The 116,421-nt window shown below is 39.7% G+C and overlaps 1 protein-coding gene across 1 annotated transcript; it reads left to right on the forward strand.

Moving 5' to 3' along the window:
- The first annotated feature begins 20,832 nt into the window (after positions 1-20,832).
- PHF6 (PHD finger protein 6) lies at positions 20,833-79,019 on the forward strand. The gene is made up of 11 exons (XM_081115148.1): positions 20,833-21,001; positions 24,861-25,046; positions 25,244-25,345; positions 43,895-44,028; positions 44,296-44,339; positions 64,283-64,449; positions 64,617-64,760; positions 66,111-66,215; positions 68,709-68,842; positions 77,277-77,406; positions 77,729-79,019. Exons 2-10 carry the CDS (start codon positions 24,909-24,911, stop codon positions 77,404-77,406), a joined length of 1,098 nt encoding a protein of 365 aa, XP_080971274.1. The 5' UTR covers positions 20,833-21,001; positions 24,861-24,908; the 3' UTR covers positions 77,729-79,019.
- Positions 79,020-116,421: the final 37,402 nt, after the last annotated feature.

Genomic DNA, 116,421 nt, shown 5'->3' on the forward strand with positions numbered 1-116,421 from the left:
TATAATCAATAAATATAGTCACCATATAAATAGAAATTAAAGAAAAATCTTATGATCATTTTGATGTATACAGAAAAATCTTTAAAAACTTAACATTTAAAAAATAAAAATATAACATTTATCAATAGATGAGAAAATAAGGAATCTGTGGTACTTATTATATACAATGGAATATCACTTGGCCATAAGAAAGACAAATACTATATGATTTCACTTATATGTGGACATTAATGAACAAAATAAACTGACAAACAAAATAGAAATAGAGGCATGGATACATAGAACAGACTAAAAGCTATCAGAGTGAAGGGGGACTGGGAGAGGATGAAAAAGAGTGAAGGGAATAGCCAGAGATTAAATCTACATAACCCGTAGACACAGACAACAAACAGTATGGTGATAGCCAGAGAAAGGAGGCACACAAAAATAAATAGAGTTTAGCGGTAGCAGGTTTGCTGCAGTGGTTAGAGCTTCCCCTCATGGACAGAAGGGTCATGGGTTCGATCCCTGGTCAATGGCACATACCTCAGTGGGAGGCTCGATCTCCCACCCCAGTCTGAGTGCTTGTGGGAGGCAACCAATCAAAATGTCTCTCTCACATCAATGTTTCTCTCTTTCTCTTCCCCCTCCTTCCTCCCCTCCATTATCTCGAAAAGAAAATCAATGAAAAAAATATCCTTGGGTGAGGATTAAGAAAAATAAAATTAATTAATTAATAGAGTTTAAAGAAAAGAATGAAATCTTACCACTTGCCACAGCATGAATGAAACTAGAGCATATTATGCTAAGTGAAATAAGTCATTTAGAGAAAAACAAATACCATGTGATTCAAAGAATATAAACCAGTGATTCCCAAAGTGGGCGCTACCGCCCCCTGGTGGGCGCTGCAGCGATCCAGGGGGGCAGTGATGGCCACAGGTGCATTTGTTTTAACTTTTTTTGTATTACCTTTCTATTCTGAGTTCAATAAATAGTTTCATAATTTCAAACTTCAATGTTTCTAATTTACGAAAAAGGTAGAAACATTAATACATATATCTTTCTGTTTAATTGCTATTAAAATTTAAAAAAAATTAATTTCCAGGGGGCGCTGAGTAATATTTTTTCTGGAAAGGGGGCAGTAGGCCAAATAAGTTTGGGAACCACTGATATAAACCAACAAATAAAACAGAAACAGACTCATTGATACAGAGAACAGACTGATGGTTGCCAGAGGAGAGGGGAGAGCTGGGGGAATGGGTTTCTTTTCAGATTGCATAAATCTTTTGCCTTTTATACCTGAAATTAGTACAAAATAATATCGAATGTAAACTGTAATTAAAAAAATAAAAGTAATTTTAAAACATTCATTCATGATTAAAAATATATTTTTAGCAAATTACTAATAAAAACAATCTCTCTTAACCTTTTAAACTGTATTTACAAAAAAAAGCCCTCATCAGCCCTGGCCAGTGTGGCTCAGTTGGTTGAGCATTGTCCCATGCACCAAGAGGTCGCTGGTTCAATTTTAGGTCAGGGCACATGCCCACGTTTTGGGCTCCATCCTCAGAAGCGGGGTGTGCAGGAAGCAGCCAATCAATGTTTCTCTCACATCGATTTCTCCCTCTCTTTCTAAAAAATCAATTTAAAAAAGCACATCAAACATCATGCTTAATGATGAATTGTTGAAAAGTTTTCCCCCCTGCCCTGGCCAGGTAGCTCAGTTGGGTGGAGTGTCGTCCCCATATGCCAAGGTTGTGGGTTTGATCCTCAGTCAAGGCACATACAAGAGACAACCAATGAATGCACAGATGGGTGGAAAAACAAATCAATGTTTCTCTTTGTTTCTCCCTCTCAAATCAATAATTTTTTTAAAAATTTCACCCTCTGACATCTAGAAGTCTGTTATCACCACTTCTCGTCAACATCACACATGGAGCTTAATATAATAGAACAGAAAAAAGCAATAAAGAGTATATGGTAGGCCCTACCTGGTTTATCCTGTGGACTAAAGGGTCCCGGGTTCAATTCCAGTCAAGGGCACATGCCTGGGTTGTGGGCTTAATCCCCAGTAGGGGGCATGCAGTAGGCAGCCAATCAATTCTCTCTCATCATTGATGTTTATCTCTCTCTCCCTCTCCCTTCCTCTCTGAAATCGATAAAGTGTATTTTTTTAAAAAGAATATATGGTAGAAGAGGAAGAAATAAAACTGTCATTATTTACTATAACAGCATGATTTTACACCAAAAAATCTACAGAAAATGTATTAGAATTAATAAACAAATTTAGTAAAACTGCCAGAAAGTTTTTATTTTAAAAAAACCAAGTGTATATCTATCTATAAACCAGTATCAAATAAATATGAAATGAAAAATTTAAAGATACCATTTGCAATAGTTTTAAATAACATCAAATAATTTGAAATAAATCTATCAAAAGATGCCCAAGAGTGTGGGGAGCCGATATAGGATTAAGCCTCGGACTGACCTGTGGGCAAAGTCACAAACAATTCCCAGCTTAGAGGGCACAGTCCTCTTAGCATAATTAGGCTTGACCTTGCAACACTCCCCTAGATCTTATCTGGGAAACTAATGGGCTGAGGAAGTGCAGGAAGTATAACCATGGTCAAAACAAGTGAAACTCACAAGAACAAAAACAAGTGAAACTCACAAGAACAGTGTAAACAACTGAAACTCACAAGAACTGTGTAACTAATGGAAACCACTACCTTGTTTACCTCTCACTTGCCTTGGGATCTTTCTCTCTGGCCTCAGCCAGGCACAGGGAAGATCCACGGAGACTAAGGAAAGCTAGAGAGTTCTGAATGCTGTCTCCGTGTAAAACATTCTTCGCCGACTCAGTCCACACCTTTGGGAACCCCTGGACCCGCTGGGGCTGGCCCCCAGCACAAGAGTTGTATACCGAAAACTAGAAAATATTTTTTTTTAAAAAAGACATAGAAATAGGATATACCATGTTTGAGGATTACTATACTTAATATGGTAACAATGTCTGTTCGCCCCAAATTGATCCATAAAGTCAATGCAATAGCAATCAAAATCCCAGTAAATTGTTTTATTACATTAAGAATTTGACACATTGCCCTAGCTCAGTGATGGCGAACCTATGACACCTCTGACACGCGAACTCATTTTTTTGGTTGATTTTTCTTTGTTAAATGGCATTTAAATATATAAAATAAATATCAAAAATATAAGTCTTTGTTTTACTATGGTTGCAAATATCAAAAAAATTCTATATGTGACATGGCACCAGAGTTAAGTTAGGGTTTTTCAAAATGCTGACATGCCGAGCTCAAAAGGTTCACCATCACTGCCCTAGCTGGTTTGGCTCAGTGGATAGAGCGTTGGCTCGCAGACCAAAGGGTCCCAGGTTCAATTCCAGTCAAGGGCACATACCTCAGTTGTAGGCTCAATCCTCAACCCCAAGTCTGGGCGCATGCAGGAGGCAACCAATTGATGTGTCTCTCTCACATTGATATTTCTCTCTCTGTGTCTCTCTTCCTTCCTTCCACTCTCTCTAAAAATCAATGGAAAAATATCCTCTGGTGAGAATTAACAAAACAAACAAAAAAAGAATTTGACACACTGATTACAACATTTATATGAAAATGTAGAGTCAAAAATAACCGAGATGTATTATAGATCTAAATGAGATTAGTAGATCAACTAAACTTCCACAAGGAGGCAAATGATTAAATATATTTCTGACCTTGGCAAAGGCAGTGACTTCTTTTAAAAGATCAAAGGGCCCTAACCATGAAAACAAAAGTTGACAAACTGGACTGCACTACATTTAAGAAATTCTCTCTGTTAGGAGACACTATTAAGAAAGCAAAAAGCAAGGCACAGTGGGAAATGATATTTCTGTATAATATAACTAACAAAGGGCCTGCTTTTATTAAAAATATATACAGAATTCCTACAAATAATTAAGAAAAAGACATACAACTCTATAGAAAAATTGGGGAAAGACAAGCAGGCATTTTCCCCTTTTTCCACCGCTTTAGCTACATCTCACAGATTTTGATATATTTTCATTTTAACTTATTCAAAATATTTTCTAATTTACTTTCTGGTTTCTGTTTTGACCCATGGATTATATGGAAATCTGTTGCTGAATTTGTAAGAGCTGTGACAGTTTTGTTGTTGTTATCTTTCTGGAAATGATTTCTATTTTAATTATGTTATAGTCTGGTCTGAGAAAATTTCATTTCTATCCAATTTCTTAAGTTTTTTGTTGTTTTTTTAATTCTCACCCAAGGATATTTTTCTATTGATTTTTAGAAAGCGTGGAAGAGAGAGAAAAAGAGAGAAATATCAATGTGAGAGAAACACATCGATTGGTTGCCTCCTGGACTTGCCCAACCAGGGCCCAGGCTGGGGAGGAGCCTGCAACCTAGGTATATGCCCTTGACCGGAATTGAACCCAGGACTCTTTGGTCCACAGGCCCACACTCTATCCACTGAGCAAAACTGGCTAGAGCAGCCGTGGGCAAACTACGGCCTGCGGGCCGGATCTGGCCCGTTTGAAATGAATAAAACTATTGAAAAAAAAGACCGTACCCTTTTATGTAATGATGTTTACTTTGAATTTATATTAGTTCACACAAACACTCCATCCATGCTTTTGTTCCGGCCCTCTGGTCCAGTTTAAGAACCCATTGTGGCCCTCGAGTCAAAAAGTTTGCCCACCCCTGGGCTAGAGCAATAGTTTCAATACCACAACAGCCTATCTGATAACCAAGATAGCTATTAAGTGACTAAAGGACAGGTAGTGTATACAGTGTGAATACACTGGTCAAAGAGATAATTCATGTCCAGGGTGGAACCCTGAATGGCATGCTATTTAAAACTTAAGAATTTTTCATCTCTAGATTTTTCCATTTAATATGTTTGGACCACAATTGACCAAGGGTAACTGAAACTGTGGAAAGTGAAACCATGGATACGGGAGACTATTGTATATGCTATCTACTGGAGAAGTCACACTTTAGATTCAAAGACACAAATAGGTAAAATCCAAAAGATGGAAAAAGCTACATCATGGAAATAGTAGTGATAATAAAAACATGAAGAGAAAAATCATTATAGACACAAGGAAGGACATTATATATTGACAAGAGTCAATCCACCAAGACAAATCCTATCTAATAAAGAGGTAATATGCAAATTGGCCATCACTCCAGCACACAAGATGGCTGCCCCCATGTGGTCAAAGATGGCCACCACAAGATGGCCGACAGGGGAGGGCAGTTGGGTGCGATCAGGCCGGCAGGGGGGGCAGTTGGGGGGGAACAGGCTGGCAAGGGAGGGAAGTTGGGGTGACTGGGCCAACAGGGGAGGGCAGTTGGGGGGGACCAGGCCTGCAGGGGAGGACAGTTGGGGGGACCAGGCCTGCAGGGGAGGGTAGTTAAGGGGGACCAGGCTGGCAGTGGAGGGCAGTTGGGGGGGACCAGGCCTACAGGGGAGGGCAGTTGGGGGCAATCGGGCTGGCAGGGGAGGGCAGTTAGGGGCGACTGGGCCAGCAGAGGAGGGCAGTTAGGGGTGACCAGGCCTGCAGTGGAGGGCAGTTAGGGGGGACCAGGCCGGCAGTGGAGGGCACTTGGGGGGACCAGGCCTGCAGGGGAAGGAAGTTAGGGGCAAACAGGCCTGCAGGGGAGGGCAGTTGGGGGCAAACAGGCCTTTAGGGGAGGGCAGTTGGGGGCAAACAAGCCTGCAGGGGAGAGCAGTTGGGAGCAACCAGGCCAGCAGGGGAGGGCAGTTGGGGGCAATCGGGTTGGCAGGGGAGGGCAGTTAAGGGTGACCAGGTCTACAGGGACGGGCAGTTGAGGGGGGACCAGGCCTGAGAGGGCAGTTGGGAGGAGGACCAGGCTTTCAGGGGAGGGCTGTTGGGGGCGACCAGGCCAGCAGGGGAGGGCAGTTGGGAGCATTCGGGCTGGGAGGGGAACAGTTAGGTGTTTATCAGGCTGTCAGGGGAGTGGTTAGGGGGTGATCAGGCTTGCAGTCAGAAGTGGTTAGGGGCAATCAGGCAGGCAGGCAGGTGAGCAGTTGGGAGCCAGTAGTCCTGGATTGTGAGAGGCAGTTGGACATCCCTCGACGGGTCCCAGATTGGAGAGGGTGCAGGCTGGGCTGAGGACACCTCCCCCCCCCCCCATGCACGAATTATAAAGATATACACATCTACAACAGAGCCCCAAAATACATGAAGCAAAAACTGACATAAGTGAAGGGAGATATGAAACAATTCAACAATGATAGTTGAAGACTTCAATGTCTCACTTTTGATAATGAATAAAAACTATGCAGAAGATCAAAAGGAGATAGATAGATGATAGGAAGGAGGAAGGAAGGGAGGGAAAGGAAGGGAAGGAGGGAGGGAGGGAGGACATTCCACAAAGCAAAAGCTGAATATATATTCTTCTCAAATGCCCATGAAATGCTCTCTAGGATAGACCATATGATAGGCAATAAAACAAACTCAATCCATTTAAGAGAATTGAAACTACACAAATTATGTTATGTGATCACAATGAAGTGAAATTAGAAATTAATAACATAAATAAATTGGTAAATTCACAAATATGTGGACATTAAACCTCATCTTCCTAAATAATCAATGGGCCAAAGAAGAAATCACAAAGGAAACTATAGAATATTTTGAGATAAATGAAAATGTAGACATAGCATACCAAAATGGATGGGATGCAGATAAAGTAGTGTTTAAAGGAAAATTTATAACTGTAAATACCTACATTAAAAAAGATTCAAATCAATGACCTAAACTTTCAGCTTTAGAAGCTAGAAACGATGAAAAAAACTGAAAGCAATTAGAAATAATGAAGATTAGAATGGAAATAAATGTAGTAGAGACTACAAAGAGAATAGGGAAAAATCAATTAAACCAAAGGTGTTCTTTGTTTTCTTTCTTTCTTTTTTAATTTGTCTTTATATTTTTTTAAAGGTGGTTTTTTGTAAACATCAAGAAAATTGAAAAACATTTAACTAGACTGACCAAGGAAAAGAGAGAAGGCTCAATTTACTAAAAACAAGAATGAAAGAGGACATTATTACAAACTTTTCAGAGATAAAAAAGATTACAAGTGTATACAGTGAACAACTATATACCAACAAATTAGGTAACTTAGATAAAATGGACAAATTACTAGAAAGACAAAAACTACCATACCTGACAGAAGAGAAAAATAGAAAAATCTTAATAGACCTATGATAAGGAAAGAGACTGAGTTAATAATGTTAAAACTACACACAAAGAAAACTCAGGACCAGACGGCTTCACTGGTGGATTCTACCAAATATTTTAAAAAGAGTTAATAGCAATTTTTCACAAACTCTTCCAAAATATAGAAGTGGAAGGAACACTTTCTAAGTCATTATATGAGGCCAGTATTACTCTGACACCAAAATCAGACAAAAACATAGCAAGTAAAGAAAACTAAAGATCAATGTCTCTTATGTAAACAGAAACAAAAATCTCCAACCAAATACTGACAAACCGCATCCAGCAACATATAAAATGGATTATACTCCACAACCAAGGGGGGTTTATCCCAGAATCACAAGATTGTTTTAGCATCCCTTAATCAGTTAATGTAATACACTATATCAATAAAGGACAAAACTCACATGATGATCTCATTAGATACAGAAAAAGTTTTTGACAAAATTCACTCATCCCTTAAAGATAAAAACATTCAACAAACTAACAATTGATGGAAACTTTCTCAACCTGATGAAGGACAAGCTTTGAAAAACCCACAATTAACATTATATTTAATGGTGAAAGATTAAAAGCTTTACCCCTAAGATCAGGAATGTAACATGGATGTCTGCTCTTATCACTTCAACTCAACATTTTTAAAAATTGAAATATATTAACATATAACATTGTGTAAATTTAAGGTGTGCAACATGCTGATTTGATACATTTATATATTGTAATATGATTGCTATTGTAAGTAATAGCACTTCTATCACATCACATAATTATAATTTTTTGTGGTGGGAATAATTAAGTTTTAGTCTCTTAGTAAGTTAGACAATTACAATACAAAATTATTGTTTGTATTCACTGTACTCTGCATTAGAGCTCCAGGACTTATTTATCTGCCAGTTGCAAGTTTGTGTCTTCAAACAATATCTCTTCTATTCAACATTGTACTGGCAGTTCTAACCAGGACTTTGGCAAGAAAAAAAGGGGTGGAGGGATTCAAATTGGAAATGAAGAAGTATATGAAACTATCTCTATTTGCAGTTAACATGATCTTGTATATGGAAAATCCTAAGGGATACACTAATAATCTACTAGAATTAATAAATGAGTTCAGTAAGGTTATAGACACAGGACCAATATATAAAAATTACTTGTATTTCTACATACTAGCAATGAACAAGTCAAAAATAAAATTAAGAAAATTATTCTGCCAAAACCGGTTTGGCTCAGTGGATAGAGCGTCGGCCTGCGGACTGAAAGGTCCCAGGTTCGATTCCGGTCAAGGGCATGTACCTGGGTTGCGGGCACATCCCCAGTAGGAGATGTGCTGGAGGCAGCTGATCGATGTTTCTCTCTCATCAATGTTTCTAACTCTCTATCTCTCTCCCTTCCTCTCTGTAAAAAATCAATAAAATATATTTAAAAAAAAAAAGAGAAAGAAAATTATTCTATTAGTTGCTGGGGTCCAGCCCCAGCGGGTCCAGGGGTTCCCAAACGTGTGGACGGAGTCGGCGAAGAATGTTTTACACGGAGACAGCGTTCAAAACTCTCTAGCTTTTTTTACTCTCTAGCTTTTTTTACTCTCTAGCTTTTCTTAGTCTCCGTGGATCTTCCCTGTGCCTGGCTGAGGCCACAGAAAGAGAGATCCCAAGGCAAGCTGAGCCTTTATTTTATAGTGAGAGGTAAACAAGGTAGTGGTTTCCATTAGTTACACAGTTCTTGTGAGTTTCACTTGTTTACACCATGGTTATACTTCCTGCACTTCCTCAGCCCATTAGCTTCCCAGATAAGATCTAGGGAGTGTCATAAAGTCAAGCCTAATTATGCTAAGAGGACTGTGCCCTCTAAGCTGGGAATTGTTTGTGACTTTGCCCACAGGTCAGTCCGAGGCTTAACCCTATATCGGCTCCCCACAATTAGTAATAGCATCAAGAAGAATAAAACACTTAGAAATAAATTTAACAAAAGAAATGCTGGCATGTACACTGAAAACTACAGAATATTGTTGAAAAATTAAAGACCTGAAATATTAAAAATCATCTCATATTTATAGATCAGAAAAATTAACATTGTTAAGATGACAATACTCCCCAAATTGAACTACAGATTTAACACAATCCTTTATCAAAGTTCTAGCTAGCTTTGTTGCCAAATTTGACAAGCCGATCCTAATTTTTATCTGTAAATTCAAAGGACCCGGAATAGCCAAAACAACCTTGCAAAAGAAGAACAAACTTTATTTTTTTAAAAAATATATTCTATTAATTTTTTTGTTTTTTTTTACAGAGAGGAAGGGAGAGGGACAGAGAGTTAGAAACATCGATGAGAGAGAAACATCAATCAGCTGCCTCCTGCACACCCCCTACTGGGGATGTGCCCGCAACCAAGGTACATGCCCTTGACCGGAATCGAACCTGGGACCTTTCAGTCCGCAGGCCGACGCTCTATCCACTGAACCAAACCGGTTACAACGAAGAACAAACTTTAAAGATTTACATTTGCTAATTTCAAAACTTACTACAAAGCTATAATAATCAAAACAGTGTGGTATTGACATAGTGAGAAACATACTGATCAATGGAAAAGTATTGAGAGTCCAGAAATAACATCTCACATTTACAGCCAATTGATTTTCAACAAGGGCACTACGAATGGGGAAATAATGTGTTTTCAACAAATGGTGTTGTGACAAATAGATATCCACATGCAAAAGAAAAAGTTGAAATCCTACCTTCCACCATATACAAAAATTAGCCAAAAATTGACCAAAACTTAAATCTAAGATCTAAAATATCCTCTCAACAAAAGTGTTGGACATAGAATACCTAGATTTTACTAAATAAAAACATAAGTTTTTCAGAGTTGTAGGAATTAGTTTCTAGCTCTCCAAAAATGTACATTCACTTTGAATCATCAAGCTACTTTTGGGAAATGAGCTGTTTACTAATCACGTTGTTTGAACCTATAAATTCATCATGTAGGCTTATCCATGCCTAAAATGTTCATAATTTTTCCCTGGCTATTGTGGCTCAGTTGGTAGGAGCATCATCCCATACACCAAAAAGTCACAGGTTAGATTCCTGGTCAGGGCACATACCTAGGTTTCGGGTTCAATCCCTCGGTTGGGGTGAGTACGGGAGGCAACTAATCAATGTTTTTCTCTCAAATATCTCTCTCTCTCTCTCTCTCTCTCTCTCTCTCTCTCTCTCTCTCTCCCTCTCTCTCTCTTTCTGTCTCTCTCCCCCTTCCTCCCTCCCTCCCTTCCTCCTATCCTTCCCCCTCTCTCTAAAAAAATCAATGAACATGTCCTTAGGTAAATCCTTGGGTGAGCATTTAAATACATACATACATACATACATACATACATAAAATGTCCATCATTTTTAAACATCCTAAAGTATATTGGATGCCATCATGTTAACCCACTTTTTCTCAGGGAAAATGGATCAAGCACAGAGGTAACTTGAAGTTGTGAAATCAAAATTGAATTCCAAATAAGTTAGACAGAGTCTTTATAAGAATTTGAGGAAGTCATATTTAATTGACTGCCTTTTCTGGTGACATTTTATTTTGAGTTCTAAAGCTGTCTGATTTCCAAAATTTGCATTGGTATTGTCTGCTGAATATGCAGATAGCAAAGTTAGACTAAATTTCAACAAACTTTTATATTTTTTACGGTTTCATTATAATCTTCATCAAAATGGAGAAGATGATTTAAAATTCTACTTTTCTTTTTTTTTAAAATATATTTTATTGATTTTTTACAGAGAGGAAGGGAGAGAGATAGAGAGTTAGAAACATCGATGAGAGAGAAACATCGATCAGCTGCCTCCTGCACATCTCCTACTGGGGAGGTGCCCGCAACCCAGGTACATGCCCTTGACCGGAATCGAACCTGGGACCTTTCAGTCCGCAGGCTGATGCTCTATCCACTGAGCCAAACCGGTTTCAGCTAAAATTCTACTTTTCAAATCAAAGTACTTGAAAGCTAGGAGGAACAGTTTTCATTTGCTGTGATTTGACATATCACTTGATATTACTGTAGAAAGCATGACCCTTGGTAAGATCTGATAGAATCAGCTCTACACTGTAAAGACCAACACATCTTCAAACAAAATTTCCCCTTTTATTCACCAACAGAACATTTCAGTTGCAAAGTCTGAATCAGGAAATGCAACTTTTTCAAAGGGCATTCAAGAGAATCATACAATAATGCATGCTTGTTCATGAGATATGTCTAGGCTAAATGAGTGGCTACCAAATCTACCTGAACATTATTGTCTTTTGGAAGACCAAAAGCTTTTTATTCATTTACAAGCACTTATCGGTCTCATCCTGGCCTTGTGAGAGTCAGTCTCCATATGTGCTTTCACATCCCCTTCTCTGCCAGGCCCAATTCCAAATTCTTTTCAGTTTACTGTTCAGTATGTTCTGTTTTGGTTGCTTACTTCCCTAATCCAGTTATATGTGTCCTTCCATCTGTCATCAAAATAACAAGGTCATTTAGCTTTCTTTTTTTGTATGTGGTTTCTGGGTCAGGCTATGGTTGGTATTGTAATCATTTTCATTTTTTTTATCTGAACACTTAGAACACATACTCACAATATTCATAATGCTAAAAATTAATGTAGCACTGTCTCCATACAAATCACAACAATTAATCCATAGGCAAAGTTAGAGATAGAATGTTACAAATCATGATTGCAATGCACTTAAGCTGCAAACTTAAAGTAGCCCCCCACCACGTGATGCAACAATAGGTGATCTATTATTGTGAATTGCAAATCATTGTTTTCAACATCAGTGGTCAGGATTAACAGCAATGGATAATGTCATATCTATTGGACACTAAAAACAGCATTGCATTCAGCCCCTATTTTTTGAGCCATATTATGGGTTTTATACTTTTTTTTCCCCAAACATGAAAGGAGTTTCCTGAGATGCAGGATTTCCAGTAATAACACTGGGACAGTACTAAGGAAATAAGGATAATTGGTCACCCTCAGAGCGCTGGAAGGTTTGTTTTTGACAATTTTGTCCAGTTTTACAGCTGCTTTTGGGGGAGAAGATTTGTTAACCTCCTTAATTCATCATGCTGGAAGTAAATCTCCCATACTATTATTTTACATATTATTTTTAGTGTGTTTCTCTTACTAAACTGTAAACTTCAAGAAATAGGGATTTTTGTTTGTTTTGTTCACTGCTGTATCCTCTATGCTTGGCACATCATAGGCACTCAATAAATATTTTTGATGGATAAATGAATTGATGACATTTGCAGGAGTGTAGAGTCTAGATTGGAGGAGGGAAAAATTTAATCATATAGGCAAGTCAGTAAGCTAGTAGAGGGTCCAGATTAGAGATGATAGAGATGGTGGAGATAATGAAAAGTGGACTGATTTTAGAAATAATTAGGCGGCAAAATTGCCACGATTAATGGTAGAGTGATGATTGGGGAAAGTGAAATGGAGGGTGGTGTCAAGGATGACTCCTTGATCTCTGGCCTGCAGAACTGGGTGGTTAAAGGTGCCATTCAGTGAATTAGCAAACAATGGGCCAGTGCCAGGTTTATAGGGAGAGGACCCTGAGTTCTGTTTAAGACAGTAAATTTGCCATAACCTGTTTGGCTCAGTGGATAGAGCGTCCTGGGGACTGAAGCATCCTGAGTTTGATTCTGGTCAAGGGCACATGCCTGGGTTGCGGACTCAATCCCCAGTAAGGGGTATGCAGGAGGCAGCCAATCAATGATTCTCTCTCTCCCTCTCTGAAATTAATAAAAAATATATATTAAACATAAAGACATAGTAAGTTTGAGATTCCTTTGAGACGACTAAGCAATTTCAAATAGGCAGTTGGATACATGGTCCAGGAATTCAGAGGAGATATGCTGTCTAGAGACAAAAATTAGTGTTATCAATCCCAATAGGTGGATGATTATCAAGGAAGAGAGAGAACAGGGCCTAAGGTAGAGCTGCAATTATACTCTGCATGCCCTCAAGTTTTTATTTGTATTAATTAAATTACTTGATTGTCAACTGGAGACTAGGATTTCAAATCATATTGTTTTAAAGATTTTGAAATGAAACAATTCCAAAAGGTTTTCAGGTTTTCTACTTTTCTTTCACTTCACATTTTTAGAGATGAGGCATGTCTCATGGAAGAGTTTGGTGTCCATTGGTTGTGCTTTAAAAAAAATTGGTTTAGAGTGACTATGGAGGATCATGGGTCTGACTTCATAAGTATTTATCAAGTCCTCCTGCATACTGAGCAGTGTGCTAGGTGCTGTGGAGAAGGTAAGAGATATTTACTGTGCTTACTCTTGTGAAAGTTTCAAAATATTGGGAGGAATAATTGCATATTAAAATTGGAAGATCATCTAGTCTGATTCCATCATGTTTTTCAGAACATAAAAGTATGTCCCAGGATGATAAAGTGACTTTTTAAGTTTAAAATGAAGAAATAGAGATCTCATTTTAGAAAACAGAGGTCCTGATTTCTAGCCACATTACTTTTTCACTAAGTTATTCGTTCATTCAGCAAATTTTAGCTGAGGGCCTACTATGCGAAGTTACTGTTCTAGTCATTCATGGTAAATCTTGCAACTTTTTCATCTGCATTTGCCTCTGGAGAGTAATAGTAATAGATTCACAATCCTTGCAGCATTCAATGAGCAGAGTTGACTGACAACTGGGTGTGGCTTACATCTGGACCATCCACTTTCAATTGATAATAATTTCTTCTCTTTGTGCCTGAGGGGAGAGGAAACAAGAGGTAGATTAACATGTGAAGCAATTAGAGAATAATATACAGTATATAATTAAGTACTAAATTGCATTGTGTGACTAAGTGCAATAGAGAGGTACAGGAGCCAAGGCCTAGAGTACAAGACAGCAATCTTAGAGAAGAAAAAGTCTTCCCATAGTAGTAACCATTGGCTCCCTGACATGTTCTTTGAGTAAGTTCAGCAAACATTTATTGGGTAGGCACTGTGCTAGGTGCCTGTGGTATAAAAAATAATAAAACATGGTCTCTTCTCCACCAAAGATCACTGTCCATTGAGAGAGACAGAAGTGCATATAATTTCAATATAATGGTGGTAAATGATGAGAGAGGTCTGGCTAGAGAGTGTATGAAAGCATTGGGGAGCTTCACCCAATGAAAGGGCAATTAAGCCCTGGATGTGTGGCTCAGTTGGTTGGAACATTGTCCCATTCACCAAAAGGTTGTGGGTTCAATTCCCAGTTGGGGCACATACCTGGGTTGCAGGTTTGATCTGCAGTTGGGCACATACAGGAGGCAACTGATCTCTCTCTCTCTCTCCCTCTCTCTCTCTCTTTCTCTCTCTCTCTCTCTCTCTCTCTCTCTCTCTCTCAAAATCAATAAACATATCTTCAGGTGAGGATTTTAAAAAAGGAAAGAAAGGGTAAGTAAAGCTTTTGAGAATAAGGGCTGACACCTGAACTGAATCTTGAAGGCCACTATATCCTAGCTAGTTGAAAAAGAGTTGTAAAAGGAGTTTTAGGAAATAAGAACAGCATGAATAAAGAGACAAAGACCTTCTGTCCCTATCTCATATTTCAGAAAAACTGGAAACAATTAATAGCTACTCTTTTTTTGTATTATTGGTTTCAAAGAGGAAGGGAGAGGGAAAGAGAGAAACATCAATGATGAGAATCATTGATCGGCTGCCTCCTACATGCCCCCTACTGGGGATCGAGCCCACAACCTGGGCATGTGCCCTTGACAGGAATTGAACCTGGGACCCTCCAGTCTGCAGGCCAACGCTTTAGCCACTGAGCCAAACCAGCTAGGGCAATAGCTACTCTTAAGTGGAATAAATGTCAAGTCACATGTATACCTAAAATTAGTACAATATTGTTTGTTAACTATATTAAAATAAATGAAAAAATACAATTTCTTCCCTTGAGGAACTCAGAATCTGGGGCAAGAATTAAAAAAAAAAGAACAATGACAACAAAAAATCCTTGAAAAGGTATTTCCATCATCCTCAGTTTACAGATGAGGAAAATAAAGCACTGAGAAGTTAACCTGAAACCAGGAGTTTTAGGATTTGCGTCTAGGCCATTTGGTTTTTGCCTTCCAGTATAGATTATATCTCATTGTGAATATTTGCACCCAACAAATCTATATTTAATTCCTCTAGTTTTTAGACTTATTATCATAACATGATTAGTGTAGATCTGTATGATCATGTTATTTAACTAACAGCCAAAAGGAACAGAGATGATCAAGATTACCCAATGGCAAAGCCAGTTATAAGCAAATGCCCTCACTAAAATATACGTCTAAGAATGGCATTGATCAGAATGAAGTCTCTCAAGCACTCAGATGTAACTTATAAAATGCACAATTGATAAATGTTTTTTCTTGTTTTCAACTTGATGACTGCAGGTTAGTGGTTCTCAAACATGTTTTGTATGTCACAGTCTTACCTGGGGAGCTTATTAAAAATATAGTTGCTGGGCCCCATATCACATGTATGCCAGAATTACTGTGGTAGGGCTTGGGTTGCTGTATTATTAACAAATTCATGAAATGATTTCATTCCATTCCAATTCCACTTCTCCTATTCTTCATTACCTTCTCTTCCCCATTCTCCAAGGCCTTTTAATATTTATTGAGTACCTACTATAGGCCAGGTACAGAGTTCTGTGGGCTGGATATACAGCAGTGAAAAAGACAAAACAAAGCCCTGATGAAGAGAGATAATAAACACATAGAGAAATGAATAAGGGGCACAGTGATAAAGAGCTTGACTAATGGGGTCAAAACAAATGTAGATTTGACACAAGGTTCTTCCTCTTCCTAGCTGTGTGACCTTGGGCAAGTTACTTAATTGTTCAAGAGTCTTGTCTGTAAAAACTGGACTAATAATAGTCCCTGCTCAGGGCTGTTGTACAGATTGAATAAGATAATGCACATAATGTATTTAGCAGGGTGCCTGGTACATTGTCCAAAGTCAGTTAACTCTTATTGTTTTGCAAGCATCAGCATTATAAAGTTTATTTTGCCAATATTGCCATTGATGTTGAGTTCAGTTTCTTTGTTTATTCAACATTCAACAAACAGCAATTTAGAGATATTCTTGTGTCTCTAAGGCATTTCCCCTACCACAGTTGTGTTTCCTGGGCAGTTCCTGTATCATACCCAGCTTCAAATTGCTGAAACAGGAAGAGACATCAACAACAAAGTCCATCAAGGCTCCCAGCTCCTCAATTAGGTATCTGAGTAGCTCCATAAGCTGGACAGAGTTAAGAATTTTATGAAACCTCACCAATACAATAAGTGGAAGTTAAAAAATAAACAATAACCATGAAAACTAAGTAGAAGAGCATAGGGACCAACTGCTGAGAACCAACATTATGAGGTAGATCTATCAAATGATATGGCAGTTAAGAGATATGAGAAAATAATCTGTTCTTCATAGTTAGTGGGGCAAGAACATTCGCATATGTCATTCTCTGTTCTTGTGCCCCAAATAAATTTGCTAGGAATATTAATCTCATTTAACTGATATGTAAACGAAGTCTCAAAGAATTCGAATGAATAGCCCAAGGTCACTCTGCTAGTTGGTGGAAGGCCAGTGAGTCACAAGCCTAGGTCTTCAGACTCTTATGCAGCAACTCACAAATAGATAGACTTTTATTTTTTTATTTATTTTAATATATTTTTATTGATTTGGGAGAGGGAGAGAGAGATAGAAACAGCAATGATGAGAGAGAATCATTGATCGGCTGCCTCCTGCATGACCCCTATTGGGGATTGAACCTGCAACCTGGGCATGTGCCCTTGACTGCAGTCGAACCCAGGACCCTTCAGTCCGCAGGCTGATGCTCTATCCACTGAGCCAAACCAGCTAGGGCAATTTTATTTTATTTTTCACAGAAACATTTAAAATGCTTAATCCATCCACGTTTAATATTTCTTATTCTTTATTTTTAATGTGCCCAGTATATAAAATGCAAATAAACTTTGGTTCCATTTAAATGCCATTTACAATATTTGTTTTTGCGCTAGTCACTGTTGTAATTTTATATTTGTTTATGTGATTACTTGATTAAGGTCTGTCTCTGCTGCTACATCAAGTTGGACCATGTCCATTTTTATCTATCACATAATAAGTAATCAAAATGTACTTGATGAATGAATGAATGATCCACTGTTGTTGATTACAGCCAGAAGGGAGGTCATAAGCATGTGGGTAGGTTTAGCCTTTGCTTTAAGCAGAAGCAGGAATGCCAGCGGCATTTTACATGGAAACACTGAAGATGGGAAAAGGAATTAATTTTTAGTTGCTGGAGAGAATGAATTTGCTTGTACTGGTCTTAGTGATTGAAGTTCAAGGACAGGCTGATCTAAGCAGAGCAGATGCAGTTGCTAAGCAGTTGTCTACAGGTTACAGTGAAGTCAAGAGATTGTATAATTGATAAATCTCTACACACACATGCACAAAGAATGGAGGGCAGTTTCTTAATGTGTGGTTCTCAACAGTCTGAATCAGAATAGCTGGGCAGTTTGAGAAGGCAGAATCGTGCACCTAGACCTTCAAACTGGGGGAGGGGAATGCAAAAATCTGTATGTTTAACAAGCTCCTCAAGTAATTCTCACTTCCACAGTTTAAGAACCCCTGGGGTGGAATAACAATAGACCACCAGAAGGTCTAAGGCTAAGCTCTAGGGCTAAGCCAGTATTATAAAGTGAGAAGGGAAACCTCCAAGAGACTAAAATAGCAACCAGAGAGCCAGGGTTAGAGTCCTTGTTAGGAACTGAGGTAAGTGAAAGTTTAAGAGCAAGGACATAGCTAAAAAATGTTCAGTGTAACAGAGATGTCAAGAATGAAGGTAGAAAAGAAAGAAAAAAAAGGAATGACGGTAGAGAAATGTTGTGCAAAGGTAGAGATGAAATCCAGATTTTGTGGAGCCTGACCCTGTCCTGCAAGACCCAACTCAAAGCATTTCCTCTCTAGGGATATATTTCCTCTTCCTCTGGACCAAGTTCATCAATTCTATTATAGCATTTTACCTATTGTACTGAAATTCTGTTTTCTTCCTCATTATAAATACCTGATTTTCTTCCTCAGACTGAGATTTCCTTGAAGGCAGGAACTGTCTTATTCCTTTTCAAATCCCCAATGTCTGGCATAATACCTGGCATACAAAAAATATCTGCAAATGCCTGCTGAATGAGTGATCAGAGAGCAATTGGAAGCAAAGAACACAGTCTGGCAGTGAAGGTAGAGGAATCCTATGTGTTTTAAAGGAAACAAGAGCCAGGCAATTGATGCTGCTGGAGCAGGGAACAAGTAGGAAATCAGTCCTTCCAGAGCACAGAAGAGATGTGATTAAAACCACAGCTTTAGCTTTAAAAATCAGAAGGACAGTTCTTTCTGTGAGTCTTGAAGGAAGCAAAAAAGGATGGGTGTAGAAGATACTGCTTAGCTCAGATGGCCCTACTCAGTCAGGAAGCTAGGCCTTTGCTGGGAATGAGGTACAGTAAGTGATAACTAGAGCTTGAAGAAAAAGGCAGGAAGAGTGTTGGTGGGAGTGTAGTGATAGATCAATAAGAGATTAAAAGATCCTATGCTATATCCTCAGGCATTGTTAAGAGCCTGTTATCACAATCTGACTCCTTCCTGTAGCCCTTGAAATAACAGGCTGCATCTATCAGTTGTGCTAATTGGAACTGGCTACCAGGCTTGGGGTCTGAAACTAAAAAAAGTTGGGTTTCCAACTTTTAAGGCACTTACCACAGTCCATCTCCTATGGTAGCTATTTGTCTTTTTCTTGTTAGACTGTAAAGAGGTGAGGACAAAGGCTGTGTCTTATTCACTGTTGTGTTGTACCTTAGCATAGTGCTTTGTACGTAATAGGCAGAGGATGTCTACACCAGGCACACACCTTTAATGTAACATTTATCATATCATACTGTGTATTTGTTTGTTTTTCTGTCTGCCTTTATAGACCATGAGCTCAAGGTCAGGAGTTAATCTATGTCTCTCTTGTGTTTGGAAATTAGTTTTGCAGATGTTTATTGAATCAAATTTTGTTGAAATGAATGCATGGATAATAGAATGAATAAAAGATAGCAAAATGTGGGAGTGTTGGGAAAAATCTTAAAAAAAAAACCAGTGGATAGGCACTACATTTTGTTACTGACACAATCATCAGTCTCATTTTGACATCAATAAGTGTGTAAAGCTGGTGGAAAATTATACTCAGGGAACTGTTTTCAAATACACTGTAAATGTTTGAATATACATTCTGGGTCTTGGTAAATCTCAAGCCACTCCCTTTCATGGTACAGGGCCTGGGTGAAAAGGGTAAGAGTACCATGCGGTTAAATGACTGCTACTATGAGTACCTGTTTATATGGGATACAATGTTACCCCAATGTGTTTACAGTATCCTTGAGGATTACAATTTAAGGCTGACATTGCAGGGGAAAATATGAAGTATGAAACAACATTGTATCAAAGCAATGGAAAGCCACTGCCTCCCCTTCTGTCAGGAAAAGTAGCTACTTAAAGGGCATCTTTAAATTTTCATTTGTTTCTTAGGGCTTTTTCCCCGTCTCTTAAACCACGGGCTTGCACTAGTGAGCCAAGTAGAAAATAATAAAAGCTGACCCTTATATAGAGCATACTATATTATTCTATGTAATAATATTATTACATAGTATTATTCTATGTAATTTACATATATTAACTCATTTCTCTAATTTCTCATTACAACCCTAGGAGATTTGGACTTGTTGAAATTGAGGGAGAGAGAAGAAATGCACGGTGATCAAGGTCATAGAGTTAGAGTTGGGGAGCTGGGATTCAAACCCAAGCATCCTTGCTTCATACATCAAAGAGGTAAGTGTTTTGTTTAAATGTCTGGTTTACCTGTGTGAGTTGTAAAAAAAAAAAATCACGTATCTTTTCTGATTATGATAATGTCAGCATTTATAGAGGGCCTATTATATGCCAGGGACGCTAATACACACTTGCATTATTTCATTTCTTCCTCACAATAAACCCATTAGATACTACTTTTTTAATCCCCATTTTAAAGACAGAAAATTAAGGTACAGAGATTAAAATGATTCACCCAAGGATTGAATTTGAGACAGACTCCGCTACGAGCTTCTCAGTCTTTCCTGGCAGTAAAATGAGAGGACGGAGGACCTCAAAGTGATGCCATGAGAGTACAATGAAATAATGGATGTGAAAAGGCCTCGGTGAACAAGTGCAAGGGATAAGGCCTACCCATATGAATCACTGTTGAAAACTGGTCACTCAGGGTCCCTACCCAGTGGTTTCTGGTCCTAACCCTGCTGCTTCTTCACCCAACCCACAGCTTTGAATCTCTTTCTGTATCTCGTCGGATCCTGCCCCAAACACTTGGCTGAGCGATGGACCGGAGAATAGAAGGTACGCGCGCGCGAGCAGGAGGCGGGGCCTGTTGCCCAGCTCCTAACTGGGGGCGGTGGGTGCACATGCGCTGTGGTTCTGCGGCTTCAGTTGTCCCTTCACTACAGCCAATCAGAACCCGCGGCGCGTTCAGGCGTATAACGCCCTTTGAGTCGTTGCGTGCTGGGGGGAGCGACGTAAGGGCACTCCGCGAGCTCGTCTCCTCGAATGAAAGGAAACAACCCCCGGCGACAGAGCCCCGCTCTGAGGCGCTGCTGGAGAACCGAGACCGACTTCTTTCTCTTTCCCCTCATTGGCGCTTCTCCCCTGCCGTTCGCCTCTGGGCCCCGCTGGTGAGTCCCCACAGCACCCTGGGGCCCCCCATTCTATGCCTGGCGGGAGAAGACAAGGAGGATGGCGGTAGCCAGGCCGCCGCCCCTGCCCGTTGTTAAGGGGGAATCTTGGTGGTCTCGCTTTATTGTCGGGGACCCCAGAAGCGCCGCTCATTGAAGGCAGTTGGCTTGGAGGCTGCTGAGAAAAGTAATTTAGAGGAGATAAGGGAGAGGTTAGGCTTAAGTCTAGACTTCGGGGGAGGGGGCGCAACATTTAGGGAGGAAAAATACTGGGTATTTCTAGTCTTTGGCGTTGCTTAGTACATATTTGGGAAGGAGGGAGACTCCCAGTTTGGGAAGAGTAAGAGGAAGAATTGTTAGGATGGCAAGAAGGTTAGCCTTACAGAAAGAGGAAAAACTCCGGGGTGGGGGGGATTAGGGGTGAAACAGATACGAAACCAAGACTTAGAGGGCGAACTCCTAGGGGAGGAGGGTTAAGGAAAGTGGTAGGATGATATTTTCCTGGATTCTGGTGGATTGGAAAAGGACAGTTAGGGGACCCTGACTTTACGACAGAAAGGAACCTGCTAAAGTGCTTTAGAGGAAGATAGTTTTGCGAGTTTATCTAGCGCTAGATTAGAGGGAGATCTTGGAGTCTAGTGTGTATTGAATAAATAACGGGGAGGATCCGGTACGTTATGGGTACTATCCTTTATTATATGCACGAACAGCACGGCGTTCTTTTGAAATTTGTTCCTTTCGATATTCTGTGTGGAAGTTGAAAAATCCTTTAGTAATTGAAAAACCGTTTCTTTTCATCGGCTTATGGACTTAATATCAGGTCTTATTCATACAGATCAAATTCTTTCTCTACCCTTTGGTTTGAAACAACTGGAAAATTCCTTCAGTTTCCTTTTGAATAACCGCAAGAAGCAGTGCGAAGCATGTAATATCGTGCAACCAAATTCAGGTGCCCTTCCGGTTCATTTCTTATTCGTTTATTTCTCTCCACTGTAACTTTCCTGACATAAATACTGCTTTTGTGGGGATCACATATATATATTTTGATCTGTATATTTCAACTGGCTTGCGTGTAGAATTGTTTGATCTTCTGGTACTGCAGTTTTTGTTTGTGTGTTTTTCTGTGAAAATGGTCTTTCAGATACCAGACATTGAATGTGCTCTCGAGTTAGCTCTTGAATGCTCTCCTTGATGTTTCAGTTTATTTCTACCTTGGTGTTTCACAGCATCTTGGAAAATCAGAAATGCATTGGTTGTTTCAGCTTAACTAATCGTGCTTTTATATTTTTCAGACATTTAAATTGCTTTTCACCTCTATTATCTTTGCCTCTTTATTTCTGCTTTATAACATTGCCTATAATGTGATGTTTCTTTTATGGAAAAGGTTTCATTGTTGGGTGAAGGCATCAAACTTTGATCTTTGCATGCCATGAAAAACATTTTAAACTAAAATTAAAATGCCATGTAGCTGTGTGGATTATTATGAACCCCTTAATATTGGTCCTTGGAATGCCCTTATTCTCCTTAACTAGAAGACCACAAATGTGACAGCATTAGATAAAAATCTATATTTTTATGATAAAGACATTTTTGCTAGGACTCATTGTTTCCATGATGATCTCCACTTCATGTTTTATAAGGAGGCTGAAAAAAAATTAGCAAGATGTGCACAGATGCATTGTTTGAATTTTAGTGGAAAAATCCATTCAGTCATTGCACATTGGGGAAAGTTTTTTATTGGTTTTGTGCACTTTTGTGTGTTTCTGTTCATTTTACAAATTATATTTATACTGATTACAGCAAAAATACACTAAAATATCTTTGAATGCAAAATAAAATATACCTTTCTTCTCTTGGAATTTGGGATATTTGATAGCCAGAAAAGCAGGTTCTCAAAATTAGGATGAGAAATTTACCTGTTTATAAACTGAAAGAGGCAAAATTCAATATGGATAAAATTTTGAGGGTACCATTTTCAGAATTAATCTCAAGAATAAAAAGTGATTTTCTACTTTAGGAATTTTCTTTATCTTAAGCTGATTTTATATCCTATGATAGCTACCATTGTATAGAAATTACACATTAATGATGCCTGTACAAATTAGATTCACAATGTGCCATCCTTTCAACTGGCCAAGGATGAGCGGGAGAAATGCTGAATGTATTACAATGGTTTCATAGTGCCTGCTATTGCATAGTAGAAAAAAACACTAATTTAGAACACAAATAGCAAATTTTGATGCTATTTATTAATTTGGTGTTTTGCATAGTTAATTCTAAAGATTTTGGCAGCTATATTCTTGATAAAGCAACTGAACACATATTTGCCTGATCAAATGCAAACACACTTCCTCTTTTGTTTCTTTTGTTTCTTTGTTATGTTCTTTTTTCTCCTTTAATCTTAAAAGTATTTGCTGCCTATTTTCAATCAGTTTCACAGTTTATAACCTGTGCTGTGAATACAGTACCATTTTATGCCATTTGGAAGACTGAGGTATTTAAAATTGGCATTAAAAGTTTGTTAAACCCATCTACACAGAGACCTTCAGGGCCTTTGAAGTTTTGTTAAAAAGAAAAATCTAGATATAAATTGATAAGAACTCTTTGTGGCTTCACTTTAAATTTTGATTAAGTATCTGCATTTTTATATTATCAAGTGCTAAATGGTTTGTACCTACTACCTTGCTGACATCCAGTGTTACTGTTCTTGGTAAGTGCATCTCAGAAAGCTACAATATTGTGTTAGTGAGTCTATTTTTTCAACATGGTATTATGAAAATATTAAAATATATCAAAAATTGAAAAATATAGTAAATTTTAAGACAAAAATTTGAGATTTTATTCATTGCGATTTATTTTGTGGCAACCTGGTTCCTGAACTGCTTAGTTCTGCTGATTTGGAAAAACTACACAAATCAAGTAACTGATTTTACATTTGTTTAATACTTCTGAAGAATCTGTGTTGAGCTTGATGATCTAAATATGAAACCTTATTATGTTAGAGCTTTTCTTCCCTTTTTTGTTTGACTATCCTACCTATAATTATAGTTTGACTGAATTTAAGACTCATTCAGAAATATGTTCCTACCTTTATACAATATTACTAAGTAAATGTGAAAGTTATTGTATTTAGAATGCTACTTTTAGTTTACAACTTTAATAAGCAGACTTTTGGAGTAAATCTGAGTCAGATAATACAGTTATTTTTATAAATAATTAATTTCTAAAGTTTACATTTTTGAATAGACTTTTATAAGCCTATTTTTTTTCTTAAAAATGGAATACAATAGCAAAAATTAACTTATTAAAGACATATACGTGATTTTTACCTTGAAAATAATTCAAGTTTAAAAATAAGTGTTCCAAAGTCATCATTAAGTACATTTATTTCTTTCTTGTTTACCAATATGTAAACTTTAAGGAATTACAGAATTCTGTTCATTCTGGGCATTGTGTAGTTGTAGTTTTTGTTCTTCTCTTATATAATATTTTGTTTCCTTGAAGGAGCATCTGCCTATACATGAAAAATATGTTGCATTAATTTTGTCAGCAGATGATGGATTTAATATCACACATTGTACATTTTTTACTTATCCAGGCAGAAATAGTTCTAATTCACATATCCCCTAATTTGGGAGCGGTTTGATTTTTCTGAATTTCATTAGATTATACATAAATACATATTTTTTTCATTATGGAGGCATCTTAAGTTTTAATAGTGATTTGTCTAAAATCACTAAAAAGCCATTTAAAATGCATATATTAGAACTTAATTACGATATTAAGCAACTTACCTGACTATGTGTACACTGATTTTAAATGAAATTAACCATTTTGTTGCTCTTCTTATTCTCTGTAGCATTTCTTGGGGCTTATAAAGTGGCATTTTAAAGGCAACTTAAAAATCATGTCAAGTTCAGTTGAACAGAAAAAAGGGCCTACAAGACAGCGCAAATGTGGCTTTTGTAAGTCAAATAGAGACAAGGAATGTGGACAGTTACTAATATCTGAAAACCAGAAGGTGGCAGCACACCATAAGTGCATGGTAAGTATACCAGCAGCAACTGAGAGACTTGAAGCCATAAGAATATTAACAATGAATAGTCCTGAATTCTAAAAAAAAATGAAGAAAAACTCAGTTAAATTTTAAGAATATTTCCTTTTAAGTTTAACATCTTATTCACTGCTTCATTGTAATTTCTTTATATATGAACCTTAATTTTTTTAAAATGTAATTTATAGCTCTTTTCATCTGCTTTGGTATCATCACACTCTGATAATGAGAGTCTTGGTGGATTTTCTATTGAAGATGTCCAAAAGGAAATTAAAAGAGGCACGAAGCTGGTAAGTTGTTATTTCTGCTTCTTGCGAATAAAATTTATTTTAAGCTCATTAGTAAAGAAATTGTGTATTTTAAAGTGTATTACCTTATTAACTGAATTTAATTTTAAATTGCAGTCTTTTTTTTCCCATACCAGCAAATTTCAAGGCTGGATTTAACTTACTTACCAATTAACAAAAGGAGTGGATCACTTGAAATTATATAATGTTATTAAGCAGCGTCACCCCAATAAATTTATTTAAAAATAGCAAATGTAAAAAAAGAAGTGAATCAATATTCATTTTTGTTCTTTTAAAAAATAATTAAAATCTTCTTGGAGGCTGTATTGACTTAGAAAACAAGCAGTTTGCTTAATTTGAATGTATTATGTGTTAAAGTTTTCATTTAAGTATATTTTCACAATTAAATTTTGATGTGTTTTCACCCATCATAAAGTAATTGTCATTACAAATGAAGATGGCAGTAATCTTTCAACAGAAAAATGTCAGCAGTTGCTGAACAAAGTATTGAACTGTGATTCAGGTATATAACCCAGCATTTATGACTTTTGATAACTTTTGGTGAGTTTTACAGTTTTTCTGAAGCTATGCTAGAGTAATGTTCCTATAGCTGTCTTCACTACCAGTAACCAGATTGGCAAGATACTATATTGTTCTATTGGAAAAGTAGTGTCATTTCAGTTGATATATTTATGATACATTATGGTTTGCATTAAAACAGTTTCTTTTCATTTGATTATTTTTCTCCTTTGAACTCCTTAGTGAAATTGCATCTGTAAATGTACCTCCAGTAGCTTCACTATGAAGTGTTTCATTATTTTAAAGATGGGTTTGACAGAACGTATATCTCTGCTCTTGGGAACTAAGTAATCTCATTTCACAAAGAATCTGATGGGAAGTGGAAGCTATCATTTTGATGATCAGGAATTATTTTGAAAAGTAGTCAACCTTTTAGTATTAGAAAAAATAATATGAAGAAGTTCAAGGACAACATTTGAGATTTGCTTTAAGATAAATAGTCTTAAATCCTAGAGTCAGTATTGGCACAAATGGAAATTTAGAAGTCAGACTGTTTTTGTTGTAATGAGATCTTAACTGAAAATGTTTATCTTCCCCACCCCCAAAACTGTAGATACCAATAGAATGCTCCATTTTAATTTGATTTTTATTTGTTTAAATGTGGCTTTAGATTTCATGTTACTGTGGCTTACTGACCTGAGAACCAGAACAGCATGTTTTTATTTCCTCATCCTTAAAAACAAAATCAGATACAAAGAAAGAATACTATTTACTTGATGGTGGGTGTACTGTAAGCCTTATCAGCCCATTATTTATTCCTTGGCACTATGAAATGTCTGGAAAATGCTTCCACATCCTGACTTGTTACAATTTTTTTGTCTAGTTAGAGCAGGAACAGTTTTGGTCGCTACTGTTACAATATTAGTAACAAACTAGAGGCCCGGTGCATGAATTCATGCACGGGTGGGGTCCCTCAGCCTGGCCGGCGATCAGGGCCAATCGGAGCCGGCCTGCCAGGGGGAGGAACCGCGGGAGGTTGGCTATGGGAGCGCACTGACCACCAGGGGGCAGCTCCTGCGTTGAGCGTCTGCCCCCTGGTGGTCAGTGTGCGTCATAGCTACCGGCTGGTCGTTTGGTCATAATGGTCACTTACATTATATATATATATATATATATATATATATATATATATATATATATATATATATATTTATATATATATATATATGTATATAGCCTAGTTTTACATGAAGCAGCAGCATACATCTGGCAGTATTGGTAAATTCAATGGAGATTTAATCTATTTGGACTGTGTGTGAAGAAAGCATCAGAACTTTGTGCAGGTTTCACTATTATAAGTTGTTTTGATTAATTTTTAGTGGTATAGTGTATGGAGTTGATTCCCCCCTCCTCAAGTGTAGTGAGTTATACATAACTTATTCATTGATCTAGGGAGTGGAACAATATTGGAGATAAAAACCACAAACTATAGTAAAAGTTTTGTATTTGAATCCCAGCTTTGTCACTTATTAGCTGGTTGACCCTGGGCAAATTATTTACTTCTCTACGCCATGTTTTCATCACCTGCCAAAAGAAGATAACATCAGTCCTTGTACTTTTCTCACAGGGATAATGTGAGAATTAAGAGAGAGACTATACAGGACTAAACATGGTGCCTGGCATGTGGTTAGGACTTGATAAATAATAGCCACCATTCTAGGTATTAATTTTAAATAATAAGGTCCAGCTAATATTATCATAGGCTAATGAAGAGCATGCTGGGCTGGGAAGTCACGGAGTCTATTTTTTAAATAACTCTGCCACTGATACATTATATAACTTTAGATAAGTCATTAACTTAATTTTTTCACCCATGGTAAACAGATAATGCTGTACCACTGCTTACTAAACAGTGATGTTGCATAACAAAAACTGCTATAAAATATACAGAGTTTCCTTAGGTGTTTTGAAGCCATGTTGAGGCTGTGGGCATCTGGCATTGAAGAATAATGGCAGAAATAGAGAACTTTGGAGCCTGAGTATGTAATTTTGCTCCTTTTCCTCCTCCCAAAATGTCAAAATTTAAATAACTTATATAGGGGACAGGACTAGAGTAGCATTTATATGTTTAACATTGAAATTATTTTGAAGTCTCCTTTTAGCCTTTAGTTTTGCTCCTTCCATTATATCATTTTATATGAAGTATTATCAAGTAACCAAAATATCAAATTTTAGTTTTTTTCTTTACTTTTTCCTTTGTAAATTTGTCTAAGTAATAAAAGGACCATAAATCAAATAGGAAGGGAGAGAAAAGTGAAGAACTTCATGTAGGTAGATAAGCTACATATAAACTAGATAATCAGCATCCCTAATTGAGTTTTTAAAGCATTTTATCCTGTGAGCCTGTTTGTCCTGGCTCCTGTTTATCTAGATTTCTAGGTGAAAAGTAGGTCATGAATACTCATTGAAAATAATCGAAAACAGGAGTGCTGGTCCCTGGGTGCTCTCAAGGCAGGTTCTAGTCTATATTTGGTGTTGGCTCCAGAGTTGCTCACTTGCCCCAAAGAAAAGTAGAGAGAGAAGCGGTTAGGGCTTGATAGAAAAGTGATATAGGTAGCCAGATGGGTCAGTCTTGAGAGGATGGGAGGTTGCAGTAGAGCGGGAGGTATGGTTGTGTGGTTTCTATGTTCATGCTGCCAAAGGCAGATTTCCAAGGTTTTCATGTTTGCCACAAGGATCAGGGGAGGAAAAACCATTCCACAAGAATGTATTCATCTCTTTTTACATCACCTTTAACTATATAGCCCCAAGGTGGACCAGGAGAAATTTGGCAGGGTACTGAGGTTTTTATAATTTGAGACTCTGTTTTTACAGTTAAGACAGATATATATTTTTCCAGAATGGTTTCCAGTTCCTGTTGAAGCCTTATGGAGACACCACATCTGTACCACCTACTCCTATTCTCCAACCATCTAGCCAAGAAATGCAAATTTCCAAATAAAATTATGAGTTACCACTATTTTCCTTTTGTTAAGGAGACACTTGAAAGCAGTATATTTGAAGAATGTACTCTTTCTGGATGAAGTTGGTGGTGAGATCATTAAGAGTATCTACATCAGCCCTGACTGGTTTGGCTCCATGGATAGAGCGTCGGCCTGCGGACTGAAGGGTCCCAGGTTCGATTCCAGTCAAGGGCATGTACCTTGGTTGTGGGCACATCCCCAGTGGAGGGTGTGCAAGAGGCAGCTGATTGATGTTTCTCTCTCGTCGATGTTTCTAACTCTCTATCCCTCTCCTTTCCTCTCTGTAAAAAATCAATAAAATATATGTTTAAAAAAAAGAGTATCTACATCAGATAGTTACTGTTCTAATTAGTACCTGGGTCAGATATGTCACAGACTCTAGGAAAAAAAGGAGTTCAAAAGGCTATTTCATTCTCCTTCCTTACCCCTAGGTAAGACTGCTAGAAGCCATCCAATGTAAGATTTTTGTCCTATTCTTAAATATATCAAGAAATTGTAATTCTACCCAAGCAATCTGAAACAGGAGCAGTATTATATAACACATTTCAGAGTCGAGAAATTAATCCTTCTGTATAACTCAAGTATCTTGCTTAATTTTTTAAAAAATATATTTTTATTGATTTCAGAGATTAAAGGAGAGGGAGAGAGAGATAGATACATCAGTAATGAGAGAGAATCATTGATCAGCTGCCTTCTGCAGGCCCCGTACTGGGCATCAAGCCCACAACCAGGCATGTGCCCTGACTGGAATCAAACTGTGACCTCCTGGTCATAGGTCGATGCGCAACCACTGAGCCACTTCAGCTGGGCCATCTTGCTTAATTTAAAGCCATTTATGCTAGATCCTTTTCCAATCAAGGAACTATTTGTTTTTTTATTATTAAAAACTACAGGCCCAGTGCATGAAATTTGTGCCCCGGGGAGGGTGTCCCTCAGCCCAGCCTGCACCCTCTCCAATCTGGGACCCCTCAAGGGCAGTTGGGCATCCCTCTCACAATCCAGGACTGCTGGCTCCCAACCGTTCGCCTGCCTGCCTGCCTGATTGCCCCTAACCACTTCTGCCTTCTAGCCTGATCACCCCTAACCACTCCCCTGCCAGCCTGATCGATGCCTAACTACTCCCTTGCCAGCCTGGTCACCCCTAACTGCCCTCCCCTGCCAGCCTGGTCGCCCCTAACTGCCCTTCCCTGCAGGCATGACACCCCCCCCAAACTGCCCTCCCCTGCCGGCCCAGTCACTCCTAACTGCCCTCCCCTGCCGGCCTGGTCGCTCCCAACTGCCCTCCCCTGATGGCCTGGTCACTCCTAACTGCCCTCCCCTGCAGGCCATCTTGTGGTGGCCATCTTGTGCCCACATGGGGGCAGCCATCTTGTGTGAGGGTGTGATGGCCAATTTGCATATTATCTCTTTATTATAGAGGATTATTATATAGGATAAAAAATTCTCGCCCAGTCAATGTGGCTCATTTGGTTGAATGTTGTCCCACACACCAAGAGGTTACTGGTTTGATTCCCGGTCAGGGCCCGTGCCCAGGTTGCAGGTTCCATCCACAGTAGTGGGAGTGCAGGAGGCAACTGATCTATGTTTCTCTCTCATCAATGTTTCTATCTCTCCCTCTCCTTCCCTCTCTGTCTCTCTAAAGAATCAATAAAAACATTTTTTTTTAATGAAAAGTTCCTCATGTATCTCATGACTTTCCTCAGGTCACTCCTAAGCTTTCCCCTTTTCAAACTAAATTTTACTCACATGTATTAAGAAATCCTCTGAATATTCTCCTGCTTTTTTCAATAGTAGAAACAGCTAACATTTATTGAACACTAAATGTGTTAGGGACTGGGATAAGTACTTTAAGTACATGATCCTATTTAATCTCATAATCATACAGTGAGATAGGAAGGTATTCATTCTCACTTTACAGACAAGGAAACTGAGGCTTCGAGAAATTAAGTAACCTGGCCGTGGTTATATAGCTAGTAAGTGGCAGAGCTGGAATTTGAATCCAGGGCCAGTTAACTACAAAGTCAGAATTCTTAATCATTTGATTATACTAGCCTGCATTTTAAGCTACCTAACAAAAAATCACATTTAAAAATGTCATGATTAGAGCTTAGTAGTTTTCTAACAGAGATGGACATAGTACCTCATTTAGGACATAATCAGATTCATATTAATATATTCTGTTATTAGCATTAACTTACTGTTTTTAGGGCAAAAATCCTGTATACACATAATGTATAAGAATATTCTGATTCTGTGTTACACTTAAGATATTTTTTGTAGCCCCTGAAAATAAAAAGGCAAATAGAGAGAAAAACATTGATGAGAGAGAAACAGATTAGTTGCTTCCTGCACCCCCACTACTTTGTTATTTATTCAGTACCAGTGGAGTGCTTTGCACCTCAGAGAAAAAGTATGTATGATTTTCAAGAGTTTATGATCTAGATATTGGGCATGTCATGAATCTGCATATATGACAATTTATAGTATACCCTTTTTAAATTTTCCCGTGGGTGAGGATTCTTGCCTATTTAGGTAGTTAAGACTGCTTCCTAGAGATTGTAAGGTTAAGAAAAAGGGATAAGTCAAGGAAACAGATTAGGTATATTAGAATGGGTCATTGAGACTGGCAGTAGTGGATTGGAATTGAGTAATGTGAGATGATTGCAGGGTCTTTAAATTTTTTTTTAATCCTCACCTGAGGATTTTTGCATTGATTTTAAGAGAGAGTAGAAGAGAGAGGCAAAGACAGAGAGAAACATCAATGTGAGAGAAACACATCGATTGATTGCCTCCTGCACGAGCCCCGAGCAGGGCCGGGGCCAGGGAGGATCCTGCAACCAAGATATGTGACCTTGACCTGAATCAAACCTGGGACCCTTCAATCCGCAGGCCGATGCTCTATCCACTAAGCCAAACTGGCTAGGGCAGGGTCTTTAAATATTAAAAAGGAATTTCAGCTGGATTAGAGGGGATGGGGAAAGACAGTGCATTATTTTTCAGGATATAAGTGATATACAGTAGTCACTGTGGAGAATGGAAGATAATGGCTGCATATTTGTCTGGTATCCATAGTTGTCATGCAGGCATCTTAAACTCAACCTGTTTAAACCAATATTCGTTAACTCCCCACCCTGAAACCTGATTCTCTTTCTGAATTCTTTACCTTCAATTCTTTATACTTCCACATCGGTCACTTGGTTCTATTTCTGGGTTGTCTCTGCCTTCTTTTCTTTTTTAATGGCCTCCTAAATGCAGTCTTCCTCTTCCCACCCTTCCAGCATACTACTGGTAATGATTTGATCTCTACTTTTAAAACCTAATGTCACTCTCTGAGTAAAAATCTTCCTGATTCCTTACTGCATAGAAAACAATATCCAGAGGCCTCACTGTACCCTTCAGAAGTCATATCTTAAGTCACCTTTTCCATTCCTTAACTCATTCCCTTTCCTCTGTTTCCCAATTATCCTCTGCTTGTCTCTACTGCTGCATATGTGCTCATGTTACTCATCTCCTCGGATCAGTTTTCTCTGTTTTTGAGTCCTATTGAGCTTTTACCTCTGTCATAAAGTTTAACACTATGCACTGTATCTGTTACACGTTCTCAAGCCTTTCTTCCCCACTCATCTGTGAACTCTGGGGGAATAGAAACTATTCTGCTTGCTTAGCATAGGATTAAGTGAGGATAATGCATGGAAAACACTTAGCACAGTGCTTGATGTCTCAGTTGTGCTCAATAGTGTTCTAATAAATAATGGCCACTTATTAATTGTTGGTTGAATTTGAAAGAGAGAGCTTCAATTAGATAATAGTGTGAAGCCTTAATAATGAGCTAGGTGTAAACTGACCATGGAAGTAATGGTATAGCCTAAAATTCCTGTTTTGGTTAATCTGTGTTTTAGTGTTGTTTGCAGCTCCAGCAGTTTGAAAAGGAAGGAGAGAAATCTAGAGGGAAAAATCAGGTTGGTTATTTGTTCAGGATGGTAGAGAGCAGTGTATGCTTCAAACAGGAGTTTTGTTTGTTTCTTCAGCTTTCACTCATCCAGTATGGTGTTATTTTTGTTTACATAGGCATTATATTATTTGTCAAGACCTGCATCTAGAATTCATGTATCTGTTCATTTGTTAGATACTTAATTGAGTGTCTACTTTGTACCATGCACAAATGGAAACACTTTGGGTGCAACCATGAATGAATATAGTTTAGCTTTAGGAGTATCTGAAGAATGCCACAGGAGAGTTGGGAAAGAACGCCATTATTCTACCTGAGAAGGCAGAGGCTTCATAGAAAGTGACATTTGAAATGTGTTCCACTGAGAAAGTGATGCTGTAGAAGTCAAAGGGAGAAGAGTTTCAAGGAGGAGAAAGTGGTTAAAGTATTAAGTAAGTATTGAATGGCAGTGCTGTTTACAGTGTGTGGCTCATTTAGCATTAATGAAGGACAAAATGGAGCACCCACAGTGTAAAAATGCTAGCACTGCTAACTGCATACAAAGGAGCAGAAGGTGACTAATAGTGTTACTAACCAACAGTGGTACCTAGCCAACTATGAAATCAGAAAGGGGAGATAGGGGATTACAGACAGGTATCTTTTGCAAAAGGTCCCAAGTGACTTTTAATGAACACTCTTGGGCATGGACCATTGCCTTGGGACAGGAGTTGGCAAACTTTGTGTAAAGGACCAGATAAATATTTAAGGCTTTGCCAGCCATATGGTCTCAGTCATAGGCACAGACAATACACAAAAAAATGAGCATGTCTATGTTCTGATAAAACTTTATAAAAATAGGTGGTGGTCTGGATTGGGATTGCAGGACTCCACCTTAAGGTATTTTGCAGGGAAACAGGTAAATTTTCTATGTAACTAAGTGTACATGAATCATTAATGTATTTATATAGATATGAATTTTTTAAAGAAGCTCTCATTATGACATGCAGATTAACTTGTGTGCAGGTATTTTACATTGTTTATATTAAAATCAATTTTGCTTTACTTTGGAAGTAATTAAGGAGAATGAATGAAGTCCAAAGAGAAACTTCAAGTCTAATGATGGAGAAAATCAGGTCTTCGACTATTACTGAATTAGCTAAATTTTTTTTTTTAATTCAAACATTTTTTTCTTTGCCTTCATTTAATACTTCTTTGTAATTTGGAATACTGTCAATTTATTTCATTATATAATTACTTCTTATTTATTTGTGCTAATGGAAGAGAATGCAAACCAATAATAAAAAATAGTCCATGTCTGGTGGGTGACTCAGTACTTAAACATGAATGAATATTTGGGGTTCTTCACAAATGAAGTATAGCAACAGCATCACAGTTTAGCATACATTTTAGCAAGAAAGACTTACACCTTAGAAAGAACCTAAACCTAATGATCTGAGCTCAAAAAAAGTCTGTCTGATCTTTCAGATGAAAAAAGAATCTTGAAAAGCTCCAATAAGGGAATTTACTTCTTGTCAATGATGATTCATAAATATGGATAGGAGTATGTGATATTCAGAGCAAGGTCAGGAGACTAGTTTAAGTAAGAACTTAATAGACTTAGTTCATTGCCCTCCAATTTCCAAAAGACTTTTGAAAAGATGTATTCAGTAACTGCTTGGATTTAGTCTGTTACTCTAGTAAAATAAGTAATTTTTAGAAGTTCTCTATTTTAGAAGCACTTGGAATTTAAGGTCCTAATCTATCAGGTTTTGACTTTTCAATGACTTTGACAGCTTTCAGATTTTATTTTTGCTTTCTAGCTTTATATTTAGACTTCATTATTATATACCAGAGGCCTGTTGCACGAAAAGATTCGTGCAATAGGCATTCCCTTCCCCTGGCTGCCGGCACTGGTTTTCCTCCGGCACCCGGGACCCAGGCCTTCGCTCCGGCCGGAGCCACCTTCAAGCCTTCGCTGCCCCGCCTGGCCGCCCCGGGTCTGGTCGCACACAGGACGCCTGCCACCCTGGGTCGCAGATAGCAGGCCCAGATGGCAGCAGGGCAGGCGGGATGGCACTGTCCCGCCCTGCCTGCAGTATGCAAATTAGCCGCCATCTTTGTTGGTGGTTAATTTGCATATCACGCTGATTAGCCAATGGGAGGCATAGCGAAGGTATGGTCAATTACCATGTATGTCTATTATTAGATAGGATTGTAGCTATAATGGTAAACCAGAAATGGTTATAAGATCATGTTCTACCCTCCCATGAAATGGTATTACTTTTAGAAAATTTTAACAAATAAATGGGATAACTGTCAGTTAACTAGATAATTCAGAACTTACTCTGTTTTCTGTGTTGGATATGTGAGGTATTACTATAAATAAAGCAATAAACCCGGAGTTAAGAGCATTTTTAGGCAGCCCTGAAAACTTGCCCCAGCTACACTGTGCTGCTTTTATTAAAAACAAACACCAGTGTAAGGTTAACTGCTCTCACTTTTTGTCTTGTTTCCTATAAAAATATCCTATGTACCCTGTTTCCAACTCCAAGCACTTTTGGTATTTTTTCTTTGCCTTCAGATTCAAGAACATTCTCTGAACATTTGTAGCCATTTTCTTGGAGCAGGTGTCTTGAGAGCAGTAACTACTTAGCTGTGAGAATTTATATCTATATACTGTGGTCAGTTACTGATGTATATCATAGATATACAGCAATTAAACAGGGCAAATCTAAATCTTAGAGAGCCCTCTCTCCCTTGACTCTATCTAGCCATCAGATTTCGGCTTTTCCCCAAGAGCCTTCTCTTTTCCCCTATTCTAGAAGATATTGATCTTATTTTAGTTTTACTTTATATCTATCTGTGGTCTTAGATGAGTTTTCCTTAGCTACTGAGAAAGCAGTATTTTTCCTTTTATTCCTTAAGACTTCTTCCTTTTGCAAACTGAATTTCAATCCTTGCCTGGTTCAATTGACTGAGGAGCAGGTATGTCCCAGCCTTCGGCCCCTGTGGGACTTTTAGCTAAGTCATGGTCCTTTCAGTTTCTGCTATCTCCTCTCATGCATGACTTGGTTCCTCTTTCATGAGTGGCTCAGCTCCTTAAGACTCTGGTTATGTGGCATAACCTAATCTTAACATAGTACAGCTTCTCAGACATCAGAACAGTGTTTACCAGGGGTGGGGAGATGAGGAACCTAGGGAGATGTTGGTCAAGGGCTATAAAGTTGCTATTATGTAGGATGAATAAGTCTAGAGGTTTCACGTAGAGCATGATGACAGTAGTTAATAATACTATATTATATACTGGAAATTTGCTGAGAGTAGATTTTCTGGTGCTTTCACCACATGCACCAAGAAATGGTAGCTATATAAAGAAATGGACATTAATTAGCTTGGCTGTAATAATCATTTCAACTATGTATATATATAGTAAAACATCATGTGCCCTAGCCTGTTTGGATCAGTGGATAGAGTGTCAGCCCTTGGACTAAAGGGTCCCGGGTTTGATTCTGGTCAAGAGCTTGCACGTACCTTGGTTGTAGGATCAGACCCTGCCCTGGTTCCAGGCACATGTGGGAGGCAACCAATTGATGTGTCTCTCACATCTATGCTTCTCTCTCTGTGTCTCTCCCCCTCCCTTCCACTCTCTCTAAAAATCAATAGAAAAATATCCTCAGGTGAGGATTGACCAAACTAAAGCACCCAAAAAGAACATTATGTTGTATACCTTAAATATATATAATTTTATTTAAAAATAAAGATAGTATAGCTTCTAACCATAATATAAAGATGACATTCAAACATCTTAAATAAAATTGGACCTTTTCTTACACTTTCCCCATGTTGGAAGAGGTAATTGATTACTGAGATTTACTAGCTCTACGAGATAGCAAACTGAATAGAGGAGTAAAACAAATTATCAACAAAGAAATTTTTACCTCTATTTAAATCAAGAACTTAAAATTGAGGATACAAGCAGGATAAGCTAAGAATTGACATACCTATATTGGGGACAGGAAATTAGCCCTCAGTAAATATTAGGTATGTGGGACAGACCTTTTCTCAGGAAGGAAGGGGTCCATCATTGTTTTTGAAAAACATGTTTCTATCAGGTTAACTTTCCTTTTTCCACATTTGAGAGAGCCATGGGTAAAGTGCAAGCATGACATTAAATGGCAACCAACAGTCATTCTGCTGAGGGCTCAGCAGGGACTGTGACAAATTGGAGGGAAAATGTTTTATGTAAAGTGGAATACAGGCCCTAGCCGGTTTGGCTCAGTGGATAGAGCATCGGCCTGCGGACTGAAGGGTCCCGGGTTCGATTCCGGTCAAGGGCATGTACCTTGGTTGCGGGCACATCCCCAGTGGGGAGTGTGCAGGTGGCAGCTGATCGATGTTTCTCTCTCATCGATGTTTCTAACTTTCTATCCCTCTCCCTTCCTCTCTGTAAAAATCAATAAAATATATATATATATTTTTAAAAAAAGTGGAATACAGGATAACATTACTCAGGTCCCACCAACTGCTGCCTTGCTGTGGTGGAGGGCCCCATTTTCCTATTATTCAAATAAAGTCCTTTTTTTGTATTTTCCATAATGTTCCACATATCTGGTTTCCCAACATCTTTATCTCTTCCTTATTTTTTTTTAAATATATTTTTTATTGATTTTTTACAGAGAGGAAGGGAGAGGGATAGAGAGTCAGAAACATCAGTGAGAGAGAAACATCGATCAGCTGCCTCCTGCACACTCCCCACTGGGGATGTGCCCGCAACCAAGGTACATGCCCTTGACCAGAATCGAACCTGGGACCCTTCAGTCCCCAGGTCGATGCTCTATCCAGTGAGCCAAACTGGCTAGGGCTCTCTTCCTTATTTTTGACCTTGTTTATTAACAGAGCTAATCTTTCCCCCCAAATATTCTTGCCTCTACTCATTCTGTGCCGCTTCAACTGATTGTTCTTCTCCAAATCCTAGATCAGACTGTTTAAATATTTGCAGGCATACCTGAAGATAATTATGCCAAATCTTCAGGTATTAGAAATGTGAATGAGAAAAGATTTGCCTTAAGATATTAAAATCTTCAATAACAGAGTAAGCTTAAAATTAACTATTTTGTAACATACAGTGTTAGTCTTCCAAAAAATCCAGTCTAGACACAATTAATGGAAGAAATCTATATATTTATAAAGATAATAAGCTATATGTGGAAGTAAAATGATAAGAGCCAACATGAATACTGTATCTTAAGTCCCATAGGCGTTTGGGGGGAAAATTATTTCAGGGGTTGGAATATAACATAGTAGACTTATAGGTAATAATTATGTTCCCATTTTGTATTCATAGGTACACAAACAGATTTAAAATTTATAGTTTTAGTGTGGATAATTTTTGCTATTTTTTTAGTACCTTGCCAGAATTTCATATGCAAGAAGGTATTTGTTTATTTATGAATGTTGTATAAAATAGATCCTATAAATTCTAATTGAGAAAAATTCCTGCTCCTAAACTTGAAAAGAATTTTCACTCTCTGAAAACATTTTTATTGGTATGTCTTCCTTTTTTCTTCCTTGAGAGAAATTGACAAAAGTGGCAATCTTCTTCTCAGTTAAAAAAAGTATCAGTCTTAAGTTGCTGTAGTTAACTGGTTATACTTTGGGCAGATGAACTCCTTTAGCCTTCTTTTTAATTGGGAAGCTCTTTATTTGACTGTCTATTTTGAATGATAGCCTTGCTGGATATAGTAATCTTGGTCTCAGATCCTTGCTTTCCATTACCTTGAGTACTTCATGCCATTCCCTTCTGGCCTGTAGAGTTTCTGATGAGAAATCAGGTTTCAGCCTTATGGGAACTCCTTTGTAGGTAACAGTTTTCTTTTCTCTTGCTGCCTTTAAGATTCTCTCTTTGTCTTTAATTTTTGGCATTTTAATTATGATGTGTCTGGGCATGAGTCTGTTTGAGTTCTTCTTGTTTGGGGTTCTCTGTGCCTCCTGAAATTGTGTGACTTTTTTCTTTACCAGGTTAGGGAAGTTTCCTACCATTATTTCTTCAAACACCTTCTCTATTCCTTTCTCCCTTTCTGCCTCTTCTGGCACACCTACTATTCTAATATTGTTACGTTTCACATTGTCCCACAGCTCCCTTAAGCTGTCCTCTGTTTTTTAATTGTTTTTTTCTTTTTGGTTCTCTAATTGAGTGATATTTTCAACTCTGTCTTCTAATTCACTGATTTGATCCTCAGCTTCCCCTAATCTGCTGTGTATTCCTTCTAATGTGTTCTTTGTGTTATGTCATTCTTTATCTCAGACTGTTCTTTTTTATAGTTACTATATCTTTTTTCATACTGTTCAGCATTTTTAAGATCATTATTCTAAACTCTGTTTCAGATAAATTTCTTATCTCTGCTTCATTTATCTCTTCTGGAGAATTCTCTAGTTCTTTCATTTGGGGGTTGTTTCTTTGTTTCCTCATTTTGGTTGTCTGTTTGGGTTTGTGACTATATTTTAGATAGTTCCTCTACACCAGGGGTCCTCAAACTACGGCCCGCGGGCCACATGCAAATACAAATATTGTATTTGTTCCCGTTTTGTTTTTTTACTTCAAAATAAGATATGTGCAGTGTGCATAGGAATTTGTTCATAGTTTTTTTTAAACTATAGTCCGGCCCTCCAACGGTCTGAGGGACTGTGAACTGGCCCCCTGTTTAAAAAGTTTGAGGACCCCTGCTCTACACCTCTCAATCTCTAGTGCAGGACAGTATTAAAGGCTGTTTCTGACTAATTGGATCAGGTTAAGACTCAGCCTCCAGAGACCACCTCTGCCTACAGACTAATAGGATTCTGACTTGAATTGCCCCCAGGCAGTAGTCCCTAGGTGTGGAAAGAGTTTTTTCAATAGGGTGGGACAGTTGCTTCTGCCTGGAGGCTAATTGTTACTTTTACTCTGTTAAGTGGCCTCAGGACAAGGTGTTTTCCAATAGGGTGTATTGACTGCCTTTCCCCCAGGCAAGGTAGATGTCTGTGTGGGAAAGATGTCCTCCGCTGTGTGAGGGAATGACTCGGCCCAGGAAACTTGGGGTATCTGCCTTCTGAGCTCTATCCTCTGAGTTCCCAGTCCTGGGTTCTGCCCTCACAGCTCCAGCCCACTTCACCCTCCCTCTGCCAGAGCACAAGGTGGGTGGCTCCACTGGGAATTTTTGTGCATTGGCCCTTTAAGAGGGTGCCCGAACTTTCAGCTGCCACTCCCTGGCAGACAGCACTCCACAGCTTTTCACAGCTAGATGTTATGTGAGTACCCTCCTCAACTTGGTGCTCTCTACTGAGGAACCCGCTTTGGGATTAGATCTCAGTGGCTACCCCCACAACTGAGATAACTCTCCAGGACTTCAGTTGCTGTCTGTGGGTGCCCAGCCAGCCCTTTCACGCCTCCACCCCTCCTACCAGTCTCTATGTGGTCTCCACCTTCAGTCCTTGGGTATCAGGGTTCTCTCCTGTGAGTTTTCCATTGATTAATCAGGAATCCTTTCCATATTTCAGTTGTAATTCCAGCTTGTTCCTGGGAGCATGTCCCTGCAGCATCCTTCTACTTTGCCGCCATTTTTAATCCAGATCACAGTATACTGTTTTACCTAATAATAGACAAACATGTAACTTGACCGTCCCTCCACTACGCTCACAAGCCAATCAGGAGAGTATGCAAATTAATCCAACAAAGATGGTGGTTAATTTGCATACGTAGGCACGAAGTGGCGGATCGAAGACTGAAGGCTCTGGCCAGAGCTGGCAGCCAGGGGAAGGGAAGGCCTATTGCACGAATCTCTTTGTGTAACGGGCCTCTAGTCTATAATAATAGACAAACATGTAAATTGACTGTCCCTCCACTATGCTTACCAGCCAGTCAGGAGAGTATGCAAATTAGTCCAACAAAGATGGTGGTTAATTTGCATGCAAAAGTGCCCAGTGGCCTGGGTCCCGGGAACATCATCGGGCACCCAGGTCACTCCGAGGTAGGTCACGTGTGGTCCCTGAGCAGCCTAGGAAGGGCCTGAGCCAGGGGACTCCTGGGCAGGGCCTGAGCCTGCGATCAGAGCCAAGGGGGCCCCTGCCCAGGCCTAATGCCTCTACCAGAGACCTTAGGCTTGGGCAGGGGCAGAGCTGGCAATCGGAGGGAGCTAAGGGTCCCCTGCCCAGGCCTAACGCTTTGGACAGAGGTGTTAGGCCTGGGCAGGGGCGGAGCCCACGATCGGAGGGAGCTGGGGGTCCCCTGTCCAGGCCTGAAGCCTCAGCCAGAGGCTGTAGACCTGGGCAGGGGCAGAGCCGGCGATCGGAGTGAACTACAGAGGAAACACCTTTTCTGACCGCTCATTGGCTAAGTTCCCTGTATGCCACTGGTAATATTCTTAGTAACTTGGGTAATAAGAATCCAAAAAGGTGATCTAGGGTCTTTCCACCACACTTCTGGAGAAAAAAATGAAGGTCTGCTGCTGGAATGTCATATCCTATGAAAGACACATCTTCAAAATGTCATATCCTGCCCTAGCCGGTTTGGCTCAGTGGATAATGCCTCGGCCTGCCGACCACAAGGTCAGGGTTCAATTCTGACCAAGGGCATGTACCTAGGTTGCAGGCTCCTCTCTGGCTGGGGCCCAGGTCAGGGCTCATGCAGGAGGCAACCAATCAAAGTGTTCCTCTCACTTTGATGTTTCTCTCTGTCTTTCCCTTTTTCTTCCACATTCACTAAAAATCAATGGAAACATAGCCTCAGGTGAGGATAAAAAAAATAATAAAGAAAGAAATGTCATATCCTATGAAAGACACATCTTGAAAATGCCTAAAGAAAGTGGTCATTTTTTCATAGTGAAGGGACTGGAGTCTGTGTTGATAAAAACACCTTGGTGGCTGCAGTGACTGGCAGTGGCTGCAGCAGTGGGGTGATGGGGCTGGTGCCTTCCCCTGATCAGCCCAGTCGCTTCCCACAAAGGGAGGCCAGACTGTGGCTTAAGTCGGCTCCCCAAGAGGAACAGGGAGTGGGCCTAAGCTGTCGATAGGACATCCCCTGAGGGTTCCCAGAATGTGAGAGGGGGCAGGCTGGGCTGAGGGGCCCCCCACTCCAGTGCATGAATTTCGTGCACTGGGCCCCTAGTACAATCTGTGATAATAAAAGTGTCATATGCTAATTAGACCAGACATCTTTCTGGATGACCTTCCAGATGAAGCCATGACAGCGGGGGCTGAGGCAAAGGCAGCTGCCTCGATGGCTGGGGCTGAGCTCCTTGCACTAATTTTATGCATTGGGCCTCTAGTTTTTAATAATATCTCTCCTTTCATTTTTGCCTGCTAGTTGAATTTAATACATTTTTCAAAATGTACTTATGCAAACTCATTTTAGATGTAATTTCAAGATGAACTATTTGCAGTAGAGTTTTTAATGAAATGGGGTAATGTTCGATTTATTAGGTTAAAAAAACAGGTTGCAAAAAAAACGGGGAAAAAAACAGGTCGCAAAATGGTACATACAAAATTACATGGAAAATACTTTCACATAAGCATTCAACACTTAAAGAGAATCTCTGCTTGATTGGTATGAGTGATTTTTCATCTTTTGTGTGTGCTCTTTTGTGTTTTCCAAAATTTCTATAATAAGTCTATGTGTTTTGATTAGCAATGTAATTTACTTGCCCCACCGGCATGGCTCAGTGTTTGAGCACTGATCTATAAATCAGGAGGTCACAGTTTGATTCCTGGTCAAGGCACATGCCTAGGTTGCAGGCTCGACTCCCAGTGGGGGGCATGCAGGAGGCAGCCCATCAATGATTCTCTCTCATCATTGATGTTCCTATCTAACTCTCCCTCTCCTTTCCTGAGATCAATACAAATATATTTTAAAAAAGGAAATGTAATTTACTAAAAGTTTCTATATTTATTTAAGGAAGTGGAGTATTTCACTAGTATTAATAATTGACACTGGCCCTCATGTTTTCTTGGAAGTACCTGTATTGAGAATGTTTCTGTTTCTGACTTATATATGAGTATTTTTTGAATGATAGCTTGAAAAAGATTTTGAGTGTTTGACTTGCTTAGAGCAATACAAGAAAATTTATTGGAATCTATATTAGCCTCTTGGTAAATCAAATTGCTTTAGGGCCAAGTAATCTAAAATTAGGATGGTAAATGGTATTTATGTTAAAATGAATAAAAAGGAATAAGGACAGTTTTGAATGAGGTATCTAGCAATTTAAAAACAAATGAGCAGTTTTTAAGATTTACCTTATTATGAGTTTATTTTGGCATGGCATTTATGGCTTAGAAGATAGCCTTATCAAAAGGCCACTCTGCACAGTATATGGTGATATGTTAATCAAACCACTAACAATCATTGTTACATAATTGTTATGCTACTTTTTAAAAATAATTTTTCCTAGTTTTAGATCATGAGCTAAACAATATGAGTTATTCAATAAAGTCATAAGGTAAGGTATATTAAAATATATTGAAAGAATCTGTTCTTTTATCTGTTTGAATTCATAATGCAAGAGGTAAGTAACAGATTACATCACAAAATATTTTTAGAGCTTAAGGTATTTAGAATCTACCTAATTCTTTTTGTCTTCTTTCCTTCCCTCGCTTAAAATTGATTTTACCAGGTTCCCAAATAGTATGTGAAGGTTGTTTTTTCCCAAAGATTCTCATTGATTATGTGGAAATACAAAGGAAATTTTTTTCTGGTATGAGGCATTTTCACCAGTTATAATTTACATTTCTAGGAAGATCTGGATTGTGAATAGTTCTTAATTCTATACAGTTTACATCCCTTATCTGCAACATTTCACATTTTCTCTTGACCACAGTGAAACAATAGACATTAATATTCCATTAATTTTGTTATTGTTTAACATGGGAAAAAAGCACCCCTGGTAGAATTGTATTCGAATTACTTCTTGGCATGAACCCAAGAAAAATAGCATTAAGTTACACAACTTTTCATTAACCAATTTGTTTTCCCTGACAGAGATTAATATGCCTCTAACCTGATATCACTGCCTTAGCAAAATCACACACTAATAATATTTTATTGTTTTACTGTAGATGTGTTCTTTGTGCCATTGTCCTGGAGCAACAATTGGTTGTGATGTGAAAACATGTCACAGGACGTACCACTACCACTGTGCATTGCATGATAAAGCTCAAATACGAGAAAAACCTTCACAAGGAATTTACATGTAATTATTCAACTTCTCTTTAAAATTTTTTAACAGTTATACTTTCTTTAGGCTTTTTAAAAAAATTTCCCCATTTCAAAATATTTCATCATCGTAGAGTGTTTTCGGTAAATAATTTAATGCTTAGTGAAATGGCATATAAAGTTTAATAGTAAGGTTTTGGGAATCTAGCTTGTAATTGGGGTAAAGTGTATTACTCATTTTTTAAATTTGAAAAATTGGTTTAGTTTGTTTACTTGATAATTTTTAATTTCTTCATTTTTATAGGGTTTATTGCAGGAAACACAAGAAAACTGCACATAACTCTGAAGGTATGTCATTCAGTCAATTGTCAATTGCAAGAAGAAATTTGAGTAAAATATGAGTAAATTATACTATATTAACTTTTACCATTGGATGTACCTCAATATTGAATACATTTTGAAGAATTAAGAAAAGCATTAGGATAAACTAATGTACAATAGTGAAAAAGATCTGAATTTTTTTAAAAAACTTTTATCTTAAAGTTTTTGTAAAGAGTTAATCAAATGAAGCTAATGGTTAGGGATTTCTGTGTTTATATAAATGTTTTAGTGGATTATAGAGTTAATAATTGGCCTACTGTCTAATATAGAAATGTGAACTGAGGATACTAGTACATTTTGTCATCACCGGGCTTTCTGTTAAATTTTTATTTACATTATAGTACTTGTTTTGTTTTGTTTTTAATACAGACATGTTGATAAGAAGTAATCAAGTTTTAAATATAAACCTAAAATTACTTTATAGTTTCTTTTTATTTAAATTTATACAAGACCGGGTTAATTATTTTTATGTAAAGTTAGCCAAGTTATACTTGGTTTTTAAAAGGTATGGGAAAGTTCTCAAATTGAATTCTCACTTGTTTTAAACTTTTTCAAACAGGTGGCTTTGACACTTTTACATCCTATATTATAAAAGGCTAATATGCAAATTGTCCCCTCTATCAGGCGTTCTACCTGGAGTTCGACCAGGGGGTGGGGCCGGCCAGCCAACCTCCTGTGTTCCCTCCCTTGGCTGGCCCGGCCTATCGGCCCCAATCAGGGTGGACCGGCTGGACTCCACCCATGCATGAATTCATGCACCAGGCCTCTAGTGTAATATAAAAAGGCTTAAATTTCATCTCATATTGTTCTATCCTTCCATTTAGATTAATGATCTTTAAAGTGTTTTGGTTTTTTTTAAGTTTCCTAGAACGTGTTGCTTAGAATTAGAATAGTTTGAGCCTGTTGTTTTAGGAAGTTGTTTCTTTATAAAGAATTACCCAGCCTAGCTGGCATGGCTCAGTGGTTGAGCACACAACATATGAACCAGGAGGTCACAGGTTCAATTCCTGGTCAGGGCATATGCTTGGGTTGCAGGCTTGATCCCCTGTGTGAGGCGAACAGGAGGCAGCCAACCAATGATTCTCTCTCATCATTGATGTTTCTGTCTCTCTTTCCTCCCTCTCCCTTCCTCTCTGAAATCAATAAAAAATATTTTTTAAAGAAAAGATTTACCTAATTATCGGTGTTAGGATATTTGTGGTCTTTTTTGATCTCTTAGAACTTGATTTTATAATACAAACTGGTATTACTTCTTCTCTGGACTCCAGATTAGTCCAAATACTTTAAAAGTGCTGGTTAGCACTCGCTGGTTTGGCTCCGTGGATAGAGCATTGGCCTGTAGACTGAAAGGTCCCGGGTTCGATTCCGGTCAAGGGTACATGCCCGGGTTGTGGGCTCGATCCCCAATAGGGGGCGTGCAGGAGGCAGCTGGTCAATGATTCTCTCATCACTGATGTTTCTCTCTTTCTCCCTCTCCCTTCCTCTCTGAAATCATTAAAAATATTAAAAAAAATAAAAGTGCTGGTTAAAAATACAGTCGTTAGCAAAAACTTGTTTTTAACATAAACAGATTAGGAAAACAATAGCAAACTGTTTTTGAAGTGCTAAAGTGCAACTGATAAACCTTTATAATGTTTTGTTTTGTTTTTAAATGTATTTTTATTGATTTCTGAGAGGAAGGAAGAGGAAGAGAGATAAAAACATCAATGATGAGAATCACTGATTGCCTGCCTCCTGCACTTCCCCTACTGGGGATCGAGCCTGCAACCTGAGCAAGTACCCTTGATCGGAATCGAATCCAGGACCCTTCAGTCCATAGGCTGATGTCCTGTCCACTGAACCAAACCGGCAAGGGCAACTTTTATAGTGCTTTTCTTCAGTTTCTTCCTTACTTAATTCTAGAATTGAATTGAAAACCTTTTGTGAAAAGTTAAGAGTAAGCTTTCCCACCTTCTACTTCAGATTTTAACAGTGTATTTATTTGATTCCCTTTAAGATTGTAGTGACCATATATGGCAAGCCAAGGATTGAGACTTATGACCTGATGAACACAAGTATATGAGCATACTGAGGCAGGAAATTTGAGGATGGCAGCAAATGATTTAGACATCTCCCCTTTTATTCTTTAGATTTCTGGAGCTGATAGTACCATCTAGTGGTGGAGGAAAGTCACTGCAGACTATGTAAAGTTGAATAATTTTGACCACTTTATGCTTTGAGAAACATATTAATGAGAACTATCTAAATACTACTTTTCAAGATGAATTTTCTTTTAATGTAACTGGCAAGATTACTACAATTCAAATTTTTGATACAATTGATTCGATTTTTGAGTTTTGTGTACTTTTATACACATTGTGTTTATACTCAAATTGTAGAACTTGAAGCATAATTTTACAATTTAAAAGTATTACAGCCCTAGCCAGCTTCACTCAGTGGATAGAGCATTGGCCTGCAGACTTAAGGATCTTCGGTTTGATTCTGGTCAAGGGCATGTACTTCAGTTGCAGGCTCAATCCCTGGTCCCAGTCAGAGCTCCTGCAGGAGGCAGCCAACCAATGTGTCTCTCTCACATGGATGTTTCTCTTTCTGTGTCTCTCCCCCTTCCTTCCAATACTTCTAAAAATCAATTGAAAAATATCCTCAGGTGAGGATTTGTTGTTGCAGAATGGATGGGAGAATGCTCAGCCAGCACTCTGGGAGAGGAAAGTTTAACCTTTATTTCACAGATCTGTTAGTCCAGGGGAATTCCGGATCCAAAGCCTGAACTGAACTTGTGGGGAGGCTCTGACCTATATATCTCCTCCTGTGGCAGGCCCCTGAGGGTCCCCACAGCTCACAGCTTGACCCAAGTCAGTCTTGGTGGGGCACTGGGGTTAGGTTCTGCAGCTCCACCCAAGTTAGTCAGAGTGGGGAAGTTAAGACTACTGTTTTAACCAGATACTGAACTAGGTTGCAAGACCACCACCCCTGTCATTTTCCTTTTCAAATTAACCAAAAAAAAAGAAAGTATGCTAAAAAAGTAAAGCATTACAGAGTTCATATTTATTGAACTTTGATTTTTATAACATTCATCTATGTTGAATAGCTAATCTAATAAAAGAGAAACATGCAAATTGACCTACCTTCGCTGCACCCAAGCCACGCCCACCAGCCAATCAGAGTGACTATATGCAAATTAACCCAACCAAGATGGCGGCCGTCAGCCATGGAGCTGGAGCAAGCAGGAGGCTTGGTTGCCCCAATGATGGAGGAAGCCAAGCTTCCCGCCTGCTCTGGCTGGCTGTAGCCTCTGCAAAAGGCAACAAAGTTTCAATTATAGAAGCTAAATAAATCCCAGATACCTGCTTCCAGCCAGCCTCCACTGGGAGCTTGGGTAGCTCGGGGCCATGGACAGCCTGCAAACAGCCATCAGCCCCTCACCTAGGATGGCCACACCCTCATGGGGTGAGGGTCCCCACTGGGGGCTGTGGCCAGCCTGCAAATAGCCTTCAGCCCCTCACCCAGGCTGGCCAGGCACCCCAGCAGGACCCCCCACCCTGAAGGGGCTGTGGCCAGCCTGCAAACAGCCATCAGTCCCTCACCCAGGCTGGCCAGGCACCCCTGCGGGACCCCCACCCTGATCCGGGACATTCTTCAGGGCAAACTAGCCGGCCCCCACCCATTCATCAGGCCTCTATCCTATATAATAAAAGGGTAATATGCAAATTGACCCTAACAGCAGAACAACTGGGAATGACTGGTCACTATGACATACACTGACCACCAGGGGGCAGATGCTCAATGCAGGAGCTGCCTCCTGTTGGTCAGTGCGCTCCCACAGGGGGAGCTCTGCTCAGCCACAAGCTAGGCTGAAGGCTGCCAGTACAGCGGTGGTGGTGGGAGCCTCTCCCGCCTCCTCAGCAGTGCTAAGGATGTCCAACTGCAGCTTAGGCCTGCTCCCTGCTGGCACGTGGACATCCCCTGAGGGCTCCCGAGCTGCCAGAGGGATGTCTGATTGCCAGCTTAGGCCCAATTGCCCGGGGAGTGGGCCTAAGCCAGCAGGTGGTCATCCCCCGAGGGGTCCCAGACTGCGAGAGGGCACAGGCTGGGCTGAGGGACCCTCCGAGTGCACAAATTTTTGTGTGCCGGGCCTCTAGTGTTATTATATTTATTTGTTTTTTGTCAAAAGCAGAACTTCCCATTATTTCATTGTTCTAATGGGAAACATGTTCTACTTTATGATTGTAATTTATGATGGGAGTTTATAAGGTTGAATTTTAGGGACTGTCTTTGTTTGAAAATTGTACTGTACTAGTCTGTACATCAAAGAGGAATTTTGGTACCTGTGGCATTTTCATCATTTGCCATCTGTGGCTCAATACCTATTTTGCTAATACTTAAAATGATAAATACTGTATAATTCAGTCTATCATGTTAGTTTGACATAACATGAACTGTGTTTTGAAATATTAAATTTTAGAATCTCTTTATTCTTCCCATAGTTTTTACTTTTCCAGAAAGTGATATAGCTAGAATCGTACAGTATATAGCCTTTTCAGATTGGATTCTTTCATTTAATTGGCCTTTTTGAGAGGGGGTGGTTAATTGATACATAAATACTTACGAGAAAAGATCCTATAGACAAGAAGAGATTGGAGGTACAGGAAGGAGAATTCATTGTATAAGCGGAACAATTGTCCTATAATAGGAGGATATTTACACTGTAATAGGAATTAAGGAAGAGGATAGGCAGTTCCTACCAGTCTATTTTCACTTTGAGGGAGAATGTAGAAAGAAGAATGATGTTTGGAAGTTGAAGGAAAAGGTTTTTTTGTTGGTTTGTTTGTTTATTTTTTTCTTTATTGATTAAGGTATTACATTTGTCCTTATCCCCCCAAGGAGAAAGCTTTGAAAGAATAGTTGTGAAAACCGGGAGAGGAAGTTTGCCTAGAGAAATGTAATGTTTCTAGACTGTTGAAGGCCCATTTGAGGTTGGTAACCATGAATTTACATAGTGATATCATCAGTCAGTTTGTGTGGCTTTCCTCCAGTAATTCAGGATCCTGGGTGTAGCATAGAGAAAGTGGCTATTTGTTTAATTTAGAATCCTGATTTTGCTTAGTGGGCTCAACAAAGAAAGAAAGGGTTGAGGGAATTTAGGGTATTTGCAAGAGAGAAATCTAAGATAGGGATGTGAAGGCAAGAAAAGAAGAAAAACAGGAAGGATTTATAGCCTGGAGGTCTTGACAAAGTTGAAGAGCAATGAGAATGAAAGTACTTGGGAAAGCAAGCTTTTATGGTCCCAGTGTGTGATAGAGTTATTTCAGAGGCAGAATTGTTTTGGATGATTATATGGATTGGGAGGTTAATGGACATTATTGAAGATCAAAGAATTGACTGGTTAGGTTTTGCTGGGGTTGTCCATTTGGACAGTTGAAATCATCCAGGATGATGACAGGGGTTGAGATGGAGAAAAGGGCTATGAATTGTGTGCTAAAGAAAGTCTGATTGGTGCACTGCCGGTATGGCAGGGAGAGGAAATCATTTAGAAAGATGTTGCCCTAGTACAGATATGAGGAAATATGACCCTGACTCCAGGCAGTAGGAATGGTGATAGAAAAAAATGGGACTTGACAGATGCATTTTGAAGGAAGAATGGAGAGGCCTTAGGAAATTTAACTAACATTGACCTGGGGAAATTAAAACAAAATGGTACCCGGCCAGTGTGTCTCAGTTGGTTGAGTGTCAGCCTATGAACCAGGAGGTTATGGTTTGATTCCCCATCAGGACACATGCCTGGGTTTTGAGGCAGCCAATCAATAATTCTCTCTCACATCATTGATGTTTCTGTTTCTCACTCCCTCTCCTTTACTCTCTGAAATCAATAAAAATATATTTTTTTAAAAAGAAAATAAGCCTGATTGGTGAGGCAGAATGATTGGGAGTTGGTAATTGTTAGCAACAAGAAGGGGAAGAAGATAGCATAGTCTGTGGACCAGGAATAGCCAAAATTAAATTGGACAGGAATAACCAGAATTAAATCCTACACCTTATGTTTTTCTTTTGTTGTCCTGTGTTTAGATAATAGGTATATTCTTTGCCTTTTTTAAAGCAATATTTCAAAAATGTCAAACATAGATAATGGCAAATAGCTCTACCTTGTAACTGATGCTACTGTCTGTTTTATAGTAGTGTTTTAATATGATAGCTTGTCATCACTAAGTATTTGAGTTCCTACAAGAAACTATGATGACATGAATAATAGTTTTTTTCTTTCTTTTAAAGAATAGTTTATTGATTTTCAGAGAGAGAGAGGAAGGGAAAGGGAGAGATAGAAACCTTGATGTGAAAGTGCAACATTGATCTGCTGCCTCCTACAGTCCACCCCCACCCCCAACCCCGCCACCCTGCCACCCCACCACCAGGGATCAAGCCTACACCTGGGGCATGTGCCCTAACCCAGGAATCGGGAATAAAACTGGTAACATTTCAGTGCATGGGATGGCCCCCAACCAACTGAGCCAGGGCTGAATAGTGGTTCTTTTAAAAACATTTTCATTAAGGGGTTAAGGCCTTTGTCTTTAATAATTTATATTGAGCAAAGTAATCTGTGCTGAGATAGAAAGTGGTATCTAGAATAGATGCTGAGTGTTAGTCATTCACAGTAATAATGTACAGGCAGTCCTTGGGTTACGGACTCTACGTACATCGTTTCGTGGTTACGTCGCCATCTCCCATTTATTTATAAAAAAAACTTCCATCATTTCGACATATGTACATATGTACTTTATGTTTTTTATTATTTATTTACCACAAGTAAAGGTCAGGAATTGTTATCTTTCTTTTAAATTTTTTTTACTGTTACACTTCATTACTGCTCTGTATGTGCTACAGGTGAGTGACGTAGGTGGGTTCCGACTTACGGCGAATATGTTGCTCCATAGAAATGGATCTCTGATGTAACCCGAGGACCTACTTATAGGATTTATCATGGTCACAAATGTAACCTAAGCTCAGTTTAGGTTCTTGAAATTGTAAAGAGCCAAACTTGTGCTTTATTCTTTTTTTTAAATTACCTAATATAGAATGTTTTGCATGGGATGAGTGTTCAAGAAATGTTTGTAACCTCTTTATTTTCTTTGGCTTAAATCTAAGCACGGTATTTACCATGTCACTTATTTGGGGTGATAATTAGTTGTCCTATAACTTCTCTTGCACTGAGTGTTAGTAGAGCAAGATGAATAAATAAAACAGGGTTTCAGTTTTTTGAGGGTGGGGTGGACACAATTTAGTGACAGATATGTGACCAACTGATTACAATACAGTGGTAACACATGGAAGTACTTAGAGAGGTAAAGGGGTATCGCATTTGCTTCTTAACTCTTAAATCTTTCAGAAAAAAAGTATATGAAGTTTTAGAGAGAATGAATGCTAAAGCAAATGTGGTAAGATATTAACATTTGGGTAAAGGATATATAGAAAATTTTTTTTACAAATTTTAATAAGTATGAAATTACCTAAAAAGGTATTGTAAGTGATAAGTGCCATAATTACAGTGACCATAAAATCCCAAGTGTTCTGAGAGAATGTAAAGGAATCTTTTCTGTCTAACCTTGGAGGCTCTGACCTTGATTTTCAGAGACCTGGTGGAGGTCCTAAGACAGCGGTTCTCAACCTGTGGGTCGTGACCCCTTTGGCGGTCGAACGACCCTTTCACAGGGGTCGCCTAAGACCATCCTGCATATCAGATATTTACATTACGATTCATAACAGTAGCAACATTACAGTTATGAAGTAGCAACGAAAATAATGTTATGGTTGGGCCACAGCATAAGGAACTATATTTAAAGGGCCAGAAGGTTGAGAACCACTGCCCTAAGACAATTCAGAAGCTTTGTTAGAAGTATGTTGAAAGTATGTTATTATTTGTGTAATTCAAAGCCTTTGCATACTTTAATATTTCCTTAGTATTTTCTTTCCCTTGTTCATTTTCTCTAGAGTATGCTACAACTTCAAATCTTCACTACTTTTACTATGTGGAAGTTTAAGGGAAATTTTAATGTGGTGTCAAAGTCTTTCAAAACCTTTTAAATTAGGTAGCATTAAATAGATTTATGAAGTACTAGAAAGGCAGTTTCATACACTGGTTGAATATAGGCTTTGAAATCAGATCTCTACAGTGGGGCCTTGACTTACAAGTTTAATTCGTTCCGTGACGGAACACGTAACTCAAATTACTCGTATGTCAAATCAAGAAGTGAACGAGTGAGACACGTGATGCTGGGCTGATGTGGCGTTCACTGTGACATTCGCTGCGCCAACTAGCGGTGGGGTATCTGAAGCTGGCTCATAACCTGAATTTTAGCTCACAACTCAAAGCAAAAAATCGGCCGAGAGACGGCTCGTATCTCGAAAAACTCGTTAGTCGGGACACTCATAAGTCAAGGCCCCACTGTATTTGAATCTTTTCTCTGCCACTTACTATTTACATGATCTTGAGCAAGTTATTTAGTATCCCTTAGAACCATAGATACATATCTGTAAAATGGGGGGAAAAGCCCATCTCAGTCCTGGCTGGGTGGTTTAGTTGGTTGAGCGTTGTCCGATACACCAAAAGGTGGTGGGTTTGACTCTGGGTCAGGGCACAATCCTAGGTTGTGGGTTCGATCCCCAGTCAGGGCCCATATGGGAGGCAACCTTCTCACACTGATATTTCTTTCACTCTCCTTTCCACTCCCTCACTCCCTCCAACTTCCTTCCTCTTACACTCTCTCTGCCTCCTGTCTTCCTTTCTCTAAAAAAATTCAATAAACATATCCTCAGGTGGTGATTATAAAAATACCTCATAGGATTATTATAAGGATTAAATGAAGTAATGCATATAAAGCTCTGAGCACTGTTCCTGGCATATAGTGACTGCTCAGTAAATACTATGTTCTATGCTATTACTCCTTGAAAACTACCCACCTTTATTGCCAATCATTTTTTTTCTTCCTTGGAAGATAATAGCATTTAAATTGCATTTGTGATTTAACTTGGAAAATTTTAATAATGTATTCATTTTGTGCTCTTTATTAGATTTGACTCCATATTCTTTCATGGATTCACCAGATTTATTGACTACCCATGTGCAGTGCAAAGTGCTGTGCCAGGCATTATTTATGCTCGCCTTTGATTTAGCACACTTCACAAACTTTCATTGTAAGAAGTTTCAAACATATGCAAGAGTGTGTTTGAAACAAAGCCCATCACCCAGCTTTAGCAGTCATCAGTTCATGGTCAATCTTGTTTCATCTATACTCCCCACCCACTTCCTCCAACTGTATTATTTTGAATTAAATGCCAGACATCATATTTCATTTTATCATCCTTACTGTGCTATGTATTTATATGCATATATATATGCATAAAATAAAAAAAAATTATCTGATATCTTTACTGAAAAAGCAGAATTCAGAGTTTACTAGTGACGTAGAGAATGCAGAGCAAATGCACATAACATTTCCACTGGAGAAGACAGGGCAAGTGACCTCAGTCTTCCTTTTGTAGGAGCCCTAAAGATTCAAAGCAGAGGTGGTGTTAATGTTTGGCGTTTTTTTTCTCTTAAAAAAATCCAACAAACATTTATTGAGTGCCTGCTAGGTGTGGGCACATTAGGGAATTTAGAAAAGCAGTTCCCGTGGACAAGGAGCTTACAATCAACTTGAGATATAACAAGAGTAATAATTAACAGTTGAATTGAATTTTATAGTTTACAAAGCATTTTTTTTTTCACAAACATTGTCTTAAAGCAGCCTTTTCAGGAAGATGTTAATAATTTTTGCCATTTGATATACTGCAAGGCTTTGCCCTGAGAATGTTAAGTAACTTTACCAAGTTAAGACCCAGTAAGTGGCAGTTTTCTGACTTTCTGTCCAGGGGTTCTTTCTTCTTCATACTCTTAACTGATGTGAGAATTTAGGATGGAGAGGGAAATATAGCTTAAACCAAGGAGGTAGAAGATGAGCAAAATACTGATTAGGAAGGAGAAATGAATTGGTAAAGGGACAGATAGGATTTTATAATACTAGGAGGAGAGTTGGTTTCCTGGTAAATTGGTCACTCCTGTGCCTCATAGGGGCAATCAGAAGGCTAACCTGGCCATTCTGAAGTGACAAACATCTGGGGGCTGTTCTCATAAAGATTGGGAGGATTGGTGTGGCATAGAAGGAGGACAATATTCTTTTGTCACCTACCTTATCAACCTGGATTTTTAGAGTTTGCAGCTGTGAATGCAAGGTAAGGTAAGGTTTTATTTTTTATCAAATTTGTTTGAATAGGTATAGGAACAGTGTACAAAAATTAGCAGTACACTGTAAGTAAGCTTTTCTCCCATCCTTGCCCTTGCATCTCGATTTCCAAATTCCTTTGCTAAAATCAGCCACTACTATCAGATTCTTATGTATCCTTTTAGAGCAATTCTGTGCATACCTAAGCATGTAACACATTTCTAACTTGAAATGTGTATTTCTTTGACAATAGGTATTACCACTTTAACAGCATGTAGTAACTCACTGACATATATTTGTCCCAGCTCTGCCATTCCCTAGCTTTGTGCCCTTGGGCAAAATTATTTAACCTTTCTGAATTTATTTCCTTATCTATAAAGTGGGGGATGGGTATGGTGACTGATACAACCTCATGGGGCTGTTGTGAGGCTCAAATGAGATAAAGCATGCAGACTGCATAGCATATATAGTATATTCAAAACTCTGAGTATTTCCAATTCATATCTGAAGTGGAAAAGGGCAAGATACAGAACAGTATTCTTAGAATGCCATTTGTCTGTACATCCTTTTTTTACATTTTTTAAAAATATATTTCTATTGATTTCATAGAGGAAGAGAGAAAGAGAGAGTGCACTGGAAACATCAATGATGAGAGAGAATCATTGATCGGCTGCCTCCTGCATGCCCCCTACTGGGGACTGAAACCCGGGCATGTGCCCTGACCGGGAATTGAACCTGGGACCCTTCAGTCTGCAGTCCGACACTCTATCCACTGAAACAAACCAGCTAGGGCTGTACATCCTTTTAAAAACACATTTGTTGCCGAAACCGGTTTGGCTCAGTGGATAGAGTGTCGGCCTGCGGACTGAAGGGTCCCAGGTTCGGTTCCGGTCAAGGGCATGTACCTGGGTTGCGGGCATATCCCCAGTGGGAGATGTGCAGGAGGCAGCTGATCGATGTTTCTCTCGCATCGATGTTTCTAGCTCTCTATCTCTCTCCCTTCCTCTCTGTAAAAAATCAATAAAATATATTTAAAAAAAAAATAAATAAAAACACATTTGCGCCCTAATCAGTTTGGCTCAGTGGATAGAGCATCGGCCTGCGGACTGAAGGGTTCCAGGTTCGATTCTGGTCAAGGGCATGTACCTTGGTTGCGGGCACATCCCCAGTAGGGGGTGTGCAGGAGGCAGCTGATTGATGTTTCTCTCTCATCGATGTTTCTAACTCTCTATCCTTTTCCCTTCCTCTCTGTAAAAAATCAATAAAATATATTTTAAAAACAAAACAAAACAAAACATTTGCACACGCAGAGAAAATAGTAGCTGACATTTATTGATAGCATTCTATATGCCAGGCACTGTTCTGAATTAAGTACTTTCCATGAACTACTAACTCATTTAACTCAAGAGTCCTCTGAGGTAGGTCTCACATCTAAGGACACAAAGTCTATGACAGATACAGGTTTCAAAACCAGGTTCAACCCTTGAGACTGAGAAAGGAAGCAGTAACAGTGCTGTAATGGTGACTGATACAACCTCATGGGGTTGTTGTGAGGCTCAAATGAGATAAAGCATGCAGACTGCATAGCATATATGGTATATTCAAACTTCCAAAAGGAAGCAGTTATCTTAAGAGGGAGGGAAGAGAGTTTGTAAGAAGAAAGGGAAACAAGAAAGCTAGGGTGTCAGCTGGGAGTGCAGAACAGGTGGAGTTGGAAGGTGGAAAGGAAGATTTTTTTACTTCTTTTATGCAGATCCTTTATAATGAAAGAAAAAAAATCCTATATAATAAAAGCCTAATATGCTAAGTGTCTGGTCATCTGTTCAACCAATCAAAGCATAATATGCTACTGATATGCTAAGGCCACTCAACCGCTCGCTATGACGTGCACTGACCACCAGGGGATAGACACTCCACTGGTAGGTTAGCTTGCTCCTGGGGTCTGGCCGATGGGGACTTGAGCGAGACTGGCTGGACACACCCTGTAACCCTCCTGCGGTCCCTCCCCAGCTGGCCAACCTCCTGCATCTCTCCCCAGCCCTGATCGTGCACCGGTGGGGTCCCTCAGTCTGGCTTGTGCCCTCTCACAATCTGGAACCCCTTGGGAGATGTTGGAGAGCCAGTTTCGGCCCAATCCCGCAGGCCAGGCTGAGGGACCCCACTGGTGCACAAATTCGTGCACCGGGCCTCTAGTATTTTATAAAAGGTTAAAACATTTTTACAAGTTTGAATTGGGAAAAGAAAGCCAATAAGTAACCATCAAAAATTGAAACAAAGGTTCTGTGACTAGCTTTGTACTCACATTTTCATGTGCATTTTTAATTTTTTTAAAGGATAAGTTCCCAAAAGTAAAATGACTGGGTCAAAGGATTCAATCTTTTTAAGGTTCCCAAACTGCTTTCTAGAAAGATTGTGCTAGATTATATTCCCATCAACAGTGAATGACTTTACCCCCTTCCTTTCATCACATTGGATGTTATAAATTCTTTTAATTACAAAGGTAGTAAATTCCCATTGTTTAAAAAAATTAGATTAATCAAAGAAGAATTATGCATATATACATAGCCCAAGGACACAGATAACAGTGCAGTAAAGGCCTGGGGTAGGATGAGATCTGGGTGGAGAATGGAAATTAGGAAACATCTGTAATACTCTCGGCAATAAAAATAAGTTTAAAAATAAGTAAAATTTAAAAAAATAGTACTGTTAAAATTAAAGTAGTTTAAGAAGTTACTCTCTTCACCCTGAAATCACATTCTCTAGTAATAACAGTTTGGTGTATATCTTCCCAGAGCCTTTTTTATATGTGTACAGTCTTACATGTGTACAATCTTTTTTTTTTAATATATTTTATTGATTTTTCACAGAGAGGAAGGGAGAGAGATAGAAAGTTAGAAACATCGATGAGAGAGAAACATCGATCAGCTGCCTCCTGCACATCTCCCACTGGGGATATGCCCGCAACCCAGGTACATGCCCTTGACCGGAATCGAACCTGGGACCTTTCAGTCCGCAGGCCGACACTCTATCCACTGAGCCAAACTGGTTTCGGCTGTGTACAATCTTATATATATATATATATATATATGCATACTAGAAGCCCAGTGCATGAAATTCATGCACTTGGTGGGGCCCCTCAGCCTGGCCTGTGCCCTCTTGCAGTCCGGAAGCCCTCGGGGATGTCTGACTGATGGCAGTTGGACATCCTTAGCGCTACTGTTGCACTCGCCAGCCGTCAGCCTGACTTCTGGCTGAGCGGTGCTCCCCTTGTGGGAGCGCACTGACCACCAGGGGGCAGCTCCTGTGTTGAGCATCTGCCCCCTGGTGGTCAGTACACATCATAGTAACTGGTCCTTCCATCGTCTGGCCAAAACTTGCTCTTTGACATTCCCCGAGGGGTCCGGGATTGTGAGAGGGCACAGGCCAGGCTAAGGGACCGCACCCGTGCACGATCAGAGCCAGGGAGGGACACAGGAGGTTGGCCAGCTGGGGAGGGACTGCAGGAGGGCTCCAGAGCATGTCCGGCCTATATCTCTCAGTCCTGATCAGCCAGACCCCAGCAGCAAGCTAACCTACTGGTTGGAGCATCTGCCCCCTGGTGGTCAGTGCATGTCATAGCAACTGGTCAACCGATCGACTGTCTACTCCCTGGTGTTCATTGCACATCATAGCAAGCAGTTGAGAGGCCTTAGCATATCATTAGCATATTATGCTTTGATTGGTTGAACAGCTGACTGGATGACCGGATACTTAGCATATTAGGCTTTTATTATATAGGATAAATACTTTTAAAAAACAGTGGCATCATAGTATATAGTAATGTTATGCAACTTGCTTTTGTCATTCTGTGGTATATCACAGACATTCTTTCACGTCAGTGCATACAGATAAAACTCATTCTTTTTAAGTTATGTCCCCTAAAATAAATAGAAGTGCGATTTATTTAAGGATTTCTCTTAACAAAAACCAGTTATATCTATTTTTCACAAGTATATATAAAACTGATCTCCCTTATACGTGTGTGTGTGTGTGTGTGTGTGTGTGTGTGTGTGTGATTCTATATGATAGAGTCCTAGAAATGAAGTTGCCAGGTGAAGGGGTCTATGCATTTAACATTGGAAATAACTACTGTCACATGTACCCAGTTTATGCTGCCACCAGCAGTGTATGAGAGTACCCAATTTCCTACTTATCTCATTTAATTTCCTTTATTTTATCACTAGTAAGGTTGGGCTTCTGCTACCTTTTTTAAGTCATTTATATTTCTTCTGTGAATTGCCAGTTCCTATCCTTTGCTTATTATTTCTTGAAGCTTGTCTTTTTAAAGTTGATTTGTAGTGCTCTTTATATATATATATATACTAGAGGCCCGGTGCACAAAAATTCGTGCAATTGGGGGCAGGGGTCTCTCAGCCCTCTTGCAGTCCGGGACCCCTTGGGAGATGTCCACCTGCCAGTTTAGGCCCACTCCCCAGGGGGTCGGGCCTAAGCTGGCATTCAGACATCCCTCTGGGAGCCCTCGGGGGATGTCCGCCTGTGGCTTAGGCTACGGAGGAGGCGGGAGAGGCTCCCGCCATCACCACACCACTGTGTTCGCAGACATCAGCCTGGCTTGTGGCTGAGCAGAGCTCCCCCTGTGGGAGTGCACTGACCACCAGGGGGCAACTCCTGCATTGAGAGTCTGCCCCCTGGTGGTCAGTGCGGGTTATAGCCACCGGTCGTTCTGCTGTTAGGGTCAATTTGCATATTACCCTTTTATTATATAGGATTATTCTTCTGTCACTAAATGCAAATGATTTCCCAGTTTATCATTTGTTTTTGCATTTGGTATATGGTACTTGTGCCACACAAGTTTAGTGAGATCTCTCAATCTTTTTCTTTACGGCTTCTTAGGTGTCCCAACCCTAAGATTATAAAAAATATTCTCCTTCATTGCTTCTGTTACATTTATAGTTTTTTTTTATGATTAGATTTTTAAATTCATCTCTAATTTTCCTATGGTATGAGAAATGAATCTCAATTTTTTCTAAATGTAGAGCCAACTGTGCCATTATGTCTTTCCCCTACTCATTTCAAATGACACCATTATCATAGTCTGGATCAGTGGTTCTCAACCTGTGGGTCGTGACCCCTTTGGCGGTCGAACGACCCTTTCACAGGGGTTGCCTAAGACCATCCTGAAAATCAGATATTTACATTACGCTTCATAACAGTAGCAACATTACAGTTATGAAGTAGCAACGAAAATAATTTTATGGTTAGGTCACAACATGAGGAACTGTATTTAAAGGGCCAGAAGGTTGAGAACCACTGGTCTGGATCTTCATATATGTACATGGGTCTATTTTTTTATTATTATTATTATGAAATTTCTTTTACTTCAGTATATGTGGTGAGGCTTACTGGGAATCTAAAAAGACCATAACAGCGGAAAGAGAATGCTTGAAAAGATTAGGTTTAAGTGTAGATTTTAATTCAAATGCAATTTCTATGGGACAATTTTCAATCTTGCTTTTTCTTCTGCTGATAACTTTTCCTGTGCCAGTGTTTTAACTGCTATTGCTTTACAGTGTATTTTTGCCCTGGCCAGTGTGACTCAGTTGGTTGGAGTGTCGTCCCACACACCAATAGAAGGCAGGTTCAAGTCCCTATTAGGGCACATATCCAGGTTGTGTGTCCGATTCCAGGTTAGGGAGCTGGCGGGAGGCAGCCAATTGATGTTTCTCTCTTTCCCTTCCTCTCTCTAAAATATATATGTATACACACACACACACATATAATTTTTTTAAAGATAGTCTTGTGAATTGTACTTTTACTCTTCCATGGAATCAATTTATAAGTTTTTATTTTATTGGAGTTTTGTTAAATTAGGTTAGTGAGAACTGATACCATTCTGTTGTTGATCCTGTTCATCCAGAAACATGGTCTATCTGAACATTATTGTGGGGCTTCTTTATATTTTTACTAGAGGCCCGGTGCATGAATTCCTGCATGGGTGGGGTCCGCCGGCCTGCCCCAATGGGGGTCCATCAGGCTGGGCCAGCGGGGGGAAGGGGCCGTGGGCAGTTGGCCAGCCGGCCCTGCCCCTGATCAGGATGAGGGGGCCAATCGGGGCTAGGCCAGCCAGGGGGAGGGGCTGTGGGCAGTTGGCTGGCCAGCACCACCCCTGATCAGGGTGTTGGGGGCTGATCAGGGGCCGGGCTGGCTGGGGGGAGGGCCAATCAGGGCTCAGATAAGGCTGGTTGGCTGCCTCAGTGCGCTTCATAGCCACTGGTTGTTCTGGTCGTTCCGCCATTCTGGTCTCTGGGCTCTTATATATATAAATTTTTAACACGTTGTTGGGTTTATTGTAGCTTTTTACAGCTATTTTAAGTGTGCTATTTTGAGAAGTGAAAATGATATGTCACTTAATTTATACTTGTTTGATTCTAGAGTAGTCAAACTTTCTAAAAGCATGTTTATATTCTGTGATATTTGATCATGTGTTTGATCCATTTTTCTGTTGGAGTCAATCTTTAAGAGCTTATATTATAAGGATACTAATCCTTTGTCATAGGTGCAGCAGATATTTTTTCAGTTGCCTTGTAATTTTATCAGTTTTTTTACTTTCACCAGTTTGAAAGTTAAATCTATCAATTGTGATTTGTTTTTTACTGTTGCTGTTATGAAGTCCTCTAAAATTTTATACTGAATGATTCCATATTTAGGACAGATAAATATGCCATGTGGAAAACTAAACATATTGGCCTGATAATGAAGTCAGAGTATTTGCTTTATAGATATTTAATATAGTGTTATTATAGTGTTAGTGATTATTTCATTATAAACAGAATATTATGTATATCAGATGTGATATATCAGAATGATTGAAATACTTGTTTATGATATTTCATTTTAATAATTTTTAATTTTTAGCCAGTGTAAGTAATTCTAGCAGCTTTAATTAAATTCTGTATGAAAATTGTCAGTTTGAGTGTTTAAAGTAGGTGGTATGTTCTGATATGAAATTTGCTATAGAGTTAAGATCAGAAGATATCTTTAATTGACTTGTGTGTCTTCACAAGGAGATTTATTCACATGAATTTGTCTTATTGCCTGTAAAATACTATCCACTTTTACTTTTTCCCCTTGTTTTCTCCCTCAAATCCTACAATAGTTATGTAAAATTGTATTGATGCAAACTTTATTAACTGTTGTGAAAACAGTCTAAAATTCTCAATTCCTGAAGTTTATATATTTAGGTATATTAATTGAATTACCTTTTATTACCTTTTTCTTTTTTTTTAATTCTCACCTGAGAATATGTTTTTTTTGTTTTGTTTTTGTTTTATATTTCTTTATTGATTTCAGAGAGAAAGAGAGAAGGAGAGAGAGATAGAAACATCAATGATGAGAGAGAATCATTAATCGGCTGCCTCCTGCACACCCCCCCCACTGGGGATCAACCCCCGCAACCCAGGCATGTGCCCTTGGCTGGAATCGAACCTGGGACCCTTCAGTTGAAACACAGGCATGTGCCCTTGGTTGGAATCGAACCTGGGACCCTTCAGTCCGTAGGCTGATGCTCTATCCACTGAGCCAAGCCGGCTAGGGCGAGAATATGTTTTTTTAAAATATATTTTTCAAGAGAGAGGAAGGGAGAGAGAGAAACATCGATGTGAAAGAGAAACCTTGATCTGTTGCCTCCTGCATCTGACCAAACCAAGGATCGAACCTGCAACCTGGGTATGTACCCTAACTGAGAATCAAACCCGCAACCTTTTGGTGTACAGGACAACTCTCCAGCCAACTGAGCCACCCAAGCAGGACAAATTACCCTTTTTAAAAAAATCATAATAAATATGCTTCTATTTGTAAAATAAAAATTTTCAAGTACAGTGAAGCTTTGACTTATGAGTGTCCCGACTAACGAGTTTTTTGAGATACCAGCTGTCTCTCAGCCGATTTTTTGCATTGAGTTGATAGAGTAATTTGAGTTAACAAGCTCCTTAATGAGCTCAGTCTTGGAATGAATTAAACTCGTTAAGTCAAGGCCCCACTGTATTTATTAGGAAAGATCTGCATAGAAGTTGATATGCTTTTTTCATTGAAAAAATTAGTCCCTGGAATTATAATCAATAACTAATGGTACAAAAGAAATGAAGAAGGTATTAGCTCTGTGCCTTAAAGTTTCTGTAGTTTGACCCCAAGTCAAGTGAACATTTGGTTTTTATACCTTTTTAGAACTAAATACATTGTCTTATATGTAGTAGGCCTTCAATAAATAAAATATTTGTAGTGAATAACTAAATGAAACACCTTCCATTAATGGTAGAAATTATTTTCAAATTGCTGGGAAATGCAGTTCTAAAATTTCTACATATACTTTGTTTAATCCATTAAAGTATGTACTGCTAACCTACAACATAGCTTTTCTATTGCTTACGTTAGAAATTCCTTTTATAGTTAACTAGAGGCCCGCTGCATGAAATTCGTGCATGGGGGTATGTGTCCCTCAGCCCAGCCTGCACCCTCTCCAATCTGGGACCCCTCAAGGGCAGTCGGGCATCCCCCTCACAATCCAGGACTGCTGGCTCCCAACCGCTCACCAGCCAGCCTGCCTGATTGCCCCCAACCACTTCTGCCTTCCAGCCTGATCACCCCTAACCACTCCCCTGCCAGCCTGATCGATGCCTAACTGCTCCCCTGCTGGCCTGGTCGCCCCCAACTGCCCTCCCCTGTAGGCCTTAGTCACCCCTCAACTGCCCTCGCCTGCAGGCCTGGGTCCTCCTCATTTGCCCTCCCCTGTAGGCTTTAGTCACCCCCAACTGCCCTCCCCTGCAGGCCTTGGTCCACCTCAACTGCCCTCCCCTGCTGGCCATCTTGTGTCCACATGGGGGCGGCCATCTTGTGTGTTGGAGTGATGGTTAGTTTGCATATTACCTCTTTATTAGATAGGATACTTGTTTAATTACTTGTTCAGTTAGTTCATTTGTAGATGATTTCCTTGTTAAATTTGATCATTTCATTTTCATGATAGTTTACAGAACTAGCTGTCTAGAGCAGTACTGTCCAGTAGACTTTTCTGTGATAGAAACATTCTGTCTGTGATGTCCATTAGAGACACACCTTGCCACATGTTTTCAAGGCAATTGAGAAACTGAAGGTTTAATTCTATTTAATTATAAATGACTTAAATTTTAAAAAATCTCATGTTGCTAGTAGCTACTATATTATACAGCACAGATATACCTACTTTATGTTCATTTAGTTTTCCAAGTTGTTCTAAGTTTATTTTCTAGGTAAGTTCTGATTTCACCAACAGTGTGAGGTAAGACTCTGAAACCTATGGTAAAAAAAAAAAAATGAGCTAATTCTAAAAATTAATTTATTAGAGTTTAGAGATGTTTACTGAATTATGTAGACAAGATCACAAAACCCATTTTTATAGAATTATAAGTTCAATGAAATAATTTTCAATTATTATAATAAAAGTATTTTTGTTTGATTTTTTTGCATTTATGTGAAACTTTAGGTTGCTATAATTGAACATATCACAGACCATTTCTCCTTATTTCCAAAGGCAGTTTTATTCTAAGGAGAAACCTATGATCTAATGCTCATGAACTAATGCTCATTTTAAGATTGGTCCATGTAAAGTTTTTGTTCATTTTTAAACAGCTGATTTAGAAGAAAGTTTTAATGAACATGAACTGGAGCCCTCATCACCTAAAAGTAAAAAGAAAAGTCGCAAAGGAAGGCCACGAAAAACTAATTTTAAAGGGCTATCGGAAGATACCAGGTCCACATCCTCCCATGGAACAGATGAAATGGAAAGTAGTTCCTATGTAAGTAGAAAAATGCTTTATTCTTACTTTTTGTTGCATTATGAATATTTCATTTAAACTGTGTTTATAGGTAAAATTCCTCATTTGAAATGTTAACTAAGCTTGAGGTTACTAATAGCATATTTTCATGGATTTTTAAAAAAGTTTCTTTCTCTTTTCATTTGCAGAGAGATAGGTCTCCACACAGAAGCAGCCCTAGTGACACCAGGCCTAAATGTGGATTTTGTCATGTAGGGGAGGAAGAAAATGAAGCAAGAGGAAAGCTGCATATATTTAATGCCAAGAAGGCAGCTGCGCATTATAAGTGTATGGTAAGCATAGTTTCTTTTATGTGCTTTTAAACCCGTTTTTTGAAAAGCATTTAGCTAGTAATCAAGTATGGCACTTTCCCCCCAGCATTAGTATTTTATAATTATGAATAGTACTAGAGGCCTGGTGCTCGACATTTGTGTCCTGGCACAGAGGGGGGGAGGAGGGGTGGGATCCCTCAGCCCGGCCTGCACCCTCTCGCAGTTCGGGACCCCTCAGAGGATGTCCGCTTGCCAGGTTAGGCCCGCTCCCCGCCATCGCCACTGTGCTTGCCAGCCAGAAGCTGGGCTCGCTGCTCCTTAGCATGAACCCGGCTTCTGGCTGAGCGGCGCTTTCCCTGTGGGAGTGCACTGACCACCAGGGGGCAGCTCCTGCATTGAGCGTCAGCCCCCTGGTGTCAGTGCGCATCATAGTGACTGGTCGTTCTGCTGTTTGGTCAATTTGCATATTAGGGTTTTGTTTCATAGGCTATCCTGTAGTCCCACATCTTCATAAAACAGCTTTTAAAAAATATGTAGCCTCTATAATTTAGTAGGATTTAAATCAATTCTGATTATACTTATCATATTCTAGATAATCTATAATTAACACAAAACTGTAAAACTTTCAGCTTTATAAACTTGTTATGAAAGATATATTCAGTCTCCACTATAACCAAGTAAATGCCTCTCTTATTATACCTCATACACTGTATTGCAGCTATTTATGAACCTCTCTTCCCTAATAGACTCTTAAATTCTTTGTGGATAAGAACTATCTTATCGTTGCATCCTTAGTTATAGGTCTGAAATATAAATACACATAAATGTTTATTATTTAGATAGATTGTGTTGAATTACTCATCCCATACATGATTAGGTTCTAAAATATATATTATTTATACCAGAAGTTCTTAACTTGAGATGCATATTAGATTTACCTGGGAGTTTTTTCCAAAATATGTATCTCTGGAGTAGATCCCAAACATGTCTTATTTGGGGGAAAGAAATCCTCAGGTAATACTGATCTGCATCAATGGGTGAAATTTGCCAATTGAAACTATTTCTTAAAACTTTGTCTAAATGTAATAGTTGAGATGACAGTGTGACACTGTTGAAATCTACATTGTTTAATAAAGTATTTGATCTTGGCTCCATACTGGCAACATTAGTTTTATTTCATTCTTTTTATTTTGGGTTATATTTCAATCAAACATAGTAATATATTAAAAATATTTGAATCAGTAATTGATTATTAAGGAAAAGTCCTCTTTCTCAGGACATTGAAATAATGTAATACATTCTTATTATGTTTAATCTTTTTCTAAAAAGGATTCTGAATATTAAATGTTCTTTCATTTTTTTCTTCTCTAGTTATTTTCTTCTGGCACAGTCCAGCTCACAACAACATCAAGAGCAGAATTTGGAGATTTTGATATTAAAACTGTTCTGCAGGAGATTAAGCGAGGAAAGAGAATGGTCTGTGGTTTTATATTTATGCTATGCAACGTTTCTCTTCTGATGTTCTGCTTTAAATATAGAACACTTCTAAATTTATCCAGCCATCAAAAAATTTAATATAAAGTAGTTAAAGCACAGTATCTATTTGACTTATTTGTAATATAATAAAGGATGATGATGTTACTGAAACTTATTCCTTTTTCTATGTAACTTCATTACTTAAGAGAATTATAATGAGATTTATTTTTCAGGGTATTTGAGAGTCTTTTAATAAAAAATGATGTGAATGTAATGCTACTTATTAAGTTTAAAGTGTTAATATTGTTTAAGCTTGCCTAAAGAAAAATTCCAAAACCCCAATAGAGCATTGAGAACCTCCCCATGTTGTAATTCATTTTTTTTATAAAAGGAAGAGTTTTTTCAGAGCCTTCTGTTTAGTTAAAGTTCACATACATAGTATGTTTCCTAAAATGTTTATCAAAACCTTAAAGTTTTCTTTAAAATGGGCCTGAGTCTCATGTTTTTAAGTATACTGAATTACTAATAAATAGCTTTAAGTAATATCGGCATCTTTATTCATCATTCCTTTACAGTTTATGAATATTATAAAATATCAATGGAATGCAAAATCTTTTCATTAAGAAAGCAATTACCTCTAGAAATGACTTTAATTTTTGAAATTTTTTTAATTGTGAAAATTTTCAAACATATCAAAATTAGAAAGATTAGTAACACACGTCTATCCATCACCTTGACTCATCAGTTATCAAGAATTTGCGGCACTCGTTTCATCTATGCCTTTTAATCTTGTTGCTTGAAGTATTTCAAAGCAGAGCTGAGACTTGATATCATTTCACCTCTACATATTTCAGTATGTATCTCTTAAAAGTTGGACATTTTCTTACCTAACCACAATGTCATTATTCTTTATAAATTAACAATGAGTCCTCAGTGTCATTTAATACCCAGTTTGTATTTGTATTTCCCCAGTTGTCTCAAAACTATCTTTTTAAAATTCATTTGCGTTAATCAGAACCCAAAGGAGGCTCATACATTACATGTGGTTTTTATACATTCCTTCAGTGATCCAGGGCACACCCTCTTCCCTGTCTTTGTTGTTTCTGGTTTGGTTTTGTTGTATGCCATTGACTTGTTGAAGAAACTTAATTGCCTTGTAGACTATCCCACATGCTTTTATTTGTCTGTTTGCTTTTTCATGATGCCATTTACCTTGTGCCTCTATTTGCTAGATTTTCTTTTAAAATGAAGTTAGATGTAAAGTCTTGATTAGATTCAGTTTCAGCATTTTGGGGGGTAAGAACTACTTTACAGGTGGTACTATATCATCCATATTTTATCACATCAGACAACTCATAATGTCTGATCTTTGCATTCAGGCAGTGAATCTGATCCCTCTGTTTTGAAATTCCCCTTCAGTCTTTCATCTAGTGGTTTCAAACATTGATGATCTTTGTCTGAATCCATTAGGAATGACCATTTGTTTAGGGAATTACACTTTTGAAGTTTAATTCACACTTTTGAAGGTGTGAAGACTGTTGATGTTCTCTCTTCCATTTAAATCAATTTCAGTTTATTTATACTTCAATTACACTTTTAAAAATGAAACTTCTTTAAAACAATGTATAGACTAAAAAAGGGGAAATAATTTCATCATATCATACAGAGCAATGTTGTTGTGTCATATAGCTAAAGTCCAAATAGGGATAATAATTCAGTTCTTTTGACCAACTTATTTACCTCTGCACTATTGAATGTTAAGGCAAGCAATAACCTAGCATTTCCCCAAGTGTGCTCCAAAGGAAATTAGCCCATCAAGATGCTCCCTCAGCCCTCCAAAAATAAGAGTATCTGGAGTTCAGTAAACTTGGGAACTGTTTACTGTACCCTCCTTCCTGGAGAAAACATTGTGAGAAGTCCTTCCATGGAACAATCTGTTTAAAACTAACATTTCTCAAATTTCTTTGACTATGACATCCTTTTGTCATCAGTCACCTTTTAATCTCTAACATTCTTAAGGCAATTCTGATCTAGGCCAGATCGAGGTCTTGAAAATACTTCAGCTCTTTCAGTGTCCCTCTGCCCTTTTGCCTACTTGGTAGCAATCCCTCTCTGGGGGAATTGCTTCCTTATCTTCTCATTCCATAATAGGAAAGGAACTGATCTCAGGGAAGAAAAGAAGCCGACCACTAAAATATAGAATACCATTCTTTTTGTGTTTGGCAGTATTAAGAAGTGTCTAATTTATGTCTATATGTCATATCTCTAACAGGGGATGACTTAATATTAGAAAGTATATCAAAGTATGGTTGAAATTGCTGCATTATTTGATATATTGCTATATAAGTTCAGTGCATTACTTTTTAATAGAAAATTGGCTGTTTTCTTTGTAAGCTGGAATGTTTGGCTGAAATATGGCTAAAATAGAAAAAAATGAGATTGCATAGAGTTTGAAATACTGCTTATGATTATTCTTTCTCTTCCCTTAAACAGAAATGTACACTTTGCAGTCAGCCCGGTGCTACTATTGGATGTGAAATAAAAGCCTGTGTTAAGACTTACCATTACCACTGTGGAGTACAAGACAAAGCTAAATACATTGAAAATATGTCACGAGGAATTTACAAGTAAGAGAACAATTGTCCATTTTCCATTGTCAGTAAGTAACTGCCCTTAAATAGATGGCATTAGTTTACTTAATCACTATTTTTAGGTGGTATTTAGCAAAGTATAGAATACTGAGGATTCTGTATAAGAAATGAGTACTGCAAATAGCATTTTCCTCTAACTACGCATCCCTGAATTAGCATTCATTCAACTTGTATTTATTATGCTTACTATGTGCCAGGCATTGTACCAGGATTTGAGCATACAATAATGATCAAAACAGACATGGATTGTGCCTTCATGAAGCTTACAGTCTAGTGAGAGAGACATATTAATTCTTTGGCCACATAGCTGAGTACACCATTACAAACTACATAAGTACTATAAAGGATACATTACCAAGCCCTGTGAGAACACATAACAAGGAGGACCTAACCTAGTCCATAGTGGGAGAGTGTTTAGGAATTTCCTTAAGGACATAGTGCTTGAACTGAGATACGAAGGGTGAAAATGAATGTGGGGGTGTTGGGAAAGTGTTGTAGGCAGAAGCAAGAGTACAAATGGGGAGGTGAGTTAGGAGGCTACTGCTGAGGGTCTAGGTGACAATTGTTGGGAGCTTAGAATAGGATAGGGTTATGAAGATACAAGTCAAAAGATACTCAGAGAAGAATGATGAAAGAGTAAACTTTGACGGTTTGAGATTATAAGCTACCCTCTTTTTTATAAGTCTTCCATGTGCTGCATTGGGCTAGTGTTATCAATGTGCATCTATAATGGTTCCATGTATTTAATTGAATGGAGAATAAGTTGGTAGGGATCCCTGAATTTTTTATTTGCCTGTGCAAATTATAAAGCACTTCCTTACTCTCATATTCTCAGTATGCAATGAACCAGTGACTCAAGGTTTACTCTTTTGTGTACAAAACAATTTACATAAACAATCACCGTGTCATTTGAGTTTCTGCATGAGGTGCTAATGCTGTATTATAAAATTTGCAAAACCTTCTTTAATAATAAAGGCACAGATGATTTTCAAGTGAGTTTTATAAAGCCTTTAAGGAACAAATAATTCCAGTGTTATTTAAAGAGGTCCACCCAGCACAAAGCGAAAGATGGAAAATCTCTTGGTTCATTTTGTGAAACTTGCATAATTGTGGCACCAAAATTGACAAAAAATAACATTTAAAACAAAACAAAAACAATAGACCATTTTATAAATATATATATACACCAAAATCCTAAACAAAATATTATAAAATCAAGTGCTGTTTTCTAACAATTTAAAGACTGTTCAAAATTAGGCAGTATATTAATGTGGTCCATTATAATTAATAAAGAATAATCCTATCACCTCCTGGTGGATAGTGAAAGAACATTTGATACCATTTAATATCCATGAATTTTAAACTTAACAAGAGTGCTCTTGATAAGCTAGGAGTCTTATTAGAATGTTTATGAGAAAAAAACAGCAAATAGCTTATTTAGTGTTAAAGGGACAATGGTCCTTATTCATGGCTGAGCCTCAGAATCACCTGGGGGTGGATAGGGCCTTCTTTAGAAATGTTCTTTGCCTGGACCCCACCCTCAGAGATTTAAATTCAGTAGGCAGAGACCCAAACTATGTATTTTTGTGACTCCCCAGGTGATTCTCATGTTCATCTCTAATTGAAAACCACTATACTAACATACTTTCATTCAAATCAAGAACAAGACAAGGTGCCAACTACCAGCATTGTTTTTAGTGTTCTTCTGGAGTGTTAAACCAGTGTAACAAGAATAGGAAGAAAAATGTATAATAAATATTGTGAAGGGAAAAAGCTGTTGGTGTTTTTGATACCATTGTCTACCAAGAAAATCCAAAGGAATCAACTCTGAATTTATTAAACTTAATTGCTCAGTAAGGTTAATGCATATGAGGTGAATTTTTAAAAACAATTGCAATAAAATCTAGTTAGAAATGTAAAAGAAATAGCCATGGGTTGGTTATAAGCATGTGAAAAACTGTTCAACCTTATTAGTAATTAAGGAAATGCAAATTAAGATAAGATCTTAGCAATTTTTGCCTATCAGATGGGCAAAGATTAGTAGGATTCATATTAGCTACTGTTAGCTAGGTTCTAGAGACACAGGCATTCTCAAGGGATGTTCAGGTAGAATGTAAATTGGTACAACTTTTTAGGAGAGCAGTTTATTATTGGAGACCAAACCTTGAAATAATGCATTTGCTGCTAGTCTATTTATAGGGATTTATCTCAGGGAAGTGAGCAGATAATATAGTACAAAGATATATGTGCAAGAGTGTCATTGTATTATTATTAATGATTGCTGCCATATCCACTAGGGCCGTGGTCGGCAAACTGCGGCTCACGAGCCACATGTGGCTCTATGGCCCCTTGAGTGTGACTCTTCCTAAGCCTTAGGAGTACCCTAATTAGGTTAATAACAATTTACCTACCTATATAGTTTAAGTTTAAAAAATTTGGCTCTCAAAAGAAATTTCAGTTGTTGTCCTGTTGATATTTGGCTTTGTTGACTAATGAGTTTGCCGACCACTGCACTAGGGCATTTTAGAATCAACTATACTAAGGACTGACCAGGTTACCATAGGTGGCATCAGTCTACTCAAGACAGGAACTGTAGCAGGCCAGGAGGGTAACATCAAATATTCCACTTCCGTGGGAGTCCTTGCAGTAGTCAGAATAGCAGTATAGCTCAGGACTAATAAGACCTGATCCACATGGAGTGGTCATGGGATCCACCACCTTGGCTTAAAAGCCTCATACCCCATCATAGCCAGTGCCTCTTATAAGTTATATAGGGATAGGTAATTTTCAGGTTATATCATAAAGAGGACCAAAGATGGCTTCTTATCAGAATATTTATAATTCTCCCAATGAAGATAGAGTCTACCAATTTGAGGGTAACATAGCTTAGTGAAATAGTTGACACACCCATTTTTCAAAGTTGCCAGTGGAACAGAGCCAGAGAGTTAACCAAAGGTTAAATTCTCATTCAGAAAGGGAAAAGATTTTTGTTAATCTTTTACCCTCAATAGCAAAATAAAATAAACCGGAATGTTCATCAGGAGACTTAATAAATTTTAGTTCATGCATTTAGTGGAATACTATGCCGCAATTAAGGAATGAAGTAGCTCCATGTATAGAGTTGTAAAGAGGTATTTCTGTGATAGAGTAAGGGCGGGATAAGTTGTAGATGTGTACAATATATGTGTATATTTTCATTTACATAGAAAAATGTTCTGTTTATTTAGTAAACAGTTGTTACCTCTCATTCATTGCAGAGGGATGGACGTGAAGAGGCAATTTTATAGTCTCTTTTATACTGTGGTATTTGGATAGTTTTATGAGTAATACATCATTATTTAAAGTAGCCATTAATATTTTAAAATAACAAACCCATCTTAAACATCTAAAATTTGATATATGGAGAATTTTTATATTTTAATTTTATTTAGGTATTTGTTATTATAAGAGTTACCTGTTTTTATTTTGGAAAAAAATAGATAAGGAAAAACACTTAATGTCAACTTTAATTCTGTCACTAGAAATAACAATTTTAAATCTTGGAATACTTTACTCTGACATTTGTGTGATCATAAATGTGTGCATATTTATAAAAACAAGATTTTATTTTATTTTTTTATTTTTTTTAAAATATATTTTATTGATTTTTTACAGAGAGGAAGGGAGAGAGATAGAGAGTTAGAAACATCGATGAGAGCGAAACATCGATCAGCTGCCTCCTGCACATCTCCTACTGGGGATGTGCCCGCAACCCAGGTACATGCCCTTGACCGGAATCGAACCTGGGACCTTTCAGTCCGCAGGCCGACGCTCTGTCCACTGAGCCAAACCAGTTTTGGCAAGATTTTATTATACTGTTTTATAATCTGTTTTCCACTTACTATCCCCAAGACATTTTTTCTGTGACATTAGTTTGACATCATCATTTTAATGGTTGCATGATATTCCGTTGCATGGGTATATCAGATTGTTTAATCAACTCCTTTCTTAGACATTTGGGTAGTTTTTACTTTTTAACTCTTAGAAAACCATGTTGCAGTGACCATCTCTAAACAAAAATATTTGCACTGGGATCCATGATGATTTGAATGGCTCTTTTTATTTTTTTTTTACATTTAAATTTGTTTCTAAAATCTACTTATGTGGATTCCAGATTATTTTATCATAGAGACCATTGAGTTCAAATGATAGTCCATATATATATACAGTACTTTAGGGAAAGAAGCATAGACAAATAGGAAATACAAGGAGGAATATTTCTGAATGAAGTGGCTTCATTCTGTGTGGCTTGTTTTACCAGCCTTTTCTGGATCCTGAATATATTTATATTTAAAGGGCAAAGGAAGATTATATAGTTGCCAGGGCTGACCAGCAGACCCTGAGCTACGGATAAATGATTGGATGAATGATTACTCTGACACACGTTTCTGTGAAAGAGAGGGCTAAGGGACTGCCTGGCTAAAGGAACCAGACAGCCACGTTCACCTTTACTGTAGGCTTTTACTGTAGCAACAGCTTGAACTAAAATTAACTTCTAAATGCTATCAGCAGGGTAAATATTGTTGAGAAAACACATGCATCTGCAGTGTCCTTTAAGCAAGGATGTCTGGAGTCTAAACATAAAGATTCCAGTAAAGCACCCACAGGCTCAGACTTGTTTGGAAAAGTCAAGGCAGGGTCTGCCACCTTCGGCAAGGTTCCCCTAGAGGCCTCTGACCTTTCGAAGAATCCTCCTTACAGACTTCCAACCAAGTCCCATGCTTCCCCTCATATATAATGATTGTTTTTAATCCTATTTTATTATCTTTATTATATTTTTAAACTATTTAAATATGTATTTTTTAAATTTCAGTCTCCCACCATAAAAAAGTAAGTTCTGTGACAGCAGTGATCTTGTTTGTCCAATCGACAGCTGTGGCCTTGATGTCTAGATTGGTGAAGGACATGTAATGGGCCCATGGGAAATAGTACTTGAGTGAAAAATAATCCCATAAAAAGATTAAAATTTGTTCTAATAACAAAGGGCTTATCCTTTTAGATAAAACTCTATTATAAAAATTTTGAAAGTATACAAAAATAGGATCCTACATCAACTCCCTATCTCAGGAGTACTAAGTTATTGTTATAGTTGTTTCATCTATGATTTAATATACCCAGATTAAAGCATATTATCTGGGGCAGCAGTCACCACCGGTGGTCTGCAGACCACTGGTGGTCCGTGAAGTCCAAAAGGTTAGCGACCACTGATCTGGGGTATATTAAAGCAGAATCCCAGATTTCGTTATTTTATCCCTACATACTTCAGTATGCATCTCTTTAAAATATGGGTGTTCCTTACTTAATCACTATGCCATTGTCACACTTTTTAAAATAAGTTCTTCGCATCATCTCATATTCAGATCACATTTCTCCAATTGTCTTAAAAGTATCTTCTTAGATTTGCTTTGCTCAAATCTCAATACATACATTGCATTTGATGGATGTGTCACTTAAGTCTCTCTTAATTTAGAGAAATCTCTGCTCCATGTCAACTTTTGCCCCTACTTGTTGAAGAACCTCAATAAGTTGTCCTCTAAAAGTCTTACATTCTAGATTTTTCTATTTGCTTTTTTAAAAAAATATTTTTTTATTGATTTCAGAGAGGAAGGGGGAGAGAGAGGGAGAGAAAGAAACATCAGTGAAGAGGGAATATCATTGATTGGCTGCCTCCTGCACACCCCACACTGGGGATCGAACCCGGGCATGTGCCCTGACCAGGAATCAACCTGTGACCTCCTAGTTCGTAGGTCAACGCTCAGCCATTGAGCCATGGCCAATTGGGCTCTATTTGCTTTTTTAATGAGGCTATTGCCTCATTTCTCTACCCGTCCATATTTCCCATAAACTGTAAGTTGGTTCAGAGGTTTAATTGTATTCAGGTTATATTTTGGGGAAGATACTTCATAGCTGTAATATGTAGGAATCTCACTCTTGGTATTTGAACTCATGATTCCCAATGTGCAGTGTTTGAAGAGTACAAATTCTCCATAGTTCTTTGGAAAAATTTTGAGAATAAAGGAGTAATGAACAAAACTAGGTCAGAAGTCAGTTGTTATTGTTGTTCCCCCACAACCCCATGCCTATCTTTTATTCTATGCACATGTTAGAAACTTCTCATGTTAAACTCAGTTCTAGATCATTTGTGGCTGATGAATTCCTATATGATCATCTTTTATCCATTTCTGACCACAAGGGGGCATCCACTGAACATTTTTTAAGAATTATTCTGTCTTCTCATCCTGTATACAGTCATCTGCCACCTAAGGACATGGATATGTTCTGAGAAACGGGTGGCTAGGCAATTTCATCTTGTACAAAAATCATGGACTGCACTTATACAAACCTAGATGGTATAGTCTACTACACACCTGGGTTATATGGTATGGCCTATTGCTCCTAGGCTACAAGCCTGTACAGCATGTTACTCTACAAAACAATACAAGAGAAAATGATGCAATCAAGAGACACTGTAAACGTGAGATGTATGATGAGGCAGTTGCCTGCGTAATACAACTTACTATTTTACAGCAAACTTTCTTTTAATAAGTGGAAAGAGTATAGTCTAAATTAACAATAAAAAGTATAGTATAGTAAATACAAAAACCAGTAGAAGTCCTTTATTATTATCAATTGTTAAGTACTGTACATAATTATGTGCTATATTTTTATACAGCTGGCGGCACAGTAAGTTTATTTACACCAGTATCACCACAAATGTGAAGAATGTGTTGCATTATGATGTTATGGTGGCTATGATGTCACTAGGTAATAGGAATTTTTCAGCTACATTATAATCTTATGGGAGCACCTTCCTATATGTGGCCTGTCATAGACTTAAACATTGTTATGCAGCACATGATTGTAATTTACCTAAAACTGAGCTCAGATCAGCCCATTCTTTGATTATAGTAGGGTTGGTTAGCTATAAAAAAAATATATTGGTACATATACATTAAAGTGGCCTAAATCCTGGTCCAAAATCACCTGCATTGCCATTTTCATAAAAAAAACACAAAGAATTTTAGTTATACTGTATCTTCTGAGTCCAAATAAAAGATTGTTGGAACTACATGATGTCAAAGTATCACTTCAGAGATTATTTACTAATTTTAAAGGGGAAAACCTATCTTTACAATGGATCACTCTGGCTGTCACCACCACCTTAACCAAATGATCAAACAGCATCACTAAAATGGAACATTCTGAAATTACATGCCTCCTGAAGTATGCAGGATTGCATACAAAAAGTTGAACCTAAAGCTAACCAAGCCCTTGGGCTTTATTTCTAGTTTATAGGAAATATGGTGTGAGGGAGAACCAAATAACAGTACCACGATTAGACAAATCCAGAGTGTGGTATAGCTGACAAGGTATCTAATCTAACTCTTCTCAAAAGAGTATCATAGGGGAAATTTTTTAGAGGAACCAATCTAGATTAAAAGAGACATAGCCAAATGTAGTTCCTGGAAAACTGTCAGGTGATCCATAAAGTTATTCTAATGAAGACTAGGACACTAATAATGAAAAGGCATTTGAAGAGTTTGAATAAAATTGTCACATGAGATCTTGAACAGAAAGTAATCTATATATATAAAAGCCAAGCGACCAAATGACCAATCGCTATGATGTACACTCCGGCGGCCAACCAGCCCAATGGGGGCCCCAATTGCCCCCCCCTCCACAACCTCCCACAGCCCCTCATCCCGGCTGGCCAACCGCCCACGGCCCCTCCCCTCTGGCAGGCCCCCTACCCCCATTAGTGATGTGTTGGCCGGCCAACTGCCCGCAGCCCCTCTCCCTGGCCGGCCCCAATCAGCCTCCATCAAGGCGGGCCGGCCAGACCCCACCCATGCATGAATTCATGCTCCAGGCTTCTAGTTATATATAATTTCCTGGAATGTGCTTTTAAATAATGAATATGAAACATTACAGAATTTGAGTGTTCATCTCTATACCTTAAAATTGATATTTTCAAGTTGGCCAAAACTTTGTTTTTATTTCTTTAGCCTTAAAACTTTTAAAATTTTATTTTTAATTACAGTTGACATGCAATATTATTTTATATCAAAAACTTTGGTTTTAATTTCATTGGGGAAAATGATAAATTGCTTTATATTTGGGTTTATTTGATAGCTTTTATCCTAAACCAAAGGTTTTATTTCAGATGAACTTTTAATATCTCATTAATAGAGTACTTTCCTATCTTTTAGATAGAAATGGACCTGTATGTAACTAATTGTGAAGTGTTTTTAAGGGTGAATGAGGAAACTCATATTTTAAATGGGCACCAACCTCATCCACTAATGACATAAATATATATCATGAACAGAAGCAAAACAATTTGAGATTTTTTTATCCTTCATCATTGTAGACTATATTGTAAAAATCATAGTGGAAATGATGAAAGAGATGAAGAAGATGAGGAACGAGAGAGTAAAAGCCGGGGAAGATTAGAAATTGATCAGCAACGACTAACTCAGCAACAACTTAATGGAAACTAGGTATGAAAGTTAATTATATCGGATCTGTTGTCAGAATACAATACACATTGATAAAAACATGTTGAAGTAATGGTGTGCGGTATGATTTTTTTAATGCTATTATGTTTAGTTGAGCATGTCACTAGAATGCTGAGGATTGTGTGAGCTTGCATAGTTTTTTAAACTAGCAGATTTTGTAACAGTAAAAACAAGCTATCTACTTTATCAATAAATGTAATTGTAATGTCAAGTCAGTAAAATATCCTCCCTCCTCAATAACATTATATTTATTGTGTTCCCCTCAAGCATCATATTTTACATTTTTTTATCATCTTTTAAACAGGTTCATGGGACAGAGTTAGAAAACTGGGAATGAATATGACATCCATAACTACTATTCTCTTTTCACTGTTTTCTAAAATCAAAAAGGGTTTGTAACTTTTTGCTGCCCAACTCTTAGATCCTTCATTGAACTGCCTAAAAACGTCTTGTTTGTTTTATGAGCCTTCCTCACTAGATGGCAGAGTTTGACATGTTGATATTACATAGCTGTAGTTTGCAGTTTCTGGGAAGCAATTGAAACACTATTAACCCTGTGTATAGTGTCAACAGTTAAAGCAGATATTGCAATGAAGTAAGCTATATTTCTGTACTGAACAAAGTTCTGTTTAGAGTGTCTGAGTTTGTTTAGTGGATTCATACTCAAGGGAAAGCATAAGCAAATTTCACTTTACAGTGCAAACACACCTCTGGTCGCAACACATGGGAATTTGTGAATTTTTTTTCACACTCAAGTAATGAAGGCTAGAAATGAAGAGAACTTTCTTTTTCTTTTGGCTTTGACAGCAACTGCTAAATATTTCTTCCAAGAAGTGTGCTAAAGCATTTCATTTGGTTCCTGTAAAGTTGTTCTCACTGACCAGCATGGACTCAAGCAACTGGTGATTATAAGCTATGAGCTCCAGTGCTTATGCCAAAATCCTCTTCACAGTAAACCTCTTCTTTTTTCATGTTATACAAAGAGCTTCTAGCAAAATTATTGGATCCTTTCAAGTTTAAACTAACATTTGGCAACAGCAAATTAAACCTCTTTAAGATTTAAAGGGTTACCACTCACTAAGGACTTTAGCTACCATGTCTGAAACCCGTTCCTTTCAAGTGCCGTGTTGTGTGGAACACTTCATATACTGGCCCAAAGTATGTAAGGAGGTCTCATGTGCTCTAAGAGTAAAAAACAGTCTTTGCATTAAACAGTATTTATTTTTTAATTTTGTGACCACTATGTTAGAAACTTTATTTAATATTTTTTTAATGTTTTCATTCAGTGCTTTGCTTATCTATTAAATTGGCTTTTGTGCCCTGCTTTTCCTCTAGTAGGGCTCGGCGTTGTTTTATGGATCATCAGGATTGTTTCTCAAAGCCTAAGAATCCAGCCTTTTAGAAAGGATTTTCACACTGGCATTTCTAGCTAGTGATACTTTCTTCCATTTATCTTCTGAAGCACATTTATATATTTCTTTATGTCAAAACCAAAAACTTTAGTTGTGATCTGCCTAATATTACCATAACACCTCATTATCAAGGGTAGGGATTTCTGAATGATTAGTTAACCTACCACATTAAAGCAAATTAGCAAACAAAAAAATCATGTTAACATGACTGTGCATCAAGATATTTTGTATCTTATGGGAAACCATTTTTAAGATATAACAGGTGGAAAATTACACTGTGCTTAATGACTGATTTTTTTTTAACTGATAGTCCCTTAAAGACACATTTGTCAAGTGTGTATTCACACATTTACTTAAATCAAGGGACTCCATGATTGCTTTATTTTAACCATTTTTTATTATTTTTAGAAAGAAACTAGCTTTAGTAGTGGGTTGCTCTCCCTATATGTTTTGCTCTTCTTGCTCTAAATATGCCATTGGATTTTTTTATGTGTATGTGATGAATTTACAAAATTCACCATGACTTGAAGTGCAACGACAGATCAAGATGTTTGTTTACCAAGCTATGTGACTTTTCCCAAAGGATCTGTACTTTATTTCCTTACAGCAGCTTGAAACTCATTATTTTAAATCTTTGAATCACTGTGTCTAGATCCTTTTTACATTGTATGCCATCGATTTACCCATGAAACAATAGAGCACCTTCATTTTTGGACAACTACTGTAATGATGTTTTTAGGAAAAATGGAAGGTGCCAGGGGTAATAATGGCCAGTCAATAATCATGTAGTGAACTTCAAATACTATAGCTGTTAGTTGATGGATTTGTTATGTAATCCAGTGTATGATTTTGTATGAGTTTGTTCAACCCTTTCTCTGCCACTAGCAACCAGAATAGCACTTTACCTTTTGGTTGGCTAGGTAAGTGGCTGGCTACCTATTTTTCTCACTGTGGTGTGATTGGCTAAATAGTCTTTCATTAAAAGTTGAAATGTAAATTGAAGTCACATGAAAAACTCAACTTTGATTGTAAACCTCCGATATTTTTATTTTCTATCCATATTTGTCACATGCTGAGTAAAAGTGCCTTACAATGTAAAAATTGTACAGTACTTATGTTCCCAAGTAGCATCATCATCTTCTGGGTAGTACATTGTGGTATGAATATTTAGAAAAATGGACCTCAGCAGTGTATTTACTGTTCATCTCTTAAGTCCTTAACTGTAGTTTTAATAAGCATGACATTATTTGATAAGTATATGACATTTACATCATTTCAAAAAATACTGCCATGACTGTGTTTTATGCATATTTTAGCTTGAAATTTTAAAGCAACTTTTCTTTTTTCCTTTTTTTCCTATTTTTGTTTTGTTTTTGTTATTGATATTAAACAGTGTAATCTTTGCAAGCGTATATTGAAGATTATTCTGGGGCATTTATTGCCTTACCAGAAATGTTAGTAAGAAATGTTCTTTAGAGTAGAAAGATAGACTTGAGTTTCTATACTTTAATAAGAACTCTTTGTTCCTGGGGTGAGGGGGGGAAGTGAATTTTACTTTCATCTCAATTTATTAAAAACCCACAACTGATACATTTTATTTCAAAAGTCAGCAATTTTAGAATTTCAGATAGTACTTGCTCAGGAGTACATGCTACTCAAGATGTTAAGAGAATAACAAGCTATATAGATCTACTGTTGAATCAGAATCTATGTACTTGAACAAATGTGTGAATCTTAAATATCTCAAAGCAAAAGAAAAGTGTTCTTCCAGAATGTTGCTTTTTTTTAAAGCGTTCAAGTTAGACCAAGGCATACAGTTTTGTTCTAACAGACATTTAGGTTAATTGTAAAGATAAGGAATGCATTAGGGGTCAAAATCAAACATTCCTCTCTTGTTATGTATATTTTGTTCCTGTTATATTGGCTTTATTTTCAAAATTGTAGTTTGTAGCACTAGCTTCCTTTTATTGGTATTGCATATACTATTCATTCAATAAATGAGTTAATGACTTTCATGTTCGTATGTATGTCTTTTTTGTGAAAGGGTATAATGAAGCTTATTTGTAACAGCAATAGTATTGTGTTCCTTTTAGTCTTGCTTTATTGAATTTGAGTTTAGTTCAAAGTTTCACAACATAAAAGGTTTTATCATGGAGAGACAGCAATCTTTCAAATACAATAGAACTGCATTACATCTTAGTTCTCTTATTATTATACTAGAGGCCTGTTCCACGAAGAGATTCATGCAATAGGCCTTCCCTTCCCTTGGCTGCTGGCACCAGTTTTCCTCTGGCACCTGGGACCCAGGCCTTCACTCTGGCTGGGCTCCGGCCAGAGCCCCCCCACAGCTGTGAGGCCTCGCGACTCCGCTGATCCTGGCATGGTGAGGCCTTCCGGCTCCGCTGATCCCGGCGCAATAAGGCCTCGCAGCTCCACTGATCCCGGGCCATGAGGCCTCCTGGCTCCGCTTATCCTGGGACCATGAGGCCTCGGGGCTCCACTGATCCCGGGGGCATGAAGCCTCCTGGTTCCGCTGATCCCGGGGCGTGAGGCCTCCTGGCTCCGCTGATCCCAGCATGGTGAGGCCTCGCGGCTCCGCTGATCCCTGGGCCGTGAGGCCTTGGCTCCGCTGAGGCTTTGGGTACATTTGGCTTCGCTCCACCCTTGGAACCTACGTATTCAAATTAACCATCTTTGTTGGCCGTTAATTTGCATATCACCCTGATTAGCCAATGGGAAGTGTAGCAAAGGTATGGTCAATTACCCTTTTGTCTTTTATTAGATAGGATGATTCAGATACTAGTACCTATGGCCTAAATCACACCTTCTACAACTTAGTTAAAAGGTGATTTTGAAAATAACCCAAAATTCCTAATATAGTTAATCAGATTGGTAATAAGGGTACAGAATTAATATCTTTGTCATGAAGGGATTTCACTTTATAGATTTAAATTTACTCCCTTTACCTTGGACAGCTTGCTTCTAGTACCGTACTCATATATTGAGGTGATCATATTCAGGCAGAAATCAAAGTTTTAATTAGTGGAATATGCTCATTCTATACACACAATTCCCAACCTGCCTTCCTACTCAAGAGGGGGGAAAATATCAAGCAGTAGGTTCTGACTAATGATGGAACTTTTGATGGTGTGCTTTTCTGAAAATGTTACCTAATAGTGGTTTGCGCACACGTGCATGCATGCGTGTGTGTGTGTATGTGTGTGTGTTTAAAATCCATAATTTAGTTACATTTTAATTACCACTATAAAATTATGGAGAAGGGATGTATGTGGTTTTCTTTAGCTAATTTAAACTACTGACAGCTGGGTTGTTGTGTTTGGTGTTTTTCTTTGTTTTGGTTCTCAGCTGCACTCATCAGCAATTGCTGAGGACATTCCAAAGCATAAATCTGGTAGAATTTCCTAAGAGAATTCTACAGCCAGCAAATGGCCAGTTTGTCTTTGTAAGAGAAAACCCCAATCCATTTTTTTTTCAAATTTTTGTTTTTATTTTATTTTATTATATTTTTTAAACGATTCAGAGAGGAAGGGAGATGGAGAGAGAGATAGAAACATCAGTGATGAGAGAATCATTGATCGACTGCCTCCTGCCCGCCCCACACAGGGGATCAAGCCCACAACCTGGGCATGTGCCCTGACTAGGAATCAAATGGTGACCTCCAGGTTCATAGGTCAACACTCAACCACAACCATGCTGGCTGGGACATCTTTTCTTAAAATTATATTTGTTTTACTGATTTTTAGAGAGAGAGGGGAAGGGGGAGAGAGAGAGAGAAACATCGATGAGCAAGACATTTATTGGCTGCCTCCTGCATGCCCTCTACTGACTATCCAGCTCCCAACCCAGACATGTGCCCTGACTGGGAATTGAACCAGTGACCTCTTGGTACATGAGTCGAAGCTCAACCAATTGAGCCACCTGGCCAGGACCCAATCCAGCTTATCCTATCTAATAATAGACAAACATGGTAATTAACCGTAACTTTGCTACCCTTCCCATTGGCTAATCAGCGAGATATGCAAATTAACTGCCAACCAAGATGGCGGCCGGCAGCCAGGCAGCTGAAGCGAACAGGAGGCTTGCTTGCTCCAGTGATGGAGGAAGCCAAGATTCCCCGCCTGCCGCTGCTGGACTCTGAGCTGCAGTCTAAGCAACTATGTTGCAATTATAGAAGTTAAACAATCCCCAGAAACCTGCTTTCAGCCAGCCGGGCTTCAGCCAGCAGGACCGCAACAGTGTTTCAATTATAGAACCCAAACAAATCCAGATACCTGCTTTTAGCAGCCGAGGTCTCAGAGCTGGAGCCAAGCCTCAGAGCTAAAGCCGGCTCTCAGCTCCAGTGACAGCCATAGAAGGTAAATAAATCCCAGAATAAAAAGAAAAAGAGAGGTTGGGAGCTTCAGTCACCCGCCAGCCTGAAAACGGCCCTCAGCCCCTCACCCAGACTGGCCAGGCACCCCAGTGGGGACCCCCACCCTGAAGGGGGTGTGACCAGCTGCAAACAGCCATTAGCCCCTCATCCAGGCTGGTCAGGCACCCAAGCGGGACCCCCACCCTGAAGGGGGTGTGACCAGCTGCAAACAGCCATCATCCCCTCATCCAGGCTGGCCAGGCACCCAAGCTGGACCCCTACCCTGATCCAGGACACCCTTAAGGGCAAACCAGCCGGCCCCCACCCATGCACCAGGCTTCTATCCTATACAGTAAAAGGGTAATATGAAAACTGACCCTAACGGCAGAAGGACTGGGAATGACTGGTCACTATGACACACACTGACCACCAGGGGGCAGAGTCTCAATGCAGGAGCTGCCCTCTGGTGTTCAGGTCGCTCTCACCTGGGAGGAGCTCTGTTCAGCCACAAGCCAGGCTGATGGCTGCCAGTACAACAGTGGTGGTGGGAGCCTCTCCTGCCTCCTCAGCAGCGCTAAGGATGTCCAACTGCAGTTTAGGCCTGCTCCCCACTGGCAAGTGGACATCCCCCGAGGGCTGCTGGGCTGCCAGAGAGATGCCTGATTGCCATCTTAGGCCCAATCTCCCGGGGAGCGGGCCTAAGCCAGCAGGTGGTCATCCCCTGAGGGGTCCCAGACTGCGAGAGGGCACAGGTCGGGCTGAGGGACCTCCCTTTCCCCCCGAGTGCACAAATTTTTGTGTACCGGGCCTCTAGTATTTATATATTGGAGTCTTATGGAGACACGGTGCTCCTTTACTTATCAACCCATGTTACATAATTTTGCCTTATTAAGATAATGACATAACTACATTAAGGACATAAGGAAAAATTTTATTCCTGACTTTTTTTCAGAAGATGAAAACTATAAAATACCACACTATAGAAGACCGGTTCTGTATATGGTTAGTGTACTAAAGTCAAGTCAGTCATTCAGATCTGGGTCCTGTCAAAAGATAAGACATCCATAGACATTCAGATTATACCTTTGGCTATATCTACCTCTCTGTGGATATAAATGTGTTTTTATATTGGAAGTAGGGGCAGTGGCAGGGAGACAGAGAAGATGCAGCTGGATAAAATGGGACCTGATGGAGTAGATATTCAAGGGAGTGTTAGGAACATGGCAATAGAAATAAACTGTAGTTTAATATGGACACTGGATTTTGAGCTGCTGAGTTTTTATAAAGGGATTTGTACAAAAGGGTATGGTTTTTCTGTTTATAAGTATTTTTAAAATCAGAGCTATTTATAGAATTTTTATTTATAAAATTCACATCCTAGCCCTCTCCGGTTTTGGCTTAATGGATAGAGTGTCAGCCTGTGGACTAAAAAGTCACGGGTTTGATACTGGTCAAGGGCATATGCCTGGGTTGCAGGCTCAATCCCTCATAGGGGGCATGTAAGAGGTGGCCAATCAATGATTCTCTCATCATTGATGTTTCTCTCTCTCTCTCCCTCTCCCTTCCTCTCTGAAATCAATAAAGATATATATTTTTAAAAAATTCACATTCTATATAATAAAAGCCTAATGTGCTAAGTGTCCGGTCATCTGTTCACCAATCAAAGCATAATATGTTAATGATATGCTAGGGCCACTCAACTGCTCACTATGACATGCACTGACCACCAGGGGGCAGATGCTCTGACCGGTAGGTTAGCTTGCCGCTGGGGTCTGGCCGATTGGGACTGAGTGGGATGGCTGGACATGCCCTGGAGTCCTCCCACGGTCCCTCCCCAGCTGGCCCACGTCCTGCATCCTTCCCCAGCCCTGATCATGCACCGGTGGGATCCCTTGGCCTGGCCTGCACCCTCTCGCAATTCGGGACCCCTTGGGGGATGTTGGAGATCCGATTTTAGAGCAATCCTGCAGACTAGGCTGAGCGACCCCTCTGGTGCATGAATTCATGCACCAGGCCTCTAGTATAGTCATAAAAAGAAATGAAATAGTATGCCAGCTACAAAATGGATGAACCTTGGGAACATTATACTAAGAAGCCAGGCACAAAGGGTCATATATTATATGATTCCATTTATATGAAATGTCCAGAATAGGCATGTCCATAATGACAGAATGCAGATTAGTAGTTTCCAGAGGCTGCAGAGGAAGGAATGAGAAATGGCTATTAACAGGTACAGTGTTTCTTTTTGAGGTAATGAAAACATCTTAGATAGTGGTGATGGTTATACAACTTTGTGAGTATACTAAAACCCACAAATCATACACTTTAAAAGGGTGAATTTTACCTCAATTTTTACAAAGTAATGTCTTCATTGTATAAAATTAAAATATACAATGATATATAAAGCAAAATATGAAAATTTCCCTTTTCTACAAGCTTACTCCTCCGTATTTGATGTGTAGTCTTCTAAATGCTCGTGTGCATATATAACAAACACGTTTTCAGCACAAGTAGGGTCATGCTGTACCTACAGTCCTGCACCTTGTCTTCTTTGAACAGCATTACAAGGTATCATCAGTACAACTAGATTCCTCACATTCTGTTTAACAGTATCACAGTGTATGGATGAACTGGAATTGTTTTATGTCTCACATATATCTTCATGTTCTAATGCAAGTAATTCCTTAGACTAAAGCTCCAGAAGTAAAGACTATATATATTTAAAGTTTTGATCCAATAAAAAGTGTACCAATTTAAAAGGGCATCTATACGGAGGGCGAGGGCTGGTTGGAGGTGGGCAAAGGATGGGGCAGGAACATCTGTAATGTCAACAATGAAAATAAAGAATCCATCTATAGAGATTAAGCTTCCCTGCTTCCCCACTCCAAAGGAGTGCTTTTGAATGAAAAGAGATATGGTACCTTTAAAAAAAATCATACACATTTTTAGTAAATTCAGTGAGGTTTTGATTTTGATAGGAAGACCATATAGGATTTATCTCAAAGTGGAATATTAATTATTTTTGAGAAACTGGACATTATATTTCATGTGTAGAAAGGTAAAATTAAAAGGTTTTGTTCTGTATGTATTTTTTTAAAAGATGTTTGAATTTAGGAAGGGAGAGGGAGAATGAGAAACATCTATGTGAGCTAATCGGCTGCCTCCTGCACATGCCCTACCAGGGACTGAGCAGCAACTTGGGCATGTGCTCTGACCATGAAAGGAACCAGCAACCTTTCAGTGCAGGTTCCAGCCTTAGAGCACAAGAAGCAACCAATGAATGCATAAATAAATTGTTGGCAAAGTGACACTAATATTCAATTACAGTGGTCAATCAACAAAAGTTTCTAAATAAAGAATAAATTGCTCGGCTGGGTATGGCCCAGTGGTTGAGTGTTGTCCTATTAACAGGGAGATCATGGTTTGATTCCTGGTCAGGGTACATGCCCAGGTTGCTTGATCCCCAGTAGGGAGCATGCAGGTGGCAGCCAATCAATGATTCTCATCATTGATGTTTCTATCTCATTCTCCCTTTCTCTTCCTCTCTGAAATCAATAAAAAAAAATTTTTAAAGAATAAATTGAATGTAGTCAAGAGTGAATTGATGCCACATGAAAATTAGTTTTTTTCTAGTTCTCAAAATCACATTAGGTGCTAATTAGTTGTGTATAACATTGGCCAAACAACTATTTTATTTAAAAAAAAATTGTCAGTTGTATAACATTACAAAAATAATCTTTACTGTTGTACCAGTAACAACCTTTAATCATGTTTTCTTTAACTCTTTTTTCATATATTTCTGAAATAATTATGTCTTTAAGGAGGGGCAACAAAACAGGATTAGTTCTTTTTGTAATTTCAAACTGTTGGGGTCCTGGAGACTGCTGGTATTTTCATTTCAGTGGTTAGCCACACCATTTAACACAGGCTTATTTTCAAATAGTCCTGATCCTTAAGCCCAATAGGCTTATGCTCTATATTTAGTATTGATTTAGTATTACCAGAAAGCAATAATTCTCTGGGCTCTGGGCTCATGTTCTCGGATAGAGAACAAACACAAAAGATAAGCAATTTCTTGAAAGTTTGCAGATCAGAGAGCTGGAATTTTGGCATTATCTTCAAATACAACTGTCTTTCTGGACCTCCCTTAGAAGAGTTGTTCTTAAGCATTTCAGCCTATCCCATGTGCCCAAACAGCTTAGGGAGGCTATCCAGTATGCTGGGGGTGGAGGATGAGGGCAGGGAGAGGGTTTAAAGAAAACATGCTGCTTAGGAAAAAGGCTTGGCAGATATTCTTTCCCTTGGGAAAAGGCAGGGTAGGAGAGAGAAGATTTAGGCAGCCTTTATAGCATTTAGTAACTGGGGTCACTCCATTGCATGAAACTTGGACATGCAGCCAACTGTTTAACTGTTTGTATACCACTTCCTAAAAAGATTGACAAAAAGCTTGAAACAGTCACATATTTATTTTTTTCCTTTCATGCCCCCCCCCCGAAATTCTCTTACCTTATTTTCCCTTATCTGTACCACTCTTTCAAGACCACCCCTTTCCTGACTCTTCTCCTTACCCTGATGGAAATATTCCATAGTGTTCTGGTCTTTGCCATCTTGTATTTTTCTCACCTGTTACCATGGTCTGCCACAGCTATCACATGTGTGTCCTACTGAGAGCCCCAAACCATATCCACAGTCTGCTCTACCCACTGAAGCTCCATGCTGAGTCTCCTAGACATTTTTATCCAAACTGCTGGCTATTCAAGCATGTGTCTCAAACTAAATTGTCCTGACCTCAATTTATCCTGAATTTTGTCTATTTGTTAATGACACCATCATTCAGTAGTGCTACAGTTGGTCTGCTTTGATATCTGCCTTTACTTGCTGAGTTCCTCAGAATCTATTATTCTGTCTTTTGGATCCATTCTCTCTATTCTTACTACTGATAAGCTAGTTTGGATTCTACTGATTTTCTTTTTAACTTTTTGCCCAGATCCCTAACTTCTTCCACTTTGTATCCATGTTTATCAGACTCTTTGTTCATTCATTTTATTTATTGGGCAGTTCTTGGCCTCGCTTTCTTTTTTTAAAATATGTTTTTATTGATTTTAGAGAGAGAGGGAGAAGGAGAGAGGCATCGATGTGAGAAAGAAACATAGATCTCAGCACCCTGACCAGGGGTCAAGCCTGCAACCTAGATATGTGTCAGGACCAGGAATAGAACCAGCCACCCTTCAGTACACGGGATAACGCTCAATCAACTGAGCCACACCAGCCAGGGCTTGGCCTCACTTTCTTAACTATTCAGTTTGGATAAGATGATTAATCATCTACATTACCTCTTGACACAACTGGCCTCAACTTCCCACTTCTCTTAATTCTTCCACCCTCTTACCTCCCCTGTGCCCAGAGTTCACCCCATACTTACATCTAGGGAAGATGACCTGCTAAAGGAAACCACAACAGTGCAGACTGATGCTACCACATACATTGGTGTTTAGTCTCAAGCTCTCCACATCAATCTTCAATCCTTTTTACTTGTCCTCAGTATAATGAGAAACTATGAAAGCATAAGCATATGGGGCAGGGGCGGGGTAGAGAAGGTCAATAGGGAGTCGGGGGACAAGGGGACATCTGTAATACTTTCAACAATAAAGATACATTTTAAAATAACAAATAGGAAAAATATGTAAACATATGGATTCTAGATTTTGGTGGCCTTCGTTCGGATTCCATGTAACCTTGACTAAGTTACTGAATCTTTCCACTTTCATTATCTCATCTTTAAAATGCAGGTTAAAGTAGTACTCCACACATAGACTTTTAAGGATTGAAAGAGGAAACACAGACTTATCACCTGATACACTGTACCTTGTTCCTGTGTTCTCTTCTGGTTTTATTATGATTCATAATTTTCTTAAAAGTCAAGTCACTTCTATCTATACTGCTCTACTTCACTCAACTTCACTAAAACCACTACAGCAATGATCACCAGTGATTATTGCTAAAGCCAATGGTTCCTTTTCAGTTCTTATCTTACTTGACTTCTAGACTCTAAGGTCCCTGACAGTCCAGGCACCATCACATGGTCCTCTGCTAATCTGCTCTTGCAAATGACCCAAGAATATAAGAAACACATCAGATGACAGGATCAAGATTGAAAAGTTCTTCAATTGGCTGGGACCCTACACAAACATTCTACCTAACCCCGCCCTACTAGAAAAGACTTAACAGGAATCCATGCAAAATCTGGTCTTTACTTGGCAAAGAAAAGACCCTCAGATATTAGGGGGGCTGAACTGTAGGGACCAGGGAGATAAAAGGGTGAAGGTAAAGGGGAGAAGTAGGAAGTTGAGGCCAATGGTGTCAGGAGGTAATAAAGTTAATTAACCAACTTGCTTGTGAAAAATACAACTCAAAGCTTTAAGTACATCAGAAAGCAATCTACACTAATAAAAGACAAACATGCAAATTGACTGTACCTTCGCTATGCCTTAAGCCACGCCCACCAGCCAATCTGAGTGACTATATGCAAATTAACCCAACCAAGATGGTGGATGGCAGCCACAAAGCCGGAGCAAGCAGGAGGCTTGGTTTCCCCAATGATGGAGGAAGCCAAGCTTCCCGGCCAGCTGCTGCCTCCTCTCAAGGCAACAAAGTTTCAATTATAGAAGGTAAATAAACCCCAGATACCTGCTTTCAGCCGCCATGGCCACGGAGCTGGAGTGAGCAGGAGGCTTGGTTGCCCTGCGATGGAAGAAACCAAGCTTCCCGGCCGGCTGCTGCCTCCTCTCAAGGCAACAAAGTTTCAATTATAGAAGGTAAATAAAACCCAGATCCCTACTTCCAGTTGTCATGGCCATGGAGCTGGAGCAAATAAAAAAAAAAGGAAAGGCTGGGAGCTTCAGTTGCCGGGGGGCTTGGTCAGTCTGAAAACAGCCACCAGCCCCTCACCCAGGCTGGCCAAACCCCCATGGGGTGAGGGTCCCCACTGGGGGGCTTGACCAGCCTGCAAACAGCCATCAGCCCCTCACCCAGGCTGGCCAGGCACCCCAGCGGGAACCCCACCCTGATCTAGGACACCCTTCAGGGCAAACCAATCGGCCCCCACCCGTGCACCAGGACTCTATTCTATATAATAAAAGGGTAGCCCTAACCGGTTTGGCTCAGTGGATAGAGCGTCGGCCTGTGGTCTGAAAGGTCCCAGGTTCGATTCCAGTCAAGGGCATGTACCTTGGTTGCGGGCACATCCCCAGTAGGAGGTGTGCAGGAGGCAGCTGATTGATGTTTCTCACTCATCGATGTTTCTAACTCTCTATCCCTCTCCCTTCCTCTCTGTAAAAAATCAATAAAATATATTTTAAACAGCCAAAACCGGTTTGGCTCAGTGGATAGAGCGTCGGCCTGTGGACTGAAAGGTCCCGGGTTCGATTCTGGTCAAGGGCATGTACCTGGGTTGTGCACATCCCCGGTGGGGCGTGTGCAGGAGGCAGCTGATCGATGTTTCTCTCTCATCGATGTTTCTCTCTCATCGATGTTTCTAACTCTATCCTTCTCCTTTCCTCTCTGTAAAAAACCAATAAAATATATTTTTAAAATATATATATTTTTAAACATATATATTATATATATAATATATATATATTATATATATATAATAAAAGGGTAATATGCAAATTGACCCTAACAACAGAGCGACTGGGAATGACTGGTCACTATGACACACACTGACCACCAGGGGGCAGATGCTCAATGCAGGACCTGCCCCCTGGTGGTCAGTGTGTTCCCACAGCGGTGGTGGCAGGAGCCTCTCCTGCCTCCTCAGCACACTAAGGATGTCTGACTGCAGCTTAGGTCTGCTCCCTGCTGGCAAGTGGACATCCCCCGAGGGCTGCCGGGATGCCAGAGGGATGTCTGACTGCCAGCTTGGGCCCAATCCCCCATTGAGCGGGCCTAAGCCAGCAGGTGTACATCCTCTGAGGGGTCCCAGACTGCAAGAGGGCATAGGCTGGGCTGAGGGACACCCCCCCACCCCGAGTGCACAAATTTTTGTGCACCAGGCCTCTAGTATATATATATATACACACATACATATATATACATATATATGTATGTATATACTAGTATATACACACACACATATAATTCTTATTTAGTAGAAAAAAAAACTTAAGGCATTTGCCTACTTATAAAATGTATAAAAATCACAGAGGTAATATGATGAAAAAAGCTGGGGAATTGTAGTCAAAATTCCAAGCCCCATATCCACATGGAGTCAGGCAGAAGACAGCTAAAAGGGGCCACATGGGAGCAATGTGAGATGGAGAAAGTATGGCTTTGTGGTCTAAGAGATCTGGGTTTGAAGCCTAGTTTTGCCACTAATAAGCAGTAACTGAGCAAGATACCTCCCAGCTCTCAGCCTCAACCCCAACACCATCTGTCAAAATGAGGATAATATCTCTTAAACTACTGGGTTTTATAAAAGAGCAAATGAGATAAAGTGATTTAAGTGAAATTATCAAATTTGTGGTAGATAGCTGCTTTTTATTCCTTTTTAAAACAGGAAAGTAATAAACACTTCCTTTCCCACACAGTGACCCTTCAGATATAAAAACAAACTATCCTGTCACTATTAAAAGTTTTTTTTATATTTTCTTTATTCACAGAATTGACACTCATAATACCAAAATTATAAAATCCAGATAAGTAAATAAAGATTTTAAATCTCCCTTAATCCTGTTAACTGTAGGCCATCATAGTTTTGTAAACTCTTCAAAGGTTTCTATGCATATATGTAAATTATACTAAATGTCTCATATACAACTAAATTGTATTCATTCTTATTGTTTGCATAATGGTCCATTTTGTGGTTGTACAATAGTTTCTTCAACCATTTTTCTATCATCAGACAGTTAAGCTGTTTCCAGGGCTTGTTTTTGCTATTGCAAACAGCTCTTATCTAATCATGAAGAAACAGCAGAAAACCCCAGATTGAAGACTATGCCACAAAACAACTGGCCTGTAAGATTCAAAAAAGTCTGTGTCTTAAAAAACAAATGTTGAAGAACTATTCCAGACTAAAGGTAACTAAAGAGACATGACAACTAAAATAGACAAATCTTGAATTGGATACTGGTTCAGGAAAAAAAAAATATTCTTGCTATGAAGGACACATGGGGGACTACTAACCAAATTTAATTTTAGTTTGCGTATTAGGTGATACTATTGTGTCAATTATCTGTTTTTGATAATTGTAGTTACCGGAATATAAGAGAATGTCTTTGTTCTTAGAAAATACAAAGGGTGTTATGTCTGCATTTTAACTGGTTCAGAAAAACTGTGTAGATAAAATGAGGCAAAATGTCACAAGTTAGTGAATCTTGGTGAAGGAATACAAGAGTCCTTTGTAGGATCCTTGCAACTTTTTTATAATGTTGAAATTATTTTTTAAAGTAAACACATCATCAGAAACAGCAGCTTTTACTAAAGAAGCCTGAAGAAGGTCCAAACTCAGGGAACAAGAGTAAACTTGGGGAGTAATCAGGGTATTTCACTAAGGTACCACATCTGGAAGAAAGAGTATAAACTATATTTGGATCAGGTGGCCTAGATAGAACTCTCTCATTCCCCATTCAGAAATTAAGGGGTTGGGAGTCAGGGTGATTCCCAACCGTTCCACTGAAGTACACCACAAATAGGAAAGTGGCCTTTTGAGCTGCCACCATTTTATTTTGTTTGTATCTCATGTTCTCATCCATCTGAGATTCCTATTTCATTCTGTTAAAGGTAACATTGTTTTTCTTACAGGATGCTTAGGTGATAAATGTCTAAAAAGAAATAATGCTAAGATGAACATTCTTATACATATAGCTTTCTGCCCTTGTCTGATTATTTCATGATAAACAGAAATTCCCAAGTCAAACTTCTGTGCACATTTCTTAAAAGTCCAATAACTCATATTGCTAGATGCCTTGCAGAATGTTCTTACCATGAATACATTAATCAGATAATTTAAGAATTATCAAGAAATCTTCTCTATCTATACCTTTCCCACATACCATGGGATATTTTGAAGCAAATTCAAGACATCATATCATTTCATATATATCACAAAAGATGTTTAAAAGTACAATCACAATACAGGTATACCTGAGATATTGAGGGTTTGGTTACAGACCACCACAATAAAGCCGATATCACAATAAAGCAAGTGACATGAAGTTTTCGTTTCCCATTGAATATATGTTATGTGTATACTATACTGTAGTCTATTAAGCATGCAAAAGTATTATGTTCAAAAAGACAATGTACATACCTTAATTTAAAAAATACATTATTGCTAAAAATGCAAACCATCATCTGAGACTTTAGTGAGTCATAATCCTTTTGCTGGTGTAGGGTCTTGCCTTGATATTGATGGCTGCTGATTGATCACCATAACAAATATAATAATAATGGAAACATTTGAAATATTGCGATAATTACCAAAATATAATGCAGAGATATGAAGTAAGCAAATGCTGTTGGAAAAAAATGGTGCCAATAGACTTGTTCAATGCAGGGTTGCCACAAACCTTCAATTTTTTAAAAAAATGCAATTTAAGTGTTTGCTATTCCTACTTAAATTTCCACAGATCTGGAAGCAAGAGAGAGAAGCAAACACATGTTCTTGAGGTTTTGTTTGAAATCATCTTAAGGTTAAAACTGCAACTAGATTTACTCAGTCCTATTGCATTTTCCACTTAGAGTAGCAGTTCACTTTCATGAAGTCATTTGACTCTGGGCTAAAATAGTCCTGGAAATCCTGAGTCGTAGGTGCACTGGAATAGTCTGTCAGTTTTATGCACCTCATAGCAGTATTAGCTCACACCAGGAAGTCTGCTTCTAGTAGAATTCTTCCTACCGAAGTTCTGAGGCTGCTCTTTGTCATTCCTTCCAGAACACCCACTCTAGCCTAAAGCTGTCCTACAGAGTTTTCTACAATGATGGAAATGCTCTATGTGTGTGTTGTCTAATACAGTAGCCATTAGCTACAAGTGGCTATTGAGCATTTGCAATGTGGCTAGTAGGATTGAGGAACCAAATTATTTATTTATTTTAATTCATTTACACTTAGATTTAAATAGCCACATGTGGTTAGTGGCTAGTATATTGGATAACACAACTCTATCTGATTGATAGCAGGGACCTTTAGGCAAACGTGAAGGGAGAGCAGAGACAACCTGTTGAAAGACCAAATAGCTGTCTTTCATTTATTATAGTAACCAAAAGTATCAGAATGAAGGTAAGTGGAGTACCTTATTAGTAAATAGTACACAAATATATGGACCTTCCTGTAACTACTTGGTGTATTATAACACTGAGGCAAGAACATACTATGAATAGAGAAGGTCTTGCTAAATCATCAGGATGTTAAAATCTGTACAGTGTGTGCTGTAATTATCAAGCAACAGAGCTATATTAAACAACAATAAAATCTTTTTAAATATATTTTTATTGTTTCAGAGAGGAAGGGAGAAAGAGAGACAGAAACATAAATGATGAGAGAGAATCATTAAATGGCTGCCTCCTGCACCCCACCTACTGGAGATCAAGCCTGAAACTCCGGCACGTACCCTGACTGGGAATCGAACCGTGACCTCCAGGCAAAATCTTTAGAAGTCGTTTTGTTCACAGTCACCTTGTAATCCCCTACACAGGAACATGAATATATCACTACCCTGCTTGAAAAGATACACAATTTCCTAGAGTCATGTTTGACTTATACAAAATTAAAGGAACTTGAGCTCCTTGTGTTTGACTTACAACTTTCCCAATATTGTGAGCCTGAACTATAAGATAGTTTACTGTTGAGCTCATTAAAAATATATGAAGGAATGGAGGGAAAAGCTGACCTTTGCCTCCTAATGAGCCCCAAGCTCCTCCAGGGTTGAGAGCCATTCCCCACTCCCCACACTGAGAAAGCTGCCAGGACTGCCCAACAGGAAATGACTCCCATAGCAGGGCAAGCTCCATCTGGGTGAAGCAGCAGCTCAGCACATCCTGGAGGCTCTAGTTTCCTCTACAGAAGGACTAGAATCAAACCAGATGCTCCCTTGGGGAGCTCTTTTTGAGAGGAGTGTGGCTGCCACAGTGCTCAGGCTCCATCTCCATAAGTACTCTTTAAAAGCTTATAAGACACTTTTGGTTTTTACCATTATGAATTAAATGTTATAGCCTAGTGCCCAGAGCTTGGTTACTAGTACCAGTTACCGATTAAAGGAACCAGGGCTATTTAGGAAAATTGAAGATTCCAAGACTAGGGCAGTGAAAGTACAAGATGAGCCTACAGAGAGAACCAAGATGGCAGTGTAGGTAAATGCCGGTACTCTCCATCTCCTGCACCCACATCAAAATTACAACTAAAATACAGAAACACCTGAAATCTGGCTGAATGGAAGTCCTACAACTAGAGAAGTAAAGAATAGAGCACACTGAGACTGGAAGGAGGGGTGGAGGCGAAAAATGGGCTGGTCCAATACCCACATGTGGCATTTTTTAAAAAATGGGAGTGATATCTCGTCTGCAGAGGCCTTCTATAAGAAGCAAGGAGTTCCAGCCCCATACCAGACCCACAGCCCAGGGTTCCAGAACTGGGAAGAGAAGTCCCTATAACTTCAGGCTGCAAAAATCAGCAGGATTGTGGCTGAGTGACACAGAGGCTGCTGGAGACCCAGGCAGTTCATCTTAAAGGGCTGGTGCACAGACTTACATGGTTCAGCTTCCTTTGAGCTCCAGTGCTGGGAGGTGGCTTTGGGGAATCTGGGACATATGGGGAGGAACTGGATTGTCTGGCATTGAGGCAGGAATACAAGGGAAGCTTTCTCCCAGATGAGATTGCTCACAGGGGTCATTATTCCTGTGCTGGGACCTCCCCTGTCACAGAGCTGACTGGAAGCCATATCTGAGTTTCCATCAGGTTGGCCCACACTGTTCACTCTGTCTTGGTGATTCCCTGAAATTCCACCCCTTCCAATTGGCAGTCCCACCCAAGCTGTTTGCAGTGGCTTTTCCATCTGAATGGCTTGTCGTGGCTCAGAATTTCCTAAAATCTCTCAAACAAGCAGCAGCTGGCATCAGCATGCCTCAAACCTATCAATAAAAAAGGTCCAAGACCCAGCACTAGCACCAGCCTGCCTTGCTTCACAGCTCGGCCTTGCCTGGGCACTTCTAAGCCCTATACAAGTAGCAGCCATCTGCAGATCTCTCTGTAGCTCCTGCCAGGTAGCCCCAGGCAGTGGCTGACTTTCCACCTCCCAGGAGGCCCCAGAGCCAGTGCACCATGTGGACAGCTTCATACAATGCCAGATTACAACTCTACATATCCACAAGCGACACACTTAAGAGGCAGACTCAGTGAGCGCCAAAGCCCCACTGAAGCAAGTCCTGCTCCATATGGGTGTCTCCTACACAGCAGCTCTTCCACTGCAGTTGCAGCTGGTCCTCACAGCCGATTGGCCTGGAGATCAATTCCTCCTAGTGACATCAACAGAAATCAAGGCTCAACAAAACAAGACTGTGCACACAGCCTGCACAAGGGTATACCTAGAGTGCCCAGCTCAGGTGACTGGGGAGGCTGAACAACTGGGCCCTTCAGCACACATACTCTTCAAAGCCTCTCTACCAATTCCAGGAGACATAGCAGCTCTATCTAATACATAGAGCAGAGACAAAGAAACATATCACAAATGAAAGAAATGGAAGCACACTACTGGATACAGAGTTCAAAACAATCTAAATGAAAGCTTCAAGGAACTTTGTGAGACTTTCAAGGATCTTAGTGAGAATGTCAAAGAAATGACAAAGGACCAGTCATAAATTAAGCATACGCTAACTGAAATAAAGAATAATTTACATGCTTGGCTGGTGTGACTTAGTGGTTGAGCATCAACCTATATACCAGGAGGTCATGATTCACTTCCTTGTCAGGGCACATGCCTGGGCTGTGGGCTCAATTCCCAGTGTGGGGTGTGCAGGAGGCAGCTGATCAATGATTCTCTCTCATCATTGATGTTTCTATCTTCCTTTCCCTTCCTCTCTGAAATCAATTTTTTAAAAAAAATAATTTACAGGGATTCAACAGTAGAGTAGAGGATTCAGAGAATGAAATCAGTGATTTGGAATATGAGGAAGCAAAAAAACACCCAATCAGAAGAACAAAAAGAAAAAAATAATCCATAAATATGAAGGTAGTGTAAGGAGCCTCTGGAAAAACTTCAAGTGTACCAGCATTCTCAATATGGGGATGCCAGAAAGAGAAGAGAGAGAGAGAGCAAGATATTGAAAATTTATTTGAGGAAATAATGACAGAAAAATTCCCCTACCTAGTGAAAGAAATAGACTTACACGTCCAGGAAGCACAGAGAGTCTCACACAAAGACATATCATAATTAAAATGTCAAGGGTTAAAGACAAAGAGAGAATCTTAATAGCAGCAAGAGAAAACCAGTTAGTTACCTACAAGGGAGCACCTAGACAATTGTCAGCTGATTTCTCAACAGAAACTTTAAAAACCAGAAGGGAGTGGCAAGAAATATTTAGAGATGAATAGCAAGGACCTATAACTAAGATCACTCTACCCAGCAAAGCTATCATTTAGAATTGAAGGTCATCCAGACTGGGTGTGGCTCAGTGGTTGAGCATTAACCTATGAACCAGGAGGTCATGGTTCGATTCATGGTCAGGGTACATTCCCAGGTTGCAGGCTCAATCCCCAGTAGGAGGCATGTAGGAGGCAGTCTACCAATGGTTCTCTTTCAATATTGATGTTTCTATCTCTGTCTCACTCTCCCCTCCATCCTAAAATTAATAAAAAAAAGTATATATTTTAAAAAAGAATTGAAAGTCAGATAAAGAGCTTCACAGACAAAAAAAATCTAAAGGAGTTCATCACCACCAAACCAGTATTACATGAAATGTTGAGGGGTATTCTTTCAGAATCAAAATAAATGAACAAGAAATCTAATGTACAAAATAAATGAATAAAATAGAATTGGAGGCATGAAAACATGGAAGAGACTGACAAATCTGAGAGGGAAGGAGGGGATCGGGAAGAGATTAACCAGAAATCTTATATGCATACTAGAGATCCAGTGCATGAAATTTGTGCATGGGTAGGGTCCCTAGGCCTGGCTGGTGATCAGGGCTGATCTGTGGGGTGATCGGGATCCCCGCTTGCTCCCACCTTGGCCTGGCTCCACCTGCTTGCCAGCCTCACCCCCACCATCGTTGCTGGTCGCTGTCTGTGGGGCAACCGGTGGGGCGATTGGGGGCCCCTGTTTGCACCAGTCTTGGCCTGGTGCCACCTGCTCACCTGCTTCACCATCCCACTTCAGTCCCGCTCTCATCAGGGCCAGCAGTGCCTCCACTGCCACCCACTGCCAGCGCCACCTTGCTGACACCCATCGTGTTCTGTGCTGCCCCCTGGTGATTAGCGCAAGAGTAACTCCCTCTCGGTCAAACTCCTGCCCATGGGGACAATTTGCATATTAGCCTTTTATTATATAAGACTAGTAGCCCGGTGAATGAAATTCGTGCACTGAGGTGGGGGGGGGGGGAAGGGGCCCCTCAGTCTGGCCTTCACCCTCTCCAATCTGAGACCCCTCAGGGAATGTCCAACTGCCTGTTTGTGTCCCACACTTTTAACAGATAACAGCTCCATTGTTGTTTCTTAAGCTTAAAACCATTGGAATTAGTAGGTATTCAAAGTGTGTATACATTCTGGGAGGACACCCTGTATATCTCTAGTCAGCGGTGAAAGAAACCAACAGCAGATTTGGAACCCCCAAGACAGGGAACCTCGCTCACTCCCCACATGTCTCCCCACTTCACTTTCCACCTTCATGGGCAACAGGAGAATCAATGTTTTCTCTCATTGATTCGGAAAAGCACATCCTGTCACCTGCTGCCCGGCAGGAGTGTGCTAGGCCCCAAGCAAGCGAGGCTCAGTCAGGGCAGCCTTCGCTCATGGGTGCTGGCACCCAAAGTGCACATTCCTCCTCTACAGTCGCCCCAACTATCCCACTGTTTCACTGAGAGGACGGAATTCCTCTCTGCCTCTGGGTTCTTGATCTTGAACTCTGACCGAAGGCACCTCAGTGAGGGCCATCCGTGCCCACCAGGTGTGTCTGTCTGCACCTGCTCCCCCCTCAGCACCTGCATTAACCCCCCAGAGGTGATCTCATAGCTGCACTGGCCTCCATGGGAACAGGGCATCACCACTCCGTCCTCTCACTGTCATCTCACAGGCGCCCACCCTCAGCACCCAGAACACCCAGACACTCTCCAAAGGACGTGAGCACATCAGAGGGGAAGTGTGCACATCCTGTGGGGGTGTTAGGCATGCCAGGTTGATGGAAGTACGGTGGAGAGGCGGGGGGAACTTGTGCACGCCTTGGTTTGCAACTGTTGCAGGCGGGGGAAGGTGACAGTGTGCTGGGGGATGTTCGCATGCCAGGGGGGATGGGCACACCGGAGGCCTCTGGCTTGGCAGATCCGCAAACCCCCGTGGTGCGGCCAGGAGGACGTCAGTCTGGCCCTCCACGGTGGCTGTCCCTGCGATCCTGCACCTTCTGGGCCAGGAGGCGGATCTTGCGCAGCCACTCCTGGGCGCTGATGGCCTGCAGGTGCTACTTCAGCTCAGCCTGCAGGCTCCGCTTGGCCCGCTCACAGCTGTCACCACCGCCATGTGGGGAATACAGGCCGCCCTCTGCCGGCCTGCCTCCCCTGTCCAGAGGCTCTCTGTGCTGCTCACCTGCCCAGAGTGACTGGGGCTGGGCGGAAGCCAGGTGTCCTGCCCTGCCCAACCCGGGCCGATCCGCCCCTGTGCGAGCTGCCGCCCCGCCTGGAAGGGTCACAGATACGGGTCCCAGGACCGTGGACAGCCTCAAGCACTGTCCCTCGCCTGGCAGGGTCACAGATCTGTGTCTTGGTCCCGCGGACAGCCTCAAGCACTGCCCCCCGCCTGGCAGGGTCACAGATCTGGGTCCCGGACTGGACAGCCTTGCCCGCTGCTGCCCACCTTCAGTATGCAAATTAGCTGCCATCTTGTTGCTTCAGGATGGGGGTCCCCACTGGGGTGCCTGGCCAGTCTAGGTGAGTGGCTGAGGGCAGTTTTCAGGCTGGCGGGTGACTGAAGCTCCCAACCTCTCCTTTTTTTCTTTCTTTTTTTTTTTATTCTGGGATTTATTTACCTTCTATGGCTGTCACTGGAGCTGAGAGCTGGCTTTATCTCTGAGGCTTGGCTCCAGCTCTGAGACCTCGGCTGCTGAAAGCAGGAATCTGGGTTTGTTTGGATTCTATAATTGTAACACTGTTGCAATCCTGCTGGCTGAAGCCCGGCTGGCTGAAAGCAGGTTTCTGGAGTTTGTTTAGGTTCTATAATTGCAACATTGTTTCTTAGACTGCAGCTCTGAGGCCGGCAGCGGCAGGCGGGGAACCTTGGCTTCCTCCTTCACTGGAGCAAGCTAGCCTCCTGTTCGCTTCAGCTGCCTGGCTGCCGGTCGCCATCTTGGTTGGCAGTTAATTTGCATATCGCCCTGATTAGCCAATGGGAAGCGTGTCAGAGGTATGGTTAATTGCCATGTTTGTCTATTATTAGATAGGATATGCATTACCTATGGACACAGACAATAGGGTTGTGAAGATCTGGGGCAGGGCAGGAACCTGGTATAGTGGGACACTGGGGGGAAATGGGGGGGCATCTGTAATACTCTCAACAATACAGATTTAAAATAAAAATAAAAAAGAAATATGAGCCTTTAAAAACAACAAAAAAGATGAGCCTAGAGTATCCTGTGGTGCCAGAAATTAAATGCTCAAAAAATTATGGGGAAAGATGAAAAAGACATAGGAGCCATCATAGAGGGACTCCCAATAGTCAAATCTTGGGCAATTTGAGCAACAAAACAATAACTGCTACTAATGGTTCATTACCTAAGATAACATTGGAATCTCTGAGTCCATGTAAATCTTACCTAATCATAGACAAACATGTAAATTGACCATCCCTCCACTACGCTCACCAGCCAATCAGGAGAGTATGCAAATTAACCTAACAAAGATGGTGGTTAATTTGCATACATCGGCGTGAAGTGGCGGAGCAAAGACGGAAGGCTCCAGCTGGAGCAGTGAAGGCCTGGGTTCCGGGTGCCGGAGGAAAACCAGTGCCGGCAGCCAGGGGAAGGGAAGGCCTATTGCATGAATCTCTTCATGCAACGGGCCTCTAGTAATTTAATAAAACTGAAAGGGGAGGAGGGAAAGCTCTTCATTACAGTGGCTTTTCAATTAATAAATTAAAAAGGATTGATGTTAATGGAAAACTGACATTAGACAAACACCCCAGTAAAAGTTATTTCAGTGAAGAATCATCAATAGATACTAAAATTAGTGGGTGAAAGTTTGATGGACAAAATATTTACATAGTCTCAAAGTATCATTACTCATAATTCTTACTAATTACAAAGGGAAAAATCTTATCTTTATAGTGAAGAAACATGGCAGACACTACCTTAATCCAAATTAACATCAATAATGAGACAAATCAATAGCATGTGTCTCCTGATATTAAGTTCTGTGAAGACACACCATCACTACTGTTGTGTTTATGGTCCAAGATGGAATGCCTGAAATTTAATGACCCCAGACACAAAAATTCAGGAAAATTCTACAGAAAAACTGGCCAGTGCCCTTCAAAAATGTCAAGGTCATGACAGACAAAGACTGAGGAAGTGTTCCAGAATGAAGGAGATTTAAGGGAATGCAACATGTACTCCTGGATTGGATCCTGGTCCAGGAAAATAACATTAATGAGACTATTGGTGAGATTTAAATAAGGGTCCTATATTATTTAATACTCTACATCAGAGTTAATATCCTAATTTTGATCATTATATTGGGTGTAGTTTTATTGAATTTTAATACTAGGGAAGGATAACTGTAAACTTTGAGAGAGAAAGCAAGAAGAGATAGGGAAGTAGAAGAATTAGGAGACAGGTGTCCAGAAGCCAAAGAAATAGATTTGAGAACAAAGTGATAATTAGTATCAAATGCAATACAAAGAACAGTTATATAAGGCCAGAAACAGTGTCCATTGGATCTGTCAATATAGCAGTCAATGGTATTCTTTGTGAGAGCTGTTTGGTGTAATGATGGGTGCAGAAGACAGGCTGCAATGAGTTTGTTGAGGAGAAAACTGGAGTGATAAAATAGATACAGCAAGTGTCTGGGCCTGGAGAGGAAGAAGCAGTTTAGATGTGGATAGAAGGATATTGATGAGGTTTATGATTGATTCCTTGCAACCCTTCATAAGTTAGTGACCTGAGTCTAGAGTGAGAATGATGAAGTTGAATGGGGACAGATATTCAGAACATTACTGAAGAGAATAAGGAAAAATTTACCAAGGACTTGTAAAGGATTTTAGAGGTGTATTTTGGACACAGTTAAGGTTTGGGATTGTGAGTCTACAGAGGAACCAATCTCTATAGCTGTGGCACTTTTCTCCAGCAGCACTCTGTAGCCTAGTAGGGATAAACAAAACAGGCTGTGGATGTGAGCCATAGTGTGGCTTTGCCATTTGGCTGAGCACGATTGGATGGGTACAAAGGTCTTCCCAAGTTGGTGAGAGAGTTGTTAGAGTGGAATCCAAACTGAACTAGGAAGTAAGGGAAGCCAGGAGCAGGGTTGTAGACTGGAGAATTGGAGGTCTCTTATGAGTCTGAAGCATTATTATCCTAGGCAGGGTGGCCAAAGAGAACTGGAGAGGAAGAAAATTGTGGTCAGAGATTGGGATACCACAGTTTAAGAGCTGCCATCAACAGCATTGGAAAACACCCCCACCCTGGCCCTATAGGGATTATACATTCCATTCCACTTGGCCCAGGCCAGTCCCAATTTATGTCTGTTATCCTGGCATCTTGGCCAATTTAGCATTTGTCCCACATTTTTCACTTTCCCACGATGTGTAAGTATTAATAGTTTAAGCAAAATAAGCCAGGATGTGTCTGTTGAGCCATCATTTTTAATTCTTGCTTCTACCTTGCTCTCCTCTACTAGCTTGTGAGATGCATACACAGAGAACCAATTTCTCACTTTAACACAGAGTTAAACCTAACCAACAACCTGTGATAACTTTCCTCCCTTTTCCTAATCTTTTCCATTACAGTATAACTAATATGTCCCTCTCAAGGACAGCATGCTGGGTGTTCACTGATAAAGCAACTGTACTATGCAGACACTAGGAATTAGAGACAACAGACTTATTCTTATCCTGGGTGAGGGGAGGGGAGGAGTATTCAACACTGTGTCTCTTGCTGGACACTGGGGCTGCCAGCTGGGTTTGCCCATGTCAAGGCCTACAAGATACAGGAAGGTGCCAGGCCATCAGCTGCTAGGCCAGTTGCTAGGCCAGTGGGGGTAGGAAATTATGTAAATTTACATGTATGTAAAATGGATTCAGGAAATAGAGGCTGAGGCATCCTGCCATAGAACATGCAGCTAGTAGTCTGAATATTCTTGGTACAGTGGTTATGTTATTTATTATATAGTGCAAATCTACAACCCTTATATTTTAGTCTTTAAATTTTATTAACTTTTAGAGAGAGAAGAGAGAGAGAGAGATTAACTACCTCCCACATGTGCCCAGACTGGGAATTGAACTGATAACCTGGGTATGTGCCTTGACTAGGAATTGAACCTGCCACCTTTTGTTGTATAGGTTGACACTACAACCAACTGAACCACATAGATCAGGGCAACAACCCTTTATTTTATTTTATCTTATTTTATTATTTTTCCCTTTTAAAAAAATTGCAACCTATCCTTTCAACATGTGAATTCAAAAATGGAAGTGCATAATTAATGAAAAATTAAACACCAAATTTGTCACTCAAGAAAACTGATCATGAATGTGTAACATGAACTAAACATTTGTCAACATTTGCCATGCACATGCATGGGGACATTTATATCACTGACCACAGGAAAACCAGAAGACATAAATCTCTGGTGAGAGCATCTGCATCTACCTCAAAGGTTTGTGTTTATTTTAAGAAGACTGTGCCCAAAGATGATGCTTTACCAAGGTGCAGCAAGAGAGAGAGAGAGAGAGAGAGAGAGAGAGAGAGAGAGAGAGAGAGAGAAATTGATTTTAAGGACTTGGCTCAATCAATTGTGGAGGCTTGGCAAATCCAAAATATGATGGGGTGGGCTGACAGGCTGGAGAATCAGGGAGAGTTGCAGTTGGAGTCCAAAGGCAGTCTTCTGGAAGAATTTCTTTTTGCTCAGAGGAGGTCAGCTTTTGTTCTATTCAGGCCTTCAAATGATTGGATCAGGCCCACCCACATTATGGCAGGTAACCTGCTTTACTCAAAAGTCCACTGATTTAAATATTATTATCATCCAAAAACCACCTTCACAGAAACATCCAGACTAATGTTTGATAAAATATATGGGAACCATGGCCCACCCAAGTTGACATACAATTAATATTACATTACTTAATTCCAATAATGGTTCATTTTTTTACCCAATTCAAGGAACAAAAGTAAAGCTTATGGAAATTTATTGATGGAGGTGAAATATCTGACATTATTGAGAAAGCTACTGTAAATTCCATTTTAAAATTCAACATTTAGAATAAGTATTTTTGTGGTGATAATTTATTTCATAGAAGTACAAATTTAGGTGAAACACAGCACCAGTGTAAAAACAAGGTTCTGACTAAATGCAGAAACATGTGGAAGAGAAATATACTTGGAATTGGTTGTGGTGCACATGTAATTCCTTTTGTGTCCAAACAAGTAAACTATAAAATTATTTCTAGATAGGTAGGAGTGAAGATGGGAATTTTGGGTTATACTCATGTTTTCCTTATTTCTTTCTTCATGCAGATGTTCCAGTAAAGAGCAATGTCATACCTACCATATTTGACAACCACTGTAGATAATTTTTAAACAACAAGTGAAAAAATTAAATAACAAACTTATTTTGTATTTATGACAATTTTTTCTGTAATAATTAGTAACAACCATTATTTTCTTGATTTTTTGTCTTTAGTTTTAAAATAGTTAGAAATTTTAAGGATTACATTTTAATTTTATTTATTTTTAAAAAGTAGTTTATTAGGGGTCAGAGGATGGCCGACAGGAAAGCAGTGAGGGAGAGAGTGTGAGTGAGGGAGGGAGCAAAAGATTTGTGTGTGGACATGGTGTGTGTGTGTGTGTGTGTGTCTGTGTCTATGTGTGTGTGTGTGTGTGTGTGTGAGACAGTTAAGAGTCTTGGAGGCTGGCAGACCAGGCTCAACTAGACAGGGAGCCCCTGCTACCACTGCAAGCACTCCCAGGGAAGCCGTCTCTGTCACAGAAACCACGCTATCTTGAAGTAGAGAATTTCTGTGACAGGAGCCCAGCCTCACCACCACCCACACTGGCCTCAGACACCATACCGGACCGTATAGCTACTCTCGCCAAAGACTTGCTATTTCATCTGCAGACCCACAGACTCTGGGACTCCAGCCTCCATGGCCACAGGCTCCTGTGACTCCTGGAGTGTGCTTCCCCTCCCACCAAGCCCACCACTTCAGTTGCAGGCCCACACTACCCAGAGCAGCAGTTCTCAGCCTGTGGGTCACAAACAATGAAAATACATCCTGCATATCAGATATTTACATTACGATTCATAACAGTAGCAACATTACAGTTATGAAGTAGCAACAAAAATAATTTTATGGTTTAGGGTCACCACAACATGAGGAACTGTATTAAAGGGTTGCGTCATTAGAAAGGTTGAGAACCACTGACCCAGAGCCTGCCCCCCCTACCCCACCGGTGAGTCTCAGAAATGTGATCCTCCAACCATGGCCACTGTTTCAGCCACAGGCCCTGCGTGACTCAGTGCCTGGACCAGGGGTGGGCAAACTTTTTGACTCAAGGGCCACAATGGGTTCTTAAACTGGACCGGAGGGCCGGAACAAAAGCATGGATGGAGTGTTTGTGGGAACTAATATAAATTCAAAGTAAACATCATTACATAAAAGGGTACGGTCTTTTTTTTGTTTAGTTTTATTCATTTCAAACGGGCCGGATCCGGCCCGCGGACTGTAGTTTGCCCATGGCTGGCCTGGACCCTTCAGGAAGAGCAAAAATGGGGAGATAAAGAAACAACCTCCCTCCCCCCCCCAAAAAAAGGAGGAATTGCCAGAAAAGGAACTAAAATGAAAACGGAGGCATGCAATATATCAGAAAAAGAATTCAGAGTAAGAGTCACACAGTTCCTTAACTGGCTGGATGAGAAAATCAACAACTTATGTAAGAATCGAGAGGAAATCAAGAATGATATTGCTGGAGAACCAAGATGGCGGCATAGGTTAACGCCGAAGTTTGCTGCCTCGAACAACCACTTCAAAAATACAACTAAAAGATGGAACGGACATCATCCAGAACCACAGGAAGACTGGCTGAGTGGAAGTTCTACAACTAGGAGGAAAGAGAATAGCATACCGAGACTCAGAGGAGGTGCAGTGCTGAAGTGAAATACTAAGGAGCGGAGTGCATGCGGAGCGGGCTGGCGGCTGAGGGCACAGTTGTTGCTTTCAATCGGGAGGGAGTCCCAGACTCTGAGCTCCAGATCCGGGCGAGTCTCTAGGGACCCAGACTCAAACGGGAGAAGCGGGACTGTCTGGCTTCGGTCGGAACTCGAAGGCAGCTTTCTCTCCGAGGTTTGCAGCGGTTGCTGGGACTCTGAGAGGCAGAGCCCCTGGGGACGGAACTGAGAGCAGCCATAACTGCTCACTCCACCCACCCTGTAGATCCCCGGGGACCCGCCCCGCCCAAGCCCTGCACAGAGGCATTTGCTGGATAGCCTTAGGCAAGCGCTAGATTAGCACCGCCCTAGAGATCCAGCACAGAAGTTCTCCCACTGCAGACACAGCTGACTCTCATAACCAGTTAGCCTGGAGGTCAAATCACCCCCAGTATTGCCGACAACAATCAAGGCTTTACTACAACAAGACTGCGCACAAAGACAACAAGGGGTTGCACCAAGAAAGCATAAAAAATGCGGAGACAAAGAAGCATGACAGAAATGGAGGATATAGAGCTAAAAACCGCACTTTTAAGGTCTTTCAATAATTTTCTAGAAACTGCCGATAAACTTAATGAGATCTACAAGAAATCTAATGAGACCCTCGATGTTGTGATAAAGAACCAACTAGAAATTAAGCATACACTGACTGAAATAAAGAATATTATACAGACACCCAACAGCAGACCAGAGGAGCGCAAGAATCAAGTCATTGATTTGAAATGCGAAGAAGCAAAAAACACCCAACTGGAAAAGCAAAATGAAAAAAGAATCCAAAAATGCGAGGATAATGTAAGGAGCCTCTGGGACAGCTTCAAGCCTACCAACATCAGAATTATAGGGTGCCAGAAGATGAGAGAGAGCAAGATATTGAAAACCTATTTGAAGAAATAATGACAGAAAACTTCCCCCACCTGGTGAAAGAAATAGACTTCCAAGTCCAGGAAGCGCAGATAACCCCAAACAAAAGGAATCCAAAGAGGACCACACCAAGACACATCATAATTAAAATGCCAAGAGCAAAAGACAAAGAGAGAATCTTAAAAGCAGCAAGAGAAAGAAACTCAGTTACCTACAAGGGAATACCCATACGACTGTCAGCTGATTTCTCAACAGAAACTTTGCAGGCCAGAAGGGAGTGGCAAGAAATATTCAAAGTGATGAATACCAAGAACCTACAACTAAGATTACTTTATCCAGCAAAGCTATCATTCAGAATTGAAGGTCAGATAAAGAGCTTCACAGATAAGGAAAAGCTAAAGGAGTTCATCACCACCAAACCAGTATTATATGAAATGCTGAAAGGTATCCTTTAAGAAGAGGAAGAAGAAGAAAAAGGTAAGGATACAAATTATGAACAACAAACATGCATCTATCAACAAGTGAATCTAAGAATCAAGTGAATAAATAATCTGATGTACAGAATGAACTGGTGATTATAATAGAATCAGGGACATAGAAAGGGAATGGACTGACTATTCTTGAGGGGGAAAGGGGTGTGGGAGATGCGGGAAGAGACTGGACAAAAATCGTGCACCTATGGATGAGGACAGTGGGTGGGGAGTGAGGGCGGAGGGTGGGGTGGGAACTGGGAGGAGGGGAGTTATGGGGGGGGAAAAGAGGAACAAATGTAATAATTTGAACAATAAATATTTAATTAAAAAAAAGAATGATATTGCTACAATAAGAAACACAATGGAAGGTTTCAACAGTAGACTAAAAGAAGCGGAGAACCGAATTAGGGAGTGTTGAGAGTGGCTACAGTGTTCAGACAGGTTCAAGCCTCGGACTAACTTGTGGTAAAGCCACATACAAGTCCCAGCTTTGAGGGCAAAGCCCTTCCAGCACAATTATAGCCAAAAGGTTATGGTTGTAAAATTGACCTTATATTGCCAAAACCGGTTTGGCTCAGTGGATAGAGCTTCGGCCTGCGGACTGAAAGGTCCCAGGTTTGATTCTGGTCAAGGGCATGTACCTGGGTTGCGGGCACATCCCCAGTAGGAGATATGCAGGAGGCAGCTGATCAGTGTTTCTCTCTCGTCGATGTTTCTGACTCTCTGTCTCTCTCCCTTCCTCTCTGTAAAAAATCAATAAAATATATTTTTAAAAAAATTGACCTTATAGTCTGACCCTGCAGTCCTAGGTAGCTAAGGGATGTGGGTTGTAGGGGGTGCAGCAAGTGCTGCCTAAACAAAGCTTGATAGAGAGCAGAGAAAGGCAACAACAGGAAAGAAGCAGATTTGAAATTTGCAAGAACATTGTAAACATCTTGCCCTTGTTTTGCTTTGTGTGATCTGACTATAAAATAAAGATCCTGCTTACAAGCAGGGTCACTGTTTCCTCATCCAGGAACAGTGATCTTACCTGGACCAAACTGTATTCTCTTGTCTGTCTTCTTTAATCCTACACCGCCTCTCCTCAGGTTCACCCTGGCCATGCTGGACACAGTACAAGGGGGTTAGAAGGCAAGACAGAACAACACACCCAACCTGAACAGCAATTGGAGAAAAGAATTAGAAAGCAGGAGGAGAGCCTAAGGGAGCTTTGGAACAACATGAAATGAAGTAACATCCATATACTAGGGGTGCCAGAAAGACAAGAAGAGGAGCAAGGATTAGAAAACCTTTTTGAAGAAATAATGACAGAAAGGTTTCCTGATTAGGGGAAGAAAAAATTCACACAAGCACAGAGAGTCCAAAAAAGGATGAACCCCAAAAGACCCACACCAAGACACGTCATAATTACAATGGCAAACATTAACGACAAAGAGAAAATCTTCAACACTGCAAGAGAGAAACAGAAAGTTACTTACAAGGGATCTCCCATTAGATTATCAAATGATTTCTCAACAGAAACACATCAGGCCAGAAGGCAATGGAATGAAGTATACAAAGTGATGCAAAGCAAGGGACTGAATCCAAGAATACTCTATCCAGCAAAGCTATCATTCAAAATTGAAGGGGAAATCAGGAGATTTGCAGACAAAAAAAAAAAAAAAAAGGCTAAGGTAGTTTATCACTACCAAGCCAACAAAGAAAGAAATGCTAAAGGGACTGTTGTAAAAAGAAGAAATAGAAAGGGAGGAAGGAACACAGGCATAAAGAATAAAAATGGCTACAAACAAGTATCTATCAATAATAACCTTAAATGTAAATGGCTTAAATGCTCCAATCAAAAGACATAGGGTAGCTAAATGGATAAGAAAACATGACCAATATATATACTGTCTACAAGAGACACACCTCAGAACAAGGGACTCACACAGACTGAAAGTGAAGGGATGGAAAAATATTTTTCAGGCAAATGGAAATGAAAAATAAAGCTGAGCCCTAACCGGTTTAGGTCAGTGGATAGAGCATCGGCCTGAGGACTGAAGGGTCCCAGGTTCGATTCTGGTCAAGGGCATGTACCTTGGTTGCGGGCACATCCCCAGTAGAGGGTGTGCAGGAGGCAGCTAATCGATGTTTCTCTCTCATCTATGTTTCTAACTCTATCCCTCTCCCTTCCTCTCTATAAAAATCAATAAAATATATTTTTAAAAATGCAGGGGTAACAATACTTATATCTGACAAAATAGACCTCAAAGTGAAGGCTATAACAAATGATAAAGAAGGCCACTATATAATACTAAAGGGATCAATACAACAAAAAGATATAGCTCTGGTAAATATATGTGCACCCAATGCAGGAGCACCCAAATGCATAAAAAAAATTCTGGAAGGTATCAAGGGAAAGATTGACAGCAATACAATCATAGTAAGAGACTGTAATACCCCATTGACATCCCTGGATAAATCCTCCAGACAAAAAATCAACAAAGAAACAACAGTCCTAAATGTCTCACTAGATCAGATGGACTAATTGACATCTTCAGATATCAAGCTACATTACAAAGCCACTGTTCTCAAAACAGCCTGGTACTTGCCCAAGAACAAACATATAGACCAATGGAACAGAACAGAGAACCCAGAAATTGACCCAAGCCATAAGTTATGCTCAATTAATATTTGACAAAGGAGGCAAAAGCATACGATGGAGCCAAGACAGTCTTTTCAATAAATGGTGTTGGAAAAATTGGACAGATACATGCAAAATAATGAAACTAGACCACCAACTTACACCATACACAAAAATAAACTCAAAATGGATAAAGGACTTAAACGTAAAACAGGAAAACATAAAAATTGTAGAAGAATCCACAGGCAGAAAAAATCAGACATATGATGTAGCAATATCTTTACCAATACAGCTCCTAGGACAATGGAAACTAAGGAGAAAATAAACAAATGGCACTACATCAAAATATAAAGCTCCTGCACAGCAAAAGAAACCATCAACAAAACAACAAGAAAACCCACTGCATGTGAGGACATATTTGCCAATGTAAACTCTGCTAAAGGTCTAATCTCTGATAAGAGTCTAATCTCCAATATTTATAGGGAACTCATACATCTTTACAAAAGGAAGATAAACATTTCAATAAAAAAAATGGGCAAAGAACCTAAATGGACATTTTTCAAAAGAGGACATACCGAAGGCCAAGAGACCTATGAAAACATTCTCAAAGTCACTAATCATCTGAGAGATGCAAATCAAAACAACAATGAGGTACCATATCACACCTGTCAGAATGGCTATCATCAACAAATCAACAAATGACAAGTGCTGGCGAGGATGTGGAGAAAAAGGAACCCTTGTGCACTGCTGGTGGGAATGCAGACTTGTGCAGCCACTGTGGAAAACAGTATGGAGTTACCTCAAAAAATTCAAAATGGAACTCCCATTTGACCCAGTGATCCCACTTCTAGGAATATATCCCAAGAAACCAGAAACACCAACCAGAAAGGACATATGCACCCCTATGTTCATAGCAGCACAATTTACAATAGCTAAGATTTGGAAACAGCCTATGTGCCCATAAGCAGATGGGTGGATTAAAAAATAGTGGTACATCTACACAATGGAATACTACACTGCTGTAAAAAAGAAGGAACTCTTACCATTTGCAACAGCATGGATGGATATAGAGAATTTTTTGCTAAGCCAGTCAGAGAAAAGTAAATATCACATGATTTCATTCATTTGTGGAATATACTAATAAACTGATGAACAAAAATAGATCCAGAGACAGAGAAGCATCGAACAGACCCTCAGACCTCAGAGGGAAGATCAGGGGAGGGTGTGTGTGTGTGGCGGGGGGGAGGCGGGTAAGAGATCAGCCAAAGGACTTGTATGCATTCATATAAGCATAACCAATGGACACAGACACTAGAGGGGGGAGGGTGATGGCATGTGCTGGGTGTTTGGGGTGCTGGGGAGAGGTCAATGGAGGAAAAGGAGACATATATAATACTTTAAACAATAAAGAATTTAAAAAGAACAGAAAAAATAGTTTATTAATTTTTAGAGAGGAAGGGAGAGGGAAAAACATCGATGTGAAAGTGCAACATCCATCAGCTGTCTCCTGCATGCCCCCTACCAGTGGTCAAGCCTGAAACCTGAGAATGTGCCCTGACCAGGGATGCATCTAGCAATCTTTCAGTGCATGGGATGATACCCAACCAACTCAGCCACGCAGGCCAGGGCAATATTTTTATTTTAAATTCTATATAATAAACTGAACGCCAGAACGACCAGTTGCTATGACATGCACTGACCACCAGGGGGTAGATGCTCAGCACAGTAGCTGCCCCCTGGTGGTCAGTGCACTCCCGCAGGGGCAGCACTGCTCAGCCAGAAGCCGGGCTGATGGCTGGCAAGCGCAGGGGCGGTGGCGGGACCTGCCTCAGTGGTAGCACTAAGGATGTCCCACTGTAGTGAGTTGGATATCCCCCGAGGGCTCCCGGACTGTGAAAGGGCACAGGCCAGGCTGAGAGACAGTCCTACTCTCCCCGCGCCCCCCGCCCCCCGCCCCAGTGTATCAATGTCATGCACCGGGCCTCTAGTATATTAATAAAATATTTCATATATGAACCAGATTTTTACTTACCAAACAAAGGTATTATATCTTGCCCTGGCCAGTGTTTTTCAGTGGTTAGAGCATCAGCCATGCACCTAAGTATCTTGGGTTCGATTCCTAGTCAAGGGCCTGTACCTGGGTTGTAGGTTCCATCCCCGGCCCTGGTCTGGGTTACTGTGGGAGGCAACCAACCGATGTGCCTCTCTCACATCGATGTTTCTCACTCTCTGTCTTTCCCCCTCCCTTTCACTCTCTCTAAAAGTCAATGGAAAATATCCTTGGGTGAGGAATAACAACGACAAAAAAAGTATTATGTCTTGCAGGTTGCACTCTCTTGCTGTTTTGAATTTTAGACACAAGTAAAAGCCCCAAGTTGTCACACAGTGTGACAGGATTGAAAATAGTACTCTGTCTTTACAGTCATGGGGCTATCAGTCTTTATTTCAAATCTCCTTTAAAATACAGAAATATGTGGTCACACAGAGGTTAACAGAAAAAAACTGCAAGCTAGAAGCAAGGTTCTGAAGTGCTGGGTGCCTAATTTAGTAACAAATGGGGGTAGCTGAGTCTGCATGTGTCACAGGCTGAGTGTATAACCAGAAGTTCTCTGAATTAACTTCCCGGTGGAACACATGTTTCTTAAAAGGATAATACAAAGGTGCTGATATGAACTTCAAGTTTTATTCCAAATATAAATGCATTCATATGTTCACTGAAAGATATGTAAAACATGTTTATAGTAGCAATATTTGTAATAACCCAAACCTAGAAACTCCCCATATATCCATCAACAGGGGAATGGGTAAGAAGTCTTAGAGGCCAGAAGGCTAGTGTGAAGAATTGTTTAAGGCCAAAATATGGAACACATAACAATGGGATTATCATTTATTGTAGCAAGCACTATGCTAGGCACTTTGTATTCTTTTATTTAAGCCTCACCTGTGATGGAGATATTATTCTCATTTGACATATGAGGAAACAGGCACACAGAGGTTAAGGATACTGTCCAAAGTCATAACTCTAGTTAGTGATGAACTCAGAATTTGAACTCAGATCTCAGTTCAAAGCCCAAATGTAATGTTTCCATTATAGGCTGTTGCTTCTCCATGATACATAGGGGAGGCAGAGAAACTAAGGAAGTATGGAGTTCACACATTCACATACTAGTATGCTAACATTAATAACTGCTACTATTTCTGGAGCACCTACTATGTGGCAAGTACTATGCTAGGTGCTTTACATAAATGATTTTTACAATTCTCATAATACCCTTTGACAGCAGAAATTATTATTCTCATTTTTTAGATGAAGAGACTGAGGCTCAGAGAAATTTAATGACTTTCTCAGTTTCATGAGTCTCCCATCATCCCATATCCCTCAGTAGCCTTATCATGGATGCCACCAACTATGGACTCCACATTATGGTGGGTGATGGAGCTATACAGATGAGTACATTAGGAAAGGAACAATTGTTATTTGCTTACCTGACATCTGAACATAGGAGAATATTTTTTCTCCAGTTCCATATAGGGACTTGTGGAGGCAAAAATAAACATCAGTAATTGCAATAGTTCCCATTTATTGATTGTGCATTGTCCTAAGTGCTGTACCATATAAATTGTTTTAAAAAGGCACTGTACAATATAACATGTAAACAACAGGCCAAAATGGAGTCCCTTTTGCTAAGCCACACCACCAAACAAAAACTTAGTAACTAACAGTTTCAGCCTCTCTCAGGAATGAAAATTTAAAACAATCAGTCTGGAAATTCCTGGTCATTAGGTAGGTAAACTGCCTGATTAGACTCCCTGCCTTCCCCAAGTGATGGAGACCTTGCCTGAAATAATCCATTCTTAACTTCTTAGTCCCACCCTCTTTCTGCTTATATAAACCTTGCATTCTGTACAACTCATTGAAGAGCCCTTCTAGTTCTGGGATGCTGCTGATTCATGAGTTATTTTTCTTGGCAAAATTTATTACCAGTCCAATCCCTTTATGCTCTTCTTTATAAATTGAATTTATTGGGGTGACATTGGTTACTAAAATTATGTAGGTTTCAGGGGTACATCATCTGTATAATCTATATATATAAAAGCCCAGCTACTGAATGGCAGAATGACCAGTCGACCAGTCGCTATGATGCGCACTGACCACCAGGGGCAGACGCTCAATGCAGGAGCTGCCCCCTGGTGGTCAGTGTGCTCCCACAGCAGCTGATCCCGCAGGCCACGCCCCCCACCAGTGCACCAATCTGTGCACTGTGCCTCTGGTGAACAAAATAAAATCGAAACAGACCCATAGATACAGAGAAATGACCTACAGCTGTCAGAGGGGTGTGAGTAGCAAGGCTGGGTGAAAAAGGTAAAGGGATTAAACAAAGAAACCAAACACACACACACAAAAACTGTCTCATAGACCAGTGGTTGGCAAACTCATTAGTCAACAGAGCCAAATATCAACAGTACAAGGACTGAAATTTGTTTTGAGAGCCAAGTTTTTTATTTTTTATTATTTTTTATTTTTTTTAACATATTTTATTGATTTTTTACAGAGAGGAAGGGAGAGGGATAGAGAGTTAGAAACATCGATGAGAGAGAAACATCGATCAGCTGCTTCCTCCACACCCCCCACTGGGGATGTGCTTGCAACCAAGGTACATGCCCTTGACTGGAATCGAACCTGGGACCCTTCAGTCTGCAGGCCGACGCTCTATCCACTGAGCCAAACTGGTTACAGCGAGAGCCAAATTTTTTAAACTTAAACTATATAGGTAAGTACATTGTTATTAACTTAATTAGGGTACTCCTAAGCTGGCCTTTGCTAAAAACGTCCTCAGTCTGATTGAGGTACATTTGCTGAGGTCGACCCCTTCCAACTCTCCCATCCACACTCATCTTGTATACTTGTTTTGTCTATCTTTTGTCACCCGCGCGCAATTTGCGGACACGACTAGCACTAACCACTGCACAACAAGACTGCTGACTGGCTGGCTCACTCAACTCGTGCATGAATCGTGTGCACCTCTCCCACGCTGCTATCCCCCGGCCTGCCTCCGCAGCATCTCCCATCGCCCCACCAACCGACACCCTCCACTTCTAACGCCACTTCTTCAAAATAGACTCGCCCAGGCCGAAAACCAACTTCTGTGCATGGGCCACGAAGTTTCAATCGCACTGTATGTGTGTGCCCGCACATGGTATTTTGTGGAAGAGCCACACTCAAGGGGCCAAAGAGCCGCATGTGGCTCGCGAGCTGTGGTTTGCCGACCACTGTCATAGACAGACAACAGTATGGTGATTACCAGAGGGAAGAGGGGTGGGGGGAGGTAGGAGAGGGTCAATGGAGGATAAATGGTGTTGGAAGGAGTTTCATGAATTAGTAAAGGCAATTAGATCTTCAGATTTACTCAGCTGAATATTGTTCTTCAACAATGTGTGTATATATATATATATATATATATATATATATATATACACACACATATATATATACACATGTATATCATGTCCTTTACTACTCACAAGGATCCTATTAATAACCTCATTTTACAGAGAGAAAATACAAACTTAGAGTTTGATTTGCACAAGGTCACAGAGCAGTTAAGTGTTCCCCTTCGATTTGTATGTACCCTGATCTGGTTGACT

This window comes from Myotis nattereri (genome assembly GCF_964212035.1).
Source record: "Myotis nattereri genome assembly, chromosome: X".
Taxonomy (NCBI): Eukaryota; Metazoa; Chordata; class Mammalia; order Chiroptera; family Vespertilionidae; genus Myotis; species Myotis nattereri.

What these genes read in the sequence shown, in the direction of transcription:
- PHF6 (XM_081115148.1), top strand. Translation starts at nt 24,909, where the DNA reads ATGTCAAGTTCAGTTGAACAGAAAAAAGGGCCTACAAGACAGCGCAAA. An exon ending in CCTTCACAAGGAATTTACAT is followed by an intron (nt 44,029 to 44,295) that starts GTAATTATTCAA and finishes TCATTTTTATAG; the next exon opens with GGTTTATTGCAGGAAACACA. An exon ending in CTGCGCATTATAAGTGTATG is followed by an intron (nt 64,761 to 66,110) that starts GTAAGCATAGTT and finishes TTTCTTCTCTAG; the next exon opens with TTATTTTCTTCTGGCACAGT.